This window comes from Danio aesculapii, chromosome 1, assembly GCF_903798145.1.
Source record: "Danio aesculapii chromosome 1, fDanAes4.1, whole genome shotgun sequence".
Classification (NCBI taxonomy): Eukaryota; Metazoa; Chordata; class Actinopteri; order Cypriniformes; family Danionidae; genus Danio; species Danio aesculapii.
Window position 1 is genome coordinate 53,683,756 of NC_079435.1, and position 122,492 is coordinate 53,806,247.

Below are 122,492 nucleotides of genomic sequence, written 5' to 3' on the forward strand. Positions count from 1 at the left end.
AAGCCGAAAACAAAATTAATGAATGGATGAAAATATCAGTTTGCAAAATGAGGCAGCTTTCTCAGTACTGGGTTTGCTGCTGGAAGGGCATCCACGGCGTAATACATATGCTGGAATAGTTAGCGGTTCATTCTGTGGTGGTGACCCCTGATTAATAAATGGAATAAACCGAAAAAAAGAATGAATGAAAATGTCAGTTTGTAAAATGAAGCAGCTTTCTCAGTACTGGGTTTGCTGCTGGAAGGGCATCAACTGCATAATACATATGCTGGAATAGTTAACGGTTCATTCTGTGGTGGTGACCCCTGATTAATAAATGGAATAAACCGAAAAAAAGAATGAATGAAAATATCAGTTTGTAAAATGAAGCAGCTTTCTCAGTACTGGGTTTGCGGCTGGAAGGGCATCAACAGCATAAAACATATGTTGGCATAGTTGTCGATTTATTCCGCTGTGGTGATCCCTGATAAATAAGGGACTTGAAGCAGCATAACGAGCTGTTTTTAACATGTAGAAATCAACAGAAGTGAATGAAATTGGAAGTCTCAAGCCAAAAAGATTCCAGTCTGCGCCTGCTCATACATGAAGAATAAGGTCAATGCATTACAACTGGAGCCGAGAGTAACCTTGCAGTGAAGAACTGCAGTGTTTTAATGAATAAACATCTCAAGTGACCGTTTTTTTAATTTATTGTTTGTGTTATTGCGTTTCTCAACTCCCAGGTCTTAGTTGATTATCGAACATTTATGCACGAGGCCTTGATTCCCGCGCCGTGTGACTTCAGGTTGATCATATGGACATCTGCATCCCAAAAGCTGGCCTGACGGATGCGTATTGCATATCAGACATTTGTAGCCCTTATGCTGTTGACGTGCGAGCCGGTGTGGTCCAAAACGCATGTGGTTCTTTTATCCCCATTTTGCTTATAACTTCTCAAACATTTATTCAAACAGCAAACAAACAAAACTAAAGATCAACATGCAGCGCAATCCGTCGTTGACTTGGAAATGTAAATACAATAAGCAAGTGTTTCAATTGTGCTTTAAGTTATGGATCTGGACATTGCTCGTCTGTTACCCTTCATCGTGGGGTTTTGTTGAAATCTAGCAGGAGTTTTATTCAGCAGACGTGAAGCGGCATGTTGGATATAATGGACGTTTTGGGGGGTTTTGGAAATCTTGCATTTGTTAAAGTTGTTTGTTGATTCTAGCCAATAGTGTGTTGAGCAAACTTCACATTCCAGATGGCTGACAAGGTTAAATGAATCGATTCAACGAGACGCTTGTGCTGCTCTCTTATTTTTTTAATGTTTGAATGAATGAATGAAAAGTTTTGTATTGTTCCAATAAAATAAGTGGCCTCATGTCAAAACACAAAGTCTCGATGAAGTGTCTGAAAGAATCTGTTAAATCAGATACATGGATGGATGGATATGATGGAAGGATAGATAGATGGATAGATAGATAGATAGATAGATAGATAGATAGATAGATAGATAGATAGATAGATAGATAGATAGATAGATAGATAGATAGATAGATAGATAGATAAGTAGACAGATAGATAGATAGACAGACAGATAGATAGATAGACAGACAGATAGATAGATAGATAGATAGATAGATAGATAGATAGATAGATAGATAGATAGATAGATAGATAGATAGATAGATAGATAGATAGATAGATAGATCAGTAAATAGATAGATAGATAGATAGATAGATAGATAGATAGATAGATAGATAGATAGATGGATGGAAATATGGAAAGATGTAGAGATAGATGAAGAGATGGATAGATAGATAGATAGATAGATAGATAGATAGATAGATAGATAGATAGATAGATAGATAGATAGATAGATAGATAGATAGATAGATAGATAGAATTTTACATTTAATTCAGTAATATATATTTTTTTTGCAATAACTTTTAACATTTACTAGCAATTTTCTTGGCACATAATAATTTATTATAGTAATTATTCTACAATATACATACATGGGCCGGTAACAGTTTCTGATGGTATGATAACCTTGGATAAAAATATCACGTTATTGTGCTCACTGCTCTAAAATTTATTCTTTTTAAATGAGAAAAATATTTTTTTCCAAAACTTTTTTCCCCTTTGAAAACAATATATTGTGTTTTTTGAAAGATGTATAATATTTTGGAGCAGTAAACACGGCAGGCTATATAATTCAAATGAATGAATGACTTCGGCTGTCTTCATTAGTTTCAAAAACACAGATTTCTTTACAATTCAAATCAGCATCTTTGGATATTTTTTTTTCTGCTGGAGATACGGTTGTCCTAAAAACGAACAAAAAAAAAAAAGTCAATAAAAAATCTTACACATACCTTAGGAACGATATTACAGAAAATGTTGGCGGTTTTAAAACCTTGACTTTTCCAAACAGCGGTTTGCTGTTACCTTGAAAACGGTTATCGTCCCATGCCTAATACATAAACAACAACATAACCACTTTATGTTAGCACTAGATTTATTTGATGTTTAGGTATGGATTTGCATAAAAAATTATTAAGAAAGGGTCATATTTCTTCCAAATTTCTATTAAAATATTGTAATTTAGAGCATTCTCCTCCTGAAAAAAATTGGCTGAAAATTAGTTTTCAGAAAAAAAATTTATTAGCATTTTACGCAAACACATACCTATAAAGCCAAAGAAACTGTTGTGTCAACACAATCTCACGGCAATTCGTAACTTTTTGATTTAGTGGCTAATTCGTATGAATTCGTACGATCTAATTCGTGCATTTTCGTACGATTTGCTCATCCCCCAATGACGGTTGGGTTTAGGGGTGCGGTTAGCTGCCACGCCTCCTTTTTAAAATCGTACAATTTTGTACGACTGAACTCGTACGAATTTAGGGGTGGGGTTAGGTGCCACGCCTCCTTTTTAAAATCGTACATTTTTGTACAACTGAATTCGTACGAATTAGCCACTAAACTGACAAAACGTAAAATACTTACGTTTTCTCGTGAGATCAGGCTGGTTGTGTGTATATATACAGCGGGGAAAATAAGTATTGAACACGTCATGTTTTTTCCCTGGGAATAATGTTTCTAAAAGAGCTGTTGATGTGGAATTAAAGCAGATTTTGGTAAAAACTGGTGGTAAAAAAAAAAAAAAAAGTTTTGTGTATTAACAATGGAGAAACAACAAGGAGAAAGTACTGAACTGCTGAAACTTATTTAATACTTTATGTAAAATACTTTTTTAATGAAGCGACGCGGTGGCGCAATGGGTAGCACGTTCGTCTCACAGCAAGAAGGTCGCTGGTTCGAGCCTCGGCTGGGTCAGTTGGCGTTTCTGTGTGGAGTTTGCATGTTCTCCCCGTGTTCGCGTAGGTTTCCTCCGGGTGCTCCAGTTTCCCCCCACAGTCTGAAGACATGCGCTATAGGTGAATTGGGTAGGCTAAATTGGCTGTAGTGTATGTGTGTGAATGAGTGTGTTTGGGTTTTTCCCAGTGATGATTTGCGGCTGTAAGTGCATCCACTGTACAATATATATGCTGGATAAGTTGGCAGTTCATTCCAGTGTGGCGACCCCGGATTTATAAAGCGACTAAGCCAAAAGGAAAATGAATGAATGAACTTTTTTAATGATTGAAGCTTAAAGATGTCTCTTATATGGAGAATGAAGTCACATTGCATTGCTCAGGTGTGAGTTTTTCACAGACTTCAACAGCGTGTTAAAATCTTGATGGTTCTAAGGGTTTTGTCTATTAAATCTGATCTTTATTTAGCATTTTCTATTGGATTCAGGTCAGGTGTTTGGCTTGGCCATTCCACAGCTTGATTTTCTTTCTCTAAAAGCATTCGAGAGTTTCCTTGGCTGTGTTTTGGATCATTGTCTTGCTGAAATGTCCATCCTGGTTTCATCTTCATCATCCTGCTAATGTAGATGTTGGACTGGAGCAGCTAATATTCATTTACAATGAGGAAGGGCACAGAGTTGCTGAAGAACTATTAAGAGATTTCAGTTGCTGTCTGGGCTTCATGTGTTCAATACTTTTTCCCTGTGTCATTTCATTTTATTACACATAAGCTAATTTGCAAACTAATTAGATTTGTTTTCTTTGCATATATGGATTTCTTTGGTTGGTACCAACATCTGGGGAAAATTTCAAGTCAACGGCACCTTTAGAACTATGTTTTCTGAGAAAAATGGTGACATCTTCAATACTAATTTTCCTCACTGTATAAGTATTTATATAATTTATGATATTTTTCTTTCTTCAATAATCCCCAACTTCCAACCTGAGTGCTACAATCAAAAAGAGTTTAGAAGACTCGTCCACACGTTTGGTTTTTCACGTCTCTGGTGACTGAGTAGGAAGCACATACCATTTGGCTTGATTTCCAAATGACGCATTGGGTCACAGGACACTCAGCCCTCTCCCACGGTGGGGAGTGTGTGTGATGCATTTCAAAAGAAGCACTCACACCTCACACACACACATACACACACACACTTCACTGTCTCTCTCACACACATGCGTTCTCTCACACTGCGTTTGCACTTTTTCTTACAGACTCAGATAAAGACCTCTAACCTTCCACAACACATTATCTGCGGCCCTTCCTCTCCCCTTTTACGCCACAAACAATATTCCACCCTTAATACTGAGCATGGGTAAAGCGGGGCAGGAAACACTGTGTTTTTGTTATGGAGCGACAGAACAATGGGGTGGTAAATCTACAAGTCAAGCCAGCTGCCTGTCACACGCGGCCAAAAGAAACACTTCTGTCATTTTCGCTCAAACCTGCATCCTGGAATGTGCTCATCTCTGGTGTTTTTCGTACAAGTCAAATGTACTTTTCTCATTTCCACAATCACTTAAACGAAAATCCCTGAACTCGATTTGCTTACCTTATGAATATTAGCACCTATGTTTGTTTCTACTTTGCTACTTGCACTTGGCATGCGCTTTTATTCTAAGTGAGTTACATAGCATTGAAGGTACACATATAATCGGTGCTTCTTTCTTTTCCTAAGACTTGAACCCACAACCTTGACATCATGCTCTACTATTTGAGCAACAGGAGAGCTAACGTTAATAAGGTTTAATATAACATTTACATTTACTCCTTTAGCAGACTCTGAGGATAAAATAAGCTCTTCAAATCATCAGAGAGTAGCAGTAAATAAATGCTATGACACGTCTAAGTTTATTTTCATCCTGCAAAGGAGAGAGTGTGTGCTACAGGTGGTTTGTTAAGTGTTTTTCTTCTTCTCTTGGTTGCAAATCCACTGTAAAATGTACTATACTTATGTTTGTGTATTTTTTTTCCAATATTTGTTTGTGGTTTGAGTTTGAGTAGTCCTGGGTAAGAAGTTACATTATAATTTCTATTATTGTAAATTGGTAGACTAAAAGCTACCTGGCGCCCGAAGTTCTAACATTTCAGTGAATGAAACTTATTTCAGCCACCGTTACACACTCATCTGTGTAGAGCGCAATGTTTTCAGAGAAGTATGGTGTGCTTTTATGGTGGCTGGTGCATGTCACCTACAAGTGGTTTGTCCATCCCACTCACCTGCGTGAAGCACACTAGGAGTTGCACAATGTTTTTCCAGAGAACATAGAGCGGATTTATAGGATTATATTAGGGTGAACTTACACAACATCTAATAACATAATAATATTTTATACAAGAATGCCATTTTGACTTGAGGTTTTGAAAGTTATGCAATTATTATATAAACAGTTGAATTATAAGCCCCCCTTTAATTTTTTTTTTTTTTTTTTATATTTCCTAAATGATGTATAACAGAGCAAGGAAAATTTTCACAGTATGTCTGATAATATTTTTTCTTCTGGAGAAAGTCTTATTTGTTTTATTTCGACTAAAATAAAAACAGTTTTGAATTTTTTTTTCGAAATTATTAGCCCCTTTAAGCAATTTTTTTCTATAGTCTACAGAACAAACCATCGTTACACAATAACTTGACTAATTACCCTTACCTGCCTAGTTAACCTAATTAACCTTTTAATCTATCAGTTTAAGCTGTACAGAAGTGTCTTGAAAAATATCTAGTCAAATATTATTTACTGTCATCATGACAAAGATAAAATAAATGATTAGAAATGAGTTATTAAAACTATTATCTTTAGAAATGTGTTAAAAAAATGTCTGTTAAACAGAAAATGGGGAAAAAAATTAAATAAACAGGGGGTCTATTAATTCAGGGGGGCTAATAGTTCTGACTTCAACTGGATGTGTATATATATATATATATATATATATTTTTTTTTTTTCTATTATTGTTTTTGAGAAAAAAATCTCATGCACATCTTTAGTCATATGCTTTTCAGAGGCGACATGGTGGCTCGGTGGTTATCAAGAAGGTCACTGGTTCAAGTCCCGCCTGGGTCAGTTGCCTTTTTTGTGTGGAGTTTGCATGTTCTCCCTGTGTTGGCGTGGGTTTCCTCCGGGTGCTCCAGTTTCCCGATAAAGTCCAAAGAAATGCGCTATAGGTGAATTGAATAAACTAAAATGGCTGTATGTATGTGTGTGAATGTGAGTGTGTTGCAGCTGGAAGGGCATCCGCTGTGTAAAACATGTGCAGGATTGATGAAGTTGGCAGTTCATTTTGCTGTGGCGACCCCTGATGAATAAAGAGACTAAGCCGAAGGAAAATGAATGACTGAAATATATATATATATATATATTATTATTATTATTTTTTTTTTTGAGAAAAAAAATATGTCATGCACGTCTTTAGTCATATGTGAGCACCTAAAACCCAAACCAAACTTTCCTACAGCCTTGTACATGCACAGATTCTCAGTCACATGGCCAAGCTTGACAGGCATGCAAAATGCAGCATTTTATTTTTTTCCACAGACCTGTGTGAACAGACATTATTTAGAAAATGTTTGTGTCTTTACTAAAAGCATAACTTTTCTCCCTAAAAACTCTCACTTTAACGAATAAAATGAAAACTTTTCTCTGACATGGCTGCCAGGTAAATGTAAACTTTAAAAATGTAGAAGAACCAGTATTATTATAAATATTTTTGATCAGTAAATCTATTTAGTATTATATTACTATAGTGTAAAAAATGTTCAGCAATCATTATTTGTGATCACTAGTCGAGTTTCCATCCTAACGTGAAGCGAATCTTTTTAAAGTTCACAAAAAAACACACAAATGTGTTTCCATCTCCATTACTCACATGAACCCTTTTTCGCACATGTCCAAAACCACCTCAAGGACCAATATCTGGATGCAGACTTGGATTTGCAAACTGAGAATGCATATCTCAGGGTTAGGTTTGCCCATTAAAAAGCATTGCATGCAGCCCACCATGCAACTGCACCGAGTCTCCATCCAGACCCCTCTCTAAATGAATTTTCATTTGAAATTTAGCATTTTCATTCCTCGTTTCTCATGCCATTCTTCAAAATGCGCAATAACACGGAGATGAAAACTCAGCAACCTGAGGCTCTGTTTACATCTGTTATTAAGCTGCATTGTCCCTCACCCAATCATAATTGGCCGATGTTAGAGACAGGGTGTAAAACCTTAAAAAGTTGGTGTTACTTCAAAACACAAATTAAATGATTAAATAAAACATGAGAGATTTCTGTTGATTTATAATGTTATAGAGCTTGTTAAAGTAATCCAGTGAAAATGTGAATCAGAGATGTGATTGCTTTCTATGATAAAGAGATTTAATGAGTTGACGACAGAGAATAATCCAATGTTTTACAGCTTTGGAGCAACAAAACGGTGAGTATAGGATTTTTTTTAAAGGTACATCCGTTCATCAAGACCCAATTTGTAACACCGTTTCCTGAATTTATTCCACAGAACAGTTCAACATTCTGCCATGTGCTCTCCTAGACTAATGTATGGACAACTCGGGAGAGTTTTTGTTCCACTCTCTTCACCTAAAAACGACTTACAATGACTGAAATACATCATCCGCGACACACAATGGATCATTAAATCAGAGCGAACAGCTGAAGTCTCATGTCCGGAAGAAAGCCCACATCTGGACTGGAAAAATGACAAAAGACCTTTTTCTAGTTGCCCCGAACATATACAGCTGCTTAAAAATGGGGAACGATTACTCAGAGACCACAATGCTTTATGCCATATTGAATAACTTTCAGAGACGTGGTTGATTGTGCCGCATTTTTTTTTTTGTTAACGTCTGTGAGTCAGAATTCACAGGAAATGGGAAACTTTTTGGGAAAAAATCAAGATATCATCATGTGGCAGGCACATTTCCTCCCCACCAAAGGCGTGTAGGATGAAATAAAGGGCCAGTGAGGGAAAATAGGGGTGTCGGAGGGGGAGGGGAGACACATCTGTCATGCAGGGTGAGAAAAGAAAAGGGTGGAAAAGGCCTCAAGTGTGTTTTTGCGCCGAAGGAGATCCATAGATCATTTCATAGCCGTCACAAAGGTCCTGTTTGAATACACTACTGTACACAGGTTTGAATTCCTTAAACGGCATGAGGTCGCTCAGCTTATATTAGACCATACATCGAGGAAACTCCACAAGATGTTTAGTAGGCCTGAGCAGACCTTAAAGACTCTTTTATTACAACTGGTATCAAGATGTGTTTTCTTTGATCTGCTCCCAAATGGATGATGATGAATGCAAGTGTAAACAAGGTCTAAAATGTGAACGTGAAATTGCATGTTGGGTTGCTTTCGGATAGTGTAAACACTCATATGGTTGAATGAGTTCGAACTGCCACAAAACAGCACCTAGACTTTGCTTGTACTCATTCTTAAACATTATGATTTGTGTTTGTTGAAGCGCTCAAGCCAGACAGGATTTAGACTCTCTATGCTGTCTGTGATCGTAAGTTTAGTTTGAAAAGTATATATATTTTTAATTATGAACCCACATGAACATGGGAAGAACATGCAAACTCCACACAGAAATGCCCACTGGCCCAGCCGGGGCTCGAACCAGCAACCTTCTTGCTGTGAGGTGACGGTGCTAACCAATTTTTTAAGGTTAAAATAATTACTTTTAAGCTTAAAAAATGGCACTTGTGGTTGCTGAAATTTCTCCATTTTACAGTAAATTACCATATTTTTTTAGAAAATTTTGTCATACGTCAATGTTTTGAAGTACTAACATCTACACAACTTTACTTTGTTACACAGACAAAAACACAACCATAAGCAGGTGTGGATGAAAAAGTCATTTAAAATAAACAGTATTTTGCCAAGATAAAACTATTTAAATATCTGCAATCTGAAGCTTCAAATAAATAAATGAATAAATACATACACTGTACATTTTTACCTTAAATTCGCAGTAAATTACTGGCTAATAATTGCATTAGTTTCACAGTAAAATACTGTATGTAAATTCACATGAGGTAGTTCACAGTAATTTACTGGGACTTTGTTACATTAAACTACTGTGAAATTGCAGCCATATATTGTAAGTTCACAGTAGATAGTAAAGTCAATTACTGTGATTTCACAGTATAATCTTGTAGAATTATCTATATTTTACTGTTCCTCGGCTATTCATTTTGACATTTACCCTAACTTTGAAAAAATTTTGGGTGTTTAGCAGTGTTTGGTTTTATGACTCAATCACTTCTGTTCCAGTTTATCATGTTTTTGGCTAAGCACAAAATTATGGTCATTAAAAAATATTTCATATTTCCAGGTTACCCTTATAAAACTAAATAAAGGTGCACTTACTATGACATTCATGTCATTCAAAACAGGATGATTTTTCTTCTGTTATTTTTGAAGATTTAACCAAATTGTTTTTAGAGCTCCAATAACATTGTTATTTTTAAATATCAAAAAAGTGCCAATACTAGCATACAAGTTCATTTGTATTAATGTCTATGCTGAATGAAATAAAAAAAAGTTTGAATTCCTATAATTAACATGCAAAAGATATAGCCCTTTTACAGTAATTTGCTGTAATCATGCGACCTGCCTTAATTTCACAATAAAATTATAAATACAACACATTATGAAATTTTTTTACAGTTAAATCTTGTCAAGTGATACTAATGTAATTTACTTGAAAAAATTACAGTAAAGTGAAAAGCTGGAATTTTTTTTACAGTGTAGAATTAAAATTCGCCTAAAGTAAGTCTAAATTAAGCTCTTAGCATTGCACGTTACAAATTAAAAATAGAGGTTTGATATACAGTAACTGATATACTGAAAAATACAAAAACATTCTTCATGGAACATAATCTTTACTTAATATTCTGATGATTTTTGTTATAGAAGAAAAATCCATAATTTATAATTAAAGCATTTTGGAGAAGAAGTTTGTGAATTGTTCTTATTTCATTTTTAAATGTTAAATTATGCAAAATGGGGCGACACTGTGGCTCAGCGGTTAGCACTGTTGCCTCCCAGCAAGAAGGTTGCTTGTTCAAGTCTTGGCTGCATCAGTTTGCATTTCTGCGTGGAGTTTGTATATTCTCCCTGTATTATTAAATATCTGTGTCTTATATCTAAAACTACTATTACTCTTTCTCTTAAGAGCTTTTTCAGCTCTACTTTAACTGGAAGAGTCTCAGTTTACCCTCTTAACAAACACCAGTACACAATCTTTTGATGTTTTCTATTTCTAAACTTCCATTTCTAACCTGCATTTCCACCTGCAGCACTGAGACTGAGAATGATTATGTGTTGTTCGCGCCATAATTCTATTTTTGGACAGCTATTTTATTCCATCTCATTTCTTAAGCAAAGATGCTGATGCTGAATTGTACACAACACTGCCACTAAATATTACTAGGGTAGGCATTAAGCAGTATACTATTTTCAATGATTGTGGACTTTTGTTGCTGTTTGTCTCTTAATTTCTTTATGTGTGCAGCATAATTTCCATCCATACTCCAATCATTGACCACCTTCTTAATCAATCTTCTGTTCTGATCTCAAGCCTAGGCCGCATTTTTATGATCATTTAAACTTCTTACAAAGTATTTTACAGTATTTAAAAAGTACAAAAAAACAAGACACTATAGTATTCATTCATTTTCTTGTCGGCTTAGTCCCTTTATTAATCCAGGGTCACCACAGCGGAATGAACCGCCAACCCATCCAGCACATTTTTACGCAGCGAATGCCCTTCCAGCCACAACCCATCTCTGGGAAACATCCACACACACACACACTCATTCACTACGGACAATTTAGCTTACCCAATTCACCTGTACAACATGTTTTCGGACTGTGGGGGAAACAGGAGCACCTGGAGGAAACCCACATGAGCACGGGGAGAACATGCAAACTCCACACAGAAACGCCAACTGACCCAGCCGAGGCTCAAACCAGCGACCTTCTTGCTGTGAGGCAACAGCACTACCTACTGCGCCACTGCTTCGCCCTTACACTAAAGTAATTTGATACAAAATATTAACCTATTTTCATAAACCCTGTCAAATACAAATTACAAATTACTATTTTGTTTTTAAAATACGCATTTAAAATACTTGTATCAGTAAATACTGATCATTCCAGGGACAACTCAAGGGGGAAGGAATTGTTTGCGACCCAGCGTTTTTTTACAGTGTGTGATCACAAATGAATGGGAAAGGAGAGCAAAAGATAGTGTAACGGAGGCCAGCTAGTAAGTGCTGTGCAGGTAAACTTCACTCCTCTGACCTCTAAGGTGCTCTAGCGACAGATGCTAGAGGCCATAGTCTTTAGCCTCCTTGGTAGAGCACCCGACTCCCATGCGGAAGGTCGCTGGTTCGAAGCAGGTTGGGTGGCGTGGGACCAGCAGGGTTACAATAGCATTAAGATTTCTGACAACTTTAATTCTGTTTTGTATTACTTCATTTATGTTTAATTCAATTGTGACCAACAAGGGAGAAAGTTAGCACAAATAGGCCACAACGGATTGAAAAAACAAAGGAGTGCAACTTGGTCACGGTTAAACTTCCGAAAAACTAAGGAAACAAATGACCAAAACACGACCACAAATCCATTTTTTCTTCTACACAAAATCATGCAGACTTATGAAGTGCGACGCACGAAGCAATATTCTGCAGCAAATAAAACAGCGCGCACAAAGGACAAAAAGCAATCACTCAGACCCGCAGACAAAGTGCCTGCGGATGAAGCCTTCAAAGTTCCCCCAAATTTCAGTGTGTCTCTCAGCGCCATATATCACCCTCCTTACGTTCAAGTGACAGGGAAAGTGGAGGAAAGATTAAGGGCTTGCGCACCGAGGAATGTTAAGTGTGGTTGAAGCATGTGCGCTGAGTATAGACTAGCGCACGTTCAAGGCCAAATGGTTTGGAAACAATTAAAGTAATGGAGAAGGAGAAAGAGGAACGCCTCCTCTGTCTTTGGCCCCCCACCACCATCCTCACCCAGCAGATGACTAACAGTCCCACCGAGCCCCGCTTTCACCTTTTCTGATTGCGCCTTCATCTCTTTTCTCACTTGTTTGTGTTAGCGTCATATCTGGCGCGGCTAGGCGCATCCCACAATGAGGAGATTTTAATAAAGTGTGAGAAAAACATTTAATAATACATCAGTTTATCTAGCAGACCTGCACTTAATGCTCAAGGTTAAAAGCTTGATTAAATCTGACCGCCGTTTCGGATCAGCACGCCATCAGACTCAAGGACAGAAAAGTGATATGTTTTGATAAATTAACCTCAAAACTTAAAGTCGGACTGAAATCATCTGAATGTTTTAGTATGTATATAGTAGTCCTTGTTATAGATGTACACTCCAAAAATATTTTTGTTGCTTGTTCTAACTCTGCTTTAAAATAAGCAGAAACAACACAATTCTTATGTTTTTTGTGAGACAGCTGATGTGTTTTATGTTCAATAAACTTGAAATTGAGAGATGAAAAGCCAACAAGAAAGATATTTATAATCATCATTAGAAGATTTTGGTTTCATATTTTGAGAACTTTAACTCCCCTGCTACTTAATTTTTCGTTAATGTTTGTTATTTTATATACACTGAAAAAAGTGTTGCATGCAAAACTGTTGCAAACAATTTATTTGTGTTGAATTTAAACAAACAAATTAAATTGAGCAATGTTCGACTTAATTTGTTTGTTTAAATTCAACACCAATAAATTGTTTACAACCACTTAACGTAAAAAAATTGAGTAAATCCAAGGAATCGTCTTTGAATAATTTTTTTCAGTGTATGTTGTATTATAAATGAGGATGGAAAGATTGTTAATGTCTGCAAATTAATATTCTCAGTCTTTTGTGTAATTCTAAAAAGTATTAATGCCTTTCTGTTACTGTTCTAAAAGTTGTTTTATGTTCAATGAACTTAAATTTGTAAAATCGATTATGTTAACTAAGTTGATCTGCATTGGGTCGGCATGAAAAGATTGTGTGGAACCCAGCAGTTTTTATAATGTATCTCATTATTTAGTAAAAATTATTTTCCCTCATAACCTCCCCCCTTCGAAACAACTTTCTTCTCTTCTGGTCACATGGAAGGCCTTAAGGGCGGGGCTATCAGGATGTGTCTTGTTTCTGCTCTGCCTTCATCCATCGGTCAGTCTTTTTATTTTATTTTTTAGATTTTTATATTTATTATTTTATTTATTTTATATAAAGTATTAAATATGTTTCAGTAGTTCAGCACTTTCTTCTTGTGTTATTCCATTGTTATTACACAGAACTCATTTTTCAGATTTGTTTTGTCTTGTTTTATTCTTATGTTTGTATTGTTTGGTGTGTTTACCAAAATCTGGTTCAATTCCATGTCAACAGCTCTTTTGGAAATATTATTCCCAGGAAAAAACATGACGTGCTCAATACTTATTTTCCCTGCTGTAATTTATTTGTTGATGGCTGCTTTCTTGGCCAGATCACTCTTGTAAAAGAGATTTAATTTATTTTTATTTAACTTTTTTTATTTGGTTAAATAAAGAGAATGAGAAATAGTTTTTCCTTCAAGGAGTCTTGCGCGTTCAGGTTATAGCGCAGCATGCAACTGCACCGCAACTAGTGTTAAAATTGCAAAGCTTCTACATTTGCTCCACCGCCCAGTAAAAGCAAAGCCACATTCAGCTGAAAGGAACGCACATTGACAGCCAGATGTGCTGTCTGTCGTTTATTTGGCGCTAGAAAGCCTTTGGCCCAAGGGTGTGGAGTTCCCCTTCTGTTAAAGCTGTGATGTGACATCCCTGTCTGGAGGCCCTTTTTTTACATTTTAAGTATCTGCTGCTTTCATTCACGCTGTCTGTAATTTAGTCTTTGTAAAGTGCAGAATTCAAAACGTGACTCAATGAATGTGGTCTGAAAGAGACGTAGAGCTCATTCTCGAGAAACAATTAGAGGAGTTCAACCCCTCGCAGATGAACCTTGACCTCGTAACCCATTCAGGCCTTTCACAAAACAGGGATTAGAAAGCCATCTGATTGCATTTTGTTACAGATCGTTATAGAGAATGAGAGGCGGGAGAGGATGAATATCTAATCAGATCGCCAAAGAGACAATCTGTTCCTCTATCAATCTATCAATCTGGTTTGTTCCACGTTTAGTGGGGCATGCAAAAGCAAGCATCACCATAATTTACTGCTGCTGCTGCGACGACTGCATAATTTGCTACTAATTTGCAACTCAAAACTTGCTGTGAAAGTTGTATGACATTGTTTGTGCAACATTAGTGATATCTAAAATTTAGCACCTCTAAAATTGCTGGGATCCACACAATTTCTTCATGTTGTCCCAACACAAATTGATTAAGTTAATTAAATGTTTTTTCCACAGATGTAAGTGGATTGAACGATAAAATCGACTTTTTGACAACAAAAACAAAGAAGTTTTAAATAAGTAGTTTGAACAATTAGCAAAAGTATTTTTTTTTGTCTGTAGAGGCAGTGCTTAATTTGTAAATGAATAAATCTAGGAACAAAACCAGGAAATAAAAGTCACCGACGTGCACCACACAATTTCAGTTTTCCTGAAGCATGACGTCATTAAAAGTTGAAAGCGCAAAAAAGAGCATCACATTTCTGAACGGTCTTCAATTATTTTGTGCCATGGATAATAAAAACATGTCGCTACTAACATAAATCTTATAAACACTCACTATTCAGTTCACTTCACTATTATGTGCCAAGCAGAAAAGTAAAATGTAAACGACTCACTCTAATCTTCAATAACAGCCCACCGTCACCTCTTCTGTCATGTTTTCTGGCTGACTTTCGGTTTGCTTCTGTCTCCCACTATCCTGATCCATTAGCGCAGTTTCATCTTCTCAAGATCTCATTCGATCAGGCTCATTATCAGATTTACTCTTAGTTTTAAAAAATTAAATATGCTTGACTGTGTCTTTGCCATTTTTAAAATGCAAATATTATTTAGGTAGACCACCATGCCATTATTTATTTTCACTGCTCACTGCACATGAAAAAATCACCGACCAATTAGAGTGATTGTAAACATAAGAAAGCAGATTGGCTGAAAATAGGGTTGAGGGCCAATAGTTTAACATGACTTTTGCTTTAACTTGCGCGTGGGGACTTAAAAAAACTTTACTCAAAAAAAAAGTAAACCCGTTGCCTCAAAACAAACAAGTTGACTTAAAAGAGTGAGTAAACAGGTTGTAACTTTAAACTCTTAAGTTAGCTTAACTTAATTATTTGTTTATGCACATAGTTAATTTACTTAATATTTTAAAACAACCTGTTTACTCTTTTTTGTTTCCTATGATGAAAATCAACTTTTGGACAAAACTATGTGTAGGTATAGTGTGTCTACAGTCATATTGAAGTAATATAAACCCAACAAAGTCTCTTTTTTAAATTTCCTGATGTTACAGTATCCGGTGATTTTGAGGCCCACCACAATGTGACGTAGGAGTGCGGTTTTCACCGCCCACTGAATTGATTGACAGGTGCCATGTCTAAATAATTACATGTATACATAAGTCCACAGAACTTATGGAACATTTGATACATTTGTTACAGCAACTGACAGTCAGGTGAAACTAGAACTTGACTAACAAAGGAGGAATTTCACACATCTCAGGTGAGCAATAAAGCATTGTAGGCTGCATATAATTTTCATTGTTTTTTGTTTGTGTGTTTATATTACAGTATATTTTGTTTTATTCTGATGTATGGAAATTACTTTATGTGTGTGATTGATAATGGTTACAGTTTCCTTGGCAGTATGAGTGCATTAGCCGCATTTCCACTATCGGGCCAGTGCGAGCCAGGGCTTTAATCGGGCCAGGCCGGGCCAATAGCCCGGGAGGTTGAGAAATGAGGCCGAAATCATGTCGCGTTTCCACTGTCAGGCTAGTTGCTCGCAGCGCGTCACGCAAACACCGCCCCCAGAATGTCCCCCGAATCAAACGTCACACAACCCGTCACACAACCCGCCCACTTCATCGGGAACAAAAAACTCAAATTATAACCACAAACACAACCTGGCATCACTACGAGAGCTGGAAGATGGAGAACACCGAAGCGATTGCTTTTTTACTGTTTGTGGTCTGTTGGTGTAAGGCCAGACAGCGATCCCTGGATAAGGACATTCGAGTTCGGCGGCATTTACTTCGAACACAGATTTTTCTTAGTGAGTTGATCAAGCGCGATAGCAAAACAAATGTAAGGGAAGAAAGCATCTTGTCTCCTCTTTACCTGACAGGAAAACTCCGCCTTTGTACGTAACCCCGCCCCGAAGCCCCAGTTGGCCCTCCTTGGCCCAAGGTATTCGGCGGGCCGAAAAAGGCCGGACGCTGGCCCCAAGGAAGCCCCACTTTGGCCCGATTACGCCCCGGAAGTGATAGTGGAAACGCGACTGGCCTTGGCTCGCCCTGGCTCGCTCGCTTTAGGCGCAATAGTGGAAACGCGGCTAATGTGTGATGTCAAACCTTGGAGGCTACTCTTAAACTAAAATCCTTTTTATGAACTTTATAAATCTTATAAATCAATTTTATTTAGTTTTATACACAATTGCATTCTGTCATAAAATAAAAAAGAGTAGAGTAACCATTTTCAAAAACTGGTGAAAAACACGAGTGAACATTTTTGGGAAAGATATGAGCTTTTGCAAGTGAGCTATAGAGTTGTGCTGAACTGTAAGACTGTTTTGCAAAACAATCTTAGAGAGTTGAGAATGTAATTCTTGTTTCAAGAAATGAGCCAAAACCAAATGAGAAAAACTGTAATATAAGCAGCCACAACACAAGGAAACAAAGCCTCTAAATCAAACCTCAACAGAGAGACTAGCTTTGTAGAGAAGTGTGAAATGTTTGCAGGGAAACAGGTGAGAGCCAAACACGCTGTGAGAGCCTTACGGCACACCACAAACAGCCCGCCTGCCACCTCCAGCTCGGCCCTCGCAGCCAACTGGTTTGTCTGCTGTCACTTGCTTGGTAAATCGCTCTTGCTAGCAGATTTCACACCCAGATATAAGCAGCTCTAATTGGAAGTGTGTGGACCACAAAAGAAGACGACACCTTTGAACATTTGCTCTTACAACACTGCAAACCTTTTGTTTGCCGCTCTCTAATTGAATTAAGGTCGTCCCGAATGTTTTGATGATAAAAGTTAACAGATGGAATCCACTGTGCGAACATCTGTTGCGAATAATCGCCATTTCTTCAAGTGTTTTACCAGTTTCCATTCGAAGTTGATGCTGCTTTGCAGTGACAGGTAAAAGAATGTCTTTTTTGTGGAGCTCTGGTGGAGCTCACTTACTCATATGTAGGCCCACACTATATCTGCGCTCGCAGAATTCCGCTGATTATCCGCAGATTTCCACAGAATCCCGCAGATTTTTAGCCCATCATTGATTCTGTTTATTTACTTGAGTAAATGTGTGTAAATCTATTTTTATTCAGTTTTTAAATTAATTACAGTAATATTATCGAATAAAATGAAAATGTTCATCTGCTTCATGTACAATGCAGTTTGTACAGTAATATTTTCTGTCTTTTAGTAGAGGTATTATATAAGGGACTTGCTTTGTTTACCAAACAAAATGAATCTAATTGGACTTGCATTTTAAGCATTAAATAAAAGTTAAAAAGATAATATTTTTTATTTCACATAGTGAAGTTTAGTTATAAACAAATTTCGAGAGGATCACGTGCTTATGATTGCTAGCGGCTGGATCCGCATTATCCAATTCTCAATGCACCAATCAGACGACTCCTAAGCTACTACAAATACCCTGGGTTACTTACCACCGCTATCTTCGTTTTGAAGAATCCCCCATCCACCCCTACTCCTCCTTCTTCCTAGATGGGTGACACGGTGGCCCAGTGCTTAGCACTTTTGCCTCACAGCAAGAATGTCTCTGGTTCTAGGCTTTACCAAACCAGCAGACATTTCTGTGCGGAGTTTGCATTTTCTCCCCGTGCTCACGTGGGATTCCCCCGGGTTCCCCAGTTTCCTCCCACCGTCCAAAAAACATGCAACATAAGTTAATTGACTAATCCAAACTGGCACTATAGACATGCTCCTAGTAAATAGTTATCTCTCAAGAGCAATCACTGGCTGTTCATTGGTTATTACGGCGGGGGAGTTCTCGAGGTCTACCTGAGCTCAAACTTCCCTCTCGCCTTGCAATGGGAGGGAGCCCCGGGCTCGAGGATCTTATGAGCTCAGGGCTCTCTCTCGGGACAGCATGCCAAACAAGCTTATAATTAAAGTGTGAACTCTTGAATTAAGGTTTTAGTTATGAGACTCCCAAAATAACAGAAATCCACAGATTTTTACCAAAATTCTCAGCAGAAATAGCAAAAAACATCCGCAGATTCCGTCTGGCCCTACTCATATGTCAGTGCAAAGTAAAGATTTGGTTTTCTTTGTTGCATGTGCCATTAACCAAGAAGGTTGAATGTCACATTCAATATTATTGGCTAAAATGTCAGTGTATAATTATAGAATTGTCAAAACAATGGGTAAAATTAAAAAGCAATTAAAAAAAAACATTTTTTATGCTTTGTAGATATAGGCATACCTACCAACACTTTCTCTCTCTCGTATTTCACACCCATCTCCCGCCACCCTCCTGTTTTGTTATTTCTCCCGGGACACTCTAGTAATTTCTCCCTGGTCTAATCAAGTTACAAAAAATCATCATTTTGGAATTGTTTGTCAAGTTGCCAGATCTTGTATGAATTTCATCACTTTACACGACTGATACAATATTCAAATCTAAAAGTATTTTTACCTCAATCTGTTTCAACGCAGTTTCGCTCTTGATTTCTGCGCAGGCGGTAAATGCAGGATTTGAACAGCGCTTTCTGTACTACATTTCTGTGTTTAAATCAATATAATCTCATGACAATCTCAATCTCAATATAATCTCATGACAATCTATGATTTTATCCGTACAATTTAGCACGATTTGCTTATCCCCCAATGACGGTTGGTTTAGGGGCGGGGTTGGGTGCCACGCCTCCTTTTTAAAATCGTACATTTACATGAGACTGAACTCATATGAATTAGCCACTATAGTGAGAAACTGTAAAATATGTCTAGAGATACTCAACTAATTAAAAGCACCGCATTTCATGTTTTATTACTTTTGATTTATGAATGATCAAGATTTAAATTGGAGTGAATTTTGGTGCTGATTAACCCTAACCTGATTTCACCAAGTAGGACATGTTCCTGGATTAACATCTATGTTGATCCTGGAACAACATTCCAATCAGCCAATCAGAATTAAGGGATATGTTTACTGTTTATGTTAAGTTTAGACTTACGGTTAGGTTTATGCAATTCTACATGAGTGTTATCCATTATTCCCCACTGATTTTGGGAATAATTTACAGTTATGGTTGGGTTTAGGGATAGGGAATAGGTATGGATTGCATTTTCCAACAAAAATGAAGTTCCAGGATCAACATAGGTGTTAATCCAGGATCTCATCATATTTGGCGCTGATAAAGCCTTGTGAATATAAAATTATACACACGGACAAACAGTTAAGGCTGTCTTTATAGTTGAGACCATTATTTTGCATCTTTTTTCAAGGCCTAATACTAATTCAGTCTTGTTATGTGGACCAGTGCAAGCAGGACATTTTCCGAAATTCTCCTTTTGTGAAAAAAAATGAAGGTCATATGGCACTGGAAGAACAGCAGGGTGATAAAATAATGACTACAGTTTCATTTTTAGGTGAACCGTCTCTTTAAGCAAAGAGGATCTGCAATGGTATAGCAATCACCAGAGTAAATTTTCTCATTTTGTGCGCTTGCTAAAAGCCAAAACTGATCATCATTGAAGCATTCTGAAACAAAAGTGGCCTCTTGAGTGAAATATAGATCATGACGGCATTCTTCCTTCAAATTTGAATCGGATCATGGATTTATGGCCACGGACTTAACAAGCGTTTAGGGGGCTTTTGATTCTAATAGCTTTCTACCGCCGAGGAACGGATCCCATCCCGAACATCTGTGTGACATTGACTCTAAACAGGCTTAAATGGCTTCCACCGTGCCTTTCACGTGCTCATGAATTCCCTCATCTCCAGCGTCTTCGATTTCTGATTGAATACACAGTGTAACCTATCACTCTCCATTGTGAGCCATTCTTCACTTTGGGATAATGTTCAATCACGTCCTTTTCAGTTTCGCGGAAACTGCCGCTGGCAATTCAGGAAGATCATGCCAGCAGGATTTTGGATGTTTCTGCAGAATCGACAGAATCGCAAGTCACTTCACCGGCAAACCAACCTCCCCATCCTCCCTTTCCTCAAGCAAATGTGTGATTTGACACAAAAGTGCCACTCCAGTGAGCTTGAGGCCATATGGGCGCCCTGTTGTAACAAGCATGCAATTAATCCTGAATTAGTCCACCCAATCTGCCACACGCTCCAGTCTGACGAAGACTCAGTGTGCACCCTGGGAAGCGGGCTGGAGAAGAGAGGAGAAAACGTTAACGCTACGATACACACGCGGCTTCCAGGAAACATCAGAGCATCCGCTCCACATTTGCTTGACACCAGAGCGATCATTCCAGCTCCTGCCATCTCCAGAGATTCAACACGGCAAGACACGACGATGAATAATTTAAGCAAATGACAAAATCCATCCCGAGTTGGCGAAGGAGGACTGCGTGTAGGGATTACAGGGTTTCAGGAGGAATATGACGGATTTGGACCGCAGCAGGATTTAGCTAGTCTGGATTATTTAGCTTTGTAGGCACGATACAAATACACAAATAAAATGCAGCTTTGGTGGCTAATTCTATCGTAGGTTGGTAAGGCTGGTTTTTGACATTATTCTGTGTAAGGATCGATGAATATTTGAGAATATTTTGGTTAGTGTTGTAATGGATCACAAATCTTATGGTTCGGATCACATTATGGTGACGGATCAGACCATTTTCTGGATCAGCCAAAAGCAGGAGACAAATGTAGTTTGCTCTTCATTTGTTACAAAAATAGTACAGCAAGAAACTTTTGGTTTTAACAAACAGAACTTAGGGCTGCACGGTGGCACAGTGGGTAGCACATTCACCTCACAGCAAGAAGGTCGCTGGTTCGAGCCTCGGCTGGGTTAGTTGGCGTTTCTGTGTGGAGTTTGCATGTTCGCGTGGGTTTCCTCCGGGTGCTCTGGTTTCCCCCACAAGCCCAAAGACATGTGGTATAGGTGAATTGGGTAGGCTCGTAGTGTATTTGTGGGTGTGTATAAATTTTGCCCAGTGATGGGTTGCAGCTGGAAGGGCATCCGCTGCATAAAACATGTGCTGGATAAGTTGGCGGTTCATTCTGCTGTGGCGACCCCAGATTAATAAAGGGACTAAGCTGAAAAGAAAATGAACGAATGAAACAGAACTTATAACCTGTAACTTTATTAAAAAGAAAGCGAAGAAGTAATCAGCTGAATTAAAATAAATAGTAAAATATTCAGTACTGTGAAAAATTCACTGTTACTACTATTGTTGCTGATAACGCTAAATGTAAAAATCTAATATTATAACTAGTACGACTCATATTCATTTTTAGTCTCATTTTCAATAAATGAATCAGTTATTCACTCATAAAACTTCATGTTTCATTGCTTTCTTAAATTGACTTCAATAACAAACATACAAAATCCAATCTTACACGAAAAAAGACAATAATAGTAACAATGATACTGTATTAACTTAACAGATCAGGTTAAATAATATTATAAACGCATATAAAACTATAAAAACAGAGAAATAAAAAGAGAAAAAATATTTTAAAAAATTAAACAGAGATGCATAAATAAGACAAAAACAGCAAGAGAAAAAAAGGACTGATATTTCCAAAATAATTATCATAATAATCCAAGAATCTATCACTTTTCTTGTTTTTAACCAATCTAAGAGATTTAATAAAAACATTAATTTCAATTAAAAAATGTGAAAAAAGATGGCAGCGAAATTGAGAATTTTTGCTTGAGAATAAAATATTTTCCATACAAAATAAAAAAAGTTATTAATGTAGTTCTCTGATATATTGGTTTTACCTTAATAGTAACAAATAATATCTTGTAGTTGAAAGGGGCTGGAAGAAGCAAGCAAGTAGTGACAGAAAACACCTTTAATAACCTAAGAAACCCACCACATCTCGAATAACCTACCACAACTTCTTGTCATCATTATATTTTACAGAAAAGCCCAAATGCTTTCATACATGTGATTTGAATGATGCTAGAGGCAATGTCTCTGCGATCATTACAAATTTAGGATTAATTAAAAAAGTATTAATCCGTGGGTCATGTGTGTTCCGAATCTTGGGTTGTGATGTGTACAAATCAACCATGATCTGTTACACCCCTAATTTTGGTTGTTTTATGCGAAAATAAAGTTTCTGATGACTACTTATTTTTATTTTAATTTGGTTAATATTTCATTAGTGGTTTACCGAATTAAACTTTACTCAGACGTAACTATAAATAGCAAATGGTGTGTATACAACATCTCAATTACAGAGATTTTTTTTCATGGAAATAGAATATTGTCATGTTTTTTTCTTTGTTTTTTCATTTGTTCATCGTTTCATCCTCAATTTTAATTCATTTTAGTGAATCAGTTCATACGTTTTTGGAAAGTCAGATTACTTTAGCAAATCAATTACCAATTAATCGTTTGCAAAATGATTAATTAATTCAAGTCGAATCATAATCTCAAGGAAAAGGTTACATTTGGTTAATTTAATGTCATCTTATTTTGGTAAAACAGGAAATATGCAGCATTAGACCTACTACAAATCTATAATAAATAACACAGAATAGAGTAATGCAGATTTGCAAGCTTCAAAGTCATCATAAGTAAATGTAAATGAATCATAAGTAAATGTAAATGAATTGTGTTGAACTCTGCTGCAACTTTAGACCACAATGAAACCGCATTAAATGTGGAAGGTAATTATTAAACCATTAAAATGCACTGGAAGGCCATTATTATGTCAACATGACATACTTTTAAGTGAAGGGTTGAAATTCAGGAAGAAAATAGCACTGGGTTTTTCCCCTATATACAGAGACATGATTAAATAGTGAAAAGTTGACTTTATATGACAGGTTGCTGGAGGATGAAGGATTACAAAGACAAACAATTTTTCTCTTGGAATAATGTGCTGATGAATCATTCACAATATGGCCATGAATGTGTATTAAAAAAGTAAACAAAGTCATTTTTGATTTCACGTAGAAAAAGTAAATCAAACATGTTGGATATTAAATCAAACCGAGCTAAAGCTTAAAAAATAGCTGTTTTCATTTTTGTCTCTCATGGTCATTATTAATCAAAGCCGTTATCGAGAAAAAAAAAAAGCTAAAATAAGCAATACTCTAGCCATGTCAATACTCCTCTTCACTTTCGATCCATCAAGCTTGGGAAAACATTTAAAGCCACAGTATTTTTCCAGCTTAGCCACAACCACCGTCTTTACTTTGTTTAAATCTACAGCTTCTGTGTTTGTTTAGAAAAAGAGACCACTGGTGTTGTGTCTAAAAAACCCATGAATCACAGAAAACCACAGTCATGCCACATATAGCCCACTTTACATGCCCTTCCTGCTTCGGTTACTCAGATACAAACTCAGATACTCATGTAAAAGGCTGCTAATTAGTAATTATCATGGCTCTATTCTTTGAACTCATCAGAATATGGAAAAGCTTTTCTTTTTTTTTTCTTTTTTGCACGAAGATCCCCCTCAGGTCATAAGCTCAAAGTATACTTCAGTAATTATACATGGAGTGTGAGTGAAGCCCAAAGTACACTTCATTTATTATAAATGCATATACAGTCAAATGCACAGGCAGTTGACGAACACACTAATGGCCCGTTTCCACTGAGTGGTATGATACGGTTCGGTATGGTACGCATTTTATGGCCGTTTTCACTGTCAAAAGATACCTGAAAGCGAACCGTACCATACCACTTTTTGGGTACCCTTTGCAAAGGGGACCTAGCACAACAAAAGTGTATCAAGACGCAAGATGCGCAGCTGAACGCTATTGGTTTACAGAGATACATCGCTCACTCGTGCAACAAGCCAGAATGAAAACAAAGGAACCGCCATGTAAATACACAGCCAAGACATTACACCATAAGAATATATACATATAATAACAAGCCATAGTCGACCTCAGCTCAAACAAACCTTGTCGCCATCTTGATGAACAAACAGCCACAAATCCAAGAAGAAGAACAGAATCTGCCCTGTGCCCCGTAGTTTTTTACAAGGCTGCATCTATATTTGAAATAACAAACTTCTTGAGCTGTGGATAATAACATGCACATTATTATTGAAGTGCTTCTGACACCCGATCCTTTCAGAAATGCACAAACGCGAGAGTGACACGTGAACTGTGGGCTATATGTTTCGTGTTGCTTTTGAACCCAAACAAGGACTAAATGTATGCTGTGTGTAGTTTTTCTGGAATTGGTACCATATCGGAGACTGTAAGGGTCTGTATGTGTTTATATATGTTGCATTTTGTTTATTTATTTTAAATAATTGCAGATGTTACAGTAGGCTACTTCTGCAGTTATAATCAAATCATTTTCATAGAAAGGTTAGTAGTAAACATTTATACACAAGTATTTATGTGTATAAAGCATTTGTTTTGTGAGAAACGCTTCTCATATGATATGTGAATGGCCAGAAATGCGTTCCTGAAAACTATCGTTAGCCAACTAAGGTCGCAAATTTGTCGTTACAAACATAGTTCGTTGATTTGCCGTTTCCCAAATCCATCGTTCCAACGAACATTTGCAAACTGTGTCGCAAACGTGTACGCTTGCAACTACACCTCTGGAGCTGTAGTTAAAAACTTAGTTCCTGACTGTGTTCTATTCCCAGTTATTTCCCCTATGCCCTATCATTTAGAACATTCCAACATTTAAACTTGGAATAAATAAAAAAAAGCATTAAGGTCATCTCTCTTAGGTGTAATTTGCTTTCAAACTAATCTTACAGATCAGTTTTAGCGATCTTCATGTTTACAATTGCGTTCCCTTCACAGTGCACTTTGAAAACATTGATGTCATGTTGAACACAGCCGTGGCTCAAGACGAAAGCTATAGGTGACCTATTATTTAAAAGCAGAATTTAAGTTACATCTCCAAAGCTTGTGAAAACAAAAAACACAGCATACGTTAATGCTTTTAATTTATAGTAGGTTATTTATTAAGTATCTGTAATAAATAATAAATATGACATGGGCCTGCTGGTTAGAAGATTTCTGCAGTGGTTTACATGTGTCAAATTGTAAAAGTAGACTTTAAAAAAAAATAAATAATAATAATATCCTACTTCATTTCCTAATAAATAATAAATATTAAATTTCATTTCTTAATAAATAGCCTCATTATTTATTTATTTATTTATTTATTTATTTATTTATTTATATGATTTATATATGAGATTAGAATAGGTGTTAGCTTTTGTAAGTGATTTTATGTTTTAAAATAGAATGTGGAATATTCTCAGTAATTTGTAAAGGAAACATAAGCCCTATTTATGGGTCGTTTATATATATATTTCAATTAATATGGAAAACGAGTTCATGTTTTTCTAAAACTAAAACAAATTTTTTTTAAATGCGTGTGCGTGTAAAACAATATAATTTGCATAAAGAAATTATGGGGTTCTTCTCTAAAGAAGTTGTTACTCTGCTCCGTTTAGAGCGTTATTATGGGCGTCTTATGTTATAACTAACGCGGTTCAAACGATGGATCTGCGACAGAGAAACTACGGGTTTTGGGATACACTCGTCACTACATCGTTCTTTTCCACAAACGATGCATTGTACTATGATAGTTCAGCCGCGAGTTATGTCATTGTTTGGGAAACGCACCCCTGTACAGCTTTACTTTGACATTTTCTCGAACGAGAATGACGTTAACTGAAACTTTCTGTCGTACACCACACTCACCAAAAGAGTACCATTGGTACCCTTTTAGCAGTGGAAACACAAGCCTGATAAATGTGACACGTACTGTACCGTACTGTACCACTCAGTGGAAATGGCCCATAACATACACTGAAAAAAAGTATTCATTGCAAGTTAAATGCAGTAATGTTCAACTTAACTTGTTTCGTTTATATTCAGCCCATATCAATTGTTTACAACCAGTTACCTCAAAAGAATTGAGTAAATACAATACATTTTTTTTTTCAATGTAGGTATTAGGCATAAACATCAGACAGATTCATCCATGTCCAACATCTGCACTTTTTCTCTTCGAAATTGATCTACAATAAAAATATCATTGAACACATTTGATAAACGGTAACAGATATCTTGTTCCCCTCACACATGAAGTCATACAATATAAGTGTCCTCTGTCTCTGTAGTAAACATACGGAGAGTTTGTGCCCTCACATACATCATTATATACAACAGGAAGCTTGTGCTCCAGACAATGGAGAGAGAGGACGCATATGCTGCATTGTTCATTAAAATAGTTCTTGTGCTTATCTTGGATGCTGCAACCTATATAAAAAGTAAGATTACATTCCCATGTGTCATTTCAATGGGAAAGACTGACTTTTAACAGTCTGATACCTTTATATGCTACATGAAGCATATAGGACAGGTTTGTAGAGGCTGTAGATTTAAAGCAAGGAGCCACAGATGGAGCCAAGGATGTTAATTTAGTTGTGGTTTCCCTGTTTGCTTTTGTCTAATTCTCTGGAAATACGATTAGTTGTTACGTGTTTGAGTAAAATATAATGTTTGTTTCATTCTATAAAATATGCACATTTATTTCATACTTTTGCAGAAAATGACAATTGATAAAAATATTAAAAATGATGGCATGCTTTTGGACATATTCATTTAACACAGATAAATTAACCCTGACATCCTGATAGTATATATACAAAGATATATAAAACAAAATTACTAGCCCTCCTTCCATTGAAATTGCAAATACTTTCCAATAATGCTTAGTTTTTTTGGGCTGGAATTAATAATAACAATAACAACAACAACAAATAATAATAATAATAATAATAATAATATATACAGTGTTTCCTCTAGGATTTTTTCCAGCAGTGGCAGGCCTTTTACACAGATCTTCCAACTACCTATGGCATTATTTCAATGACAAAGTCCTGAGCGCAGTATTACAAGTCAAGATCACATTCATGTAATGCGAGCATGCAAATCTCTTTGCTTGCGCTGCCGATTTCCTCTGTTCATGAACAAAACTTCTTGCACGCTCTCAAATATAGCTATGCTGCTCAAGTGCAGATTTTCTTGTGCGCTCTCAAATAAACACTGCTGAAGTGTGATTTAGTGCGGTTATGTAATGAGTATATCTCCAACATTTATTAGATTTGCTAGGAATATTTATCTCCAGACCTACAGAATGGCATTGATGCATCCGGAAGTAAAGTGAAATGGCCATAAACTCCAGCAAGATAAAGTCATTGCAGAACCATAGACCATTATCATATTGTGTTCATCATAACTGAAAGCTACGTCGTGTTTGCTGGCTTCACACAGCCCTGTCAGTCAGTCAGTCAGTTAGTCAGTCAGTTAGTCTGCATGTAACCTTAATGGGTTAAACAAATAATGCACAGCACTACTATGATTACAAAAAAGGTTTACTCTGTTATAATTCACTTACATTTTAATACGTTTGGTGTGATTATAACCCACTATTTAAAATGTAAAAAAAAAACCAACAACTGAAGTTTTTAAATGTGAAGCTGTAATGTAGCCATGGTGGGAATGAATTTTGGTGTGGCGCCCCACAATGGAAAAATGAATGTAGCGGAAACCATGATATATATTCATTTTCCTTTGGCTTAATCCCTTATTTATCAGGGATCGCCACAGCGGAATGAACCGCCAACTATTCCAGCATATTTTTTATGCAGTGGATGCCTTTCCAGCCGCAACCAAGTACTGGGAAACATCCATACACTCTCACATTCACACTCAAACACTACGGCCAATTTAGTTCATTCAATTCACCTATAGCGCGTGACTGTGGGTGAAACCGGAGCACCTGGAGGAAACCATTGTGAACACGGGGAGAACATGCAAACTCCACACAGAAATGCCAACTGACCCAGCCGGGACTCAAACCAGCAACCTTTTTGGTGTGAGGCGACAGTGCTAACCAGTGAGCCACTGTGCCGCCCCATAAATTTCATTTAATCAAACAACAGCCTAGTTCAGAGTTGCCTCCCTGTGCACAAAATAATTAGTTAAAACAATTTAAAGACCATTTGCAAGCAGTGCATACACTGTCTGATGTCGAAAAATTGTGCTGCACATACGCAATATATGGATACTGTTCTGATGACAAAATCTCCAGTGCTACTGCACAAATACCCTTGTGTTTGAGAAAGAACCTATATATATATATATATATATATATATATATATATATATATATATATATATATATATATATATATATAAAATAAAATAATAAATACAATTACAGCGGATATATAAATTACAAGAAATTCGCATAAGAAAATGATTCCAAAATTGCACATCCTTGTAGCTTTTTTGTTTTTAATGTGTTTTAGGGTTTCAATATATTGCTTAAGATCAGTTTTAAACAAATAAATGTTAGGTTAATCATTGGACCATTTTTGTTTGTGTACATGGTACTTCCCATATTTAATCATTAAATTAATAAACAAATTTTGCTCCAAAATGTTATTATTATTATTGTACGTCAAAAATATCTTTACAAGAAAACTGAATTTTTAATTTTATAAGTTTAAAGATATTCAACATCAAACCAAAACATCTGTAAGAACCTATATATACAACAAGCTACTTTTCCTGTAAGCACTGCTTTTTTGCACTACTTAGTTTTCCACAAGATGTCAATACTGAGCATTGTCTGAAAACACAAACAAAAGAGGGAACAAACAGATGGATACGATGAAGACGGCGACAGATGGAGTCCTTGACCCATGTGTAAAAGATACACCCAAGTCTATTTCAAAAGAGTACAGTGACATTTTTATTGCTCATAACTTTTGAAGAGAAAAAGTACAGACACTGGACGACCATTAATCTTTTTGGGAAGCATGTGTTGAACGCCTGTGTTTGTGCACACTATCAAAGCGAATATTCATTCATTCATTTTCCTTCAGCTTAGTCCCTATTTTCATCAGGGGTCGCCACAGCAGAATGAACCAACAACTTATCCAGTTTATGTTTTACACACCGGATGCCCTTCCAGCTGCAACCCAGTACAGGGGAACACTCACACTCTCACATTTACACACATACACTTCGGCCAATTTAGTTTATTCAGTTCACCTATAGCACATGTCTTTGGACTGTGGGAGACACCAGAGCACCCACACGAACACAGGAAGAACATGCAAACTCAACACAGAAATGCCATCTGGCCCAGCTGGGACTCGAACCAGCGACCTTCTTGCAGTGAGCTGTCAGTGCTAACCACCGAGCCACCATGCCACTTCTCTAAGCGATTATATATTATGAAAGACTGTGACTGTACATTAATGTATGTAAACATTTTCCTGAACTGTGGCCATCTACAAGTTCTATAGGGTCTCCAATATTTGTTGTTTTTAGTGTGTGTGTGTGAGTGTGTGTGTGTGTTCTCATAGCTTTTGTCTTCCTAAACTTACCCAGAAGGCAGTGGGGCAAAGGTCGATTGCTGGCAGGGTGTGTCCACGCAGCACTGGAGTTGCATGGGTACATTTCTGGAGCCTGATTCTTCTCCAAGATCCCCTGTTAGGTTTGCCTGGGGCTCCAAAACACACAGTTAATGTGTGAGGAGCCAGCAGTAGTTCTGGTCCTGGAGAGACTTTGTATCAACAGTGCTGAAGGAGCTTGCCTGCAGCCCAAAGCTAAAAGAAACAAACATCTGCCTGCTGCTTGAGAAGATGCAACACATGCGTCGAGAACACCTGAAAACAACAAAAAAAACCAAGTCTTTTGTGAATGAATGTGAGAGATGGAGAGAAAGTGAAATTAGAGAAGTTAAGAAAAAGGGAAAGAGCGAAAAAAGAAAGAGCCTGGAAAATATTCTGTTTAAAAAAACATAATTTCCTGTGACTGGCTTTTCCAGCGCGGGGGAAGGGAAGAGCGGAGCGGCACCAAAACTGACATCATGCCATAGTGGGGCAGCTTTTACTGTAAGCATACAGCATTCACATCACTGTCCAGCACTTACTGGTAAACTTTACTTCACCAAGCTACTTATAAAGATTCACTATTTTAAACTGTAAGGTAAATACACTTGAAAATAAATGTAGGTAAATACAATTGGTAACACTTTATTTTGATGGTTCATTTGAGTATTAGTAGTCTGTCTGCTTAATATCTGTTGATACTGCACCTTCAACAGACATTTAACTGACTATAAGAAACTTTGCAAGTACACGTCAACTTACACTAACCCTAACCCCAACCTAACAGTCTACTTATAATCTAATGAGGATCAGTTGGCATGTAGATGCAATGTAACTTAAATTAAGCAGACGGACCATCAAAATAAAGTGTGACCATACACTTCATGTAGCAGATAAGATATTATTTATAAACAACCCTACATAGCAAAATTTCTCTGGCCAAGCTCTGTCCCACACAATCAGGTTTTGCTTGTCCCACATGCCGCAGTGAATACAGGTATATGACTGTACCAAGTCTGGCTTCCAGATAAGGGCCAAACATGGACCATGTCTGGATCAAGTCACAGCTAAGTTAATAACTCATAACTGGGCCTGAACTGGGTCAGATAGGTTGGTGTTTCACGATTGCAATGAAATTGATAAACCCATGAAGTATCGTGCTTTGGAAAACACTCTAGACACACTCAATCCCAAAGCAACCTGATTAGTAAAAATGTTTTCTATTCTTATAAATTATTTTTATTTATTTTAAATGTGGGTCAAGATAGGCAAAAAGTACATTTTTCATGAATTTTTAACCTTTGGGCCAAATACTACATTTTACATCTGGCCCAAATCTTGTGTGCCGCCTTAAAGACAGTTCTACCTCTGCCAAACCCAGGCCATGTTTGGCCCACATGCTGTATGCCAGTGCCAGATGAATGCCTGTTTAACAACAAAGTTGTTGTTGTTGTTGTTTTTTTTTTTTTTTACATGAAAATTAAATAAACTTGAAAAAAAATTGCAGCTTTTTAAATTATATTTGCTTGATTTAGCCAATAACAAAATCTAACATGAAAATTATGAATAAAACTAATGAGTAAAACTATGTTAACATTGTTCAACTGAATTAAAAAAAAGAATACATAAAAATAAAAAGTAATACCATCACAATGGTAACATCAATATATTATAAGGATATAAGTACTGAGCATATTATGAGCATAAATAAGAAAAAAGTTGACTCAACTTAAAATCTTAAGGCAACAAACTTCAAGACATTTTTGAGTTGACTCAACTGTCAACCCAATTACTGCACTTCACTCGATTTAAGTTGAGTAAACTCAAAAATGTCCTGAAGTTTGTTGCCTTAAAATTTTCAGTTTTTTTACAGTGTAGTTATATATTACTACATCTCCTTTTGTTGTCCACATCAAATTACATCTACAAAAGTGATTATAAACATCTGAAACTCGGAAATGCTTGGCTGTTTTAACTCTACAAACCCAAACCACGTGGCTTAATTTTTTAAATTATTATTTTATAGTATTCCACTGGCTGGGTTATTCATATTTGAATTTTTTTAAAGAATATTTTTGTATACTTTAATATTTCAAACTACTTTTATGAAATAAAAATATGATCATTTAGTTTAACAGTATATATTTATAAAAAAAATAGACAACACATTTATTTTAACCACTAATCAAAGGCATAAATGATCATATCAAATTTGTATTATTTGGTTACTTTTACAAATAAAATGAGACACCAGGCAACGCATGCTCAAAAGTAAAGATTTATAGACTAAAAAAGTACACTATAAATTAACAGCAAATCTGAATAACCTGCACATGATTTAAATGTTTTTCTTAAACATCAGAAAAGTCATTTTAAATAACGCTAGATTAAGCGGTGGCTCAGTGGTAAGCACTGTCGCCCGGCTGGGGCTGTAGAGTTTGCATGTTTTCCCCTTGTTGCTGTGGGTTTCTCCGGGTGCTCCGGTTTCCCCCACAGTCCAAAGACAAGGGCTATAGGTGAACTGAATAAACTAAATTGGATGTAGTGTATGAGTGTGTGTGTATGGCTGTTTCCCAGTACTAGGTTGCAGCTGGAAAGGCATCCGCTGTGTAAAACATATGCTGGATAATTTGGTGGTTCATTCCGCTGTGGCAACTCCTGATGAATAAAGGGACTAAGCTGAAAGAAAATGAATGAATGAATGACTTGAAAATAAAATTCTTGACAGGACTAAGCCATTCACTGAATTAAACATGTAGAGTAATGAGGTCTTGTGGCAAAAAGCCACATACCACTACCTGAGACTTTTAGTGTTACATAATTTATACTAATTCATTTGGTGTTAAAAAATAAATAGGCTACGTAGTATAAGTTTTAGTAGCTCCACCAGTAAGCAGAAGACTTAGATTGTCATATTGACCTTATTTTCCTTTCTCCTTCTCTCTCTTTTTCCTCTAAAGTCTCTCAGAGCTTTACACTTGCACTTAAATACCTTTTTCCACTTGTGTGGCAGTTGTTCATAGTGAACTGTGTACGTAAATGGATTTCCAGGCCTGTCGTGAGGGGACCGTTTCATAGTCCAGAAGGTTCCAATTTAATCACACAGAATGTATATTTTGTATGGGGGGACATTCTTAACATGTCAGAGAAAAATGGCTGGTGTATATCTGTAAAAATATATAATTATAAGTCACAAAAATCGTTTCAGACTGTTGCGTTTGCAAAAAGGGGTTAACAAAACATTTCGCTGTCACAAGCGCGGGCTCGGAGCGTCTGGGGAGTGAAAGTTAATAAATGCTTTTCACAGCTTGTGTTTTGCCTTCCCGCTTTACTTTGACCAGTCAGTCGGCGTTCGCCTCGGCGGCCATAAATTACAGTGTGGTGTGTTTGCCTCGGGTCCTGATGGTTTATTTCAACCCCGTTCCTTCATGACAGATCTGACAATGTGGCTGTGAGATCCTCGTGTGATTCTGCGTCCGAACTTCTATGAACTCACGGAGGAGATGCTGTAAGTTTTGTCAGGTGAGCACCTGTTGGCATATGTTTACATAGACGACAATATTCAGACATTAGCATGATTAACATACTCTAATTAAGAATACAGTATAAACAGATTTCTGATTACCTTAATCTGGACAAAATCATACTTGAAGTATTTAGGCTATTTCTAGTTGCAGCATTGAAACCCCTTAAAGCACATGTGTCAAAGTCAGTTCCTGAAGGGCCACAGCTCTGCACAGTTTAGTTCCAACCCTAATTAAACACACCTGATCAAACTAATTGAGTGCTTGAGGCTTGTTTGATACCTACAGATAGGTGTGTTGAAGCAAGGCTGGAACTAAACTCTGCAGGGCTCCGGCCCTTCAGGAATTGACTTTGACACCCCTGCCTTAAAGGGACAGTTCAACTAAAATAATTATTCACCTACAGTCAACTAACTATTGATGTCCATATTATAAAAAAAATAACAATAATATGCAGTCAATGGTCAGTGACACCGTGGCGCAGTGGTTAGCACTGTCACCTCACAGCAAGAAGGTCACTGGTTCAAGTCCCGGCTGGGTCAGTTGGCATTACTGTGTGGATTTTGCATGTTCTCCCTGTGTTCGTGTGGGTTATATTACAAACAATGCCACAGAAACAACCAAACAAAATCAAACCAAATATATTCAGCTGATTATTGCTGCTGAAAATGCTAAATTCTTTTCGTGTTTTTAAGGTTGTACTAATCAGTCAGACTATAAAAATAACATTTAGGGTAGTATAGACTGCCAAAGTTAAAAGTTAAAAAAGCAAACGATAGAAGGAGCTAAGGAACAAAGCATATTTGTGGTCGGCCAAACTGAACCAGGATTTCCAGGGCGAGAATCTTGATAACATTCATGTCTGTCCTTATCATTTCAAGGGAAATATTAGGCTAACATTTTGAATACTGCTCATACATAATATTTTACCACCTAATAAATTCAATTTGTCGCAATATTTGCTGACTAAGATCTTCTCTATGATTTAGCAGCTTCCACACATTTTTACTTTGGGTCACTCAGCATAAATACACAGAAAAATGTATTCAGTATTAATGCAATCTATGCTGTTGTTTACATCTAAATGTCACCAGAATGACCACACATACTGTATGGGTAACTGACCAAATCTTGATGTAAGTGCAAACCCTTTATTCTTAGTCATTTACCCATAGGCAAATGTACAGTGCATCTGGAAAATATTCATTGTGCTTCACTTTTTCCACATTTTTTTTAAGCTACGGCCTTAATTCTACACACAATACCCCATAATGACAATGTAAAAAAAGATTTGTTGAAATTTTTGCAAATTTCTTAAAAAAAACAACAACTGAAAAATCACTTGTACATCAGTATTCACAGCCTTTGCTCAATACTTTGATTATGCACCTTTGGCAGCAATTACAGCTTCAAGTCTTTTTGAATATGATGCCACAAGGTTGGCACACCTGTCTTTGGGAATTTTTGCCCATTCCTCTATGCAGTACCAAGCTCTATCAGGTTGGATGGGAAGTGACATTGTACAGACATTTTCAGATCTCTTCAGAGATGTTTAATTCTGGTTTTCTCCTAACGTAATGCCTGGCATTCACTCAGAAGAGTTCAATTTTAGTCTCATCAGACCAGAGAATTTTGTTTCGTATGGTCTGAGAGTTCTTCAGATGCCTTTTGGCAAATTCTAGGCAGGGAGTGGCTTCCGTCTGGCCACTCTACCATACATCATGATTGGTGGATTGCTGCACAGATGGTTGTCCTTCTGTAAGGTTCTCCTCTCTCCACAGAAGAAAGCTGGAGCTCAGACAGAGTGACCATCGGGTTATTAATCACCTCTCTGACTAAGGCCCTTCTCCCCGATCACTCAGCTTAGACGGCTAGCCAGATCTAGGAAGAGTCCTGGTGGTTCCAAACATCTTCCACTTACGGATGATGGAGGCCATTGTGCTCATTGGAACTTTCAGAGCAGCAGAAATTTTTCTGTCACCTTCCCCAGCCTTGTGCGTCGAGACAATCCTGTCTCTGAGGTCTACTGACAATTCCTTTGTCTTCATGCTTGGTTTGTGCTTTGACATGCACTGTCAACCCTGGGACCTTATATAGACAGGTGTATGCCTTTTCAAATCATGTCCAATCAACTAGATTTACCACAGGTGAACTCCAGTTAAGCTGCTGAAACATCTCAAGAATGATCAGTGGAAACAGAATGTACCTGAGCTCAATTTAGAGCTTCACGGCAAAGGCTGTGAATACTTATGTACATGTGAATTTTCAGGTATTTTATTTTTAATAAATTTGCAACAATTTCAAAAACTCTTTTTTTACATTGTCATTATGGGGTATTGTGTGTAGAAATGTGAGGAAATAAATTAATTTAATCCATTTTGGAATAAGGCTGTAACATTAAAAAATGTGAAAGAAGTGAAGCGCTATAAATACTCTCCGGATACACTGTATCAGAAGACCTAACACATTAGCAAAAAGTAAGCCTACTACCGCATTGCAGACTTAGCTGGATAACATGTAAAATAGGAACATGAAAGGAATTTTCTAAAAGCAGTTCATGTAAACACTTTAATCATAATATTGTTTCATTCAGAGTAAGGTAAATGACAAGATTACTGATGTCAAAATGTGCACACTGAGTATGTAGCTTGGTTGTGCTCGCCGCAGTTTCCGTTTGCCTGCTGAAAGGTCTGTATGGCATTGATGTGTGCGAAGGAGCGAGCAGGAAAAATGATTTTGCCCCAGAGGAGACCCGCTGTATTATTTCAAGACTGCATTAGCCAGATTCTGCTAATGGACCAGGACTATAACTCAGCAGTTTGAAAGAGCTGTTGCCCCGAAGCACAAACGTTCCTTTGACCCTAAATTTGAATACAGATTACAATGTTGATGTGCAGTGACTGTACATAAATAGTGCTCGCATGCAAACAAACGCAAAGTGCACGCAGGGGCAGAAACACAGATTCACACTCTTCATCACGGAAGTAATGCATTGCTTGATTGATAGTGAACTGATCATTATGGGGATGCATTGAACCTGGATATGAGCTGCACAAGTGCCTAAAAAGTTAATAACGTTTCTCAAGCATCAAATTAAAAGTCAGAATCAGATTAATTTCTGATGGAACATGTGAAAACTGGAGTATTGATGCTGAAAACTCATATATGTTAAAATATTCAATGATAGTTTTTGATAGATTATTGTAGATTTAATCATAATTTATCACAGAAAGAAATTATGTAAAAAAAGTTACCATTTTTCAGGAATTGTAATTATAATAGGGTATATGCGGAAGTATTCAGAAGGACTTTTCATTGGCCAGTAACCTGTTTTAAGCGTTTCCGGTGAACTGTGTGCCATTATAAAATCGGCGCGTTTACGGTCTGTTTTCTTTCAAAATCAGCGATCTCCACTGGCTGAGTGATATCCGATATAAAGTGGGTCTCAGATTGTACACGAAGCACTGCATTAAATTACATTTTCCCCACCATGTCTTTAAAATTATAAACATTTGTTTTACCCCAGTATATTCAATGGAGCTTCTGCGCTAGCCTGGCGATCCTGATGGGCACATTTGAGTAAACGGCTTTTTATCTCGTTTTACGCTTGAGCAACTAAATAAATGCCAAAGTCTATTTAACTGATTGTATTTTAATTACATTACAACATCGATGCTGTAAAAGGAACCTTATAAAATGGAAAAAAGTCACATTAACCCTTCACTGGAAGTTCATCAGTTTGGTAAGAAACACTAGCTCCGCATATACCCTATTGAATTTAAACCTTGAAACTAATATTTTTCTCACCTCAATTTTCCCCCACATAACCTGAACAGATGATGGTCGTGAAGAATCATCACCCATGCTCTTTTCTACAACTTTTCCACAAAACGTTTCCATCCATCCATCCATTTTCCTTCAGCTTAGTCTCTGATTTATCAGGTCACCACAACGGAATGAACCGCCAACTATTCCAGCAAATCTTTTATAAAGTGGATGCCCTTCCAGCTGCAACCCATTACTGGGAAGCACGCATACACTCTCGCATTCACACACACACTCATACACTACGGCCGGAGCCCCCAGAGGAAACTCATGCCAACACAGGGAGAACATGCAAACTCCACACAGAAATGCAAACTGGCCCAGCCAGGACTCTAACCAGTGACCTTCTTGTTGTGAAGCGACCGTGCTGCCTATAAAAAAGTTTATTAGTAGTAAACATAATTTATGTGCTATAATAACAGCTTTCATCGAATAACACAGTTAATGTCTTAAGTCAAAGTTAATTTATTATTAATTTAATTAATTTATTAAGTTAGTTTTTTATAACAAGAACTGTACCTTAAAATAAACTCTGACCATATATATGGTCACACTTTAGATTAAGTATTGCCACTATTAAACCGTGACTTATTACCTGCCTTTTATGAAGATATTAACTGTATATTTATACTTATAAACATCTAAATCCATAACTTTAATAAATATTCTTAAGCAGCAAATTAGAAGTCAATAGTTTATGGTCTGTTAACAGCGATAATTCTGTCTTAATATAAAGTGTGTATATTATATATATATATATATATATATATATATATATATATATATATATATATATATATATATATATATATATATATATATATATATTAATGTTGTCATGATACTGTAATTTGGTACCAATCGATACTGGAATCGCTAACATTTGAGAGCTGTTGAGCACGTTCCTAAACAGCGTTGTGTTGACATGCTCAACAAAAATGACTGTGATTGGCCGTGAAGGTCATCAGTTCACCAAACTCACCACTGTTTACTGAACACAGACACAGGGACACAGATACAGGGACACTGGAGCATTTTAAAGCCGCGATTCATCAGCAGATCGCTCGTATGTTAGCAAATAGACAAACTGGCTGATCGATGTGAGCTTGAAATAGACCAATGTCCCTGTATCTGTGTTTACATTCAGTAAACTGCGGTGAGTTCGGTGAACTGATGACCTTCATGGCCAATCAGAATCATTTCTGTTGAGCATGTGAACACAATGACAAATCAGCGCTGTTTAAGATTGTGCTCAAGAGCGCTCAAATGTTAGCGGGAAATGGACATTTCAGTATCGATTGGTACTGAATTCCAGTATTGTGTCCAATCAGTATTAAATCCAATCGCAAGGTCAAGCAAACCACATGTTTCCATATTGGTTTCATCTGCTTATCAGCTGTTGGATTTCTTTAATTAACTCCACAACAAATAAGATAAGAAGTGGAAGGAGCAGAACTTTTTTCTGCTCCTCATGAAGGCTATGAGGGAGGAGAGGAAAAGAGGCACAATGTGGCGACAGAGAGCTCTGGTCCACACCCGGCCCCAGACAATAGGGGAAGTCCTGCCCCGAAATGCATTGTGTTTAATACAGAGCGGGGACGGGGAGAGGGAATTTGTCAATCTAACTGTGGGCTGCAACACGGCACACAAATCAAACTGCCGGCACCACGCCAAACCTTTGGAGGTTCTCATGTGAGAGAAAACAAGCCATTTTTCTTCATCGTGTTGTACAGAGGTCTCACAAACACAAAAACACACTTTAATGGGCTTGAACAATACTTTGTAAACAGGTGATTGCCATATGCACCAAATACCACGGCATGGCAGACGCTTATGATTTAGTACCATTTATAAACTTTGGACGGGGAAACGAATGTGGTGTAAACATGTAGACTATTGTGCACATTAAACACGGAAAAGCCTTGTCTTCATTATTTAGGCTAATGGGTTTGCATGCAATGAGGACATTGTTTGTATTGCTAACTGTTTAATGTACAGTTGCTTTATTGAAGGGGAACTAAACACATTTTGTTTATTTGGGGAAAGGTTAAAAACCCACTCCTATTTTCTGTTTTAGTCATTGTAGTTCATAAAGAATTTACTCATCTGCAATTCTATCATATCGCGTCCTTGATAGTTCACACTGTATGATTGTCACTCACGTGAACGAGCACCAATTTGCTTGTGATTTCAGGCATTTGTCTGCGATTTCACAAAACTTATCGGCGAGTCAAAATCAGGGCTAAAATCAAGCAGTCTGAACTCACTTGTCAGACACACTTGTAAATATGGTTTACAGGGACTCTCCATAGGTGTAATATATTCTATCCAGTAAAAATCATTTATTATATGGCCTTACCCCACTCCTACCCCTAAACCCAACCCTCACAAGAAACCTGTGTCTAATTTTGTATGTAAAAAGACCTTGTTAAGTTTATTTTTTTTTATAGGGTTTTAAATTACAGGGACAGAAGGCATGTCCTCATAAACCACCTGTACAACCATAGAGCACAACTAGATAATACCCATGTCATTATGCCATTTTATGTCCCTGTAAACCACATAAACCTGTACACACATAAGTATATACGGGTATAGGGTTTTGTAGAAACTGTAATACATTTTACCAGCATTCATTTTGTTTTCTTTACTTTTTACATTGATATAAATGTAAGTTTTCAATGTCATATTTGATTGTAGTTGAATCAACTATGTTTACCAAGGCAATTGGTCTGTCAGGCCTGTTTCAGCAGACCGTGACCTGTTAAAAATTTGCTAATGGCAAATATGCATATGCATTGCATTAAACTTTCACTATAGGTTAAAGTACCATTATTGAAAAAATTAAATCCTAAAATATAAAGCAAGCGCCCTACTCAAGTTTTTTTTTTCGTAATTAATATTTACACAATACAAAAAGCTAATTTTTCCAGAGTTGACTTGGAAGTTTAAAACAAATCATTCCTTGAAAGATCCCCAACATTTGCAGTGTTTCCTTCGAACATCATTTGAAAGACGTTGTTGTATAACGTTTTCAGCAAAGGGGAACACATCTGTTCTTTGCCATGCAATATGAGACCATTCTATATTACAGCACAGACAGCAACATAAGCAAACTGGCAGTTGTTATTGCAAATGACTTATGACAGTGTAACAGTGATTAATCAGGAGAGAATTCTTTTAATGCACGGCTTTACATATTCATCGCATAAATCACGACAAAATAGTCCTGCGCGCATACAACGAATGAGGTGTTTCATGTTCTAATAGAAAGAAATAACAGCTTGTGGTTAACAAAAGCATAAAAAATACAGTCTGTTCAGACGTACTGAAATTTACTTTGCCAAAAGGGGTGATCTCACTCAGACGGTTTTGACACAGCGACAAAACAAAAGTACAAATAAAAGAAGTATTTCAGCTTTTAGGTATTGAACAAATTAGACATTTTCTCCTCAATTCTTTAGGCGTCCTGTTCTTAAGTATGTTTTTCTATATACTTATGTTTCCATATTGCTATAAGGTTTAAACTGTGAACAATAAAGTTACCTTTAGAAGGACAGTTCACTCAAAAATACAAATTTACTATTCATTTACTGAAGCTCAGACTCAGTAGTCCTTTTTTAAGCTGACTACACATGGCTTGACAGCTCTAAATGTGTTAATTAAACCAAGTAATATTAAAAACAAATAAACATTATGGATCTTATATTCAATATGTATGTTACTTATTTAGTGGAGAGAGTTTTCTTTAATTGAACAGCTGGTTAAACTTGCATATTTTGTTAAAGTAAATAATTGTCTGGTATGGAAATGAGTTAAAATGTTAAGGAAGATATCCTTTACTGTTTAGAGTGTGGATGTTACAACATATATTAAAAGATTCGTAAACAAAAGCATATGTTCATGTTTACGCCCATGCATAGTTAAACTGTAAGACGGGTTGCGTCCAAAATCGCTTACCACTCAGTAGGTACTGCATTTGATTTTAAACGTACTACTCGTCCATTAGAAAAGTACGTTCTATACATTAATGTGAGTAGGATGAATGGAACTCGGACGTACTACATCCACCATTTTGTCATCATCATGTGAACTACCCGCGTCAGTTGCGTCGACTCCCATTCATGAATTCTCTCACAGTGCATGATGGGATAGCGTAGCGTCTATCCGGGTACTTCTCACATACTGTTTATCGAAATTTTTGAATTCAGATATACTACTCGGCTCGCACACTGTTTTTAGCGTACTATACAGTATGGAAGTACGCGATTTCAGATGCAGCTTTCGTTTTAACAGTGAAAACCTGGTTAAGTTTTCTCAATATATTGTTGTTGAAATTAATAAAGTTCTTTTAATTTATTTTCTCATTAGTTACATACATCTGACTTTCATGTTACTGATATATAATGTTTACTGATTTACTTTAATTTTATGTGTTAGCATGATGTTCTAGCAGTTGTGTGAATAACACTGAGCACCTTCAATGTTTTAGTACTTTGTGTTCTTTGTGATGAGCATTGAATCTTTCTGATCACCACAAGCTTTTGGTTGTGCTTTTGAACCAAATGTATGATGTTTAGATATTAGTACTTTAAAATGCTGGTGTATGAACAGGATGAATTAATAAAATAGTTATTTATCGTACAATTTATGGTATAAATAAATGGTATATTAATGGTAAAATTCTGACAACCACAGCTGTTGTTTTTTTTGCTAATTTCACAGTGTATATGCCATGAACCCTGCACTCCAGACTGTCATGAATGTGCTCTTGGTAATAATTATAACCTTTTTGCACTCAATGTTATAAATAATATTTAGTTTCCTGCGCAGGCCAATCGTTTCACTTTATAGGGTAGCGTCCATCCAATGCGCACTTCAGAATCTCGCCGGAAGTAGTAGGTTATCCGGGAACTTTTCACATATTATTTTTTTAATTCTGTGAATTCAGATATACTACTCGGCTCACATACTGTTTTTAGCATACTAGTATGGAAGTGTGCAATTTCAGACCCAGCTTTAGTTTTAACAGTGAAAATCTGTAACCTGGTTAAGTTTTCTTAATATATTGTTGTTGAAATTAATATAGTTCTTTATATTTATTTATTTAAAATATGCATAGACTTTCATGTTACTGATATATATATATATATATATATATATATATATATATATATATATATATATATATATATATATATATATATATATAATTTTTATTGATTTACTTTCATTTCATGTGTTAGCATGATGTTGTTTAGCAGTTGTGTGAAAAACACTGAGCACCTTCAATGTTTCAGTATGATTCTCTACTTGTGTATAAGTTCTTTGTGATGAGCACTGAATCTTTCTGATCACCACAAGCTTTTGGCTGTGCTTTTGTACCAAATGTATGATGCTACAACACATGTTTAGATATTAGTACTTTAAAATATTAGTGGATTAACTAGATGAATTAATAAAATACAGTCGTTTATCGTACAATTTAGAAAGTTCTTTTACAGATTCTATGGCACATTAATGGTAAAATTATGACAACCACAGCTGTTGATTTTTGCTAATTTCACTTTTTTTTCCACAGTGTATATGCCATGAATCCTGCACTCCAGACTGTCATGACTGTCACTCAATATTATAAATAATATTTCGCTTCCTTCGCTTCATAAGACCACACAGGCCATACAGCAACAGGTATCAATTTTAATTTTGCCTATATATGTTTTTTTGCCTCGCAAATTGCAGGTATAGCAATCGATATACATTTGATGAATCACCAAGTGCAACAGTTCATCTAAAAGTCTTAGCTCAATGTTATCAATGGCAAAAAAATTCACCTAGTGAGGGTAAGTAAATTAAGAAGACCACATTAGGTAAACCTGAAATGGATAACAAGGGAACAAAAATAATGTTTGAGCTTAGAAAAATCTCAATATGAAGTACAGCATGGTCTCCGTGGGCTCCATCAGGCAGAAGCGCGTGGGTGAGACTGTTTCATGCTTCTTGGACTATGTCATGCCTCCCATTTTCAGCCTGCCAGCATCTATGATCCCAGGCAACTGAGGGACCTTCACTCAGTGCGGTGGGCGACAAGAGGGTAAAGAAGTCTATGGTATAAGATATGCTACAATGAACTGTTGCATTGTTTATTCTTATAATAGACTGTGAAAATAAGAAGATGCATCATCACTGACATTGGTAGAATAATACTAAAACAACCACCAAAAGGGAAGTAAAAACACGCATCTGCTGGATTACGCAGCCTCTGGTATTTTTAAACCCAAACTCATGCATGCAAGCACAGAGTCAAAATTGATGCTTTTTTCTTCTCAAATATGTTGCTGCTTGTGACAAGGGTTATAAAACCAATGTCATTATGCATTGCTTTTGGGTTGTGGTAAAAAGAAAGGAAAAACAACAAAGAAAAAACAACACTTCTGGTGTTCGTCAAATTCAGCCGTGATTAAGCTGACATCCTTGACGATAAAAATGTCCCTTGAGGAGGGCCATATGCTTAGACTAGTCTTCTTTCCATTGTCAAAGTCAATTGAACCATTTTAGATAATAACTTTGAACCAGAAAGATCTTTGTATATAGATTTTAATTTGTGTTATTTCACTATATTTCTTTTTTTTTTTTTCTTCGTCTCCCCATGAATTTTGTACAAACGTCTAAACATATTCAGCACGCAACATGTGACGTTGGTTGGCATGTCTGTTTTTTGTTATTTTTAATCTCTGGCTCTATAAACAAGTGCCTAATGGACTTTTTAAATAACTGGGTGGCTCTCCGTACAAGAGGATCTGGGGGAAAAGGAAGGAAGCAAGTCTCAATGAGGGGAAGATATGTGTGTGTATGTGTGCGTTTCATTTGCATGGGAAAGACTCAAGTAATAACAGACTGGACAGTGTAGGTTACTCAAACACATGTGGTCCAGTGTGCTTGAAATAATAACATCTGCGTACAAAATAAATGAGGGATTTTACACTACAACGTTTTACACTAAAGACATTAAGAAAAGAAATGTGTTCTTAGAAAAGCAAGTTTGGTCATACTCAAATGAATAATGTTATTGTTGTTACATGCATTACACTTACCGGTCATTTTTATAAGGAACACCTTATCAGTACCGGGTTGGACTCTTTTTGCCTTCAGAACTGCCTTTATCCTTCATGGCATAGATTTAACAAGGTACTGGAAATATTCCTCCATGATGGTCCATATTGACACGATAGCATCACACAGTTGCTGCAGATTTTGGCTGCACATCCATTATGTGAATCTTCCGTTCCACCACATCCCAAAGGTGCTCTATTGGATTGAAGTCTGGTGACTGTGGAGGCCATTTGAGTACAGTGAACTCAGTGCCAAGAAAATATCCCCCACACCATTTCACCACCACCACCAGCCTGAACCATTGATATAAGGCAGGGTTTAGCATACAGTATTAACTCCTAATAATTTCTATTAACTTTTTCTGTGAAAATTAGAAAACATTATTTATACAGAGTAGTTTGAATATAAAAATGCACTTTTACAGTCTACTGCACAACATTTATGAAAAATAATGACAAGATAAATAGCAATTCTAAACAAGTACAGTATAATAATAATATAATAATATATACAGAATGCAGGCGAAGATAAAATTATTAGAATTTTTTATTCTTTTTCAAAAATGATGTTCAGAGCAAATACATTTTCACAGTATTTCATATAAACGTTTTATTCTTCTGAAGAAAGGCTTTTTATTTTATTTTGGCTGGAATAAAAGCAGTCTTTTTAAAATAATTTTTTAAGTTCAACATTAGCCTTCTTTTTTACCGATTGCCTACAAAAACAAACTAATGTTGTCCAATGACATGCTATTATAATAGAGTCTTGGAAAATAACTGGTAAAATATGATGTCATCATGGCTAAGTCAAAATAAATTATTTATTCAAAATAAGTTCTTAATAGTTATATGTTGCCATGGACAATGCACAAAAACATTTCATTACCCAAAGGACTTTGAAAATTATAACATATTCTACAGCAGGTGTTCCCAAACTTTACAGCCTGCATGTGACCCCCAAAATAACACTGTCAGTGACACGAAAAAAATAAAATAAATGGCAGATAAAATGTATTTGTATGTTGTCATTTCTTTTATGTATCTATTAACTATCTTCTGTGGGTTATGAATAAAATATGGTAATTCTAAGAGTTTAATCAAATTTATTTGAGTTTTGGAAATCACCAAGAGCCCCCTCGTCATTGTCCATCGGCCACTTTGGGAACCACTTTTCTAAAGAAACATGCCACAATCAGCTGAATGCAACAGGATAACATTTTAAACTTGCTAATGCTGTCTCAAAATATCTTTCTCTACATTATTAAAAAAAATAGTTGTCTGACTCAAAAACTGGACCTCAGTTTCCATTAACAATAACTTTAGGATTTTAAACATTTAAGGTTTATTCATTCATTCAATTCACTTCAGCTTAGTCTAGTTTAGTTTTCATTCAATTCAGCTATAGCACATCTTTGGACTGTGGGGGTAACTGGAGCAACTGGAGGAAACCCACACAGAAATGCCAACTGACACAGCCAGGACTCAAACCAGCAACCTTCTTGCTGTAAGGCCACAGTGCTAACCACTGAGCCACCATGCAGCCCTTAAAAAGGTTTATGATTCATTTCATCAGTCTGACTTTCAAGACTTATGGCCCAGCCTGTAATGCCTAATACCGAATCACTGAGAAAGAACTAATGTATAAAGTCACACGATCACATGAGGTCACAACAATGCTTCTTCAACACTCCACGTGTAATGGGAAATATCTGCCACAGAATAAATATTTTAAAAGCTCATTTATAACAATATTTACAACATCTCTCAATGTCCCTGAAAGTGTGTTCTGGTCAATAAACAACGGTCAAGCCAGCGGTGATGCTAACAGTCCTCTGAGGCATCGAGCTGAGATCTGTGCATTACTTTGAACTTCTGCCTTGTTGGTTTTGAGAAGGAGAGAGGTCCAAAAGAAAGCACAAAATGAATGAAAACAATTCTTTGAAGCAGTTTTCAATAAACAAACAGTATGGACAGTTTACAGAAACATCTTGTTTTGAAACTATGCAGAGTACAGTATACTGATGGAAGAATTCCTGTTGTTTATATCAGTTTACAGTGCTAAAATGATGTGATGACCTGCAGAGTAAAAAAATAAATAAAACACTTGCCAAGATGAGCTTGTGAGCTACAATATAAAAAAATAAATGAAATAAAAATTTAAAGTTGCTAAAATGACAAATATATCTACCATCTACCACCAGGTCATAAAACGCGACACCTAAGACTGGTTTCTTGAACATAACAATGAATTCACTATACTCAAATGGCCTCCACTGTCACTAGATTACAATTGAGCACCTTTGGGATGTGGTGGAATGGGAGATTCGCATCATGTAATGTGCAGCCGACAAATCTTCAGCAACTGCGTGATGCTATCATGTCAATATGGACCAAAATCTCTGCGGAATATTTCCAGCACCTTGTTGAATCTATGCCATGAAGGATTAAGGCAGTTCTGAAGGCAAAAGGGAGTCCCAACCCGGTACAAGTAAGGTGTACCTAATAAAGCTGCCAGTGAATGTATGTTTAAAGATGGTGGTTTGCAAATCCTTATCTATTCCAAAGAATCATTAACAAACCATTAAAAAAACACTTTGTGGTGCAATAAAAAAAAAAAAAACTGGTAAAGAACCAATTGTGTGTGTGTGTGTGTGTGTGTGTGTGCGTGTGTGTTTCATTGCATAAACGGCAAGCTGAACGTTTAGTGTTCTTTTTTCCACAGGTTGTGATACATAATTCAGTATAAGATTAAAAGACGATTTATGGTGCTTATACTGCCATGTACTGTATTGAAGAGATAAAGAGCTCGTCAGACAGTGATGCTCTGTTCACCTCATCATCTCTGTAGTCTGATAAACACCTCCCTCTAGAGGATATTAATGAAATTGAAGAAACGATTTAAACAGCAATTAAGCATCAATGCCGTTCAACATTGGATCTGAAACATGTATCAATGACTATTATTATGCTAATATAATATAATAGTTATATAATGTAATGTTACTACTGCTACTTACTAATGCTACTTCAAAGTAACCACTTTACTGATGCAGTGATTACTTCCTTTTTGTAGCCCTGCATGGTTAAAATTCTGTTAGATGTCATGCATCAAATGCATTTAAAAAGTAAAAGCCTAATTCTGTTTTTGCACTATATTAGACAACTATAGTAGCAGTAACGATTTAGTTATTTAAATATGGGAAATGTTGACACAAAAGGAACATAAGCTATTTATCTATATAGAAACGGGATGCAGACGAGAACTGTGCAACAGAATATTAGAAGTAATTTTTTAAATAACAATTTATGTATTGAACGAGGAAACAGAAAAACGAAACTGTTAACATGTCCAGGAATTGAAACTTAACCTACCAGCATAAAAGCTGTAGGATGCGCCAGCAGCATCACTGAGAGACAATCATCGAGGAAAGCTCAGCATCTGGCATTTTGTTGTGTTGTGGAAAGAAGGGTTTATTCTTATTGATATTTTGACATAGATAATGGAGAAGATGAGTTACACGTTCAGTCAGCAATATGGTCTTTGGGAGTCGAAAAGGCCTGCCAAAAAAGTTGCCTGCCATCGCCGTCATAGGAGACCAAAGCTCGGGAAAGAGTTCAGTTCTGGAGGCGCTGTCAGGAGTTCCGTTACCCAGGGGCAGTGGTGAGGGAAAAAATAAATAAATGTTTTATATATATATATATATATATATATATATATATATATATATATATATATATATATATATATATATATATATATATATATAATGTTAAACGAAGTAAAATTTGCATATAGCTGTATTTATATTTAATTTATATTCAAGCTATATTAAACTTGAATATAAATTATATTGTGTTAGCATAATTAATAAGTACATATTAACAAAAACGTTTGATGAACCAAAGGACATAGACACTACTCTCTATCCAGGGTGGCAAATAAATCGTCTCCTGGTGGGCCACAGTTTAGTTTAGTTTCTCCAACTCAACATAAACGTTGTTTAATAATAAACTGGAACAAACTGATTGGTTGGAATTTGTGTTTTTATTAGAGTTGAACCACTGGGTTTGGCACACCTAGTTTCTGTATACCATGAATGATTCACCAGGAATTATGTGGCTGTCTGAGATGCAAGATGACGAAAGATTTTCTACCATTGTCAGAAATTTAGGATGACTATCTCCAGAGGCGTAGCAACCGGGGGGGGACAGGGGGGATCCAACCCCCTCACTTTTAGAGACAGACCATTTAGAAACAGGTGATTAATAATTATATGAACGTATGGTCTCATACAGCCGTCCCCCCCACTTTTAAAATGTCTGATACACCCCTGACTATCTCACAATGTTTGCTGTTACAATCTGTCTATTGAATGATTGAAATGCAACATGATAGGATGTTTTGATCAATGCGGCATGGTAACATGAGAGTGCTGAGAGCAGTATGATGTCATCTAGCTGTTATCCTGAAAGTGTGACATCCAAATTTTTACTTTTTGCCCAGGGATTGTTACATGATGCCCTCTTGAGCTCAAGATGATAAGGAGTAAAGAGGATGAGAAATGGCATGGGAGAATCAGTTATCAAAACCACGAGGAAGACTTTGATGACCCAGCAGAAGTGGAGAAAAAGATCCGTGAAGGTAGAAATGCAATTTATGGTTGACAAGGGGAGGGGGCAGGGGAGTGTTTATGTCAATTTTAGGTTTTGTTATGTCACAAACCCAGGAGGAAGTCCAAATGAGTCGTTTGCAGGACCACACAGAATCTGTTCGCAGACATCTGCAGATTTCCACAGAATTTTTGAGCCTATCATTCAGTCAATTTGTTTACTTATGTATAATAAATATGTATTCAGTTTTAATAAAACAAATTGGATAACATGCAAATGTTTTACATTTATGTACAATACAGTTTTTAATATTATATGAGACACCAGCCTGATCTCACGAGAAAACGTAAGTATTTTACGTTTTGTCAGTTTAGTGGCTAATTCGTACGAGTTCAGTCGTAAGAAATTGTACAATTTTAAAAAAGAAGGCGTGGCACCAAACCCCACCCCTAAACCCAACCGTCATTGGGGGATGAGCAAATCGTACTAAATTGTACGAATTAGATCGTACGAATTCGTACGAATTAGCCACTAAATCAAAAAGTTACGAATTGCCGCGAGATTGTGCTGGAGACACTGTTTTATCAGCTTTCAGGCCCTGTACTCTCAAAATGCAAGATTCTCAAAAACTCAAGATTTTTAATAAAATAAAGCATGAATTCGGCAAAAAAAAACATCTTCGCAACTTTGAGGGTTGTAGATGTTGGTAATGCGCAAACAGCAACATTATTACATGAACTCATAATCAAGGACACTGCTTGAATCTTTCATCTAATTGTGTTTGCAGCCCAAGACGATATGGCTGGAGCAGGTGTTGGTATCAGTGAAGAACTCATCAGTCTGCAGATCACCTCTGCCAATGTTCCTGACCTCACTCTCATTGACCTCCCTGGTATTGCACGAGTGGCCGTCAAGGGTCAAACTGAGAACATTGGAGACCACGTAAACCTTTTACACCGGATATACTTTTAAATTACATTTTGTCCATTGCGAGTGAGAGACTGTAACATTATTCAAATGTGTTTCTTCTAGATTAAGAGACTGATCAGGATGTTTATTACCAAGCAGGAAACAATCAATCTGGTCGTGGTGCCATGCAATGTTGACATCGCCACCACAGAAGCATTGCAGATGGCTCAAGCAGAGGATCCTGATGGCGAAAGGACTTTAGGTGTGCATTACTCATTGCACTTGTTATACAAAAAGAATCAGAATTGTAAAACCATTGTTTGTCTACTACAGGGATCTTAACAAAGCCAGACCTGGTGGACAAGGGCACTGAAGGGACAGTTGTAGACATTGTGCACAATGAGGTCATTCACCTCACTAAAGGCTACATGATTGTAAGGTGCAGGGGGCAAAAAGAGATAATGGATCAGGTCACTCTTAATGAGGCCACAGAAACAGAGAATGCCTTCTTCAAAGACCATCCTCATTTCAGGTAACTGAATAAAAATGTAATATATATTCATGTATATAATATAAATGTAGGTCTAAACATTTGTATAACCTTTCAATATACTTGACAATAAAATGTGTATATTCCAGTAAATACAATCATCAGAAGCTATGTTTCCATCCAATTATTTTTATACACATTTTGTAAAATTGCTTAATGAAAATGCCAAGATGTGCATAAGTGCGCGCACAACTGATTAGGATTAACTTTAATAAGATAAGAAAAAATGTTTGTAAACTATGTAGAAACACATTTATTGAATAAATCTCCACATGCACATTAAATAATGTCACAAAAATGTGATTTTGTTTTACCAGATCATGTGATAACAAATATAGGTGCAATGTGACAACATTAATGGACAAACCAGTGGATCGACCGCATTGCACAACATCTGAAATGTTGTTACAGTCATTCTATAATCCCTTAGCAAAATTTCCAAATTTATTAAAATCCTAATATTGAAGCATCAGAATCATTGCAAGTAATTTATTATGCATGTAAGTAAGGGGGGGGGGGTGATCAGGTGGCAGCATTTGTCCCATTCACAAGCTCATTTGTCCTATTTAGACTTCTGTGCCATAATAAATCATTGGCTTTAAGATCAAGTGGAATCCTGTGTTGGCTGTTGCTTCGGCGTGACCTAGGAAAGTTGAATGTGCTGGCCTGGGGTGCATTTCCCAAACAACGACGTAACTTGCAGCCGAACTATCATAGTACGATGCATCGTTTGGGAAAAGAACAATGTAGTGACGAGTGAATAAATGTAATATTTATTATTAATCACGAAATGAAAAAAAATTCTACTTCAATAATAGTATTAATGATGATGATTGTAATTGTGAACATGTACGAACTATGAACTATGAACGAACTGTGTTTGTAACTATACAACTTGCGACCTTAGTTGACTACCAATGGTTTTTGGAAACGCACCCCAGTTTGTGTTTGCATAATAAATGACAATAGGCTAGTTTGGTAAACTTGAACAGATTCCTATATTTTTCCAGTGATATACATTATGATGTAATAAGTTTGTATTTGGAAAAATAAGTATTGTTCTCATATTTTTTTCTTCTAAATCTTTAGAAAATGTTTTTGGTAAAAAGTGTGGTTACGTCAACCATCCAACAAGCTACACATTCAGGTGAAATAACATATATTGACAAAAAAGGGCTTTGAAATTTTTTAGATTTATAAGAGAGAAAAAAAGAAGTAATTTTCATATGACTAATCTGTTATGTAGAGGTCCCTACCTCGTTTAGAAGAGCAAATCCAGACAAAGCTTGCTGAAACACAGAAGGAACTGGAAGCGTATGGCGATGGACCCCCATCAGACCCTGCAGAAAGACTCAGCTTTTTTATTGATGTGAGTACAGCATTAAAATGCTTATCAAAGTGTAAACAACATCCCTCAGTAATTGAAATATTTGACATTACTGAATTTAGAAAGTTACAGCTTTTACGCGTGACACTCTCAACCTGACGACTGGAGAGGAGGTTAAATGCGCATCAGAACTGCTGATTTTTCCAGAACTTCGACAGGAATTTGCCAATTGGAATAGCTTCTTAGTCGGTTCAGGATATTCCTGTAAGTAAAGCAAATACTGTACTTAACACCCAAGTTTTACCTATTTAAATTTCCTTGAGAATATTTTCATCTGTTATGCTTTCCTGTGTTGTTATAGTTTCACTGAATGACTAAATTATCATTTTATTAACAAGTCCTTATTAGGCAGAAATAAATCAGAAGCTTTTCATACAGTGCATCCGGAAAGTTTTCATTTTTATGTTACAGCCTTATTCCAAAATGGATTAAATTATTGACAGCCTTTGCCGTGAAGCTCTAAATTGAGCTCAGGTACATTCTGTTTCCACTGATCATTCTTGAGATGTTTCAGCAGCTTTATAGGAGTTCAATTAGTTGATTGGACATGATTTGAAAAGGCATACACCTGACTAAGGTCCCAGGGTTGACAGTGCATGTCAAAGCACAAACCAAGCATGAAGACAAAGGAATTGTCAGTAGACCTCTGAGACAGGATTGTCTCGAGGCACAAGGCTGAGGAAGGTTACAGAAAAATTTCTGCTGCTCTAAAAGTTTCAATGAGCACAGTGGCCTCCATCATCCATAAATGGAAAATGTTTAGAACCACCAGGACTCTTTATAGAGCTGGCCGGCCTTCTGAGTTGAGTGATCTGGGAGAAGGGCCTTAGTCAGGGAGGGGATCAATGACCCAATGGTCAAACTGTTTGGGCTCCAGTGTTCTTCTACTCTCAGACCATAAGAAACAAAATTCTTTGGTCTGATGAAACTAAAATTGAACTCTTTGGAGTGAATGCCAGATGTTACATTTGGAGAAAACCAGGCACCGCTCATCACCAGGCTAATACCATCCCTACAGTGAAGCATGGGGGTGGCAGCATCATGTTGTTGGGATGTTATTCAGCAGCAGGAACTGGAAGAATGGTCAGGATAGAGGGAAAGATGAATGCAGCAATGTACAGAGACATCCTGAATGAAAACCTGCTTCAGACCTCAGACTGAGGCGAGGGTTCATCTTCCAGCAGGACAATAACCCAAAGCACACCGCCAAAATATCAATGGAGTAGCTTCACAACAACTCGGTTAATGTCCTTGAATGGCCCAGCCAGAGCCCAGACCTAAATCCTATTGAACATCTCTGGAGAGATCTGAAAATGGCTGTACACCGTCACAAAGAGGAAATGGCGAAAATTCCCAAAGACAGGTGTGCCAAGCTTGTGGCATCATATTCAAAAAGACTTGAGGCTGTAATTGGTGCCAAAGGTGCATCAAAAAAGTTTTGAGCAAAGGCTGTGAATACTGATGTGCATGTGATTTTTCAGGTTTTTTTATTTTTAATAAATTTGCAACAGTTAAAAAAAATCTTTTTTCAGTGTGATTATGGGGTATTGTGTGTAAAATGTTGAGGAAATAAATGAATTTAATGCATTTTGGAATAAGGCTGTAACAAAAATATGTGAAAAAGTGAAGCGCTATGAATACTTTCCGGATGCACTGTACATTTTTAATTGATTTAGTATTGAGATCTGGCAGCAACACTGCATTTTCCTGCTTAAATGAGCAATTTATGCACAACAGTCCATACGCATGAAATCCTCAGCATGTCTACAATTTATGTTTTTAGTCATCACGCTTCACAGAAACTTTTTTTGTATTAATGCAAACATGAGAGCGTCTTCTGACAATACTCATAAAACATTTGCAGTCAAACTGAAGATTGAAGAAGAAGTTGATAACTATGAAGTCAAGTACCGGGGAAGAGAGCTCCCTGGATTCATCAATTACAAGACATTTGAGGGGCTTGTCAGGGAACAGATGAAGTTGTTGGAGGAACCCGCGTTAAAGATGCTGAAGACCATCTCTGGTTTGTTTTGTTCTGTATATTTTTTTAACCCCGTCCTTTTCATTCCCACAGTTTATTAATTAGTTAAAAAATGTGGTCTTCACTTTTTGGATGAAAACTTTTGCTACCTAGAAGATAAATATCACCAAGAAAGATTCATAAACTGCTTATGTCATCCTTAAAGGGATAGTTTACCCAAAAATCTTTCAACCCTTTATGAGTTTCTTTCTTCTGTTAAACCCAAAAGAATATATTTTGAAGAATGGCCCAAATCAGGGGTGTCCACACCCTAATCAAACACACCTGAACCATCTAATCAAGCTCTTGCTAGTTATACTAGAAACTTCCTGGACCGAGTTCGGACACCCCTGGCCTAAATGCCAGAAGTTACTCTGGGTAGATTTTCCCTCTCTAAAATGTGACTTAGCAATTAATGAAGTGTAATTTCTCTTGACATTTGGAAAACTGGATTCATTGGACAATCAAGTTTGCAGGTAAAAGGTTGCAAAAGAATTGGCATTAACATGATGTCAGCAAAGGGTCTTTAAAAGTATTAAAAGCTGATAAATCAATTTAGAGAAATGTAAGACCCTTTAAAAAGTATTCAAAAGTCTTAAATGCAATTTTGCAAGGCATTCAGTTTTGTATTATTTTGGATTATAAAATGTATTACTGTATGATTAAGTTTGCCTGAATTTAATCTGCGAATATCAGGATGCTGTATGAAATAGACTAAATCCTACTAGATTTTACGTCTATGTTTTGTTTACTGCAGTAACAAAGTCAACACTATTATTCCCACTGTTCTATAGGCGCCACCTGCTGGATTATAATTTTTATTCAGCAAATGAATAATTTATTCATTCATTCATTCATTTTCCTCCGACTTAGTCCCTTTATTCATCAGGGGTTGCCACCATACCTGCCAACACTCCTGTTTTTCCTGGGAGTCTCCCGTATTTCAGACCCATCTCCTGTTTGTTCTGTCTCCCGGAAAACTCCCGGAATTTTAACCCCCCTCTTTTTTTTGCTTTTTGGTACAGTCCCCAGATTGCCGACCTTGGTAGTACCGACCAGGGATCCCAGTCTTTAGTTTGCAACCACCCAACACCCCCCTCCTCCGCTCTTCAGTTTGCTATTTCGCGAACCCCCAGCCAACCACCCCCACTCTTCAGTTTGCAAACCGAATGAATGAATCGCCAACTTATCCAGCAAATGTTTTACACAGCGGATGCCCTTCCAGCTGCAACCTACAACTGGAAAACATCCATACACACTCAATCACACAGATACACTACGGACAATTTAGTTCAATTCACCTACACCGCATGTCTTTGGACTGTGGGGGAAAACCGGAGCACTCAGAGGAAACCCATGCCAACACGGGGAGAACATGCAAACTCCACACAGAAATGCCAACTGACCCAGCCAAGACTCGAACCAGCGACCTTTTTGCTGTGAGGCGACAGTGCTAACCACTGAGCCACCGTGTTGCCCGCAAATGAATAATGTTTTTAGTAAATGTACTGCAAGTTAAAACGTTGCCAATGTTATGGGTTGAAACCTAAAGTGGTGATGAGGTCTTAAAAGGCATTGAATTTCACGCTCCGATTCCCTTACCCTGATTAACAGTGTGCTTGTTTCTACATAGATATGGTTAAAAAGAAGTTCATCCAGTTGGCCCAGTGCAGCTTTACCGGTTTTCCTATTCTTCTGAAAATAGCAAAGGTATTTTTATGTGTGTTTAGGTCAATGTTTCTGCTACATACACACACTCAAGTGTTCATATTAATCTACATCCTTTTACATTGTTACAAATTTACTGAATGTTGATTATTACATTTAAATAGCACTAGCATGGGCGTCAAACTCAGTGCACAGTTTAGCTTTAACCCTAATTACACCTGATCAAACGAATTGAGTCCTTTAGTCTTGTATGAAACCTATAGGTAACTGTGTTGAAGCAGGGTTGTAACTAAACCGTTCAGTTCTTGGAGGGCCGCAGATCTGTACAGTTTAGCTTTAACCCTAATTACACCTGATCAAATGAATTGAGTCCTCTAGTCTTGTTTGAAAGCTATAGGTAACTGTGTTGAAGCAGGGTTGAAACTAAACTGTTCAGTTCCTGGAGGGCCGCAGATCTGCACAGTTTATCTTTAACCCTAATTACACCTGATCAAATCAATTGAGTCCTCTAGTCTTGTTTGAAACCTATAGACGAATTACCAACCTACGTCACACATGATGTCACACGGGTACCCGGTTGCAAAAAACACAGGCTGCAATAGTAAAGATGTCTTGTTGTGCGGTAGGATGCCAAATTCGAAAAATAGAAAACTTAACTTTTACCATACACCACACTGCTTTAATGCTAATTGCAGACGTCTTTGGCTAAAAGGGAGCTGAATGAAGTGACAACCTAATTAGCAATGCTGGACTCTGTAGTTCTCATGTTATATCAGGTAAGATCACGTGATGCTGAATCATACACATTACTCGTTTTTGATTGCAGAAATGATTTCAGCAAAAACAGTTACATATGGTTAATTAAACTGCTGACACTGAATGCTAAGAATGAAACGTGAAAGTTATTAAGTAAACTTGTTTTATATTCACACATTCATTCAGTGACAACTTGTGACACACTACCTATATTGTTTACCACGGCACTTTGAATATTCGGTCTGAAATAACCTGCAAGTGTGACTTGAAGACAACATTAACACTGTTTATTTGACTTTAAACAATGTTGTACTTTGATAGTCATTGTCTGCTAATATGATTTCGCTATTTAGAGTTTGCAAATAATACGTTTATGTAATTATATCATTAAGGAAAAAGTCCGAATATGCGAATATAAAACCAACTTTACCTTTATGTGTAAGTTCACATACCCTGCCGTACAGATGTAGTTCACAGTCAGAATGTAGTCGTTTTGCGTGTTGGTGATTAATTACCTAGGCCTTGTATAACGTTAACTCCGTCTTCTTTCCTTGTCTTTGGCTAAGCAGAACCTCGGTTTTTAGCTCTACATAGTGTTGAATCTGGTCATCCTGGAGCGTTATTTCTTGCACATGACCACACAGAACAAAATTGTTGGCATCCAAAGACTTGTAGATCTCTAACTTCTCTCTTGTAAACTCACTTGGAGCTTCAATAAGATTGTATATTTGTGGCTGGATGCTTGGTCATTTCGTCTTATCCAATATTCATTGGGAGAGTGCTATCGCAAATGGACCTATCAGATGAACGCCGCTCACTTTAACGTTAATTTTGCCGAATCACTGTGCTTATCACTGGGTGACGAGCTGTTATAATATGCTGAAAGCATTATGTAAATCATATATGTAATGTGTAATCAATATATCTTATTTCTAAGACAACAACAAACTATGTACCACATCAGATGTCATTCCCTCGCTGTAAATGCTAGCGCTCCTGGTTTCTTTCTGCCCCCTCCCTGCGCACGCATCCTGAATGTTTCCAAACATGGTAATTGGTCTATAGGTAACTGTGTTGAAGCAGTTGAAACTAAACTGTTCAGTTTCAGAAGCAGGGTTGGAGCTAAACTGTGGCCCTTTGACATCCCTGCACTACAGTTACACATTTAGTTTACTGATACATCCAAATTAGTTCAAAATGAAACTCCATATGTTCTGTAAAATTTGTATACATTCCAAGACTAAGATCGAAGCCATCAAGCAGGATAAGGAGTGCTTGGCAGAATCCATGCTGAGGACTCAATTCAAGATGGAGCTCATAGTTTACACTCAAGATGGCACATACAGTCAGAGCCTACTTCACTCAAAAGAAAAGCGGGAAGAGAACGAGGAAATCACAGAAAACTTTGACTGCATGACTGTAGGGATTGCCACAGACAATCATGCTACTTTGAGTGAGATGAAGCTGCATCTCGAGTCCTACTACATGGTAAGCGTTTCAGGTAAAGCTTTCAGCAGACTGGTTTAAACTGTAATGCACAGCTATCTGAGGTGTGGTCTTATTTATAACAGATTGCAAGCAAGCGTCTAGCTGACCAGATCCCAATGGTTATCCGCTATCTGCTACTGCAAGAAGCCGCTTTGGAGCTGCAAAGGAGCATGCTGCAGCTGCTGCAAGATAAAGACGGTGTGGACGACATGCTTAAAGAGGATTTTGACATTGGTCAAAAGCGGGAAAACTTATTGAGCCGCCAGAAACGTTTAATGAAAGCACAAAACCTCTTGGCTACCTATTAGGATTCTCTTCATAGTCAATTATAACTGTTTTAATGCTACAAATTATATATATATATATATATATATATATATATATATATATATATATATATATATATATATATATATATATATATATAGCTTGAAAATGTAGCGCATGGAACGTACATGTAAATTTGCATGCGGTATTTGTTGAAGATATATAAAGAGATGTAAATATTCTTTGCAGCAATCTGCATATGTGTAGCTTCAAGAGCTCAAATGTTGCTCTGTGTAAATTTCTGCTGCTTATTTTCATTATGTCCATTAAACTTGTTCTTTCAGCTTAAGTAATTTAGCATTGTGTTCATTTATTCAATCAATCACAAAAGCATTTAATAACCATTTCAATTTCTTTTTTTATACAAATTTTATTTATTCATTAATTGATCAGACATTTTAGATTCTATTAGTTATTAGCTATTATTAGTTCTATTTTAATCAGGGTATCTTCTGTTCATTCAATATCCGTTTTCTACGGAGACGCGAAGGTGGGGAAAAAAATAGGTGGAAGAAAAAAAACTGGGTGGGAGAAAAAAAAAACAGAGTGATAGGAAAACATTTTTTTTTTTTTTTAAGTTTTTGCATTCCCTCGCAAAGATGTTTTTCGTTATCTCGCGAAACTGTTTTCCACTAACACTGTTCTCTTCATTCTTGTCAACCCTCCTGTGTTTGCCGAAATTCTCCCATATTTTACCATTCTATCCCACTATCATCCTATCATTAAGTATTTTCCCATATTTCTCATATATTTTTAGTATTCCACCATCATGTCTGTTCCGGGTCCCTGTAGTTTTCAAAAAAAAAAAAAAAGGAAAACGGCCATTTTTCGGTTTTTCTTTTGCTCACAAAAACAAAACAAAAAAGAGCTTTTGGCTGGATTTTCATTTTTTGGTTTAGGGAAGGAAAATGGATAAAAGAGTTTAAAATTCATTATACACATGTGGGAGGTGCTGAAACGCCCCTTTTCCTCTGATTGGTCAAGCAAATCTGAGCTTGTGATGTCACCCTCAAAATGATAGTCCTATATATATATATATATATATATATATATATATATATATATATATATATATATATGATAAACAAATATATATAAAAAAATAAATAGATAATTTAAATAGGAGAAAATAAAATAAAAACAAATGGTTACCTTTGTTATAGCCCCAGGGCCTAATGTGTTCTTATTCTGGTCCAGCTAACAACTATATATATATATATATATATATATATATATATATATATATATATATATATATATATATATATATATATATATATATAAAATTAAATAATAATAATAAAAAGCCTGGGTACTGATCCACAGAGGACTATTGTTTTGAGGGTGACGTCACGAGCTCAAATTTTATGTGTATAATGAATTTTAAAGTTGTTTCTTCATTTTCCTACCCTTCACCAAAAAATGAAAATCGAGCCTAAATCTCGTTTTTTTTTTTTCTTCTTCGTTTTTTTTTTTGTGAGCAAAAGAAAAACTGAAAAATAACGTCAGTTTTCTTAGTTTTTCTTTTTTTGTTTGAAATCGGATATGGAATGGACGGATTTATTTTTACACAAGTGTTTTGATTCTGATTGGTTTTGTTTGTTGTGTTGTTTTGCAGGTTTGCAAAGGAGTGATTTTCACTTTCTCAGAAAAAAAAAAACAAAAAACAAAACAAAAAAAAAACACTACTATGAACTCTACTACTGCAGATAACGGTCTATATATAGGGGCAAGGCCTAATTAATCCAAAGACCATCATTACACAAAATCTGTTTGATCACTAATTCCTGCAATGGACCAATCTGAAAAGTATAAATAATAGACAAAATTTGTCATTTGTCAAACATACAGCCTGAACTACTGAAGTGAAACAACCATACCATGTTTAAGAATGAACTATTCCTGTGCCTGAACAGCAGCGGTGGTGGAAAGACTACTGAAAATTCACAGTCAAGTGAATTAGCAAAGTAGCATTACTTGCCCCAAAATAGTCTAAGTATAGTAAAAGTATATGTTGTAAATATAACTCAAAGTATGAGTAAAAAGTAGCCCTTTTAAAAGTACTCTAGAGTAGTTAGTAATGAGTATTACCCTGTGAAATGCTGATGAGTTTACATGCAGTTTGTGCATGTGTGTGTAAACGTAACATTCTGTAGTGCATTTGATTAAGACAATTTGGTGATTTCAGTCATCATACAGTAAGCATCCGTCATCTTCTTATCAGTGACATACAGTCTAAACAGTCTCTGGATCATTGCGTGTAAAGATTTTGGACATCTTCTTGGACATTTTTTATGTTTCCAAGTGGTTTGCTGCATTTATAAAGCACCCATGTCCTGAGGTTGTTCAGTTTGATGCAGTTTACTGTCTATGTGTGATTTGATTGGACAGGAATCACATTCGTTTTTCTACTCAGCCAATCACCACAGACAAAAAAGAAATAAAGTAATAACTGCAGATTGAAGGAAAGTAATGGAGTAAAAGTAGAGATACAGCTCTAAAAATGTACTCAAGGTAAAGTAAAAGTGCACATTTTTACAACTGCTGAGAAAAACTACTCAATTACAGTAATTTGAGTATTTGTATTTTGTTACTTTACACCACTGAACAGTAACAGGTCAGAAGACCTGCTAGTCAGGTGATGTTCTGCATGTTCACCACATCATCTGGGTAGTCTGGTTATGGATAAACACCCCCCTCTAGAGGGTAATACGGGATATTAAAGAAAATTACTTAAACAGAAACTAAGCATTGACCAGTCTTTGGCTTTGACGCAGACATCAGAAATTTGAATTGAATCGTCATTTTAAATAGTTTAAAATATATATATATATATATATATATATATATATATATATATATATATATATATATATATATATATATATATATATATATATATATATATATTAAACCTTGTTAAAATGAATTCACTGAACGTGTATGCAAAATATGTGCAACAACATCTCTAAAAACGAATTTCTTTATTAGAGTTATGCTGCATTCGTTTAAAGAATTTGCTTCGTCATTTGTTACCAAGTTGTCTGCTTTGTCGAGTTTGCACAAACAATCACGGTAAAAGGATAACATCGGTGTAACATCTACAATCTGAATCTAAACTAAACAGGATAATATATGGAAAATACGGGAAAGACAGTACTCGGAGTCGCTACAAAGATAATATAGGATATAGGTGTTTTTCCATCTACTGAACAATGAATTCCCACTGAATACTTTAGGAGAAACGAAACCATTGTGCTATCCAGGAAATGAAACTTACCAATACACCTATACGCGTTTTAGCATTCACTTTACCGGTAAAAGCAAACTGAGCATCACTTCAGTCAGTCGAGGAGTCTGAAACTTTGTTGTGAAAAGAAGGATTTCTCTTTGGGCGTTAATAAGCATGGAGAAGTTGAGTTACACGTTCAGTCAGCAATATGAGGAGAAAATTCGCCCTTGCATCGACACTATCGATAATTTACGGTCTTTGGGAGTCGATAAGGACCTCGCGTTGCCTGCCATCGCCGTCATTGGAGACCAAAGCTCGGGAAAGAGTTCGGTTCTGGAGGCGCTGTCAGGAGTTCCGTTACCCAGGGGCAGTGGTGAGAACAGCACATTAAATAACATAAATAGAACACATATAAACGTTAACCTTAACCCAAATACGGACTGTAATTGGCATTTATGTATGTACTTTGTAGTAAAATCATGGAGAGGCCGCCAAGGTCTATGAATGGAGGATGACATTTTCATATAAAGAGGTTACAAGCTATGTGATGACAAGACACGTTGCCAAAACGATCAGGGGTCCTACACGTAGGATTCCAACAGGGATCATTTGACAACGAAAGCATTGCTTTTATGACATTTCCTGTAACTGTTACCAAAACATGACTACATTTTTTTATCATTTGTTATAAGTCCTACAAGTTTACCAACCTTTTGCAATAGTTTAATAATACTAATTTAAAACTACTTGCAGTAGTATCTGGATGGAGATATGCAAGTGGAGACAAGTAGACACATTGTACTCAATGAAGCTAGTGACGTCACTGTGATGGTGTAGGGTTGGGTATGCGCATTAAAAAGAATTGCATGCAGCACAGCCTGCACTTGTGACATCACTTTACAGTCTAGGCTAAAATGTATAGTTTACCCAGAAGTAGGCATGGGATGATAGCCGTTGTCAAGGTATACCACAGCTCGGAAAAGTCAAGGTTTTAAAACTTTTCTGCTATACTGTTCCTAAGATATGTGTACGATTTTTTATTTATGTTTTAGGACAACAGTATCTCCAGCAGAAAAATATATCAAAAGATACCATTTTAAAATTGTACAAAAATCTTTGGGTAAACCCTTAAGACACACTATGAACCTAGTATTAACAACTACCCTTTCATGTTTTGTACAGGAATTGTTACACGGTGCCCTCTCGAGCTCAAGATGATAAGAATTAAAGACCAAGATAAGTGGCATGGGAGAATCAGTTACAAAACCTATGAAGAAGACTTCGATGACTCAGCGGAAGTGGAGAAAAAGATTCGTGAGGGTAAGAATACTTTGAAGGATGCAACATAAGATTTTCCTAAAGACTTTTAGTTTGTTAATATCTTATTTCTTACTGTGTTTGCAGCCCAAGACGAGATGGCTGGAGCAGGTGTTGGTATCAGTGAAGAACTCATCAGTCTGCAGATCACCTCTGCCAATGTTCCTGACCTCACTCTCATCGACCTTCCTGGCATTGCGCGTGTGGCCGTCAAGGGTCAACCTGAGAACATTGGAGATCAGGTAAAGATTTACTAAACTAAATTGATTCAAAGATTTTGTTGGAAAGATCGTTGTGAGACATTTTGTGTTTAAAAGAAATTTAATAGATTTCCAAATATAGACATCTTGGCTAAAACAAAGCTAAAATTGAGCTGTCAGTGAAAATCTAATAGACGTCCAAAAATAGACTAGTCATCAAATAGACAAATGCATCGTCATTCATTCCTGTCTATTTGATGAATAGTCTAAATTAGGACTAATGTTATTTATTTTTATTGACAGGCCAACTTTATGGTCCATTTCCACTGAGTGGTACAGTACCAGGGTATATACAGAACTTCTTAAGTTGAATTTAATAACTTTTCCTACCTTTTTTATGCCTTCAAGAAAAAAATCAATACTAGCACGACTTAGAGCTGCAACTGTAGTGGCATAAATATCTTTCCAAATGGAATAACATATTGCAGATAACATAAATTTAAGTAAAGCAGAGGAATTAATGAAGGTGTCACAATGGGCCTTGGTCCATAGTTTTTAATCAATGTCATATATGTCATCAATGTCAATAGCTGCTCTTCTAAGAACAGTTTGGTACGGTTACAATTGTTTCTCCACTGAGCCTGGAATGGCGCGGCACAATTACATACCATTCTCGGCCCGGTTAGACAATCTTGCTAAACTGTACCGATCAATTCTATGTGTCAGGGCTCAAAATGAACTTTTTTACTTAGTAGCACCAATGCGCTCAACTTCAAATATTTAGGAGTACCAGAAAAAATTTAGGAGCACCAGGAAAAAAATGTAGGAGCACCACTGAAAATAGTATTTTAAGGGATTTATTGTATTAGAAAACAACATCGGTCAGGACTAACAAACACCGGAAACAACTATCTAACTAATGCTGTGATGACTTATTGATATTTGTGCAATAATTCCACAATGAATGTCTAATAAGTATAAAATACTAACGATGACCATGATGACAATAATACTAACCATTATTTACATTTCTCATTATTATGCTGCCTCGAATGTGCTTGAATGGGAGTTTTGTGCTATAAAAGTCCTACTGTTACTTTATAAAAAGTTAATTTATGGTTTGCATCAAACAAAAATAAAGCATTGCAGTAAGAAATATCCATTTTGCACTATTGTTTTTATATGCATGTCAATTTATTAAATAATATTTCTGCTACAAAACATAAACGTAAGATTATAATAAATCATTTAATTCATTCATTTCCCGCGGTCACAAAAGCTCCCTGTTATCAGACAGCGGGAAGCCTTAAGTGATTGACAGCTAATATGAACCAGTATAGCGCCAATATAATCGTCTTCTTGCAGACGTGGCAATAAGCCTCGCGGCTGTTGCCAAATGCAGGCCTAAGCCAGTCTTTAAATCTTGAGTCCTCCAGCCAGAGGTCCGAAAACTTGCATTTCTCCATGTTTTAATTTAAATAATAAACGAAAGCGAGCTCGCTTGGCAGCAAGTGAGCCGGGTACCCAGTTTGTTTCAGTGCTTAGGTCCTTAGGTTCACTTAGGTCCTACTCTCAACATAAATAAATCCACGCAAATTTTAGAATAAAGGCCTGCACTTAACACAAATTGAAAATTTATCAAAAAAATGGGCTTCAAAATTTAATACCTTGTCAGACGATGTTTATTTCTTTTTAATACTTTTTTAATGGCCTTTAATTGGCTAATTTCATTTACTACCTTTTACAACCCCGCGGACACCCTGAGTACGGTACGGGTCACCTTTATCAGGCTTGCATTTCCACTGCTAAAAGGGTGCCAATGGTTTCAATTTGACGTCATTCTCGCTCGAGGAAATGCCAAAGTAAACCTGTAAAGTCAGCAACAAGGTTTGTTTGCGTTCGGGTTGACCATGGCTTGTTATTATATGTATATATTATTACAGTGTAATGTCTTGGCTGTGTATTTAAAAATGGCGCTTACTTTGTTTTCATTCTCCTGGCTTGTGCACGAGCTAGTGACATATCCCTGTAAACCAACAGCGTTCAGCTTGCCTGTCTAGCTCCGCCTCTTGGTACCCTTTTGTTGTGCTAGGTACCCTTTCGAAAGGGTACCCAAAACGTGGTTTACAGTTCACTTTTTGGTACCTTTTGACAGTGGAAACGGCCATAAAAGGGTACCGAACCGTGCCATACCATACCATTCAGTGGAAAGGGGCCATTAGTCTTGTCTTAATTTGGACTTATAATCGACATTTTTAAACACACACAAAAAACTTCGTGTTACGAACATTAATCAAATGCATTTCTAGATTAAAAGACTGATCAGGAAGTTTGTTACAAAGCAAGAGACAATCAACCTGGTCGTGGTGCCATGCAATGTTGACATCGCCACCACAGAAGCATTGCAGATGGCTCAAGCAGAGGATCCTGAGGGCGAAAGAACTTTAGGTGTGCATTACTCATTGCACTTGTTATACAAAAAGAATCAGAATTGTAAAACCATTGTTTGTCTACTACAGGGATCTTAACAAAGCCAGACCTGGTGGACAAGGGCACTGAAGGGACAGTTGTAGACATTGTGCACAATGAGATCATTCACCTCACTAAAGGCTACATGATTGTAAGGTGCAGGGGACAAAAAGAGATAATGGATCAGGTCACTCTTAATGAGGCCACAGAAACAGAGAAAATGTTCTTCAAAGACCATCCTCACTTCAGGTAGGTAAATGATCACATCTCATTATTTATGTCCATGAAAAACAACTAAACGGTACTTTTTATTTGGACAATTTATATATGGGACATTATATTTCATGTTATATATTTATGCCATTTTTCACAGCAAACTCTATGAAGAGGGTTTTGCTACTATTCCCAAGTTGGCAGAGAAACTAACAATTGAATTGGTTCATCACATTCAGGTGAAATCATTTTATTATCAAATGAACAACAGAGCATTTTAAATGCATGATAAAAATAGCTGAATTTTATATCTGCTTTGTAGAAATCTCTACCTCGCCTAGAAGAGCAAATAGAGACAAAGCTGGCTGAAACACAGAAGGAACTGGAGGCATATGGCAATGGGCCTCCTTCAGGACCAGCAGAAAGACTCAGCTTTTTCATTGATGTGAGTGTACTGTAATTGGAAATTATTTTAAAATATGAATAATTAGTAAATTTACTTACATTACTCAATTACTTAAATCTTTCACAAATCACCCAATTTAGAAAGTTACAGCTTTCAATCAAGACATGCTCAACCTGACGACTGGGGAGGATGTTAAATGTACTACAGATCTACTGCTTTTTCCAGAACTTCGGGAAGAATTTGCTAAATGGAGTCACATCTTGGAACGTTCTGGGGATTCATGTGAGGAAAGCATAATTGCACTTTTGTTTTTGGCTAACCTGCTGTTTTATCTAAGTTTTTTGCCAACCAAAATTACTAACTTAGAAGCACTTTGACAAGCTTTGCTCATAACGGAGGTATGCAATTTATTTTCTAATGGTGTTCAAAAACCCTTTGCAGTCAACAAAAAGATTGAGAAAGAAGTTGATAACTACGAAGTCAAGTACCGGGGAAGAGAGCTACCAGGATTCATCAATTACAAGACCTTTGAGGGGCTTGTCAGGGACCAGATCAAGCTGTTAGAGGAACCTGCGTTAAAGACACTGAAGACCGTCTCTGGTTAACATTGTTTTGTATTTCAATACCATTATTATTCAGTTGCTTAATGTTGTAAGGCTATTCTGACGCCACTGTCGTATATGAGCATACTGTTGTCAGCATTTAAAGTGGATCAAAAAACTTTTTCTAAATTGTCATTAGTCAAGAGAACGAGTGTTGTTGAATGGTTTTAGGACAACTTTGATAAAGGGTAATGATCTACATTATATGCTGACTACTGTATTCTCATAATGCACATGTCCCAAGTATGCAGATTCAAAAGTAAAGTTTTAGAACGGTAAGGAAAGAAATCAATGAATAAGACAATCTAACCACAGCATTCCAGTTGGCACAATACATTTGTAGGTACATATTTTTGCTTCCTGTAAGGTGACCAATGAACTAAAGACCTTGATGTAGCCCAAGTTTGTTAAAGATGTTTTGTTTTAAAGGCACTGTAAATTTATTTGAGGTAAAGGTTTAGGTATATAGTACAGGGTAATTACAGTAACAAAACAGGGTTTGCTGGATAATCAAGACTGAATTTGAAAGTTATTTTTAACAGTGTGTTTGTGTTTACACAGATGTGGTTAGAAAGAAGTTCATCCAACTGGCCCAGTGCAGTTTCATTGGATTCCCTAATCTTCTGAAAATAGCAAAGGTAGGATTTTACGTGTTCTCATACAAATATTTTCGGCAGATGTGGTTCATCTGTAAGAGTATGTCTATATAAGCTGAAGCTGTAATAAACTGAATAATAGAACTCTGCAATAAATACTGTGTGTAATTTTTACACAGGCTATTTTATGTTTGTTAGTAAGCTTGATGTGTTAAATGTTAGCTCATGGCTTTGGCAGGTTATGTAATAAATATACAGTTCTCTCAGGTCAACACCCCACATAGTTACAATGCAAATCTACTACGTTTAAAGAGATAGTTCAACAATACATGAACATTTACTAAACCTCAACCGCTCCAAACCCTTACTTTGGACACATAAGTTATACATAAATAGACTTGCAATCAGAATTATTAAACCCCCTTTAATTTTTTTTTTTTTTTTTTTTTTTTAAATATTTCCCAAATGATGTTTAACAGAGAAAGGAAATTTTCACAGTACATTTGATAATATTTTTTCTTCTGGAGAAAGTCTTATTTGCATTATTTCGACTAGAATAAAAGCAGTTTTAAGCTATAAGCTATACCTTAAAGCTATATATTTTTTGATTGTCTACAGAACAAACCATTGTTATACAATAACTTGCCTAATTACCCTAACCTGCCTAGTTAACCTAATTAAGCCTTTGAATGTCACTTTAAGCTGTATAGAAGTGTCTTGAAAAATATCTAATCAAATATTATTTACTGTCATCATGACAAAGATAAAATAAATCAGTTATTAGAAATAAGTTATTAAAACTATTATGTTTAGTAATGTGTTGAAAAAAATCTCTCCGCTAAATAGAAATTGGGGGAAAAAACAGGGGGACTCAATTCAGGGGGGTTAATTATTCTGATTGCAACTGTTAATATAAGAAGAAAGAAACTCATTCGGGTTAATTGAAACAAGTGGAAAATGAAATTATGAAACTAACCCTTTAAAAGAGGTCACACCAAAAGGTGATGTGTGAAGTAGTGTGCAAAATCTGTTATAATCTTTTAGTTTAAACATGCTCATGTGAATAACCTGTTTAGACATGTTTTAAATTTTCTGAGAACCAACATGGCTTTCTTTTCCTTTCCTAAATTCCTCTGCAACTCAAAGTATTCTAAATTCATATTTGAAAGCAATTAAAGTGTGAAATGTAAGATAAATTTATATTTTTGTATACATACAGTCTGTCCATAAACTTTAAAAGTACATATTGAGTGGTTAGAATATAATGCTTACTAATTTAATTAGAACATAAACTGTGTTCTTCTACTCTTGAAAATAACATGTTTTATACGCTACCACAGACTAAGATTGAAGGCATCAAGCTAAACAAAGAATCACTGGCAGAATCCATGCTGAAAACCCAATTCAAGATGGAGCTCATTGTTTACAGCCAAGATGGCACATACAGCCAGAGTCTAAAACATGTAAAGGATAAATTGGAAGAGATGGAAAAAGAAGGGCCTCAATCGATAATAAAACTGCCTTCAGTTTTGAGTTTCGACTTTGGCACAGGCAATCATGCCACCTTGCGTGAGATGAGGTTGCACCTTAAATCCTACTACACAGTAAGTGTCTAATAATAATCTTTCTGTACAGAGGTAGCGTCATGTTAAATGTATATCTGAGATGCTGTCTTATCTACCGTAACAGATTGCAAGCAAGCGTCTAGCTGACCAGATCCCAATGGTGATCCGCTACATGCTGCTGCAGGAAGCTGCTTTGGAGCTGCAAAGGAACATGTTACAGTTGCTGCAAGATAAAGATGGTGTAGACAACCTGCTTAAAGAGGACTGTGACATTGGCCAAAAGCGGGAAAACTTACTGAGCCGCCAGAAACGTTTAATGAAGGCACGCAGCCTCTTGGTTACCTTTTAGAAATTACTTTCATAGTTGACTGCAACATTTTAATGCAGAAAAATCGTATGCTGGCACTGAAGAAAATGATCAGCATTGACAGCAAAGTATGCAAACATTCCTGCCGTTTTTTTTTAAATAAATGTTACTGAGGAAACGGTTTTTCAAAGCTATCTTTGTTATTTAAAGTAGCTCTTGACTACTGTCAGAAGCCGTATATGACTTTTGGGACATAGTAATTTTAAGTACAAATTTATAAGTGTCAGAACATTCAGGAAATTCATGTCACCTCAGTAGTCTATAAATATAATGACTATTTAATGTTTATATGTTACAACCAACTTTTCAAAAGCTGCTCAACTACTTAATGCTTTGTACCAGAAATGCTGCAACAGGTATTCTTTTAAATACATTTTATTAATAAATTGTTACTTGAACTAAACTTAATTCGTCTCTCTTATTTTCCAATAGAATTATTTTCTTTGTTTCCAAAATGAGACGAGAAATAAAGTAATGCTTTTACAATTGTCAAAATTTAAAAATATTATTTTTAGTTATTCAGAAAAAAAAGACATTTAAGAAAATACAGCAAATACAATATACATAAGCTCCCTGCTTTAGAGTGCACAATGCTATTTTTTTTATATAAGAGAGTGGGTTTGGTTCAGGTGCAAGTTCCTTATTGTTGATCTTTGTTTATTTCAGGCCTATAGCAAAAGTGTAACTTTTACCGTCATTCTTTTATTTTTGGAAATGCCTTTGATTGATTATATAAATATATACACACACACACACACATATATATTATACAGTTGAAGTGAGAATTATTAGCAGTTTTTAATTTATGAACCATTTTAAGGTCAATATTATTAGCCCCTTTAAGCTATTTTTTTTTTCGACGGTATATAGAACCATCATTGTACAATAACTTGCCTAATTACCGTAACCTGCCTAGTTAACCTAATTAACCTAGTTAAGCCTTTAAATGTCACTTTAAGCTGTATAGAAGTGTCTTGAAAAATATCTAGTCAAATATTATTTACTGTCATCAAGGCAAATATAAAATTAATCAGTTATGTTTAGAAATGTGTTAAAAAAATATTCTATTTGTTAAACTGAAATTGGGGAAAAAAATAAATCAGGAATAATAATTCTGACTTCAACTGTGTGTGTTTGTGAGATATATATATATATATATATATATACACACACACACATACATACACTACGATACTGTAAAAAAAAAAATAAAACCTTGAGATATTTGTTCCATTTATACGATAAACAGACTTCAGATAATCAGATTCACATTGTTTCTGTTTTCCTTTAATTTAACACAGTAACAAAACAAAACAAAAATGCATAAATGTTTTCCACAAAATGCATACAGGTTTGAAATTACATAAAGGTGAGCAAATTAAATTTGAAAACGAAATAATTTAATTCTGCTTTCAGAACCTGACAAACACACCAACTAGACGAGTGAGGGAAAACATTCTTAAAAGGGATGCCACATCTTATTTATTAGTTACTTCATAGACTTTTTTTTCCTTGTCATGAATGAATCTTAAACAATTCTAAATTACTGCACCACCACATTCCTTTTCTGGATAACAACTAAGCTGTAAATGATAACAGGCTGGTGTGGCACATGCCATATTGTACAGTGATAAAGATTATGCTAATTTTCTATGTTTGCACGCTACACAGGTAGGCATTTTTTGAACCATAGCATGGATAAAAAGATGGTTTTAGCGTAAACATTCATTACATATATACATCTGTACAATGTTCATCAAACAAAGACACACACAAAAAAAAACAAAGCCAAAAAAGCAAGCAGACACTACTGATCTGTGTGGGATTTAAGCTTCCTCTCCCACAGTTTTTGATGGTCTGAGAATCCCTGCTTTCCTTTGTTGAAGGAATTGGGGCCAGCTGATGTGGGCGTTTCTCTGAAAATCAAAATATATTTGTCAACAGTGCTTTGACTACCATAAATTAAATCTAAAATAAAATGCTTTATTCCAATTAAATCCCACCTGCCAATATTCTTCATCCTCATCTTTGCCTCAGGTGGCATTTCTTCAGGCTCGCTCTGAAACATTAAATGCAAAATAAGGAAATGTCTATTTTAGATAATTACATGGTTTTACATGAAGAAACAAAGACAGCATTGATAGCTTAATTAATCAAAGAATGACACGTACATCATCGTCCTCATTAAAAACAGATGCAAGTCCAGATTTCTTGGGAGGTACGGCAGGTGGAGGCTCTTTAGGTTTCTAAAATAGTACAAGAAATAAAAATGTATTTTTAAAATGTTCAAATAACAAAAAACATTATTTTAATGTCACATACAAATAGAAAATATAATATATATATACATACATTTGCTCCCAGCTTGATAGAGATGGCCATAGGTTTCTTTGCTGTCAAGCTAAACCCCGGCTTGAACATTTTCGGTGGAGCTGATGTGCTTTTGGACTCATCTTCTGGGTCGAGCTCACGAGCAGGCCGCTTTCGCAGACTGTCTCCTGATGCCTTGCTGGAAGAGACAGTCTTAGTTTTCACACTGCTTCCCTTCTCTTCCGGTCCTGCTGGAGGCGAAACAACTTACCAAGGTGAGCGACTGATGCCTTGGAGACCAAAGGTGAGCTACAGTTACCTGAAAGATGAGGGATGCCAGGAGGACCTGCTCAGAGGGACGCTGTTGAGTCTAAAATCTAATCCATTAGTTTGATTCATTTCACTAACTGTCTCAACTGACTGATGCCTAGGCCTGTCACAATAATCAATATATCGACTTATCGTGCAATACTTGGAGATGACCCAAATTTTTTTGGAATGCAATATATATTTAAAATTTAACAAATAATATTAAATCCATTTCACAATGACATTTTCATTCTACCTCAATGCAGTCAAAGTTTATAATTCAGACCCCCTAGTTTCTCGCGATTCTGCGTTGGCTGAATTCAACGCAAAATCAACAAAAAGTCACAAATTTTTGTGATCCTGCTAAATTCTTAACTAAACGCAAAATCGCAAAAAAATGTAAATGATCTCTTAAAACATCCAATTCCAAACCATATAATCAAATTATATTTATTTTAATTTGCAATTTATTGTTTTACATGACTTACAGATGTTATACGCCGCGCACGTCATCTATTCGAGTATCTCCTGAAAAATGACTTCTTACCTGCGCAATCCTAACATTACATGAGAGTGGTTTACATGTGAAGTAAAAGCAAAGATTGGATTAGGCATCCTTTGGCGTGAATTAGGAGTTTTGTGTGTTTTCAACTGTTGAAATCTGAGAAAAAGATTGTAGACAAAAATCAGAATTATACAACCTTCCTTAGACTTAATCCCTACCGTTTTAGATCTTTGACGAGACCAAAATAAAGAAGCTTTATTTATGATTTGTGTCATTGTGTCAGATTGCACACCTAACATAGTAGGCTATATGGTAAATATTATTATACATGTAATTTGTTTATATATATATATATATATATATATATATATATATATATATATATATATATATATATATATATATATATATATATATATACACAATTATTATTTTTTTATTGCAAAATTGTTCGCAAATTTCTGGGAATTACCACCACAAAATCAGCAATTTTTCATCGCAAAAATAAAATAATCACAAAAAAAAAAACAAAGTGATAAACTAGGGGGGTCTGATAATTGGAAATTTACCTAGTAGGACATTTAGTAGTATATGTAATAGGACCTTTTTAAAATCAGATTATAGAATCTAAATAACTTTAATAATGATAAGTATTTATGGCTATTTGCATTATTATAATATTAAATAATCATCAGGGTTTCTGCAGGTTTCATCAAGTCAAATTTAAGATTTTTAAGACAATATTTTAAAAGAAAAATATATATTTGTTGACTTTTGGTGCAAATTGAGTATAACTTCTTTTCAACCCAATGCATTTCTGTTATATAACCTAAAGTTTCATGTCTATTCCTAAATAGTATGTCTACTCCCTCTTATTTCTGTAAATAGTTTTTGCATGAATGGAAGATAACATAAAGCGATATATTGCTGTTATTATCATGAGGAACTGTGTAATTGTTTTTAGATTTAATTCCCTGCTTTTATTAAGATGGATTGTTGGTGATTGGATGGATGTTGGCCTGATTGGGTAGCGTTACTTGGGCGGATAAAAATTAAGACCCGTTTAAAATTATTTAAGACATACAACACAATATTTCAGTGAATTTAAGACTTTTTAAGGCCTAAAATTTGGTTTTTGAAATTTAAAACATTTCAAGACTTTTTAAGACCCTGCGGATACCCTGAATCAGTATATAATCAGTGACATAAAATGATCCAAAAATGACAATAATTTCACTTATCACAACAGCTTCTGTGACGATATTTCACACAACAAAAATTCCTTATTGTGACAGGCCTACTGATACCACAGAAACTGCCATTGTACACATTTAGGAATATGACTATGGCAGATGCAGGGTAGAATCACATTTTATAATAAAGTGTGTAAATTCAGTACACACGGATATGTTAAAAAAACATTAAAAAAAATATCAGAATAGTATAATGTTGCAATTGCCCTTAATGTTGTTACAATATCGAGCAAAAATGCTTTAAATTTCATTTGTTTTCTACATCTGAAAGAAAATCAGCAGTTTACACTACAGAATGAAACAAAAAATGTTTTACTGAAACACACCTATAAATCCACAATTATGAGTTTTAATAAGCTCTTTTTTCCATAATTGTGTGTGTATACACACCTCATGTATATATACACACACCACCGTACTTACATTTAAGCGTTTCCTAGTCAGTTTTTGAGCTCGTTTCACAGTAAGTTGTGGTTTAAAGATTTAACAAGTAAAAATTTTTACAAATAAATATGCGTCACGCTTAGTGTACATTTAAAAGAAGTATTAGCCTCAAAACATTACACATTCAACGTGGCATAAAACAGTATTGAAAAACAGTTCGTTACTAGCTAACACAGCTAACGTTAGCTTGCCCAACCTAGCTACGAAGTCCAACTCCTCGGCTATAACTAAATATTATACCTACGTGAACAGATGCGAGTACTCTATATATTCTCGCAGACTTCAACATGTGAATTAACAGCAAAATAAACACAGTTTTGACAGTTTCACCTCCTTCTTGAGAAGGGCCTTCGCTGCTGTACTTCTCATTCGCCATGGTAGGACTCTATTTTAAGCACATACGGATACCGGAGAGGACAAAATACCTCTGCAGTCGCAAAAAAGGTCGCTTCAGTTCTTCAGCCTGCAAACATCTTTCGACGGAAGGAGAAACGGCGCCATCTTGTGCTCAGACATAGCAAAAGAGCGTGCGTGAGCGAATAGTGCCGTAGATGTTAACATATTTGTATAATGCTTATAATAAAATAATGATTTTAATGAAGCAAACATATAAAGTATAAATTTTTGTAAAGTAAGATGACATTGTGATGGATTTTAGGTGTACGTTACAGGAGGATACATCGATCGTGCCAGGTAAATTAAGCAAACCGCGTGTGACCATGTTCTTATTTCCAAAATCAATGATGGGCTGATGGTAAATACAGTCTAACTTTTTCCACTTTTATGTTTATAATGTTACGTAGCATATATCCAATATGCCTAGATGTGAATATCAACCCTAAACAACAACAAAAAACAATATAACAGGCTGATTTCTGTTTTTGAAAACCACAGGTGATTATTTCTTATTGGTATTCTCACAGGTTTACTGATATTGCAACTGTAACACAATAAAGTGAAATGTTAACTAACGTTAGTAAAGGTTAATAAATGCTTTCAAATATATTGTTAATAGTTATGTTTAGCTAACTGGTTTTATATTAAAACATAAATCTGTTTAACAAACTTACAGATATTTTAATACATGTTTCAATACATAATTACAAATAAAAGTTGTTTGTTAAAGCTGAAATGAATTTTAACTAAAGTAAAGGCTTTAGATGCATTACTTTAATGTACATTCATCTCCAACTGTTTTGTATTTGTAATTACATTTGAATGTTTTACATTTTCTTACAGAACTTATCTTCATATAGTTTCAGAAAGATTAGCGAGGATGATTTTTACCCCCCAACATAAGCAACTTCTTAAAGATAACCTATTTCTGCTTGCATTTTTTACTTTCTGCCTAGATAACTTTAAACAACAATAAAAACAAAGTAAATATAACCTGATACTATTTAGTTTTGTAGATTTTATTGGTGTTCTCACAGGTTTACTGATATAGCTACTTCAATACATTAAACGTTAGCAAAGGTTAATAAATACTGTCAAATAAAGTATTTATAGTTATGTTTAGCTAACTAATGAAATAACTAGTGTTTATTTCATATTAAAAACATAAAAATGTTTTTAAAAAACTACGTTCAGATCTGTTTAATATTTAATAAAAATATAAATATTTATAAATATGTATTGTTATAAAATAATTTGTATTTTCTATTTTTAATAATAAATGTTTACAAACAAAAGTGCTGTTTGTTAATGCTGAACTAATTAATTAATTCTAACTAAAATTAATAAACGCTTTGAATGCATTAATGTACATTTATCTCAAACTGTATTGTGTTTGTAATTCCCATTTATAAGTTGCTTTAAATTTCCTTACACAACTTACCTTCCTATACAGTTGCAGAAAGACTACAAAGTGTGGATGATTTTCACCCCCAACATGAGCAACTTTTTAAAGACAACATTTTCTTCTTGCATTTTCTACTTTTAAATTTACATTGTTAGGTAGCATGTGTCCAATATGCCTAGATGAGAATATCAACCCTACACAACAATAAAACGAAGTAAATGTAACCTGCTGGTACCATTTAGATTATTAGATTTTATTGGTGTTCTCACAGGTTTACAGATATCGCAACTTTATTACATTAAACTGCATTTTTACCTAACATTAGCAAAGGTTAAAAAACGCTGTCAAATAAAGTGTCCATAGTTAAGTTTAGCTAACTAATGAAGTAACTAGTGTTTACTTCATATTAAAACATAAATCTGTTAAACAAACATATGTACAGATCTATGAAATATTTAATAAAATATATAAATATGTATTATTATACAATAATTTGTATTTTCTATTTTTAATAATAAATATTTACAAAAAAAGTGCTGTTTGTTAATGCTGAAATTAATTTTAACTACAATTAATAAACGCCTTAGATGCATTAATGTACATTCATCTCAAACTGTATTGTTTGTAATTCCATTTATATTTGCATTATATTTCCTTACACAACTTACCTTTATATACAGTTGCATAAAGACTAGCAAGTATGGATGATCAGTGATGACCAATGTAAGCAACTTTTAAAGATGCACATGCATCAGCATTTAGTGTTTATTTTTGGGCTTTTGCCACTGACCTAGCATTGCCATACCGTCACATGCCTAACCACCATCTCTTATTTGAAAAGACGGTCTGGTAGCATACAAAGGAAAAACTCAGTGTACTTTTGGAAAAAAGTTTATTGTGAAATGACTGTGTGAAAATTGGGATGGGGGAATATTGGCAGCCTGGCCACAGTAACGTCATGTGCCTTTAACACACAGCTAAGAGGTGCTGTCGAAACCCTGGATGGGCGGTGAAAGAAGAAAGCAACCCTCACTTCATGAGTGGCCTTTTCCTTCTTCCCCGGTCTCCATCCCACTGTGGACAGACGCCACCGGTCGGAACAAGAAGGCGAGGAGGGTCAACTGCATGAGGACGATGTGACTTCCAAAAAGACGGGTGAGTGGGAGAAAAAAAAAAAAGAACAGAATGGTTTAGAAGTGACATCCCATAGTCCTTTTTAGTGATTGGTCTTCAAAACAGAATGGATGTCCTGACACCGTGGGGTCTGCAGATGTAATTCAGCCTTCTTCACCACTCCCTAGACGGATGACTTCTTACACGGACATGATGTTCTTGACAAAAGCTGAAAGAGGAGGAGCAGATGTGCATAAGGAAATATCATCCCTACTGGCTTGCCATACAAGGCCAGAGGTGGTCTCTAAATATAGCCATCGTAACAAGTCAGTGACAGGTGAGCTTATTATAACACGTCAATTAGTGCCAAAGATACTGTCAGTACTGTAGCCATTATGCAATGTGCGTTAAAACAAGTTATGATGGGTTGAATCAGAGGGACTTTAACCTGACACGTACCCTCATAGTGGACCATGCCGTTCTCATCCTCCTGTCCCTGCATGAGAGCGTCAATCTCTGGCTCGCTCATCTTCTCACCTGTGGATGCCGTAAAATTGTGGTTAGGACAAATCTGACATAAAAAATGTACTATGGCTTCTGAACATCGCAATGGCAGATGATTTTAGATTTACAAAGATATTTGTTTCTTAATCCTATTTATATTATTCATAAGCACAATCAATAATTAATTCTTATTGAATTAATATTAAATAAAATTATATCTAAAAATAATACATATAGAAAATAAACTTAGACATTACATTGTATTGCATGTGAACTTGAAATTGAAAGCTGTAAGTAATTTTTAGCAGTAAAATAACATGGCTATATTACATTTTAGAATGTATTAAAATAGAAATCAGTCTGTTTAATTTAGAATAATATCAGATTTTTCCTTTCATTTTGAATCAAATAAACAACATCAGTCAGAACTGGAAATGCCTTACACTGTAAACCCCAACAGTCAACTTTATTAAATGAAATGAGTGTAGTTAACTCAAAATTAACTGATTGAATACTCATTTAAAGAGTTTTGAACTCAGTGTTGAAGGTAATGAGTTAATTAAATACCTCATTGCTTCAATGTAAAAGTTCACAGTACTCATATAGATTAGCTTTTTAACTCAAATGGTTTGTAGCAATTGGTTTCCTCAAATGGTTTGAGTTGCCTTAACTTATTTATAGTACTCAGTTGTTTGAGTTCTCTTCATTTATTGGGTTTTACTATGCACAAATGGCTTCATTTACTCAAATGGATTGAGTTCACAATACTCATTAGGATTAGTTTTTGAACTTAAATGGTTTGTTGCAATTGGTTTCCTCCAATGGTTTGAGTTGCTTCAACTTATTGGGTTTTACAGTGTACAAATAAAAAAATAAAATCTACTACAAGCTTCTGAATAGCAGTGCATATATTTTTAAAATATATATGTTTCTTTATTATGTACATTCAGTTATTTAACAGAATAAAACTGCAGACAAACATGTAAGGAATATTGTACAATTATACCTCCTATTACACAGCTTTTTGTTACTTTTTACCTCATTAGGAAACAATCTTTAATATATTTTTATTATATCACAATCCATTACATTCTATGCAAGGAGATGAACAAATACACAAAATTACAATAGTAATAATTCCGAAGTCCTATTCATTTTTATTATAATCTACATATTTAGAGAGATATTACGTCAAATTGAAATTTAAGCTACGTATATAGCGTATTGGAGCGACAGTTGGCATTTCTATGTGGAGTTTGCATGTTCTCTCGTGTTAGCGTGAGTTTCCTCTGGGTGCTCCGGTTTCCCTGACAGTTCAAAGACATGCGCTATAGATAGGCTCACACGGAATCTGCGTGCACAAATTTTCAGCTAATCATTGAGTCTATTTATTTAGTTGTGTGTAAATGTGTGTACATTTATTTTTATCAACTTTTAAATTAATTTCAGAAATATTATTGACAAATATGAAAATGTTCATATGATTTACTTACAATACAGTTTGTAAAGTAATAATTTCTGTCTTTTAGAAGATAGATGGAAGATATATTATATGAGAGACTTGCTTTGTTTACCAAATAAATAGATCTAAAAGGATTTGCATTGTAAATATTAAATAAAAGTTAAAAATGTATAATTTTTTATTTAACATATTATGTTTTTAGTTACGATACTCCCAAAATCATTCCACATAAATCCGCAGAATTTTTATATTCGGTGCAGAAATAGCAAAAAATGTCTACAGATTCTGTCTGTCCCTAGCTATAGGTGAATTGGGTAAGCTAAATTGTCCAGAGTGTATGTCGTGGTCTTCCAGGTTGGGGGTTGAGCGTTGCGCTATTATCTCACCTCATAAAAACTATATGTTACGAAACACCAATATGGTGCGGCTAAATATCAACTTCGATATAAATGGCACTGGGAGTAAGTAAATAAGTATATAGCGTATTGAGCCTGTTTTGTCAGTATATTATAGAACAACAAACCACTAGATGATGGGATTGTCCAATCAGATCCAAGAGCTGTACAAGTCATTTTCTTTCACACCCATGGTATATAAACTACACTATAATTTAGCTTTACCAGGGTTTCTACAGCGTTATTCATGTCAAATTTAAGATTTTAAGACCATTATGAATTAAATTTCAGCCTTACACAAGGCTAAATGCTAAGGATTCTTTCTAATGGCCCAATTAAAATATTAAAAAACATTAAAAACAAATGTTATTGTAAGGAAGATAATTAAACCATATTGGTAAATCAAGTTAATAAATAAAATGTTGTTAAAATTTTTATGGAGATAGAAGGTTAGTGATTGGATGGGTGTTAGCTCGATTGGGTAGCTTTACATGGACATAGGAAAATTAAAACCTGCTAAAAATGATTTATGACCTAAAAGACAATATTTCAGTGAATTTAAGACTTTTTAAGGCCTTTAAGTTTTTGAAATTTAAGACATTTTAAGTCTATTTAAGACCACCCTGTTTACTCACCCAGTGTTGAGAGCACAATGCGCAGCTCAGCACCCATCACTGTGCCGTTGCCCTCTTTGTCGAAGACGCGCAGACCCTCAACGTAGTCATCATAGGTACCCTTCTGGATGGCGTCAACAGTCTTGAGCATTGGCAGGAAACCCTCAAAGTCAAGTCTTTTGTTGGCCATGTCTGTGCACAAGCAGCCGTCAAATAAGTGTCAGCTAAAAAGAGCTCATGAGTGATATCTATTGGTTTTTAATATAAAGCAATGGTCTTACCGTCAGCGGATGGGTCACCCAGGATTTTCTTCACATCCTTGTTGGTGGGGTTCTGACCCAGGGCACGCATGATATCGGCAACCTGGTTGAAGGCAACCTTGTTGTCACCAACTCTGTCGAAGAGACCAAAGGCCTCTTTGAAGTCTGAAAGAGAAGCATGGATGAGACTTTAGTAGGGCGGATTGGTACAAAACAGGAGTAATTATGAATGCACAAAGCAGCAGGTGTTGGTATTTACAATATACAATCCTCAGCATATATGAGTACACCCCTCACAAATTTCTCATTTAAATTAATATTTTCTATAGGAAGCTTTACAATATTATATTTGAGCATATACATCAGATTAGTCCATACTGAAGCTAAATCTGGAGCTTATATAACAAAATAACTTACAATAATGGTAAAAAAAATTAGTAGCACAAATTTATGAAATAAAAAAAAATGTAATAAAATTTCCAAAATAGCAAAAATCAAGAGATCCAAAAATATATAAAATTTTGTTCATATCTTGTAGTTTGTAATTTTTTTGCAATATTTTGCATGACTTAAAATGCATTATCTTTCAATTTCTAAATATGTTTGGTGACAAAAATATTAATTTAATAAATATATCTGTTTAATAAATCTGTTTTGTTCCAGTGCACCAATATACATTACCCATATTCACTGAGAAATTGATAAAAATATTAATTTTCAAAATGGGGTGTACTCCTTAATGCTGAGCACTGAATCTCATAAAATGGCTTCAGACCAAAAACTTTTGCTATTAAGCGCCCACAAGGATGTGTTAATGAGGTAATTAGCATAATATAATTATTAATATATGATATATTAATATATTATTAATATATACACACGTGTGTGTTTATTAAGATTAAGACATTAAAAAAGACATTGCTATAAAATAAACAAATATGTAACATTATTATACAATTCATACTTAATAAAAAATTGTTAAGTAAAATAAAAACAAAAATAATTAAATCAATTATCCAAAATAAAAAACACAAATTCTATTAAAATGAATCATTAATTATTTAAGTAAATAAATATAATAAGCAGAAAAACATGTAATAATATAACTTAGAAACCAAATATTTTCTAAATAATATTTCAGAAATTTATAATATATATGTATATGTAATATATATATATATACACACATACCTTTATACATAGCTATATGTATTTATATATAATTTTCACAAAGTAAATTGGGTTTATATGCAAGAAACTGTACAGTTGCCTTTTGCCCTTTACATTTTATGATAGGTGTTCATTGCATGATGCTGGTGATCATATTTGGGAGTTGCATTTGTATAATTGTACAATGCAAATATATTATTATTAATTATTGTTATTTTTATCATTAAATAAAAAAATTTTTTACAACAGTCCAAGGACATCTCTATAAAACAAACAAGATCAATAAAGCATGTCCTGACTGTTAGTGCCCTTCCCTTTCCATCCTTTGCCAACTGTACAGTACAGCAGCACAGGAGGAAGGAGGCAAAATTAAAAACAGCTTAGCAACTGCATTTCCTTGGCCTGTGAGGGACACCAAGTTGAAAGTGATCTGCTGACAGAAAAATAGCATCCTACGACTCCTGTCTCCAGCAGCTGTGCCTCGCTGTTGCTCAAAGGTGGCTCTTAATGCGTGCCGTGACAGGCGATACCCTCAGAGAAAGTGGCTCTCGCCATACATGGTTACGCGCTCTTCGACCGACCCAAGTCAAATTCAAGAATGCTGACTGCAACGTAACCTACACCCACAAACGACTGCATACTTTCTGCACCTAAAGGAGCAACACCATGCTGTGAATTGCTCCAAGGGTCTGCTACCCATCAATTCTTTCTGTAGAGAAGTAAATGTGGGCTTTGGATTAGACATAAAGTAGTCAACATTTGAAGTGGGACATCACTTTCCATCAAACCATTAAACAAACTTTTATTTTTTAATCCACTTCAAATGTTGACCACTGTATTTTGCTATTTGAAATATTTCCATCTTTATGTATACTAAACCCTTGATTATACTCCATTTACTCCTAAAATTCACCCTGTGTTTTGCTTAAATTAATCAGGTTTTGCTGTAGAACTAATCGAATCAGAGCATAGATTCCCACCAGTGTTATTAAAATTTGAATGAATTCTCCTATCACTGTGCTATAAATCTTTTAAAAAATATGAATATGAATAAATTGTTATAAAAAAAAAATCTCCAAAATAATAGTAATTTTTTTGTTTTCTTTTAAAGATTACTTTACTGATTTTTAACAACCTGCTATTCAGAATTTTATATTTATATATATTTAATTTTTAAAAGCTTCCTGAATTAATAATTTTCAATTATACATTTTCAACAAATCTATTACATTTGTAACAGAAGTTTTTGTGAATTATAGTCTGTACCGAATAGTAACTGATTACATGTAATCCGAATTATGTAATGAGAACGCCAAAAAAATGACTTGCTTGTAAAATTGATTTTAAAATAGTCAGATTACGGTTACTTTTTTATCAATTACATGTGAAATGCCACATCTTTATTATATCCAATGATGTTTACTAGATATAAATTAAAACTTAGAAAACTTTACAACAAATTTTTACATGTTATGTATTATCTTTGTTCATGTAATTCAAAATTAAATCTGCCATTCATTAATTAGGTAAAAAGTAATTTAAAAAGTAATCTAATACTCAGATTACATTACCTAAAATGTGTAGTTTGACAGATTACATTACTAACCATAAGTTGTGTCATTTGGACTATAATTTTAAATATATTTTACTGTATTATGTTTTTTTCATGTAATTCAAAATCAATTCCCTCAAATTAATTAGGGAAAAAGTAATCTAAAAGTAATCTGTCTGATTATATTAATGAAAACGTGCAGTTTGACAGATTACATTACTAACCCCAAATTTCATGTCACCTGGACTATAATTTAAAATACATTTACTGTATTATGTTTGTTCGCGTAATTAAAAATCCAATCCGTCATAAACTGATTAGGTAAATAGTAATCTAAAAGTAATCTAGTAGTCCAATTACATGACCATAAATGCGTAGTATGACCACAAGTTTCATTGTGTTATATGGACTATAATTTTTTTATACATTTACTGCATTATGTTTGTTTGAGTAATTCAAAATCAAATCAGTCATAAATGAATTAGGTAAAAATCTAGTATCCAATAATCTAGTAGTCCAATTACATGACCAAAAACATTTAGTTTGACAGATTACATTACCAACCACAAGTTTCATTGTCATTTGGGCTATAATTTTAAATACATTTTAATATATTATGTTTGTTTGCATAATTAAAAATCAAATATGTCATAAACAAGTAAAAAGTAATCTAAAAGTAGTCTAGAAGTTTAATTACATGACTGTAGTTTGACAGATTGCACAACCAACCATAAGATTCACTGTGTCATTTGGACTATAATTTTAAATACATTTTACTGTATTATGTTTGCTTGTGTAATTCAAAATCAGTCATAAATTAATAAGGTTAAAAGTAATCTAGTAGTCCGATTACATGACAGAATATATGTAGTTTGACAGATTACATTACGCGTAAATCAAAATCAAATCTGTCACAAGTAATCCAAAATTAAAGTATCTGGTAAAAAGTAATCTAGCAGTACATTTACATGACGGTAGTTTAACAGATTACTTTACCATTCACACGTTTTATTGTGTCATTTGGACAACAGTTTCTCAGTAATTAACCAGCACTGATTATGATTATGATTATAAAAGCATTTTTTTCTGTCAATAATAAAGTCCAACATGCAAAAACTCACCCTCAATCTGGTCAGCAGAGAATTCTCCAGCCTGCCAGAAAGACAACAGTGAATCAGTCCCACTAAAACACACTTGTCTGACATTATTTTACATTTGGAAAAACACAAGCCCTCTTAGGACATCAGCAAAAACAGTGCACACATAGATCCACCAAGGGATGCTTTTTTTTTTTTTTTTATCTGAGCTCTTATATTAATCCAAAGTGAATATGCAAACTGATGAAGGCGTCCTAGATCATTTCAGCGGGCTTAGTGCCAGTTTTTCTCTTTTTTTGAGCCAGATGAACATGAAAAAGGTACGAAAGGATAGCAAAAAGCGTAATCCATGTACACACCATGATGTAGTTTTGGGGCGCAGGAGCGGAGGGGCAGAAGTCAAGAAGCCGGAGTCCCAGGAGAGTGGTCCTGAAACATGGTGCAGCCCCTTCTTATTTATGCTATGCTAATGATGTCACGGGGGCGGAGCCTGTGATGCGCGAAGCTTCTTTAACTTTCTTAGGTCAAGCTGGAAGGAAGGCTGCCGCTTTCTCCAGTGTACGTGGTATTTTTAGATTTTGTGCTCCAGGGCTGCTTGTAAGACTTCTTGGCTTCGGTCAGCATTTTAGTTTTATGTGTTGTCTTTGTTTTCTGGGTTTCTGTGTATTTATTTCATCCTCAGCCATGCTTGGATGATTGTAAGTAAACCATGAAGTCACCTGTTATGGGCTCTGTGTGTGTATCGAAGGAAGCAGCAGCTCAAGGAAGGCTTTTGATTACAGTGTTGATATTTTTAACTTGCATATGGTGGTCTCCGCCACTTATGGTTATATGGGAAGACTGAGGAAAAACAGTCCAGGACATGTTTGCACAGCAATAATGAACTTGCATTTTAGACACTTTGGAAGTTTTTTCAATTCAATTCAAGTTTATTTGTACTGCGCTGTCAATAATAATTATTGCTTCAAAGCAGCTTCACATTATTGCATTACAGTCAAATACAGAATAGTTAAGATTATTAGTTACTATAACTTTATTAGTTACTATATAACCTTAATTAACTATTAAAGTTATTATTACTAATAAAGTTAGTTACTAGGCTATATAATTATTATTATATGGTAACTTTATTATTATAATTATTACTATTAAAGTGAACTATTAAAGTTAAAGATACTATATAACTTTAACTAATTACTAACATTTTTATCAGTAAAGTTATATGTAAACGTAGTTAACCTGCAGTTATATAATATATAGGCGATGTCTTGTCTATGTGTAGATGTCCAATGAAGTATATTTGTAGTGTTTTAAACATAAGTGTAAAATACCATTTTGTCTCGGAAATTGCATTTGCATTTAATTATTTTCATAATGTGATTATGAATAATGTAAGTAGATATATTATGTAGTAATTTGGGTAACAACTTAAACACAACACTTAAAAGGTAAACCTTGTGTTCAGAATGGTAATTCTGAAGTTTTTCACTTGCAGTTTAAAATAATAAAAGATTTTCTAAGATAATAATCAGGGTTTCTGAAGGGTTCACCAAGTTAAAGACTTTTAAAGACATTTTAAAGACCATTATGAATGAAATTTTAGACTTATACAGGGCTAAATGCTAAGGTTTTTAATATCCCAGTTAGAAAAGATTTTCACTTACCCTATCAAAAATGATTAAAATTTAATACATTTAGTAATTAAATGATAAAAAATTTTGTTTAAATATTTGTTTAGATTAATTTTCAAATACATCCTTTCACAAACCCTATAACCCTTACCAAGAATAAAACAAAACACAGCTGTCAATCACTTCAGTCTACTATAATAAAAAAATAAAAATAATAAATATAGGCCAGGTGAGTATCCTCAGTAGTAAGTAAATGGAGAACTTTAAGCAAATGTTACTGTAAGGAAAGTAATTAAATGCTATTTTTAAGTTAAAGGTTTTATTGAGATAGATTGTTGGTGATTGTATGGGTGTTAATGGGCAGATAGGCTATACATGAACAGGAAAATTAACACCTGTTTAAAAAAGATTTAAGACCTACAACAATATTTCAGTAGATTTTAAGGCCTAAAATTTAGCATTTGAGATTTAAGACATTTAAAGACCCCATGGATACCCTACATAATACATAAAAGTAAGACTATTGCAGTTAATTTCACTTTTAACTCAATGTTATGTAAGTTTTTTTGATAATTACTTGTAAAATCAATAAACTGGAGATATAATGCAAAGACTTCATAGTTGTCAAAGATTATTGGCTCATGTTCATATTTATTTTTTGATGCTGTGTCGACAGGACAGTAGAGATATGACAGGAAAGCTGGGGTAGAAAAGGACCACGAGGCAGGAATTGAACTTGTTGCGCAATGTGTTTAAACACAAGACTAGACAGACTGACAAGCTCATGTTCATAGTTAATGTGATGTGATGATGATACCTCTGTTACTCCTTTAGGATGCCAGTCCTATAGCACATATTCACTAAACTGTATTGACACCAGCTGATTAAGCATGTTCACACTGCTTTATTGGTTGTCTTGATCTGGATAAAAAAAAGACTAAACATAAATATATACAGTTGAAATCAGAATTATTAGCCTTCCTGTTTTTTTTCCCTAATTTCTGATCAACATGAATGTTTTTTCAACATGTTTTAAAACAGAATAGTTTTACTAAAAAAATATTTTCAAGATATTCAGCTTAAAGTGACATTTAAAGACTTAACTAGGTTAATTAGGTTACCTAGACAAGTTAGGGTAATTAGGCAAATTATTGTATAATGATGATTGTTCTGTAGACAACCGAAAAAAAAATTGCTTAAGGAGGCTAATAATAATAATAATAATAATTCACAGGAGGGATAGTCACGTCAACTGTATAGGTCAAACACCAGTCTTCAATCTGATTGAAATTGGAGAGAGCTGTGCAAAATATAAAAACCCTCAAAAACTCTTCCAGGATGTTCTGAGAGACTGAGAAGTTAATCCAGAAAATGAAGATGAAGTAATTTCTGCTAAAAACCTAATCAACAGGGGACTGAATCATAAAATGTTTTAAGTGTCACCAATGGCTTTTCCATGTTGGCTTTATTTTTAGTTAAATAAATAATGAAACAGTGTGAGATTTCATGTGATGTTGAGGTTTTATCTTCCACATTTTAACACCTACAAAGGACCTTATAGTATTTTAAAATTATGTCCTGATACGAAAAACCATGAAATTCAATAGGCTGCTCTAACAACTTCATCACATGACTGACCTTGAACACAACTGAAGTGACATGGCAAAAAATGGCTTAGAAAAGTTGCTTCTGTGAATCATTTAATTGCAGTTGTCACTTGAAAACGCAATTAGAAAAGTTTGATTTGTCACATTAAGAAATCAATATTTGGTTGAATAAGCTTGATTTTCCATTACAACAAATGAACTTTTGTTATTTAAAAAAGAAAAAAAGAAAAACTCTTATTCAAACCTTTTATGTGAAGTTTAAATTTTAAACTAATTTCGAGAGGAGCATGTGCTCATGATTGACCCAGCTGGTCCACATTGGCTAATCATGATCCTCCAATCAAAGGATCCCAAGTCACTATATATATATCCTCATTTCCTCTCTACAACTATCTTCGTCTGGAAGAAACCCCCTCCTCCCCTTCTTCCACCTTTATCCAGAATGGGCGGCACGGTGGCCCAGTGACTAGCACTGTTGCCTCACAGCAAGAATACCAATGGGGTTGGGTCTTCACTGGGCCATCTGGTGTTCCTGTGCGGAGTTTGCATGTTCTCCCCGTGTCCGCGTGGGTTTCCCCTGGGTTCCCTGGTTTCCTCCCACCATCCAAATCTGCTCTATATTATAGATAAAACAAGCCTAAATCTTTTTTCTATTGTCTTACTCTCAGGAAGTTTGCCTTGGCCTCAGCAGCGGGAGAGTTTCAGATCGACCTGAGCTCAGTCTCCCCTCGCCCTGTGAAAGGAGGGAGCCCTGGGCTCGAGGATACCTTGAGCTCAGGGCTCTCTCCCGGGACAGAACGCCAAACAAGCTATGTATAAATCGTGAGCTAAGTGTGAACTCTTGAATTGAAATGTGGAAGAAATGTTATCAGACATCACAAATAAAACATTAATTGTTTTACTTAAACTCATTCTGGGCTTCACGGTGGCGCAGTGGGCAGCACAACCGCCTCACAGCAAGAAGGTCGCTGGTTCGAGCCCTGGCTGGGTCAGTTGGCATTTCTGTGTGGAGTTTGCATGTTCTCCCCATGTTCACGTGGGTGTCCTCCGGGTGCTCCGGTTTCCCCCACAAGTCCAATAACACGTAGTGTAGGTGAATTGGGTAAGCTAAATTGTCCGTAGTGTATGTGTGTGAATGAGTGTGTATGGATGTTTCCCAGTGATGGATTGCAACTAGAAGGGCTTTCGCTAAAACATATGCTGGATAAGTAGGCGGTTCATTCCGCTGTGGCGACCCCTGATTAATAAAGGGACTAAGTTGAAAAGAAAATGAATGAATAAACTCATTCCCAATAAATCCAGTAAATATCTATTTATTATTATTTGTATGTACTTTGGTTGAGGCAATTTAAAAATTAAACAAAAAAAAAATAACAATGAATACTTTAAATTTCAGCCTAAAATAAATAAATATTATTATTAATAATATATTAAAGTATAATTGATATAACTGTAAGCCTCATGACAGAAATTGAAAAGCTTTAAAAATCAAAATTCACTTGAACAGAAATTCTCATTCAGTTTCAAAGACTCAATTCCCAAAGCTTTCAATCATTACATTTCTTAGGATTTGGTCAGTCTCGTGATATTGCAGTGTAGTTTCAACCAGTCCTTCATGCAATTAAATGTGTTACTACAAACTAGCGGAGCAGCCATTGCAAAGACATTCCATTCTTGGCCTGAGTCTCGGGACTCTTGGCTCTAAAAGCTGCAGACGCGCCCCATCACAGATGACCTCTATATTTAGCATCTCTTCCAAGGGGTGTAGAGTTCCTCTGAGCGGGACAGTAGCACCTCAAGGGTGGCTGACACGACTTACACCCCAAACTGCATATCGTAAAGCAGCTGCTCAGGTTACGCTGCTGGGCTTCAGTTTCTTAGATGTTTGAGGTTACACTCATACGCATATGCTGAGACTGGCCTCAGATCAGATGGAAGAAGCACTGAGGAGTCCAGTGTTTAAAAAAAGCTGTCTTACAGGCCAAGCATTGTCCATCGGGCCTTGAGAACGCACCAGCCTTATTTGGATTTGCCACAGGCACGAGAAATCAAATATTCAGATTCACTCAAAGAAATTGTTTGTTCAAACTACTTATTTAAAACGAGCTGAAACAACACCATTAATGAAGGTCATTTTGAGACAACTTGAGTGTTTTATGTTCAATCTATTTAAATTTGTAAAAACTAATGAGTTAACTTAATCGTTTCATGTTGAACTAACACAAATCTATTGTGTGGAACTCAGCATTCTTTAGTGTTGTTTGGTGATTTAAAGGGATAGTTCACCCAAAATTGAAAATTCTATCCTCTACTTTCTTCCACTTGTTGTAAACATGTTTGATTTTCTTCTTCTGTTAAACAGAAAGGAAAATATTATGAAGAATGTTGGAAACAGGAAACCATTAATGGAGTCATTTTTTTTAAAACTAGTTTAGTTAAGGTAAATGCTATACATTTTCATTATTGGGTGCAAATTTTTTATTTGAATTTACAATAAAAAGCAAGTCTGCAAGACTAAAGATTTTTAGTGCTGAGCATAGATTAACTGCTATTAATCGCATCCAAAATAAAAGTTTTTTTTAACATATGTTCATGTTATTATGTTTGTACATTATAATATTATGTTTATTATGTATATCTCATACACCCAGAAAAAAATATACAAAACTATTTTATTACATAGATATTAATATTTATATATAATTAGTCTCATATGCATATATTTTAAATCTAAATATAACATTTTTCTCAAATAAAAGCATGTGTGCATTTATATATACATAAGTATACACACTTAAATTATGTCTAAATAAACTTTTATTTTGGATCTGATTAATCGTGATAAATTTTTGCCCAGCAGTAGATTTTATTATTTTTGAAACTGTAATATTGTGAGATATTATTTAAATTGAAATTAACTGCTTTAATTGGAAAGTATTTTAAAAAATATATATTTATTTTTTTTGTAATGGCAAAGACGATTTTTAGCATCGCTTCTCCAGTACATGACCCTTTAGAAATCATAATGGGATAATTTTGTGCTAAAAAAATCTTATTAATAAAACTGTTTAAAAAATTTTGCTGCTAAATTTTAATCTTCTATGTAAACTGTTTTAAATATACAATGATTAATAATTTTTTATGTATTTATTAAAATGAAAATCTATTGTAAAATCAATTTCTATTATTTTTGAGTGGCTTAACACCTACTTTATTATTTAAAGTATTAGGTTATTAAAAATATTGTACTAACCCAAAATTTGAATAAATGCATAAAAATATGTATATATAACATTTTGAAAAAACAAACAAAACAAAACAAAAAAGCAAAGAAAAAAAACAGTATGCTTATTACTTCATTACCATTGCATAAACCGGCAGAGATACACAAATGACTCCTGGTTTGGTCACACCTGCTCGCAAACCCGCAGAAAGTCTTTTTATATTACACAAAGCCTTCTGGATATACAACTGCCTTGTTTTTTATTTCCATTCACAGACTGATTTGAAAATAATATAAAGCACGCTTTCAGTCCTTCAAAGATAGTTCACCCAAAACTGAAACTTCTGTTATCATTTACTCTCCCTTCACATTTCACAAACCTGTTTGAGTTCCTTTCTTTTCTGATCAACACAAAAGATGATTTTGAAACTGGTATTAAATGACTTCCACAGTATTTTTCCTACTAGTCAATATACAATTGCAAAGATATATAGCTCTACCTAGTGGAAAAACAAATGTTTGCAGTAGTCACTTCCAGAAGCCTTAAAGCAGGGGTGTCCGAACTCCTGGAGAGCTGATGTCCTGCTGAGTTTAGCTTCAACTTGCTTCAACACACCTGCCAAGAAGTTTCTAGTATATCTAGTAAGAGCTTGATTAGATGGTTTCAGGTGTGTTTGATTAGGATTGGAGCTAAACTCTCCAGGACATTGACCCTCCAGGACCGAGTTTGGACACTCCTGCCTTAAAGGGAAAGTTCACTCTAATTTACTCACCCTTAGGCCATTCAAGAGGTGTGTGACTAGAACATACAAGAAGGTTTTTAGCTGAACCCGCGGTCCTTGGCGATTCATATAATGCAAGTCAATGTCTATCAGCACTACGAGAGTCAAAAAACACATACAGACAAAATCAAATTAATTCCAGCCGCTCCTGATCCTGATGAGACATTTAGACAAAACTGAACATTATTAGTAACATTATTACCTTAATCCACATCCTGAGTGATTTCATGACAGTCTGGAGCACAAGATTCCTGTCGCATAATGATGTACAGTTGAAGTCAGAATTATTACCCCTCTTATTAAATTTTAATTCTTTCATATTTTTTCACCAATTTCTGATTAACGGAGAAAACATTTCTAAACATAATAGTTTTGATAACTAATTTCTAATATCTGATTTATTTTATCTTTGCCATGATGACAGTAAATAATATTTTATTAGATATTTTTCAAGATACTAGTATTCAGCTTAACGTGACATTTAAATGCTTAACTAGGTTAATTAGGCAAGTTAAGGTAATAGGCAAATCATTGTATAACGATGGATTGTTCTGTAGACAATTAAAAACAAAAAAATTGCTTAAACAGGCTAATAATATTGACCTTGAAATGGTTTAAAAAAAGAAAACAACCAAAACTGCTTTTATTCTAGCCGAAATAAAACAAAGAAGACTTTCTCCAGAGGAAAAAATATCATAGGAAATACTGTGAACATTTCCTTAATCATTTAAATGTCACTTTGGAAATATGTGAAAGAGAATAAATATTGCACAGGACGGCTAATCTCTACAACTGTAAGTGCAGATAAAAACTCTGTAGTGTTATGTGTTCATTTTGCATCAACTATGCCTTTAATGTGATATTCAGGGTTTCTTTGGCCTTTCACAAGGCTAAACGCTAAGGATTTTTTTTCCAACGCCTAGTTGAAACATTAAAAAAAACATTAAAAAGAGATGTTTTCTGTAAGAAGTTCAACTATATTGGTAAACAGAGTTAATAAACAATCTTTTGTTAAAACTTTTATTGAGATGGAAGGTTAGTGGTTAGACGAATGTTAGCCCGATTGGGTAGCTTCACATGGACTTAGGAAAATTAAGACCTGTTAAAAAAAGATTTAATAGAATATTTCAGTGAATTTAAGACTTTTTTTAAGACCTAAAATTTAGTTTTTGAAATTTAAGATGTTTAAGACTTTAAGACCCCGCGGACACCCTGGATATAAATATCAACAGAACAGTTACCAGATAACATATATTGTTTTGTTATTTTTATTGCTGTGCAGATGAAAATGTACAAATTATACTGAAAAAGGCAAATGCTAACATATTTAACTACCATCTTTTAAAAAACAAACATTTTTGCAGCACATCCTCTGTTACCACTATTAGTATTATCAAAATAAACTCATTTTAATACAGAAAGCAAAGCATTAATCTTACTTAAAGCATATGAATGCAATTATTAGTTTCCAAACGCTGTTTTTTTTTTGTCATATCACAATATCCTAAAACCTAAAAAAAATCCTATCCTAACAGATACATCAAAATAATAAATGTTCAATGAGTCTTAGTAATATATAATACCAAACACATATTCAAGAACATCAAAAATGTACAAACAAAAATCAGTGCAATCTGTTAAACATATTAAACATTTGTTTTTTTTTTAAAGCTTAAAGGGACAGTTCACCCAAAAATGAAATTTACCATCAACATGTTGTTTTAAACCTTTATTAGTTTCTTTCTTCTGTTAAACACAAAAGAAGATATTTTGAAGAATGCTGATTGTCGGCACTCAAAAAATCCTATGGAAGTGATCGGGTGGCAGCGACCAGCATTTTTTAAGGATATCATCTTTAATATTCACCAGAAGAAAATAAACTCATAAAGGTTTTGAACCGAGTGAGTAAATGGCAGAATTTTCAGTTTTGCCTGAACTATCCATTTAAACTTTATAGTTTCAAATCAACTCTCGTCTATATAGTCAAAATTCCCATCCACCTTCTTCTAATGGGGGCAGAGAAAAAAAAGCTGTCAAGTGCACTGTTCTCCACATATACACACCTCTCGTAAGATTTAGCATGAATTGAGACAGGGCCGAGGCATGCAGACGCACATGCAGAGCGAGACAGTACTAATCCACCATCAGAGGACACTCCATCCAGCTCGGAGAAGCTTAAGCTAAACTCTGCATACGTCCTCGAACAACCTGCAATATGACAAACTTAAGTGAACAACAGCTTTAATTGTGTATTAATGTCTGGACAGTGGGAAAAAAGCAATGTGGTTACCTTTACACCTCAAAACACGGGAACTTTGCTCTAGCTGGTTGCAGAAGGTCAGTCAGGAAATAAATTGTGCCCGCCATCCCTTAAGAACAAAAATATGGAAAATGATGCTTTATTGCATTTATTTTAAGCATTTTTTTTTATTCTTCAAACATTAATTGTTCAAAATAATAAATGTTTTCATTTGCCATGACTAAATATCAGGTTTATTCCATCAAATATGTACTTTTTAAGCATCCTGAGCTTTCGTATTTATTCATTATCATGTTTGGATTTTTTATTCTTCAGACATTAATTGGTCAAAATATTTTTTTTTTTATTCGTTGTGATTGAATAACAGGCTTTAAGCTGTGGTCACACTAGAGTTTGAGCATGCGAAATTCTGTTGCATGGCGCTGCTAAAAGGGGCGGGATTAAACAAGATGATTAGACATTAAAAAAAGCGAGTGATTGGTCCATGTTTTAAATTCCTGTCCAAAGAGGTCATGTTTTGATCATCAGTTGGTCTTGCAAAGTCAAATGATGCGATTTTACAGGTCAGAGTTCACCAAGCTTGAACTTTGCAACGCAGCGAACTGCGAAACTTGTCGCTCGAGCTTGTGTTTCCGGTATGACGCATTCGCGTGTGTATGAATGGAAGTCTACGGGGATAAGTATATATAAGTATATATAACTATAGCTTATTCTTTAGATACTAGTACATATGTAAAAGTTGCTAGTACATATTCATTAGATACCAGTTCTTATTCGTTAGATACTAGATCTTATAAGTTAGATATCTGCTATGCAGATGATACTCAATTATATATTTCAACTAAACCTGACGAGACGTCTAATCTGTCCAAGCTAACTGAGTGTATTAAAGATGTTAAAGACTGGATGACCAACAATTATCTTCTCTTAAACTCAGACAAAACAGAATTATTACTTATTGGGCCTAAATCCTGTACACAGCAGATCTCACAACTCGATCTACAATTAGAGGGATACAAAGTTAGCGTTAGTTCTACTATAAAAGATCTGGGTGTCATATTAGACAGCAATTTAACTTTTAAAAATCATATTTCCCATGTCACAAAAACTGCTTTCTTTCATCTGAGAAATATAGCTAAGTTACGAAGTATGCTATCCATCTCAGATGCAGAAAAGCTAGTCCATGCTTTTATGACTTCTAGGCTGGACTACTGTAATGCTCTGTTTGCTGGCTGCCCAGCATCCTCTATTAACAAACTTCAATTAGTACAAAATGCAGCTGCCAGAGTTCTAACCAGGTCTAGAAAATTTGATCACATCACCCCAATTTTATCCTCCTTACACTGGCTGCCTGTTAAGTTTCGTATTGAATTTAAAATATTGCTTCTTACATATAAAGCTCTAAATAATCTAGCTCCTGCTTATCTAACCAATCTTCTGTCTCGCTACAATCCAACTCGCTCTTTAAGATCTCAAAACTCAGGACTTCTGGTAGTACCTAGAATAGCAAAGTCGAGTAAAGGAGGTCGAGCCTTCTCATTTATAGCTCCTAAACTCTGGAATAGCCTTCCTGATAACGTCCGAGGCTCAGACACACTCTCCCAATTCAAAACTAGATTAAAGACCTATCTGTTCAGTAAAGCATACACTTAGTGCACCACTTAGGGGGCTTCCACACAGGTTATGCATCTTGCTGATATACACTGTGAACATCAGCTACGCTAATTATTTTCTTTATTCTCCATTTCCACCTGGGGATACTCTTCCCGAGGCCCTCAGACTATGCAGAGTCACTGATTCGATCCAAGACCAACGACGAGATGATCCCAAGGTTTCCATATCCTGGACCTGGCCGAATCCTGAACAACTACTGCGATGGTCATGGAAGAGTGGAGAACATGAGACTGTTTCCTATGACGCTCCAGAGACAGACGAGTCTTCGCTGAGGCCAGCTTCCAGCCTCCGCCACTGAGACTGCAGCTCTGCACAAGACGTTTGGCCAGCGGAGAAATTAAAATGGTCGTGCCCAACTGAGCCTGGTTTCTCTCAAGGTTTTTTTTCTTCACTTCCGCCTTTAGTGAAGTTTTTTTTCCCTCTCCGCTGTCGCCACTGGCTTGCATGGTTCAGGATCTGTAGAGCTGCGCATCGTTGGATTTGCTCTTCAATATTTGGACTCTCAGTAGTGATTATTAAACCACACTGAACTGAGCTAAACTGAACTGAACTTAAACACTACAAACTTAACTACACTGTTCCTATTTACTGTGACCTTTTATGTGAAGCTGCTTTGACACAATCTACATTGTATAAGCGCTATACAAATAAAGGTGAATTGAATTGAAAAAAAATTGAAATAGATTATAGCACTAATTCGTTACATACTAGTTTTTATGCAATAGTTACTAGTGCTTATTCATTAAATTCTACTTCTTATTCATTAGATACTAGTTCTTATGTTAGATACTAGTTTTATTCGTTAGATACTAGTACTTATTCATTAGATACCAGTTCTTATTCATTAGATTCTAGTTCTTATCCATTAGATACTAGTGCTTATTCAGTAGATACTAATTCTAATTCATTAGATACTAGTTCTTATGTATTTGATAATAGTTCTTATTCAATATAGTAATTCTTATTCATTAGATACTGGTTCTTAATCATTAGATATTAACTAGATACTAGTTCTTGAAGTTGGATGTTAATAATGCATTTGTAAATGCTGAACTATGATTAATAAATGCTGTACATGTATTGTTCATAATTAGTTCATTTTACTAAATAAATTAACTACTGAAACCCTACTGTAAAGTGTGACTGATTTCTTTTAACAAAAATAAGTAACATTTGAAAACATATGCAAACAGAAAGCATCTTTAATCGTAATTTAAGTGTTTGCCATCAAATAAATAAAGCATTGATGAGCATAAAACATTAAACAAATCAAATAAAAATCCCACAAACCTCATAATGCTGTAGATATGCAAGTGCAACATTTACTCTACCTTCAAACAGTGAGAACGGTGTATCTGGAGTCCGGCATCCATGTCTCCCATAATTCATGCACCAGTCTGCAAACTGCAGATGAGAAGACATCAAATCCCATCATGCCTCTGTTCACACAACAGGCAATGACGGATCCCCTCCTGCCAGCACAGTGATTTATAACATCCTCCATTCGTCACACAGAATATGCATACATTTCCCAGACCTCCTTGCTGTGAGGTGACAGTACTAACCACTGAGCCACCGTGCCACCCCTCAAGATATTTTGAGCATGTCATTTGTGATAAGACTCACCATGCAGGCTCTGTAGAGGTGTTTGGGATCCTGGGTGATCTTGTAAAGGGCCAGGAAGCCGTAAGCGTTTCCAGCAGCTCCATGGCACAGTCCATAACCCTTCTTCAGCAAACCCCTCTGCCAGATCACCTCTCCACACTGCAGAGCATCCTCCAAATACTGCCGCACACCAAACACCTGCACAAACTACAGCTTCAGACTCTATCCATCCATCCATCCATCCAAGTTACTAGTTCTTACTCATTAGATACCAGTTCTTATTCGTTAGATACTAGTTCTTATTCGTTAGATACTAGTTCTTATTCGTTAGATAGTAGGTCTTGTTTATTATAGTACTTATTCATTAGATACTGTTAGTTATTATTAGTTAGATACTAGTATTAATTCATTACATACTAGTTCTTATTCATTAGATACTAGTTCTTATTCAATAAACACTAGCTCTAATTTGCTAGATACTAGTTCTTATTTGTTAGATATTAGTTCTTATTCGTTAGATTGTAGTTCTTATTTTAATATATCACTTATTCATTAGATACTAGTTCTTAATTGTCAGAATCTAGTTCTTATTCATTACATACTAGTTTTTATTCATTAGATATAGTTCTTATACGTTAGATACTAGTTATTATTAGTTAGATACTAGTATTAATTCATTACATACTAGTTCTTATTCATTAGATACTAGCTCTTTTTCAATAAACACTAGCTCTCATTTGTTAGATACTAGTTCTTATTTGCTAGATACTAGTTCTTATTCATTAGATAGGAGTTCTTACTCATTAGATATTAGTTCTTATTCACTAGATACTAGTTCTTATTCATTAGATTCTAGTTCATTTTTATTAGATACTAGTTTTTATTCATTAGATACTAGTTCTTATGTATTAGATACCAATTCTTTTTCAATAGATAGTAGTTCTTATTTATTGGATGCTAGTTCTTATTCATTAGATTCTAGTACCTTTTTATTAGATACAAGTTCTTATTCATTAGATTCTATTTCTTATTCATTAGATTCTAGTTCCTATTTATTAAATACTAGTTCTTATTCATCTAATGAATATATTTCCTAACATTTATAAAAAATACCTTGAATATAAGAGATGTCTTTATTTAATTATTGTTATATAAAGAGTAAAATTTGTACCTTGAAAGCCTGAATCAACATGTATATAACTCCAGGAGAGCCGTGACACCAGTGCACCAGAAGATCTCGAGCATCTCCGACACACGGTGCATAATTTCCTGATGGAAACTTCAGCTGACACACATAATTGACGCTGGGTTTGACCAGACTGAAAACCCTGTCCTGACCTGCAACAAGACCAGGCTACAGGAGACAAAATCAGTTTAGTGTTCATTTGATGTTTTCTCAGTCAATAATGCAAGAGTGAGTGTACGGCAAGCCATTTTAACATTTAATATATAAAACACACTCATCTATTTTGATGCTACTTATAATTATTTACTAGCCACTGTAGCTTATTCTTTGGATACTAGTACATATTTAAAAGTTACTAGTACTAGTACTTATTCATTAGATACCAGTTCTTATTCATTAGATAATAGTTCTCTTTAGTTAGATACTAGTTCTTATTCATAAGATACTAGTTCTTATTCGTTAGATACTATTTATTTGATAGGTATTAGTACTTATTCATTAGACCCAAGCTCCCATTTGTTAGATACCAGTTCTTATTTATTAGATACTAGTACTTATTCATTAAATACTAGTTCTTATTCGTTAAATACTAGTTCTTGTTCATTAGATACAAATTCTTATAATTTAGATACTAGTTATTATTCGTTCGATATTAGTACTAGTAGTATTTATTAGATACCAGTTCTTATTTGTTAGATAGCAGTACTTATTCATTAGATACTAGAACTTATTAGTTAGATACTAGATCTTATTCATTACATACTAGTTCTTATTCACTAGACACTAGTGCTTATTCATTAGATACTAGTTCTTATTCTTATCAAGATGAAAATATATACTAGTAATGGTATAGATTAAATGTTCAAACTGCTTGCCATAGTGAGAGTGCTGACCTGCATCAGGTAATAGTAGATGCCTGACAGACCGTGAGCAGCGCCCACATACTCCTCCTGATACCATTCATACATCAGAGGGCTTTGGTCCTGGATCTTGTTCCTCTGAGAAAGAATCTGTCCCGACTCCAGTATAGCATCACAGATCTGAAATACACACACAGGCATGTTCAGTAAAAACGAGGTGCTGAATTTTTGTGCATGTTTATATTTCACATAGTTCTGTTTCAGTATTCTCAATATCTTATGAGCTAAATTAAATATTGTCTTATATTTAAAGCCCTCCTGTGAATTTCTTTTTCAAATATTTCCTAAATGATGTTTAACAGAGCAGGGAATTTTTTACAGTATTTCCTATAATATTTTTTCTTTTGGAGAAAGTCTTATTTGTTTTATTTCAGCTAGAATAAATGCAGTTTTTAATTGTTTTATACCCCTTTTAAGGTCAATATTATTGGCCCCCTTAAGCAATATTTTCTGATTGTCTACAGAACAAACCACTGTTATACAACGACTTGCCTAATTACTCTAACTTGCCTAGTTAAATTTGCACTTTAAGCTAGCACTAATATCTTGAAAAATATCTAGTAAAATATTATTTACTGTCATCATGGCAAAGATAAAAGAAATCAGTTATTAGAAATGAGTTATTAAAACTATTATGTTAAGAAATGTGTTAAAAAATCTTTCCATTAAACAAAAATTGAGGACATTTTTAATTACACATTCTATTGATTCTATTGATTAGAATGAATAAATGGTGTCTGACCTGTTGAATGTACTGAAAGGGGATCTTCTCTTGCTGGAACTGCTGGTTGATGAAGATGAGGGAGTAAAGGTAGCCCGTTCTGCCGTACAGCAGCTCATCAGGCAGCCTGCCTTTCCCCTGCACTACTGACGGCTGCAGCTGCAACAGCCTGCAAACAATCCAACAAGCCTATCACAATAACATCCCAAGGGAATGAAACCCTGTCAGGACTAAGAAAGAGAAGCAGGACACTGAAAGAGCTGAGCTGCCCTCAAATCCTCCATATTTCACCCTCTTCTGGAATCATGAGGTCTTTTTTTTAATGAACAGCAGCTCTTGGGAGTTTTCCAGGCCAATTCCAATAACGTGCGAAATGAAATCGCAAATCCACACAATGAAATTAGATCCAGCGTGGACAGCTGATGACTAACAACATTTCACTAGTTGTTTCTTCAGTATATCAGTGTACAGGAGATATAATGTTTTATACTTTATTTATTAATTTATAGAAGGGAGGAACAACTTTTAAACAGGATATTTTCAAACACACAGAGAGACATTTATTTATTTATTTTTCTTAATAGCTTTTTAAACATGATTAAAGGTCTCCTATTTTTTAATTTCTTCCAATGATTACTGCTTTACTGTAATGCTCATGGAAGGAACAACCTTTAAACAGGACAATGTCAAACATACAGGGATAAAATTAGAGATGTATCACTATATTATAAATATTTTTATAATTTGATTATTTTTTTATTTATAGCTTTTTAAACATGTCTAAAGGTCTCCTATTTCTGATCTCTTCAGGGACATTTTCTGAATTTTGGTCAGAAATTTTGATCTTAACCTGTCAAAAGGTTCACTGCTTCACTGCTATACTCAGGGAAGGAAAAACTTTTAAACAGCACATTGTCAAACAAAGGCATAAAAATTAAAGCTGTACTATTACTAGATTATAAATATTTTTATAATTTAATATATACTATATACTATATATATATATATATATATATATATATATATATATATATATATATATATATATATATATATATATATATATATATATATATATATATATATATATATATATATATATACACACAGTTGAAGTCTATATAAGAATTATTAGCCCCGGTTTATTTTTTTTCCCCAATTTCTGTTTAATGAAATTGAGGTTTTTTTTTTTTTCCACACATTTATAAACATAATAGTTTTAATAACTCATTTCTAATCACTGATTTATTTTATCTTTGCCTTGATGACAGTAAACAATATTTGACTAGATATTTTTCAAGACACTTTTCTACAGCTTAAAGTAAAGGCTTAACTAGGTTAATCAGGTTAACTAGGCAGGATAGGGTAATTAGGCAAGTTACTGTATAATGATGCTTTGTTCTTTAGACTACTGAAAAAATATATAGCTTAAAGGGGCTAATAATTTTGACCTTAAAATGGTTTTTAAAAAATTTAAAACTGCTTTTATTCTAGCCGAAATAAAACAAATAAGACTTTCTCCAGAAGAAAAAAAATATTATCAGACATACTGTGAAAATTTCCTTGCTCTGTTAAACATCATTTGGGAAATAAAAAAAAAAAAAAAAAAATCAAAGGGGAGCTAATAATTCTGACTTCAACTATGTATGTATGTATGTATGTATGTATGTATGTATGTATGTATGTATGTATGTGTGTGTGTGTGTATACAGGCATAAAAATTAAACCCGTGTTACTATATTATATATATTTTTTATAAATATATATTTTTTTCTTAATAGCTTTTTAAACATGATTAAAGGTCTCTTTTTTTATCTCTTCAGGGATATTTTCTGAAGTTTGGTCAGAAATTTTGATCTCAACCTGACAAGCTGCTTCACCGCTAATCTTTTTTTTTGAAGCAGAACGTCAGTCTTTTAATAAGATGTCTATTGGCTTGTTGAGTTCTATCTCATAAAATAATCAATTTAAAAAAAAAATTAAAATAAAAGTATATCAAATAGCAATAACTATCAATAATATTTTAATGACTTCAATTGAAAGAGTTGTATTTTAGGTGCTGAAAAATTTAACGTGGCTGTTTATTTAAGCTAAACATATTTCACACACATTTTCATACTTAAATTCAATACTTTGTACATATATAAGTTTAAAAGACTTAATAAATGTCTCAATATTTTTCAGACAAAAAAATGCAATACTGTTAAAAGGTTTGTTGTCAATAATATTATTTAGGGAGTTAGTAGTTTTATTCCGAAAGAATGCATTCAATTAAAGTAATTGTTTAGAAATTGTGCAAAAAAAATTATATTTCACGTAAACTAACCAAATATATATTAAAGTGACATTTAAAGGCTTAACTAGGTTAATTAGCAAGCAAGAGTAATTAGGCAAGTCATTGTATAATGTTGGTTTGTTCTGTAGATAATCTATAAAATATAGCTTAATGGGGCTATTAATATTGACCTTAAAATGGTTCATAAAAAATTAAAAACAGATTTTAATCTAGCCGAAATAAAACAAATAAGACTTTCTCCAGAAGAAAAAATATGATAGGAAATACTGCGAAAATTTCCTTGCTCTGTTAAATTTCAACTCTTTATCAAAATGAACAATTTGAACTAAAACCACCAGACAACATCAGACCTGTTCAGACACTCATCAGACTCCTGGTGTTTCTGGAGGCGATGATAAACCACCGCTGCGATGGCCAGCGGTCCTGCATCTCCACACAGAAAGGTCACCCAGCGCTGCGTTAAACTTCTCAGGCTGCGATTGACATAATCCAGAGCCCTTTGGAGGAAAGTCGGGTCTCCAAACACGCTGTGGAGGTGCAGGTACAGGAGGGCAATGCCTACAGTCACAAAGCAGAGGCTCAGCAATGAGGGCATGCAGATTTATGACATGACTATTAAATAATATTAACTATTATTAGGGTAGCACGATGGCTCAGTGGTTAGCACTGTCGCCTAACAGCAAGAAGGTTGCTGGTTCGAGTCCCGTCTGGGTCAGTTGGCATTTCTGTGTGGATGAATTGGATGAACTACAATTGGCCATAGTGTATGAGTCTCTGTGTGAATGAGAGAGTGTATGGGTGTTTCCCAATACTGGGTTGTGGCTAGAAGGGCATCCATTGCGTAAAACATATGCCGGAGTAATTGGCGGTTCATTCCGCTCTGGCGGGCTCTGGACATTTTCATATTGCAAGTCAACTAATCATTTAAAGACCATCTACAGAAATTGATATCATATCACCAAACTTTCCATAAACATTTTTACTGAATATGTGCTAACACCTCAGGTTTTAATACATGAGTAAGTGTGTTATTACCTGCCCAGCCAGTGTACCCAGTACAGTCTCTGGGGTCTGCGTTCTTTAACCCATTCTCCATAATGGCCAGAAGCTCACTGATCTTACTGCTTATACTGCTGGCGAAATGCTGGGTCAACTGCACAGAGCAAAATATGTAAATTAATGAATGAATGAAAACACACATACACACACACACACACACACACACACACACACGCACACACACACACACACACACACACACACACACACACACACGCACGCACACACACACGCACACACATACAGTTAATGTCACAATTATGAGCCCTGCTGTGAATCTTTTTTTTCTTATTTAAATATTTCCCAAATAATGATTAACAGAGCAAGGAAATTTTCACAGTATTTCCTGTAATATTTTTTCTTCTGGAGAAAGTCTTACTTGTTTTATTTGAGAGCAGTTTTTATTTTTTGAAAAAACATTAAGGTCAATATTTTTAGCTCTTTTAAGCAATTTTTTTTCGATAGTCTACAGAACAACCCATAAATATACAATAACTTGCTTAATTAACTTAACCTGCCTAGTTAACCTAATTAATCTAGTTTAGCCTTTATATGTCACTTTAAGCTGAATAGAAGTGTCTTGAAAAATATCTAGTAAAATATTATTTACTGTCATCATGATAAAGATAAAATAAATGAGTTATTAAAAATTAGTTATTAAAATATTTTAAAATGTGTTGAAGAAATCTTCCTTATATTAAACAGAAATTGGGGGAAAATATATATAAGGGGGCTAATAATTCATAAGGGCTAATAATTCTGACTTCATAGATCAATATTTTTAAATATACAGTGGTGCATGGTTTCCGCTACATTCATTCTTCCAAGGCGGGCCGCAACACCAAAATTCATCCTGCCACAGCTACATTACAGCTTTTCATTCAAAACACTCAGTCATTATTGTTGTTTTTAATAGCGGGTTATAATCACACCAAAACATATTAAAAGGATAGTGAATTATAACAGCGTAACTCTTCTGTAATCGTAGTAGTGTTGTGTGTTATTTGTTTAACCCTTTATGGTGACATGCTGACTGACAGGGCTGGGCGATGTGTGAGGCCAGCAAACACGGCGTAGCTTTTAGTTAAGGTGAACAGTTTCCATAGTTATACTTTATAGATAAAGGTCTATGGCTCTGCATACAATGACTTTATCTTGCTGGAGTTTATAGCCGCTTCACTTCACTTCAGGATGCATTAATGATCGTAACGAAAAGAGGAAATCGGCACGCAAGCAAAGAGATTTGCAGGCTCGTCTTAAATAAATGCGATCTCGACTTGTAATACTGCGTTCACGATGTTTGTCAATAAAATAACGCCACAGGTAGTTGGTAGATCTGTGTAAAAGGTCTGCCGCCACAGCTGGAAAAAATCCTAGAGGAAACACTGGTGGTGTAAAGTAACAAATTACAAATACTCAAACTACTGTAATTAAGTAGTTTTTCTCAGAAATTGTAATTTACTAAGCAGTTTTAAAAATGTGAACTTTTACTTTCCCTTGAGTACATTTTTAGTGCAGCATCAGTACTTTTCCTCCACTACTTTCCTTCAACATGCAGTCATTATTTTTTCTTCTTTATGGGGATTAGAAAAATCAGTCCTGTGATTCTTGTCCAATCAAATCACACATAGAAGGTAAAATGCATTAAAATGAACTACCTCAAGACATGGGCGATTTATAATTGCAGCAAACTGATTGGAAGCATTAAAAGTGCCCAAAAGAAGATGTCCAAAATCTTTACACGCATTGACTCAGAGACTGTTTAGATTCATGTCACTGATGAGAAGATGACGGATGTTTACTGTATCATGACTGAAATGGCCTTAAACACCCAGCAGGCACAAGAAGTCAGATTGACATTATATCCCAACGTCGTGGGGACGCTGCATTTTGTTTGGAAAAGAAAATCGGGTTGACATCAGGCTGGCGTCAATGTCCAACCTAAAATCAACGTCTAATGATTTTACAGCTTGACGTTGTGTGTACGTTGCCACTATGACGTCTATCAGACGTTGGATTTTGGCTGCCATATCTGATGAATAAATGTCAGTAGTTGACGTCAATATGAAGTTGGTTTAAGATGTTAGCTCGACGTTGGATTTTGCTCACTTTCTAACACAAACTAAAATTACGTCATTTCACGCTGTTATTGTACATCAAAATAACTTTGTGCTTAGACGCTGGCTAGACATTGAATTTTGTACACCTGAAATCACAACCTAAATCTAACCTAATATTAGCATCTTATAACGTTGTGTGCCTGCTGGCAATAATTAAATGCATTACAGAATGTTACATTTACACACATCCACAAATTACATGTACACACATCATGTCAGTATTTTTACAGCGTAATACTCACTACTGTTGAGTACTAAATGTCTACTTTTTACTCATACTTTGAGTAATATTTACAACAGATACTTTTACTCTACTTGCACTACATTTTTAGGCAAGTAATGGTACTTTTACTTAAGTATGCTTTTTCAGTACTCTTTCCACCACTGCAAATTTATAATGTATATAACTTAAATAATTTACAAACAAAATAAAATATGGTAAGAAAACATGATAATTAACGTTTCTAAGATTCATACACTGAAAATATATTTATATGAACGGTATATTTTTTAATTACTCACATTTCCCTGCATGTCAAACAAGTCTTGTGCACATCCCAGACCGGTGTAATCTGGATAAGGGTTCTTCAAGGCTCGCGGTTCAGACATTTTGAAAAGATCTGAAATAAAGAGCATAATTAAAAAAACATGGCTGCTGCATTTTTTTTTGGATAACATTTAAGGCCACGATGGGGATGTCTGGCCTTAACACGAAAACAAAACATTTAGTTAATTACAATATGCGTGTTTCAATATTTTCATACAACATTTAGCCAAACATTTGAATGTTGTTGTCGTTGTTTGTTATTATAATTTGCAGGTTTAAACTGAACGGTTTTTAAAAAATAGCAACTATTCGTGTCGAACATTATTTGTACCCCAAAATTTTACATTTCTGAGCCTCATAGTCGCCTGAAATACTTTACGTTGAACATTTATTTATATTGCAGAGATATAGGGTCATCTCTTATGTATAAAACTTATGACGCACCAAATACTGTGATACTGAAGCATACGATTGGGGCCTATGAAATGAATCCGCACAGACCCAAATGTCCAGCTCACGAATTGTATAAGAGGATTAATATCCTAATTATACGTTTTATGAAACTACAATAATATATTTGCAGTAACAGTTAATGAAATGAAACTGGGGCCGAGAAACACACGCCCCCTTCTTTACTCTCCTGCAATACAAGAATGCGTGAAGAACAAAGAACACAAGAAATAATTGTGGCTTAATGCTGGCGCAGCAACAGCAGGTGTTTCTAATCAAATGTGCTCTTGTCAAAATAATTTCCTAACATTTATTTTATAACAATAAACATACCGCTCGAGTGCTGCACTGTTGAATTCTTCACGTCTGATCTCAGGACAGTCTGTTTGGGTTTGACTCAATGCCGCCATCTGGTGTTGAGGAGGGTCATCGTCGTCGTCGTCATAATAATAGACAAATAACAATTATAAATAATAATAATAAAATAAAAAAAACAAGAATGGTAGGTCTATGTAGATTTATTTTTATTTATTTTTTATTCACATTGATGATTAAATGAGTTGACTATTTTAAACAGGTACACCTTCTTACACTGTTATTGACAGTAAAATAAAATAAATTAAAAAAATAAATAAGATAATGAAATGAAAATAAATTAAAAAATAAAATAAAATATAAATAAATAAATAAGTAAACAAAAAAATAAATAATTTTAAAATAAATCTAATAATATAATATAAAAAAGGAAATAAAATAAAACAAAAAAATTAAATAAAATAAAAACTGAAACAAAATAAAATAAAATAATAAATGTTAATTAACTAATTTATTGATTGGGAAAAAAACAAGTTCAACTTCCCAAGTTTTGGGAAAATATTGCACTCATGCTTTCCTAAAATAAAATAAAATAAAATAAAATAAAATAAAATAAAGTAGTAGTAGGTAGCAGTAGGTAGTGCTGTCGCCTCACAGCAAGAAGGTCACTGGTTCGAGCCTCGGCTGGGTCAGTTGGCCTTTCTGTGTGGAGTTTGCATGTTCTCCCTGCGTTTGCGTGGGTTTCCTCCGGGTGCTCCGGTTTCCCCCACAGTCCAAAGACATGCGATACAGGTGAATTGGGTAGACTAAATTGTCTGTAGTGTATGAGTGTGAGTAAGTGTGTATTGATGTTTCACAGAGATGTGTTGCAGCTGCAAGCTGCATGTGCTGAATAAATTGGCGGTTCATTCCACTGTGGTGACCCTGGATTAATAAAGGGACTAAGCCTAAAAGAAAATGAATGAATGAATGAAAATAAAATAAAATAAAATAAAATAAAAATGAAATTAAAGTGAAATTAAATTAAAAAATAATAATTAAAATAAAATAAAACAAAAAAATAAATAAAACAGGTATACATATATATTATACATAAAATTATATATCATATTTTTTGGATCTAGACACACTGTGAAGTGTGATCATGTTTAATGACAAAAATCCAAACTTGTTGCTGTGTACATGTTAAATACTGCATAACATAACAATTATTTAATAAATATTAGTGTTTGGATGTTGCAAATAAGGCACCACCCTGACAATAAACCCTCAGATATGAATCCAACTAAAAATAAAGATTAATACAAAGTAATATATTTTATTATTATTCATTTGCATGATTTCCAGGTCTGTTGACACAGTTTCAGAAGTTAATATTTTTGCGGTATAGGTTTCCTCAGCATTTTTACAGCTGACAGGTGATTGGTCATGAAATGGTGGATATGCATGAATATAATGAAGGGATATCTTTTATAATACCTGTGCTATACATCTCTTTTATAATCTTTATGATATGAATGACATATCTATAATTAGAGATGTGAGCTACCATTATGTGCTGAACAGCTGAATGTTGTTAGATAACTGCTGTATTATTTTTTACATTTCTATTGCAAAATCTCCCCCAAGACACTCTTATGTAATGTGATCCACACTTCTTCATCCTGTAGGAAAGAAAAGGCATAAGTTAGAATGGCTCAGTTGTTCTTAGATGGCAAATGGAGAAAAAAAGTGATTACAGCAATGGCTCAGAATATGCTCAGAATTGCCAAGACAGCAAAACTGTGATCAACGGTCATCAGAGATTTTTTTTTTTTTTTTAAAGTACACGATCAAAGCTTTGCACAAGAGTTTTCATAATTGTCTACATGCATACTGTTGTGTGATTGATGCTTCATCTTTTTCATACATGAGCAAAATTCCTATTAGTTTCATTTTAAAAAATGGTCTCGCTTCAAGTTATGGTTCATTTGTCTTTTAGTTCTGAAATATTTTAGATTCATATAATGTAAAAGTAGGAAAAACTTTTTTATTATTAGTATAATACAGGTTGAACACTTTCCAAATTACCAAGTATAAATTGATGAACTTGGGTTGGCGCGGTGGTGCAGTGTATGTATGTGTGTGAATGAGTGTGTATGGGTGTTTCCCAGTGATGGGTTGGAAAGGCACCTGCTACATAAAACATCTGCTGGATTAGTTAGCGGTTCATTCCGCTGTGGTAACCCCATATTAATAAAGGTACTAAGCTGAAAAAGAATGAATGAATGAAAATTGATTAACTTCAGCATCATTTGTTTCTTACTTTAGGCCTCTGAAGGTGTTCTTTTCCTCCTTTTTTCATTCATTCATTTATTTTCTTTTCGGCTAAGTCCCTTTATTAATCTGGCGGTTCACAGCAGAATGAACCGCCAACTTATCCAGCATATGTTTTAACGCAGCGGATGCCCTTCCAGCTGCAACCCATCACTGGGAAACATCCATACAAACTAATTCACACACATACACTACAGTCAATTCACCTTTACCACATGTATTCGGACTTGTGGGGGAAACCAGAGCATGAAACCCACACAAACACGGGGAGAACATGCAAACTCCACACAGAAATGCCAACTGACCCAGCCGAGGCTCGAAACAACGACCTTCTTGCTGTGAGGCGAACCTGCTATCCCTTTAAGAGTGCAGGGTAGATGAAATGGGAGCAGCATAAGTTCAGCGAGCCTCATCATATTATCATGAGACCGTCAATGTCATGGAAAAGGTGCACACGGTATGGGCAAAGGCAGGCACCAGAGAGCTTTTCCACCGACGTTCAATCCTCAACATGCAAACCTCCGCCAAATTGAGTTATGAAAATTTGATCAGAACGTTAATGCAAAAATGGCCCAGTACAGTGCGCTCCCACCACTGCCAACAATGTGGATAATCAGACTGCCACTCTCCCACTTAATAGAAGCATGGCAGGAACTCAGCCTGAATACTGATCTCCTCTGTATTCTTCACTAACCCTCAAAGGACAAAGTTCAGCTCCGTTCTTTGTGCGCAGCGACCTACAGTACCAAAAAGAATAGTTCTGTTCTGTTTGTGATTACGGTGTCACTGAATTAGATTTTTTGAGCGTGTGGGTGGTCATTATGTTTGAATATGTACAGGATGATTACTGTTGGTGTCAATGGCTAACTCCAAGCGCTGTGAATGACGACGGTGTACCGAATTTGTAGTCTGAACAATGGCTTTTTCTCTGGTGGCAATCACCTGTATAATTACTGTGCTGTTGGGGAACAATGGCTAGATCTAAGAGGTAATTGCCACAGGTATATAATCCCCGTCTCTCACCACTCAGAAAAGTTTTAAATATCCAATAGACGCACTCGGAGATGAATATTAAGAGTTGTGAAAAGCCCTAAGTGTGTGTCCCTTTACACAAAAGATTAGGGTTCGAGAGCTAGACATGAATTGTGTTAAGAGGATGAAAAATGTAATGTTTGGTTGTAAAGTGAGTTAGAATTAGGTTCGTTTGTGGTTATTTTCTACAGAACTTTTAGCATTTGAGATGATTATGCAAGAGTGGCATGGTGGATCAGTGATTAGCACTGTCGCTTCACAGCAAGCAGGTTGTTGGTTTAAGTCCTGGCTGGGCCAGTTGGCATTTCTGTGTGGAGGTTGCATGTTCTCCCTATGTTGGTGTGAGTTTCCTCCAGGTGTTTCCCCCACAGTCAAAAGTATAAACTATAAAGGATATGGACGTATCCGTGATGTCACCCATTGGTTTCTGAAGGGCGCAAATGAAGCTAATTGTCAATTGTCAATGATTGTAAGAAATTGTCAATTTTTATTTTAAAATACTATGATTTATTGAAATGTGCGTAACGAACAACTGTATTAATGCCTCTCGCACTTGAAATGATTTGTGGTCAAACTTCGGGAAGTGGAAGTATTATGGTTTTAACAATATTAAAACTTTCTTTTCAGTAAAGTGTTCAGTAAAGCAAAATGCTTGCATGTAACGTCAAAATAAAGGTTGTTTCATTTAAAACATGCGAACAAAAAATAAATATATAGCCTGTAACTGCCCTTATATGAGAAATATGTCATCTTGATGGGGAAAGTGTGTCTTGGCAGAGTTCTGGCAGTGGAAAAAATAATAGCCTATAGTAAGCTAGCCTTTTTCACCATGAAGGAGTCATGAGCTACAAATCGGCGCCATTTTGTTCGTGCGTCATCGCTCCAACCGGGGGTAACCAAATAAGGGCAAAGAGGCAGAGTGGAGCTAAAGACACCTGCTATCATTTATCTTAGACAGGCTTTTCTTTGGGAGAAACACTTAATACTTCATTACCTGCGATTTGTTTGTGTTCTGACCACATTTGCTTGGTTGTACACTATAGCAATAAAGTGTTTAGTCCTTTAAAAAACACTGCTGTAACACATTGAGCCACTAAACATTGTTCTTAGGATTTTTTTTTTTTACAAGAGGAAAATGCGAATTACTTCCAAACACTTTAAATATTGTCTGTATTAGTAAATGCAAGGCTATTTATGAAATCCAGGCATAAAACAGTATGAAAACATTTCAGATGACTGTTCAATAGCCTACAGCTAATCAATGTGTCAGATTCTGGAGAGCATTACAGGTCTAAAGAAAATTATAAATGATAAATTATCTTAAATAAAAATAAAACAAATACATTTATATTATATATAAGTATATAATTTCACTCACCTGGGAAATGGAGGCAAATTGAACGGTTTGTGAGCACAGCTAAGTGCACACAGCATGCCATATCATCTGATAATTGTAGGTTATAATTCTAAAAGGCAACTGACTGTAAAGTCATATAAAACAACACAAAAATAAGATGTAAATGCAGAGTCCAGCGGCTAATCAGCCGGAGTCAGCTGAGGTGAAGTGTTGAAGACCGGTGAGAGCTAGCTGTTACTCAAGTGGCCACACCCTTAATTATGCAGATCTAATATAACTTAATATAAACAAAATGTTATAAAAAAATTTACAGTTGTCATGAAGGGTAATATTAGCTATATGAACCAAAAACATTCTTTGTATCAGGCTGTAAACACCCTTTTTCTGCTGTAAAATTAGCCAAATTAGCCATTTTAACTATTATGGAGCCAGGACTAGCGGAATTTCGATCAATTGCAGTTTCAGTTACTTCTGTGTTTGCTTCACGAGGGAGAGCGGGAGGCTGCCGCTTGGTCTAAAGAATTGCGCTATAATTGAATAAAATAAACTAAATTGGCCCGTGTATGAGTGTGTGTCTGTGAATGAGTGTTTATGGGTGTTTCCGAGTACTGGGTTGCAGTTGGAAGGGCATCCGCAGCGTAAAACATAAGCCAGAATAGTTGGTGGTTCATTCTGCTGTGGAGACCCCTGATAAATAAGGGACAAAGCCGAAGGAAAAGGTATGAATGAATATGCAAGTGAATTCCATGCAGTCATGGTACTTTTTTTTTAGTTTTACTAAACATTAAATATAACTCTGTACTGTAATTACATCACCCTAAACTTACATCCACACATTTCTAAGGCTGAACAGAAATAATTGATGCTTCTTGTCATCTGATTGATTGTTTATTTGTTGCACATATTGCAACAGACATGGAATATATTTACACATCCCGAATTTCCTGTCACAATGTAGCGCTTCATGAGGCATGACTTTATTATTGATCATTTAAACATCAGTCAATCATGGGAATTTGTAAAAATCAACATCCTTGGCTTGTCCCTTGGCTTTAAAGGGATAGTTCACCCAAAAATGAAATTTAATTCAATGTTTACTCATCCTTGACTTGTTTCAAATGTATATTCTGTTGGACATAAATGAAGATATTTTCATCATAAGATATCAGCCATTGCCTCCTATAGTATATGGAGTTCCTACATGGATGTCAATTTCCAATTTTCATTCATTCATTCTCTTTTCGGCTTAGTCCCTTTATTAAACTGGGGTCACCACAGCCGAATGAGCCGCCAACTTATCCAGCATATGTTTTACGCAGCAAAACCCCTTCCAGCTGCAACCCATCACTGGGGAACATCCATACACACCCATTCACACACAAATACTACAGACAATTTAGCTTACCCAATTCACCCGTACCGCATGTTTTTGGACTTGTGGGGGAAACTGGAGCAGCCGGAAACCCACGCAAACACGGTGAGAACATGCAAACTCCACACAGAAATGCCAACTAACCCAGCCGGGGCTCGAACCAGCAACCTTTTTGCTGTGAGGCGATTGTGCTACCCACTGCGCCACCGTGCTGCCCTCGGTTTCCAACATTCTTCAGAATATTTTTTTTTGTTGTTGTTCAACAGAAGAAAGAAGTTGTTTACGTTGTGAGGAAATGTGGAATAAATAAATACATGTGAATAAATTCATGGTGAAAAAAGGTAACACTTTATTTTGATGGTCCATTTGAATATTTTAAAGACTGTCAGCTAATATCTGTTGATACTGCTCAACAGACATTTAACTGACTATAAGAAACTTTGCATGTACATGGCAACTTACACTAACCCCAACCCCAAACTAACAGTCTACTTATAATCTAATGAGAATTAGTTGGCATGTAGATGCAATCTAACTTAAATTCAATAAACAGACCATCAAAATAAAGTGTGACAGGGAAAAAATACTTCCAGAATCACCATTCATCAAAATGTTATAGGACACTAATGTGTTCTAACCACATTTTCCTCCATCTAATTGCATTTAAAAACTGGGTACAGCAAGGTGCCATTATTATCCTCACAGATCATCCATCCAATGTCAAAAGCTGATTTATTAGACTTAAAAATACTAAGTAAAATATTTTAAGCAGAACATGCACAAATAACCACAACATATCTAAACAAGTCTTTCTGGAGTGATATTATGATCGTTCTGAATATTAAGGGAATAAATCGAGAAAGCAATCTGGAGGAACAAAACACAGAGAACTAATAAGCTTTAACCACAGACATGTACAGTTTTGCAATAATTTACACACATTTTATCTTCAAAACGTATTTGAGTTTCTTTCTTTCTGTTGAACACTAAAAAAGGTATTTTGAAAAACGCTGGTTGATGGTACCCAATGACATTTAAAGCATTTCCTAAATATCTTCTTTTGTGTTTAACAGAAGAAAGAAACTCATAAAGGTTCAAAAACACACAAAGAAGAGTAAATGATGAGGTAATTTTCATTTTTGGGTGAACTATAATTTTAAAATACCAAGCGTAATGTTATTTACATGATAGATAAAAAATAAACCACAAAGCCAAATGCTACTCTCACCTAATTTCATTTATGTGGATTATTGGTACCACAACGTTTATATTCAAAATTAATTATTTCAAATCCTTTCAGTTGAAGTTCCCCAAAGTGCAACCCATAATTTCGAATGCAGTAATCATGTACAAAATAAAAAGTACCGATCCAATGAAAATCATACTGTAACAAGTTCTGAAGCCGCTTTCACTGCCCTTCCTGATTTTTCAGACAAATTCCTTTCGTTTATCCTGAATGTCATTTATTCCTGTCCAAAAAAAATTAATCAAAACCTAAACCCCATCCCTAAACACTAATTGTGAGCAATTCTTAAAATCAGAGGGTACAATACACTCTAGAAATAAAGGTACAAAAGCTGTCACTGTGGTAGTACCTTTTCAAAAGGTACATTTCTATACATAAAGCATCCATAATGGTAATTTAAACATACACTGTTAATGCCTTCCTGTAGAATCCATAGTAACTTATTATATTAACTGGCAGCAGTTCGTCATTAACTTACTGTAAATCAATTAAAGCAAAAATACTGTATTTACATTTACAGCACGGTACTGCCCCAGTGACAGCTCCTGTACCTTTATTTCTGAGAGTGTATTTTACTTTACTGTAGAATATACAGTAATTTTCACAATGCAACTTTAAAATACAGTAACATACTGCATAACTGCCGTACTGTAAAATTCAGTTCATATTACAGTTAAATGCTGTGTAACTTACAAAAGTCATTAACAGTGTACGTATTACACCAAAATGGTATAGTAGGGGAGAGTGGGGACGAAAGTAACATGGGACAAAAGTAACAACGTGATTTTCTCAAAGCCCCGACGACATTTGCTTTCCAGGCTATAACAGCACATTTAGCATGCAATCGTTGATGGTGCTGCCAAATATCAGCTGAATTCAGGACCGTGTTCCGCAATTAGCTCAGAGTTTCAGTTTAGTGCAAAACCTAAATTATTATAGCTGTTCTTTTTCCCTTATTACAAGTTGTTTTTCTCTTCATGTGTCACAGTAATAATCAGTCTACGGGTTATTTAGTGCAATAACATCATTAAGTTTAAAATGTCTGAGTTTTTCAGTTTGAAAGTAAATCATGTTTAAATGGCAAGCGTTCCTGTGGGGATGAACGCAACACTGTACGTTCCACTTCTAATAGCCATGCCTTATTTTTCACTTCTACATCAGTATTTCCGGTATTTGAATTCAGATGTTAAAATTTGAATTCAGATTAAAAATTAATGCATATTGCCAATAATAATAAAAAAAGAAAATTTTTACATTTTGCATTGTTAGGAGCCTTGTTTGGATTTAATAACTAAATGTTATATTATATGATGCATTTCAGTTTTGAATATTTCTTTTTTGAATTGTTTGCATTTGAGAACTTCGATTATTCATCTGTGTAGTTCAGATGGATATTCTGTGCATTTTGCATTGAGGATATGTAGCATTTTAAAAATTGTGTGCGGGCTCTTTAAGAACTGTCTGTTGAATCTTACGGCGGTGCGTTCTAGAAGACAGCGGAGTCACAGTTTTATTTGCCGCTATCCGTGATGGTTGAAATTTAAGATTATATTTTGTTTACTTTATTTTTATTTGTTTATGTAACTCCGAGTGAAGATTAAAAGTCTACATCTGACAAGAAACGAACTTCATAGACTTTTTTGTAGGACACGGAGCGGGTAAGAATGAAACTGAAACCAAGAAGCGCACTCACAGTTGGGTTGCTTTTGAAACATTTGATGGAAGTGAAATTTAAAATGAAAATGCTGTTTAATATATATGTATATATATATATATATATATATATATATATATATATATATATATATATATATATATATATATATATATATATATATATATATATATATATATATATATAGCAAAGGACAAAATATGTTTACAGTGAACATTTAGGTAAATCTAGCAAATAAGGATAATCCAGCAAATATTGTTGTGTTACTTTTGACCGCATAGAAAGGGACAAAAGTAACACAACAATGTGCAACTTTTGTTTAAAGTGAAGTTATATTGAAGTTGTTCTACATTAATACAAAATAACACTAATTTTGAGAGATCACTCTTGTGAGTTAGTAACCACAGTAAAAATATATTTCTGCTAAAAACATCTTTCAAAATTACTTTCATTCCCGCTCTCCCCTAGTGTACCATGTCAACTTTTTTTTATTGAATACAAGAAAAATAACATAACTGCATTAAAGTGAAAATACAATATTAAAAAAAATCAGGAAAGAAACTATACAAACCTCAATCATTAAGAAAAAAGATTATCATAAGCTTTAAGAAACTTATTATTATTCTTCACCAGTGACAGCTTTGGTACATTTATTTCTGAGAATGTAGGTGAATAACAGAAATGCAAAAGCACCTGATTCTATAGTTGACATAAACTGTAAAGTTTAAACATGTTCCTGAAATCTGATTGGATAACTGAAATATTATTCCTGGATCAACAAATATGCTAGGCATGGGACGATAACCAGGTTTCAAGGTTTACTGCAGTTTGGAAAAGTCAAGGTTTTAAAACTGCTAAAAGTTTCTGTTATACTGCTCATATGAAAGTTTTTTAATGTGTTTTTTTTAGTGTATTGTAAAGGAATCTGTGCGTTTAAAACTAATGAAAGTAGCAAAAGCCAAATATTTGTTTTAATTATTTAGCCTGACATGTTTACTGTTCCAAAATATAAATGTTTATTTTCTAAAATTAAATATATTGTGTTAAAGTGGGGTGTTAAATGTTTTTTTTTTAACCCAGACATTAAAAAAAAACCTTAATTTAGAGCAGTTATCACAATACCGTGAATTTTTTATCCAAGGTTATTATACCATCAGAAATTTATATCGGCCAATGCCTAAATAAGATGACCCATGAACATATTATCACATCCCCTCTCTAGATGTTGTGTCATAGAAAGCCTATAGGTGGGAGTATTGCCATAAACATAATATCTAAAACCTCTTGCCTGCGCTGAACACAAGCTTTATTTGGCCCGACTCCTCGCTCCCACATTTTCTTTGTCTCCCCTCAACAAAGTGTCTTCCTCTCTGAAACTACACCTGTGATATCAGCGAGCCACACACCCCGAAACCAGACAGTTTGCCTTCTCATTTACCAGACTGGGATCCTCCTTCCCTTTTGAAGTGTCTTTCACTCTCTCTCCCCGTCAATCTGCCACTAACCGAGCTGCTAACTGCAAGAAAATAGATTGTGTAGCTACCATACCTCCCATATTAACAACTTCTGCCCCCCAAAACAACAACAACAAATAGGACTCGACTCGGTGCTTTTCTTGCTTCCAGCTCTCGAGAATGCTTAGCCTTCCTAATCAGAGAGCAATGCTAACAGCCTCTGTGGACGAGTCCCTGAATGGACTTAATAAACACACTCCTCATTAAAAAAGAACTTGATTTAATTGCATGGGGGGGCTGAGGCTCCCCGTCTTAAAGCCCCGATGGGAGAACTCTTAATCAGGGGTAAAGCCATATTTATTGTTCCATACCAGACACCTGATTCTGAATGCACACAGGCTGAGAGAGAGAGAGAGAGAGAGAGAGAGAGAGAGAGAGAGAGAGAGAGAGAGAGAGAGAGAGAGAGAGAGAGAGAGAGAGAGAGGAGCCCCAGTGAAGGAGAATGAGGGATGATGTGAGCAAAGGACATTGTCAGTCAGAAAAGAGAAGAAAGAGAGAGAGAGAAAGAGAGAGAGAGAACTATTTCACAAACTTCCCTGAGAAAATATAGACACACACTGCTGCACGCATGATGAAAAATGAAAGTCAATTAGAAATTAATTATGGAGACATTGTGAGGTGCAATGTACCTTCTCCCCTCAGAATATATCATTGAGGTCTTCGTTTTTCAATACGTAATACTGATTCTGACAAACGAAGACACAAAGAATATATGGTTTATTATTATTATTATTATTATTATTATTATTATTATTATTATTATTATTATTATACACTGCAAAACCCAACAGTCAACTTTATCGAATGAAATGAGCGTAGTTATACCTCAAAATGACTGAAAGTTAATTCTACTCATTTGAAAAGAGTTTTGAACTCAGTGTCCAAGGTAATGAGTTAATTAAATACCTCATTACTTCAACTTAAATGGATTAAGTTCACAGTACTCATTAGGATTAGTTTTTGAACTTGTTGAACTTGTTTGAAATGGTTTGTTGCAATCTGTTTCAACAAACCCCAGTTGCAACCCTAAATGTTGTTAATTAAAATTACTTAAACTTTCGAGTCAATACTGTGCAACTTAAAGAGATGAAAAATGAAAATCATGTCACCATTTACTCTTCCTTAACTTGAGTTCATTTATAATCTTTTTGTTAAACACAAAAGAAGATCATTTGAAGAATGTTACAAACCTGTAACCATTGATTTCCCTTGCTTTTCCTACTATGGATGTCAATTATTACAGATTTAATTTTTTACATTCTTCAAAATATCTTTTTTTTTGTGTTTAACTGGGAAAAAACTCAAACTGGTTTCAAGGGTGAGTACATGAAGACAAAATATGACTGATTTATCTCTTACAAAATATAAACATCCACATAGTTTCTGTCTTTGTAATATCGTCAGCTGTGTAATCTGAAATTGATAAAACAATGAGTGCGATTTAGCAAATGACCCACCTCCGTTAAACGTGATCTCCTCTGCTCCGCTTCAGCCTCGCTCTGTCCAATCTCTCCGCTGGGGTTTAAATCTTTTGAAGCTGGGATAAAAGCTGACAGTGGTTATTTCTCATCATGGACTGGCAGTTTCATATGTCACAAGCGCTCAATATGGGCCCGGTATAGAAGTATAGAGCACTATTATGAATCCTGCTTTGTGAAAGCTAAGCACTTCTCTATCTGGGGACCTGCCAATACTGTCATGTTTTATACTCATCTGAATGGCTCTCTGGAGTTGATCTGGACCTCTGACTGAACATTGATATATCCACTGACATTGTCATTTATTCATGTGTTTGTCTGTGTAGTCAGTTTCAATTGTAACTACTGTTACTTTTGATTAGATCCGTGCTACAGGTAGCGTGAAATGAACGTGCTGATTAATCCAATAAGAAAATGTGGTAGAGGAACTTTGCAAACTAATAACTTAGAAGTGAACAGTTGACCCTGGATTTCAATGCTAAACTTGAACAGAGAAAAACAGGAAGATTCTTAGCAACTAATACACAGTTAATATCTTTGTTTTTATATTTTAATATTGAGAAATTGGTCACACTTTACAATAAGTTTTCATTAGGTAATATTAGTGAATGTATATACTGTATGTACTAAGATGAACTGATAATCAGAGATGTATAAAGTACTAGAGACCCAGACTTAAGTAAAAGTACAAGTACTCTATCAAAAAGTGACTTGAGTAGAAGTAAAAGTGCTCTTTAAGCACCATACTTAAGTGGAAGTACTAAAGTATTCAACATTTTTTGTACTTAAGTATTGCAAGTAGTTTATTTCAAAATTTACTACTCAAGTACTGAAAGTAAAAGTACAAGTATTGTGTAATGTAGTTATTAAAGAATGCAGTCAAAAGACATCATATTGTTTTGTTTATTTTAAATCTCTTTTTTGGGGGCACGTCATTAAGCAGAATGAAAAGAAACATGACTTACAATACTGTTTTTCTCTCACGCTTGAACCACAGATCTGACCGATTATAACAGCTTTAACACACACCTTTCAAAGTTGTGTCACAAAAACAGTCCATAATCCACTCAAAACGCTATTGAAACCCATTTTCGGAGCACAAATTACTGGTTGTAAACGCTGTAAACGAATGTTCTAATTCACTTGATTTTGATTTTATTGTAAAAAAAAGAAAACGTGTATATTACTGTGTTAAATGAAAATCTGAAATATTTTATGGCTTATGGCTATGATTTAGTATTCAAAAATGTTTCATTTTGATTATGTTTTAATTAAATTGGTCTTAAACTTCATATTTTTATAGTATATTTATTCATTCTGGTACTTTTACCATAAACCAACATCTCAACCATTTGGTAGAGGCTGATATTTTAAAAAATTATGGGATGTGTTGGGGGAAAATGTATTGATTGTGTTAACTAGCGACATTAGGAGTTAAGAAATGCAATAAATAAAAAAATTCTATTGTTTTTTTTCTTGGTGTGACAGTTAAATGGTTACTTGTAATATAATTGTGTCCTTTAATACAGCAGTAAGATATATGAACTGTACCTTTAATTTGACCCGCTCAAACAAAACACTCTTTCTGAATGTATCAAACAAAACTCATACACAGAAGACAGCATGAGCATTTATAGCAAATAAACTAATGTAAATATTCTCCCGCCTGCTTTTTAAACGCTGACAGGCAAGGTCTTACACCCCTTTGGTTATTGTCTTCACCTTCTCAACAGAAAGGGCTGCTATCGGCTTTAGAAATGAAAGCGTTGTTCACTGATGGCGGGAAGAACAGCCGCGGTTACAGTCTATGTATGTATAATACGCGGTTATCACAGGTAATCTATAATAGACACAGTGGAGAAAACTTGCACCTCATACACGCCTACCAGGCCAGCGGGTCAAATGTCCAAAGTGAGAGAGGCAGAGATGGAGTCTCACAACATTTCTCTGTAGTAGTGAAATAGCGGCTCGTGTGCTGTGCCGCCTTCACTCGCCCTCGCGCCTCCGTCCTTCGCCATAGTATTGCGGCACCGCACATAGGAGATAAATGACGTCAGTACGTAATAACCCGTTATGATCTATTGCTGAACCGATATCGACCATTTTGACACCTCTAGTAACGAGTAACGATGCAGCTCATAAAAAATCTATCGGAGTAAAAGTATTAAACTCATCGAAAATATGTACTTAAGTAAAAGTGGAAGTAGGAGAAAAAAACAATACTCCAGTAAAGTACAGATACTGCCTTTTAGTACTTAAGTACAGTAGTGAAGTAGTTCTACTTCGTTACTATACATCTCTGCTGATAATGAACAATAGTGTAAAAAAATTGTCATGTTCACTAGCGATTTGAGGACTACAGAGATCGCTGGTGAACTACAATTCAGTCATGAACTACAGATCCTTTCATTCCACTATACATACACCAGGTTTCACTTCCACTGATTACACACACAGCTGAATCCTGTCACTAATGATTGTTTGGACTATTTATACACCCTGCACCCGTTTGTTGTTACTGAGTTGTTTGTTTTTGTGTGGTATATTGTTCATGTGTTGTGGTCCCGTACCTTGCCTTAGGTTCTTGTTTTGTTTATTATTGTTCTTTTGATACTTTGATTTTTGGATGCCCTGTTGTTATTCTGTTATCTGCACGATTATTTCTTCATTAAATGCATTTGGATCCTACCTTTTTGTATCTGTGTTTTCAACGCACCGTGACAAAAATAGTGTATCATAGTTCAACATTTACTATTAAGGCATTATTAAAATCCAGATTCATGCTTGTTAACATTAGTTACTGCACTGTGAGTTAACATGAACAACTTTATTTGAATTAACTAATGTAAGAACATGAATAAATACTGTAACTAATGTATGGTTCATTGCTTGTTCTTGCTAGTAAATACATTAACTAATACAAACTTATTCTAAAGTGTTACCAAAAAATTTAACAATGGGACTTTTATTGTTAGTAGGTATCAGTCAACGCTTAAGGCTAGTTCTTGACTTAATTGCACACACGAGCTGTCTTAAAGGCATAGTTCACCCAAAAATTAACTCACTATTTACCTCAAGTGGGGAGTTTTTTTCTTCTGTTGAACACAAAAGCTTAAAACGGTTCTTACAACCTGTAACCATTGACTTCCATAATAGTTCCTGCTTTCTTAGAAATATCTTCTTTTGTGTTCAACAGAAGAAGTAAATATCGAGTAAATGATGACAGACTTTTTATCTTTGGGTGAACTCTCCCTTTAAATAAAAATAACTTGCAATGACCTATTAAATAATAGAATAGCTTCAAATTACCCACAAGTAATGTGTTTTCCAAAGTCATTTTTATAAAAACAGCTTAATTACATAATTAAGTGAAGGTCTACTCCTGGCTTAAACTGGGCCCTGTTTATGAAAATGGCCCATATCACCTGGGTTGGTCAGAACTTTTTCTGTTTTTTTAGGACGTATTTCTGAAAATGTATTTCAAACTGCTAAAAAAATCTCAATTTAAAAAAATTACTTTGTTTAACTGTTCATTTTAAAAGTTCAAGGACTCACAATTGCAATATGAAGGTATACATTAACAGAAAACACCCATGAATCACAAAATACATATACAGTTGAAGTCAGAATTATTAGATCCTCTTTCATTTTTTTCTTCTTTTTCCCAAATGATGTTTAACAGAGCAAGAAAATTTTCACAGTATGTCTGATAATGTTTTTTCTTCAGGAGAAAGTCTTATTTGTTTTATTTCGGCTAGAATAAAAGCAATTTTAAATTTTTTAAAAACGATTTTAGGAACAAAATTATTAGCCCCTTTAAGCTATATATTTTTTTCAATTGTCTACAGAACAAACCATCGTTATACAATAACTTGCTTAATTACCCTAACCTGCCTGGTTATTCTCGTTAACCTAGTTTAGCCTTTAGATGTCACTTTAAGCTTTATAAAAGTCTTGAAAATATCTAGTCGAATATTATTTACTGTCATCATGGCAAAGATAAAATAAATCAGTTATTAGAAATGAGTTATTAAAACTATTTTGTTTAGAAATGTGTGGAAAAAATCTTCTCTCCAATAATTCTGACTTCAACTGTACATA

General features: G+C 35.1%; 6 protein-coding genes across 10 annotated transcripts in view; 3 read left to right on the forward strand and 3 right to left on the reverse strand.

The window, feature by feature from the left end:
- efnb2b (ephrin-B2b) overlaps nucleotides 1–1,365 on the forward strand; it is a 26,260-nt gene extending 24,895 nt beyond the window's left edge. Inside the window, exon 5 of the mRNA XM_056462911.1 lies at nucleotides 1–1,365. This exon is cut by the window's left edge and continues 1,169 nt beyond it. The gene's annotated coding sequence lies outside the window, so the exon portion shown is untranslated.
- Nucleotides 1,366–49,055: 47,690 nt separating this feature from the next.
- On the forward strand, nucleotides 49,056–58,230 carry mxb (myxovirus (influenza) resistance B). Its single transcript, XM_056453832.1, has 10 exons — nucleotides 49,056–49,175; nucleotides 49,932–50,086; nucleotides 50,177–50,315; nucleotides 50,387–50,585; nucleotides 51,852–51,972; nucleotides 52,053–52,194; nucleotides 53,855–54,013; nucleotides 55,644–55,720; nucleotides 57,674–57,922; nucleotides 58,006–58,230. The coding sequence occupies exons 1-10, from the start codon at nucleotides 49,070–49,072 to the stop codon at nucleotides 58,228–58,230; spliced, it is 1,572 nt and encodes a 523-aa protein (XP_056309807.1). The 5' UTR covers nucleotides 49,056–49,069.
- A 3,252-nt stretch (nucleotides 58,231–61,482) lies between these two features.
- Nucleotides 61,483–69,568, forward strand: mxa (myxovirus (influenza) resistance A). The gene is made up of 12 exons (XM_056462921.1): nucleotides 61,483–61,854; nucleotides 62,664–62,801; nucleotides 62,886–63,040; nucleotides 65,308–65,446; nucleotides 65,518–65,716; nucleotides 65,841–65,919; nucleotides 66,003–66,125; nucleotides 66,227–66,368; nucleotides 66,528–66,686; nucleotides 67,250–67,326; nucleotides 68,625–68,888; nucleotides 68,974–69,568. Exons 1-12 carry the CDS (start codon nucleotides 61,656–61,658, stop codon nucleotides 69,196–69,198), a joined length of 1,899 nt encoding a protein of 632 aa, XP_056318896.1. The 5' UTR covers nucleotides 61,483–61,655; the 3' UTR covers nucleotides 69,199–69,568.
- Nucleotides 69,569–70,481: 913 nt separating this feature from the next.
- Nucleotides 70,482–74,456, reverse strand: pcnp (PEST proteolytic signal containing nuclear protein). Of its 5 annotated transcripts, none has more exons than XM_056462941.1 (6): nucleotides 74,368–74,428; nucleotides 71,846–71,872; nucleotides 71,569–71,774; nucleotides 71,388–71,462; nucleotides 71,220–71,275; nucleotides 70,482–71,132 (listed from the first exon to the last, which is right to left on the reverse strand). In XM_056462941.1, the coding sequence occupies exons 1-6, from the start codon at nucleotides 74,411–74,413 to the stop codon at nucleotides 71,024–71,026; spliced, it is 519 nt and encodes a 172-aa protein (XP_056318916.1). In that variant the 5' UTR covers nucleotides 74,414–74,428; the 3' UTR covers nucleotides 70,482–71,023. The 5 variants fall into 5 exon arrangements, with proteins under 5 accessions (XP_056318916.1, XP_056318907.1, XP_056318929.1 ...); XM_056462932.1 differs by having other exon boundaries at nucleotides 71,569–71,777; XM_056462954.1 differs by lacking the exon at nucleotides 71,846–71,872 and having other exon boundaries at nucleotides 74,368–74,456.
- A 2,257-nt stretch (nucleotides 74,457–76,713) lies between these two features.
- mylz3 (myosin, light polypeptide 3, skeletal muscle) lies at nucleotides 76,714–84,466 on the reverse strand. The gene is made up of 6 exons (XM_056462967.1): nucleotides 84,365–84,466; nucleotides 84,030–84,060; nucleotides 80,208–80,351; nucleotides 79,948–80,118; nucleotides 77,411–77,488; nucleotides 76,714–77,180 (listed from the first exon to the last, which is right to left on the reverse strand). Exons 1-6 carry the CDS (start codon nucleotides 84,365–84,367, stop codon nucleotides 77,152–77,154), a joined length of 456 nt encoding a protein of 151 aa, XP_056318942.1. The 5' UTR covers nucleotides 84,368–84,466; the 3' UTR covers nucleotides 76,714–77,151.
- An 8,034-nt stretch (nucleotides 84,467–92,500) lies between these two features.
- Nucleotides 92,501–106,480, reverse strand: lancl1 (LanC antibiotic synthetase component C-like 1 (bacterial)). Its single transcript, XM_056462978.1, has 11 exons — nucleotides 106,420–106,480; nucleotides 105,612–105,709; nucleotides 102,946–103,063; nucleotides 102,261–102,468; nucleotides 99,636–99,783; nucleotides 98,867–99,013; nucleotides 97,959–98,141; nucleotides 96,809–96,985; nucleotides 96,514–96,586; nucleotides 93,539–93,617; nucleotides 92,501–93,456 (listed from the first exon to the last, which is right to left on the reverse strand). The coding sequence occupies exons 2-10, from the start codon at nucleotides 105,696–105,698 to the stop codon at nucleotides 93,541–93,543; spliced, it is 1,218 nt and encodes a 405-aa protein (XP_056318953.1). The 5' UTR covers nucleotides 105,699–105,709; nucleotides 106,420–106,480; the 3' UTR covers nucleotides 92,501–93,456; nucleotides 93,539–93,540.
- Between the last annotated feature and the right edge of the window lie 16,012 nt (nucleotides 106,481–122,492).

Excerpts from the sequence above, each read along its gene's own strand:
- mxb (XM_056453832.1), top strand. The coding sequence starts at position 49,070 with ATGATAAGGAGTAAAGAGGATGAGAAATGGCATGGGAGAATCAGTTAT. Across the intron at positions 50,087-50,176 it reads CTGAGAACATTGGAGACCAC|ATTAAGAGACTGATCAGGAT; the intron begins GTAAACCTTTTA and ends TGTTTCTTCTAG. Across the intron at positions 54,014-55,643 it reads GATGCTGAAGACCATCTCTG|ATATGGTTAAAAAGAAGTTC; the intron begins GTTTGTTTTGTT and ends GTTTCTACATAG.
- mxa (XM_056462921.1), top strand. The coding sequence starts at position 61,656 with ATGGAGAAGTTGAGTTACACGTTCAGTCAGCAATATGAGGAGAAAATT. Across the intron at positions 65,920-66,002 it reads AATTGGTTCATCACATTCAG|AAATCTCTACCTCGCCTAGA; the intron begins GTGAAATCATTT and ends TCTGCTTTGTAG. Across the intron at positions 68,889-68,973 it reads ACCTTAAATCCTACTACACA|ATTGCAAGCAAGCGTCTAGC; the intron begins GTAAGTGTCTAA and ends CTACCGTAACAG.
- pcnp (XM_056462932.1), bottom strand. The coding sequence starts at position 74,413 with ATGGCGAATGAGAAGTACAGCAGCGAAGGCCCTTCTCAAGAAGGAG. Across the intron at positions 71,873-74,367 it reads AGGCCCTTCTCAAGAAGGAG|GTCCTCCTGGCATCCCTCAT; the intron begins GTGAAACTGTCA and ends CCCTCTGAGCAG. Across the intron at positions 71,778-71,845 it reads TGGCATCCCTCATCTTTCAG|CAGGACCGGAAGAGAAGGGA; the intron begins GTAACTGTAGCT and ends TTTCGCCTCCAG.
- mylz3 (XM_056462967.1), bottom strand. Across the intron at positions 80,352-84,029 it reads CTCTGCTGACCAGATTGAGG|ACTTCAAAGAGGCCTTTGGT; the intron begins GTGAGTTTTTGC and ends CTTCTCTTTCAG. Across the intron at positions 80,119-80,207 it reads GGGTGACCCATCCGCTGACG|ACATGGCCAACAAAAGACTT; the intron begins GTAAGACCATTG and ends GCTTGTGCACAG.
- lancl1 (XM_056462978.1), bottom strand. The coding sequence starts at position 105,698 with ATGTCTGAACCGCGAGCCTTGAAGAACCCTTATCCAGATTACACCGGT. Across the intron at positions 98,142-98,866 it reads TCTACTATTACCTGATGCAG|CCTGGTCTTGTTGCAGGTCA; the intron begins GTCAGCACTCTC and ends TGTCTCCTGTAG. Across the intron at positions 93,618-96,513 it reads ACCGTTCTCACTGTTTGAAG|GGATGGCGGGCACAATTTAT; the intron begins GTAGAGTAAATG and ends TTTGTTCTTAAG.